Raw genomic sequence first — 121,896 nt, 5'->3', positions numbered from 1 at the left:
CATAAGCAAAGCAACTATTATCAGGGGTATAGTCCTGTTTGTTCCCTGCTATGTCAGTCCTACACCTGGCTGACATGATTGGACTCACCTAGACAACCGCAGCCTATAAATCCACCTGAACCCCGTGCCACATGGGCCTACCTTCTTCAGTTCCACTGCCACAAAAACCCCAGCACCATCCCAGCTCCTACAGAGTAAACGTGACTTGAAGTAAAAGCACATCCAAATAACTATTTGACAATTTAAGATACCTTTTAATATGCAAAAGAAATAACCAAGACTCCTCCTTTGTATCTCCAAGCCCCACAGATACAGCTAATGGAAACTGCAGTCTGTAGTCCTGTTAGTCATTCTGTTCTGAGTTGTACCTATTGAACTGCACTCATGAATAAACCCTACTATTTCAGAAATGAACAGATTCAAGTATAAGATGATGCTGAAAACTTGCCGTACAGGGTCTCCCATACTTCCTGTGACTCAATACATTGTCACAGATTTTCTGATAATGGTCATCTTCATCAATGAAGAAAAAACCCTATATTTAAGACTATTTTTTAAATTTTAAAAAGGTCCAAAAGTTTCATGAAAGAAGCAACTACTTCTGAAGAAAAACACAGACAGTAGGAGAACATTTTCAAAACTTGTAATGGATCATAATTCAGTAAAAATACACTAAAATTGATACATAAAATTATAGAATATCTTGAGTTGGAAGGGACCCATAGGGATCAAGTCCAACTCCCTGCTCCTCGCAGGAGCATAACTGTACACAACTTTACATAAATGTAAAATATTTCAGTTTGCTTTTAAATAATCTTAAACTTTTAATTATGACAATAAATAGGAACAATCAATGCAATGTTAAGAAACTGTGTGGAACAAGTAGATATGACAACTGTTGCACAATGTATCTGCTGAATCTCTCATGACCCAAGGCTTCAGATTTCAGTTTTTGGCAGTGGATTCCAACAAGTCTTTTGCTTCATTTATTTTTGTTGCTAAGTAAGGTGATCCACCTGAGAAGAAAAAGGGGAAAGAAATAACATTTACGCATCAGTATTAAGTACCAAACTACTTCACTTGCAGCCTCCCCTTATTACTCACTTTTATTAGCTCCTCCTTCCTAAATAGAGCATTTTATACAACTGCTTAGAAAATGACATTGATATGAAGTAAGCTAATTGATAAGGAAACATGAGAAATGTAATCAAAACTGAAGTCACTGAAGAATAATGCTGAACAATTTGTCTCGGAGAGAAGACTGAAATCTGAAATCACTTTACATCAGTGTGATTTAGACTTGCAGTGCAATGTTGCTGAAAATGTATGCAAGGTCAGCTGTCTTGAACATTCATCCAAAACTAATAGCTATTATTTCCACCTACCCCAGAAAGTAAGAGGTAAAATTTTATAAGTAATTTTGACAAAGAATCATTAAGCGTGTGCACATGCACATAGACACACACACACACACTAAGCCTCTCTTGTGCTAGATGCCTGAAATTACCAGCCAGAAACCGTCACATTAAAGCTCTTTAAACATGGTACGCCTTCTAACTTCTAGTCCTGAACACTGTCATTGCTTTACGCTCCATCTAACAATCTGATTACAGTTCAGCGCTCTTTTTGTGTTTGTTTTTTTTACTCTCCCCTTGAGTGCCAACCATCTGCCTACAGTCACCAAAAACAACATTACAAGGTCTGTATCTGTAACTTACCACTTACTGTAATACACCTATATTTTTTACATGAAAATATGATTCTAGCAGTATCATGCACTGAATAACCTTTTCCAAGGCATCTGTTCAATCATAATTTTTCATTCATCATTTCATTCATTCTATTCTACTCAATTCATCAGAAAACATAATGATAGAAGAAACACACAGAACTAGTTGTAGACACATGTGGCAAGGCTTGCTTAAAGACTTCTTTAGGACATTCCTGCAGGAATCCAAAACATTATAAAGTCATTTCATGGTGTAATAAAACAACTGGAAAAAGTAATGGAGTTGTCTTGTTCATGTTTTGGTTTTGTTTGAATGCAGCCTTATAGGTAAGACACACCACAGGAAAGTGAGGCAGGGCAGAGGAAGGGTAGAGAATTGGCCACTGAAAAATGATTTTTTTTTCTTTTTTTAAATCAATTGGCTTTTTAGCCAGCAATAGGATTTACTACATTGAGTATTGCTTCTTTCAAAGAGTTAGCAAGAGGATCAAACAAACAGTAAAGACTAAAAACTGAAATAAACAATGTATCCCAAGTAATTTTAAAATGTGCATTGATTTTCTACATGTCTAGAATGCAAGATCTTAAAGTAAATTCAAATCTGCTGGAAGTGTTTTCACTACATTTACATCCTTAAGTGCCATATTAATTTTGTAGCCCTCCAATGAGAGAAAATTCAATCTCATGATTGCCTAAGTGTTTGTTTATAATTAGGGCAAGTCCAAAAGGATTCTCTCTTCCTCTTTTTCTGTGAGCAAATGTTATTTCATAAAGTAGTAACTGATAAATTAAGATACAATGTATCAATATAAAAACACTTTTAAACTGAACTATGAAAAGGTTAATTAGTAACCATTTTAGTAGCACTCACTGGGGATGTTATTATGCAAACTTTATATATTTCTTATTTATTTATTTCTAATAATTCTCTCTTCAATGTTTGGGATCTCAGATAACATATGTAACTTTTAAAATCTGTAATAATTGCCCTTTATTCTGCCAACTCCATCTGGTAAAATATTATTTTAAAATAGAATTCTAATGTTGAGTATTATTTTTAAAAGCACATCTGTGCTACCCATAGCCAGAAGAAATCAAGATATATGCATAAGCAAACAAGTCTCTCTGTGACGCCACATGTTCAAGATTACTCCAGGCCGTAGCTCTGCAGCTGAAGACATTACACAAGATTTTTTTTCTATGGCCATGCCAGAAGAGCTGCAGGGGCAGCACAGATGCACAAATCCCCTCAACTGGCGTGCCTACTGAGAAAATGCTCCATCTTAATAGCACACAGGAGGGCTCACTATGTCCATCCAAACCCTACACTGTGCCCAGCTGCAAGTGCATTACGGCTGTAAGAGTGGGTTGTTAAAATGTACAGTCTTTGTAAAGGGAACTGCCTCTTTAGGTCTACTCAACATCCGCCTGGAGATTCATGGTTCTGACTCATGTCTCTAGTGGTTAAGAGGCCTCTGACCATCATAATATATTATAAATGCAGAACAGAATTTCTTTTCTGTCTGTGCAGTGTATACATTATAAAAAGTATAAAAAAATTAAAGTGTGAAATCAAATAAGCAGGACAACTTTAGAATTAAACTGAGGGGTGAAGACAGCAAAGAAAAGCATCTACTAAACACTTCCCATGGCCAGCAGTCACAGTTATTGTTTTAATTTTCTTAAAATGGGGTGCTGGCAGGGAGCCCTGTAATTCTGTCAAAAAGATATAAAAACCCTCCGACTTCCCCTTTTGACTTCTGAAATACAGTGCAACTCTTCACCATCTGTTATTTTAAAGTAGAAACAGCAATGAACATATGGGCTTTCTTTCTCAACCAGCTGTAGTGTAGTTAAAGTTATAATAATAGCCTTTCTGTAAGATAAATTTACATTAAAAACTTCGCCAGTAAAGCAACAGTGCCCAGCTCTACAGTTTTTCCAAGTGAATTCCAGGAAGTCGGAAATTCATCAATGATGTATTTAGTGACTGCAGAACATTTCCCCCCAGAAGTTACTTTCATACATGTGACTGGTCCATCTCAGTTCAAAATAGAAATGTCAGTTTAATGTAAAAATGTTATAGCTAATTTTTTTCTTATTTTTGATTAAGTTTTTTTAAAGTGTGGAAGACTGGTCCCTGAGCTCATAGTTTTAACTGAAGCAGCACAAGTCTACAAAACAACACTAAAGAAAGATGGATAAAACTGTGGTTCATAAAGCCTAGTTTATCTGAGAGAAGACACACAGAAGCTAAAGTCTATAAATAAACAGCATATGTTTGCACTCAGTGTGGTTATTTACACAATCAGTAAAATTAAAAGGACCTCATCTAAGCCTCTTCCTTTCCAGCTCTGGTTAAGAAAAGTAAAAATTATTTACCTTTATCAGGATGATTCAAAATCATGATTCTTCTATGGGCTGTTCTGATTTTGGCCTTGCCAGCAGATGGACTGCAAAAATAAATGGAAGTGCTTACCATAAATGCCACTGAGCTCAGGCTATAAATTAACAGTTTACACTGGATTCAAAAATAATTAAAACTTGAGATTTTCACCATCTTGTGGACAAAACATAAAACTACATCTCTGAGGAAATAACAAAGGCATGTAAGACATACCGAGAAGGACATTTTTAAAAAGCCTGTGGATTTGATACACACAAATATCTTTCAAGTTTTTTTAAAATGCAATACATCAACTCATTTAAAATAAACAATTTTGGAAAAAAACAAAAATGAAAAAAACAAGCAGCTTTAGGGTATATCTAGCTGGTTATTCATATTAAATGCAGAAAACACGTTTTTTCCTCCTAGAAAATAAGGATTTATATGACCAGTGACAAAACAACAAATATTTAATATTATCACATTTTGTTCTACTGTAAATATTTTTATAGCTGCTATAAATAATTCTGTTTTCTTCTGGGGCCTAAAGAAAAACCTGTATTTGTTATTTTTGCAAAGTTGTTCAATGTGCTACGTTCAGGGACACACTGATTTACAAGTGCTACATAATGTTTTCTCCCTCAATGACATAAACATAAAATACGTACTTGGCCTAAATTAAATATGTACCTTACCAGACAAATAACCACTTACGGATGCTGTATGCCAACACAGTAAGGCTATCGTTTGCAAAAGGACAGTTTGAATGGTTTAGTTTTTCATAATTTGTTAGCATGCAGAAATAAAGCAGTGTTTTCCACTTCAGGTGACTTCTTAATCAGTGATGATTCAATTAATTAATCTTTTTGTAGATACAGTTTGAATGCAAGATATCAGCCTAACTACATTCCCAAGGTAAACAACCTCTAATTATTATTCTGTCACAGGGAAATTAAGGTATGTTGCAAAAATAGTTCACAGAACTGCATAAGAGAAGAATACTTCAATGGAACAGAAAGTAACCCAGACAGACAGCTAAAAATAACAATCATCTATATTTTGATTTGTAAAGCTGTTATTTAATAATAAAAAAGAAAGTTGATATACCACATTTAGAAACTCAGATGGCCAAAGCATAAGTCTGGAAAAGCTGCAGTTGCGTATTATGGAAAGCCATGCAGTTCTGCTTCATGAAGCAACTGTGTTTATGAGATATTGCTTATCCCACAGTCAGACTGGTCTCTAAAGATTCTTAATCACTATCAAAAAAATCTTTAATGTCAAAACCATGTCTTCGTTGAACTGGTACAGCCTCACAACCTGAGTCACACCAATGTCATGCTGCCTTCTAACAGCACCAACTGGCTGAGAAGTCTATCACCTTGGTGGAACAGTTGATAGGCTGGAGGTCAGGACTGACATTCAGGGGGCTGACAGGAATGGGCTGACAGCAACCCTTCATGAAATTCAAGGACAGACACACAGCCTGGTGCCCAGGAAGGAAGAGCCCCTCGCAGCGCTACGGGCTGGGGAGCGGCTCTGCTGAGAGGGACCTGGGGCACAGCAAGAACAAGAGCCAGCAGCATGCCCTGGCAGCAGAGAAGGGCAACAGCCTCCTGGGCTGTACGAATGGGAGCACAGTCACTAGGTTGGCAGAAGCAGCTATTCCCCTCGAGTTGGCCAACCACATCTAGCTGCTGTATCCAGTTCTGGGACCTCTGTACAGGAAAGACACGGGCCGACCACAGCAGGTCCAACAAAGGCTGCTGCGCTGGTTGGGGGCTGGAGCATTCACCCTTTGAGGAGAGGCTGAGGGAGCAGGGCTTGTTCACCCTGAAGAAGAGAGGGCTGCCAGGGGACCTCACAGCAGCCCCCCAGCATCTACAGGGAGGTCATAAAAAGTATGGGTCCAGGCTCTCCACAGTCCTGCATGGTGGAAGGTTGAGAGAAAATGGGCAAAAAAATTGAAAAGAGAGGTGCGGGCTGGACACCACTGAAAAGGGAGGTGTCAGCAGGTAAACTAGAGATCTCTTGAGGTCCCTCCTAACTTCAGTGGTCTTATGATCATATGATATACCTGTGCAGTAAGCTGTGTTTAAAAAGAAAATAAAATAATTTTTAAAAATCCAAACAAAACCAAAGCCACAATGATTAAACCTTAAATATGCTTGTGTTTGTACACTTATACAATATACTGTATGTTTTTTTAATGTCATAGCCTTTTTTTTTGTCACTTATGTTTTAAGAATAATGATTTAAATATTTTTAACTAATGCATATATATATTTTGTCCATTAACAAACAATTAAATATTTCATATGGAATAAAAAAACATGCATCTTGTTTCAGAGGAAATGGTACAATACAGAAAACTTTATTCATTTTTATCTAGAATTTGAACATGATTTTCAGACATATTTTCTAACTTTGGAAGTTCAACATTAGGTATCTGATAGTTGTAAGCCATTATACTTAGGACAGCTACATTCTGCTAGCATCTGTTTTGTCTAAAGTTTGGAAAACACTTCTAACATTTTCACCTCCCATGTTATCTCAGATGTTCCTCCATCTTTCCCATCAGCAGTTTCTTCTACAGACTACATAGTTGTTCACATCATTGCTATGTTTATACTGAATTTCAGTAATCAGCACCACTTCATAACAACTAATGCAAGAACGTTAAAACTTAAAATTAGTCAGTATTTCCAATACAGTACTTTGTAGCTTTGGATACCTTCTACATAGTTTAAATACAAATAATGCACATGCATGTTTCTACCAAAACCCTCTGCAATCTTACAAGGTGGTTATTAGAGAATAACATTTAGATATTTGAAATTTAAAAGCAACCATTAAATACTCACCTTTATCATGGCTTATATTCATTATTTATACTGCCCATGCATACTCAGCACTTGAAATAATGAAGAAAATCTTTGCCTCAAAATTTAATATGACTTGGAAGTGATGACACAGAGGACAAGTGTTACAATAACAACATCAAGGTCTAGACAGATCTAGTTTGTAGATTTGTGCATACCCCGGCATTTTCAGCACTACTTTAAAACTCACTTGCCTTTTTTTCTTTTTTTGGTGGTGGTTTTATATATAAATATATATATATATCAATGTGTACTGCGTTGATATATATATAACGCAGTACGCATTGAGTTAAAACTAGTATAGAAAAGTGTGTTTAAACAATGTGAAAGTTTCCTATAAAGATGTTAAGCCATGCTTCTATACAAGTAAATGCTCAATCCTTTAAATATTAAGAAGAACTTTCCTCAAATCTGATTAAGTCTTGATATTTGCAAGACTCAGTCCAAATACAACAAGCAGTGTCACTGTGTCCAGTGCAGACCCAAGCCATTAAAATTAAAAATTAAAGGGGACTAATTTCAGATGTGATGAAGCTTCAGACATGTACATGAGCAGTATTCAGGCTAGGCGTTGCCACTGTAAACATGCTTTAATGAGCTGCCATGTGCTACTCTGAAATATCACTGAATTTGTCCTTATAAAGTGAAAATGTTAATACATTATCAAACGTAAAGGCCAAAGGAAATATTTCTGAAAAACATTCCTATAAATCCCTTCTTCAGTGTGCAAGCGTTAAATACTTCAAATAAGAAATTGTAAAATAAAACATTACATTTAAAATGAATGCTAAATCTGCATAATTTCCATTATGTTAGAAGTAAACACAAATGGCACACTGAACAGGATTTTAAGTCCCACTGTTCACCACTGAGGATAATTAAAACCATTCTCCTTATCTTTTTTTTTTTAACCTTAAAGTTCAGAACTGATCTAAACGATAAATAAGAAATCTACTACCTAAGGCCCATCATTTGGAAAGCCCTCAAACTCACCACCAGCTTTACAGAAAACTCTAAGGTGTATGCTACCATTGGCCATCCAAATGCTTTAGAAAAAAATCCACTGAAAAATCCATTGAATACTCACTCAACTTGGAAATTATTTCCCATACCTACTCTAAATGAGAAGTCTCTCCAAGTGTTTTTGTTTGGAATATGCCACAACTTTTTAAATCAAATCACAGTGGAGAAAGAAAAAAATAGTATTACTCGCTTATGAAAAAAATAAGCAAAATTGATTTGTTTTCCTCATTTATTAATATAATCTACAATATTACTTATCTCCAAGGGTTTTTTGGAGATCAGGCCATGTGATCGCACTAATTAGCACAGTATGGGCTACTCTGATTATTTCTAGAGCACCAATTCTCCACTGCAATATGCTACCATGCCTTCAAGCCAAACACAAGTTGCATGTTTTATTAGCATTTTACTGTTTGCTTTTTAGCTTAAGCAGAATATAAGAATGGTTTATAAGCCATTAGAAGTCTTTTTAAAAAAAGGTATGACTTTGGCAAGAGTATTCCACATTCTCGCAACATGCATTTTCTCCATTCAGTGCTTAACAAACAAAACCATATTAATGCAACACACCTACCTCACACCTAAAATAAGACTAGCTTCTCGCCTACTCATTTTCTGTTCAAATCCTCCTTTATAGTACAATGAAAGACTCTAAAAAGAAGAAAAGGGAAACAAGCAATAATTACTTACATGTACAAGGTGCCAGGACCTAAATCGTATTTATATGACCTCATTCAGAGCATTACATTCTTCTATAATTTATTTCAAAAGCATGACTACAAACCAGATAATATGAAGGGACTTCTCCTTTAGTGTTAACACATATAAAACCCAATTTTAAAATAACTGTGTTTTTACAGTCTTCTACTGCTAATAAGAGATATTAATAGCTACAACCATTAAAAACCTGCCTTCAGGCAAAAGAGTCCAGAACCAAAGTACATACTAGCATAGAGTGGTAGAGTGCGTGCGTGTGTGGGAGGGCAGGGGAGGGAAAGGGAGTTACTTGTTTAGAACAGTTTTGGTACCACCACAATGGAAAATGACAAAAGTCACAATACTTTGGCATCCACGGAATTATCAAGAATCACTCTGAATTCCAGATATTTCTACAAAGAAAGTAGGTAAAAACAACAGCAAAAGGATAAGAACAAATAAATATAATATACTGATGAAGAGTCGGTATATTTTTTTCACATGAAGGACAAGAGTTCTTTGATGGAACACTGAAAAATAAACAAGAAGAAACAACAACCAAAAAAAAAGGCTTAGCACAAAGCCACAACCTCTATTTCAGGAAGTTACTGAGCTGGAGAACACCGTAAAGGAGCAGAGCATATGGGGAAATCCTAACCAACTTCTGCCTTCATATCCTTCCCTAGACACCAATGACGGATAACAATTAAATACAGGATCTGGGGTTAGTTTTTTTAAACTCATTGGCATGTGAGACTTTAGCCACTGTTTTAAGAAAGGGAGAAAAAACACAAGTGGGCAAAGAACATTAAAAAGAAGGAGATCGAGATGACAGTAAATCATTACAACAATTAATTGTCATAAGGAATGGGTTGAAAGTGTATTTATCAACAATAAAAGTATTTTAAATAAGAAAAAATAAATTACTGAGCCACCACTGATGGTTAGCAGTGATCTCCTCAATGTAAATGTTTCTATAAGAATTAGGGACGAGCCCATTGCTACACAAATAATAGTCTAAGCTGCACAACTCCCAAAGGCAGCAGATGCAGCTTCAAGATGGCCTCCCTTGGAAACTGGCACACAGAAATCATTCAACAAGACTGAAGTCTTTTCCTCAGTGCAAAACCTACCAACTGGTGAAAAATAAGCTTCTTTTGTTGCTATCAAAGGGAAGTCTGGCCTGAGAGCTGAGATTATTTTTAAGTGTTCTTCTTACCCCCAAGTAAAAATGTGCCTGGCCCTTAATAAAACACTTTTCTCACTAAATACATCCATTCGCATTCAGTGAGAATTTTGCCTTATGTTTACACAAATTCTCTCTTATGTCATTTCAAAAGCATTAAAGCATTTAAAGGGCTCTGTCTATGATATCTAAGCAAAGCCTTTAATTAATCTTAGGAGCGACATTCACCCAAATGCTTCACCTATTGCTACCATGAAGTCACACACAGCCACAGGAAAGAATTTTTTGGTGTGCTGCTATGATCTGAAACTAATTTTATCTTCTTTCTTCCCACCCCAAACCATACATGAAATAACCAGCACTGTAACACTACAGGTATCAGGGCTGAAACAACTGCGGAAGTGTCATGCCTACAACAAAAATCTGTTGTGGAGTTGCTTCTATAACTACAGGGTAACACAAAATAGGTCTGTAACAGTGTACACCGACATTACAGGTTAGAGTATGTGACACTGAGGGAATACACTGGGCTTTTCCAGTCCTCAGAGAGGAAACGATGCTAATGATTTAATGGCCACCAGATAACACCCTTGAGGAGGCAGAACTGCACAGAAATTTGCAATGATGCTGAACAATTACTACAGCCAGGAGAGAAAAGCACACTTTAATGTTCTCTGAAAGATTTCCCAGAACTTCTCCCACAGCAGCTTTGGTGCAGATGGATTTCTGAAAAGGTTAATTCTTCTCTGCCCTTCAACTCTGGCATACAACTCTAATACAGGAAGACACTGGTTCACTATTCATGTAGAGAAGAGCAGTACTTGAATTCTCTCTAACACAGCTCATCTCTGTTCTTGGTAGATTTCATCTACAATACTATTTGAAATAAGAGAATAGGGAGGGATGGCTATAGGCTTAAATTCAGAAATCCTTTCTCATGTTTTTAAAGCCTACTTCCTTGACACTGTTCTAACCTCGAGAAGTCTTGATTCGGTTCACTTCGAAGAGGAATGAAAAAAGAAATTCTGTTGTCTGTGTCCTTTGGCATATAAGCAAAACCAGTTTGTTGAATTGGTCATCAAGAAAAAAATATTTTATTCTCAGAAGTGAAGCACATAGCAAGAATAATCAATTCTTAAATTAAGATCTTGATCCTGAACAGAATTTAAAGCAAAAGGAAATTAGATATAAAAGCCATTTTTACCATTGGTTAAAATGAGGGGAAGAAACACTGAGTCTTCATTTTAGGAAACATCTTGGCAAATCTCTAGTTCCCTAATGAAACAACTTTTGCACGCTATTCAAATTAAAGCAATTTTTTTTCCTAGTTGTAAATTCTAAGTAATGGCTGCAATGAACTGAAACAATACTCAAGGTATTTTTTCTGTTATGAGAACTCCTCAATAAGCTGGCAGTTCTAGACACTTGATTATTTATTAACCTTGGCTATTGCAAGAAATTCTGTACTGGAAAAATCATTGAAATGAGCTCTCCATTTCTTCATACTATTTGGGGTGAGGGGAGGGACTATAATTTAATTTACTTCATTTCCTCGCATGTTGTTATTGTTTAGCAACTTATGTAAGCAAATTCTTCTCCCTGAACAAATGCTATTAATAGACTGGGGGGGGGAACAAAGTGGCTGGAATTGCTCTGCAAATGTCTATTCACTCTTGCAAATTTTCACAAAAGCAGTCAGCTAAGAAAATCCAATCCATTTCGACCATGACATCTTCAAGATATTTTTCCTGGCATAGCACAGGGAAAGCATAATCACTGTTTCCATGCCAGGTAAAAGATTCAAAATGCCGTTAACTGAGACCATCCATCATATTATATGAAGTAGTAAATTTTTCTGAGAACTCCATGTGTTGTTCTACCACCAATACAAAAGGTAACAAACACTGTCAGGAAAAAAACCAAAACCAAACTACAATAACAAAATAGTTACAGGTCGTGTTATAGTATAACCTACAATTTCCTAAGATCAACTTTAACTTCCTTAACTTCAGTTAGAAAAAAAAAAAATTATAAAATGGAGTGCAAATTGCATTATTCTCTGGAAACTTGATTTTCAGTGAAGGACAAGAGAGATGGTTGCTACCCTTACTTCTCAATTCGGAACTCTATGAGCCTGAGCGGAATCAGATCCAATAAGCGAAACACAGTGCAAAAATCTCTAAGGCAGTGCTATAGAAGACACCCTTTTCTTCTGGAACAAAGAATTTTCAGGAATGTGGAATTTGAATATTTTGACAGTTCATTTTGCCTAGAATTGTTTCTATCTTCAATATCTTCTATCTTTCAACCTTCAATATTATTGATTCAACAAAGAAAAGTAATGAATGCTATTAAAATACTTCCTTTTTTTATTTCACATTTTAAGGAAATATTAACATTATAATTAACAGCATTAAGGTCTGTGTGAGAAAGAAAAGCCACGTGACTACTTAGTGCTATGCACCTTCTATTGGCAACAGACTCTTGTCACTACACACAGAAATAAAATAGGGTCACCGGCATCCGTGACACCAGTAACAAAACTAGGCTCAAAATGAAAAAGCGTTTCTCTGGAAATGAGTGCTATGACTAGTCATAGAGAGGAAATGACAGTGTTTTCTCCTATGCCTTTCTCCACTGAAAAAAAGATAGTAGAAAACTTCAGGACTAAATTACAGCAGCATTTACACTTCATATTTCAGAATATATATTTAACTGCCATAAATTAAAGTTAAATGAGAGATAGAAATTCAGAATAAAACACAAACACTTTTACTTGCCTTTATTTACTATTTTCAACTAAAGATGAGTGCAGTTGTTGACTGTACATGTTATTTATTTAGGTAAGTAAATAGAAAGTGTCAAATACTCAAGATACAGCAAGCAGGTATTTTAAATGATCGCTTCATAATTGCTCAAGCTGACCTTATCCAAGTCATTTATTAATGAGCAGGAAGAAAGGATAAACAGCATCTAGATTACCTTGTGTGACTGCAACCAACATGAACAGTGATTTCTATTGAAAACTGGGGGGGTGGGGTGGTGAATTGCAAGTGGGGGGAGGAAGAGTGGGGGCTTACAGAGAACAAGCTAGCTTTTAAATAGGCAGCTGCTTCACAGTTTCTCAAAAATGGAGGTGATGAGGGACAGGGTTTGATTCTAGCAAACTAGGGTAACGACTGAAAATTATAGCGACCAAATGAGGCACCTCCAAACACCATGGGAAACCAGCAAAGTAACACTTAGCCTAGACACTGTCACATGACATGCTTTTTCTAGTAAACAGAAGTAGTAACTGCTTGATTTCTTTGTCTGTATAGTTTAGAGGGCAATATGCTGTAAAGAAACACGATGGAAGTGTTAATCCACAGATTACACTTAGCAGCTTCAAATTCCCCAAACAAAATCATGTAAAGCCACTAAAATAAGACATTTGGACAATAAGCACTTATATAGGATCTTCGTACCTAATGTTTTCTCTATTGTTTTAAAGAAAAATTATAAATAGGAAATAATTGATTGTTAAGGGGAAAAGAAAAAAAAATGGGGAAAAAATACAATCCAAGAAAGTAATAGCTGTAGGGTAGTAAAGAATAAAAATCTTGGCTAAGAATTATACAAGAGTCTTAAATCTGGGCTATGATTGTAGAAGAAAAATATTGTCACTACCCTCACAAATGTAAAGCTGACAAATACATACAGTTATAATGGCAAACCAGAAGAGAGAGTTTTTACTATATTCAGCAAATCTTGTCTTACACTGAAAACTTGTATTTTAAAGTTCAGAAACAGAATAGCAGAAGAGATACACTCTACTGGAAATCAACATACAATTCTGGGCTGTAAGGCAGGATATGAAGGCAGACAGAGGATGCAGCTCCAGGGACTAGGAACACTGAGAATGCAGAAGCTCGTGGTTTGCTCTTTATGGTTGTTCAGGAATTCTGCAGGACTCTGAAAGTCACTGTGGTAAAAATGAGATAGGCCTGTAATGAGCTTGGCTCAGCCAGAATACCAGTATTGAGGGGTACAGTTTCCTAGGAACAGACATCTCTCTGCGCAGTAGCATGTCATATTTCAATGTGTTAAAAAGAGTCACTGCCTGCTTTCTTATGTGAACATGTCTGAATTTAGATTCTCTAGCCTATATCTACAAATGGATAGAAGAAGAAATGCTGGAGTAAAACTGCTGGGGAGGGAGGGTGAAGATTGAAGCACTCCATAGTCTGAAGCCACATGTCCTTATTGCTAGCTACTTCCAGCAAGCCTGCAAGTCAGACTGTATCCATACCACGTGAAAGCAATTTAATTCGCAGTACCTAAAGTCTCCTGTGTTGTTTTGGCAGGCAACTTGGGAATTTTTCAAAAAATTACTTTGAAAAGGAAAAACAAAATTGGTGGTGGTCTCACAACAGCAATGCAATAGAAGGACAGAGCAAAAACTTATCCAGGAGCACCGTTTCTGGCTGATACACATCCCAATTAAGAACAAGTGTTGACCAGCCCCCAGGGGACAGCCCGTGTTTCAAGCCCTTCCCTCCCCAGGAAGCTTGCACCCTCAGCAAATGGACACAAAGTACAGATGGCAAATGAATTTGGACCCTAGTGTCTGTCTATATACTGTAGACAGGCTGTGTTGCAACTGGCCTCACATTAATAGGTACAATGCTAATGATTACTTTAAAAACCGACCTTTAATATATTTTTCAGGAAATAATAATCTGCAACAACTCCTCCCTCAATACCCTCGCCCATCAGCATCAAGAGGGGAACTGTATTCTTTCCACTGTGGATACATGTTCACAGACTATGAATGCTGAAAGAATACACTGCCACAAGCAGACATCTACCTCATTGGGAATTACTTTAATCAAACAGCAGTGGAACATATTTACCAGAGGACAGTATAGCCACTGAAGCAACAAGTAAATGCTCTCAAACATTCCCTGTATATACTCCTCTCACAACACACTACCTCTTGATTTTTTACCTCATTATATTTTTTAAATATGTAGGGCAAAACAAAGAACAAAAACTTGGTTAGAAGTTCAAATTAGCTGGGGAAGAAAAAAAGGACAACTCAAATGTGAACAAGAAAACAAGCTCCCCCATCTCTATGGCAACATTTCCTAGATGTTTATCAATTTGTCTTCCTGATTTTTAACACTGTATCTGAAAGAAAAATTACTAAATTCTTTCATTTTTAGCTTCTTGAAATGAAACTGTATGTCATCACCTTGTAATCTCTAGGAATTAGCTATTTTCTCACAGCGCACTTCAACAATTTATCATACTAGCAATGAGTTATGAAGCATGGAACATCACCAGGAAAATCAGAACTGTTTATCAAACTCACAAACATTTTTTGGTATAGCTTCATCCCCAGGGACTTAAAATATACCAGGTAATACGCCCGAACATACATAGTAAGGAGCACCCCTACCCTAGAAAGAAAACAATCTAAGTGGCACTGTATTTAACATTAAAAGTCTCCTTTCTAAATACTTGAAGTACAAAATCATAAATATAGCATGAAGTAACTTCTAAACTTACAGAAGCTGAAACTCTCTTTGCTGTCTCTGTAATTGCCTGCTCTAATGGCTTCCAAAGGTGGAATGCATAACGACCTGAAAAAGATTGAAATTAAATGATATTATAACATACATTCACTAAAAGGGGAAAAAAAAAAAAGTCTCCAACTTACGTTCATCAGCTAACAACAGAAAGAATTCTGGTTTAAAAAAAAAATGAAAATCCTTCCTTGTTAATCTTTGTCTCATTTATTTGCAGCACAGCACTGCTGCACTTTACTGCTTTTCAAGATATTCCCTCAACAGCCATTTTTGGATCCTGACCAGCCAAAGTCCCACAGTAAAGTTGCTATGGTTTACATTTTTCAATCTTTGTACTATTGGGGGAGGGAGGGAAGAGGTTTAGCATATTTCATCTAAAAACCTAGTCATGAACTCTAAAGATCTATTGTGTTTGCTCACAAAACAAATAGATTTAAATGTATCTTCATTTATCATATTGAAATATCTGCCTTGTGAACTTTAAGAAAAAGGGCAGTATGAAACATTAGCTTTGGATATACATTAATTATTAAATACTCTTTAAAGGTTATGTCTTCCAAAAAAAAAAAAAATCTATGTACTACACATTTTTTGCTGTGATGTTGTATGCTTAATCACACATTTTGTAAGTACTGCATTTTTTATTTCGTTACAAAGAGAGGATCTTCTGGGATTCACAGGCATCCAACTTCCCACTGGCAGTGAACATCTACAGCTAGGACAGTCTAGAGGGAACTCTATTAGACTGCATTCTCAGAAGTACAAAAGCATGTCTATCAACTTCAGAATCAAGATTTGTGACATGTTACTGGAGGATCTTCCCTGTAAGTCATCTCTCCCCGATTACTATCTTAACTGTTCATTACCAATGTAACTTACACAATACACAATGGAAAAACTTTTTATAAAATGTGGCTCTGCTTCATTCAAATAGAATCTTGCTTTTATTCTTAAAACGTGATGTGTCCACAGGTTATTTTAGTCATCTAAGCCTGTGCCTATGTTGACACAGAAGTTAAAACCACTGTAGAGTATCACTGCTGAAATGCTGTGATGTACAAGTATATTACCTCACCTTCTTAAAGCTTTCTGTTACCACTTCTTTGCTAGATGCCATTAACTCTTCAGCTCAACCAGCAGAAGAAAATCTAAGAGCATTGCTCTTCTGCCTCTATAGAACACATAGATAAACCAACTGCTTAATGGGTGTGCATCACCAAAGATCTTATCTCTCCTTTCCCTAATCAAAAAAACAACACAACTTGTACTCACCAAACACCTGCTGAAGTTTGGTGCAACCTATGCATTTGCACATAGCTGACCATGGTTGCTTTTATATGCTAAAAATAATGGAAATTGATTTGTATATTTCAAAACCAGAATAGACCACAGTTATCTAGTCCGAGCAACCCAGAGTATAAATCATGTTACACCCATGCCCTGTGTTCACTAGAACCTATTTATCAGAAGAACATACAGTCCAGATGCAAAGAGTTCAAGTAACAAACAATGTACTATGGGAACAGTTTAGCATGATAATTCACTGTAGCCACTAAAACCTTCTATTTTGCTCCTTTTGAATCCGTCAAGCATCACCTTCACAAGATCCTGTTGCACTCTTCTGTACTAAAAAGTCTCCGCCTTGCAATATGCTATTAAATAAATGAAGTAAACTTTTCACACTACATTTTGCAGACAAAAAGCAGATGGAACCTTTTAGCTGCTGCCCATAAAATTAGTTTCTCCAGATGTGACTTTTCAAAAAGAATTTTGGAAAATACATCAAGGATTTTGAAGGGACAGGAACTATAACTGGACACAATTCTCTATAGCACTCTCAACTAACCTTTCCACTTTCCACTATTTACAGTCATAAAAACTTCATTAACTGTTTTGAAAACAACAGCTCACAAGTGACAGTTTCACACTCAGCTGGTAATTTAGCTTACCTGCAAATGCGACAGTTGCAACACCAAGTCCAACTGCTATCATAGTTCTGGCCTAAAGGAGAAAAACAGGAATCAGAATAACATGCAAATGCTAATTTGAAATATATGCACCTTTTACTTTAACAGCGTGTATTTCTGATGTCTGATGTGGCCATTTCATATATGATTTACAACAAAAGATGAAAGTAAGTTCTGTATTCTACAGGCTACTTTAGATTTTATAGTTCAGCCCCATTAACCCGTGCCAACGCATCAGGTTTAACTTGGAACTACCCATCAGCAAACCAGTGAGCAAACACTAACAAAGCAGCTCACAGTACATAATGATAAAGAACACATGGCAAACAACTATTCAGGATTACTTGAAATTATTTGTGCAGACTAGTTCAACACAGTACATAACAGAAAGCATCAGTTTATTACACAAACACTGCAAAGTCCTCCACTGGGAATTTCACCATGACATTGCTTGAAAATGGTATTGGAATATTAATTTACATGCTACGGCCACAGATGTACATTAGTGTCTTTCATCTTCACGCTTTGACTCATGAAAGCTTCAATAAAGACATGAAGCCCAGTAGTCTCTTTTCATTACTTAGTGTCAATCACTGACTTGACTCTATCTTATAATACAAGTATTTGTAAATAGGCAAACTTCTGACAGATTTCAGACAGTCTTTGTTAGCAGTGAAAATTCACTCTAAGTCTAACTGGGCTCTTGGAAACAAACTAACAAAAAAAGACTTGAACATCTATTTAGACAATAGTAATTCCTACCTTTTACTAACTCAAAACCTCCAGATTAGATGCATGTCTCCTTCTACATAGTGCTTGAAGAAAGTCAGGCATCTCAAGGACAATAAGAAGCATCTCCATGTTGAACAAGAAGCTACTAAAAGATATGTAATAAACCTCGAAGAAGGGACCAACTTCTCACATGGTTACAGAATTGAAGAAGGGTAACGAGCATTGCCAAGTGTTGGGGACATCTTTCCACTTCTGAAAAGCCTACATATAATCTTTGAAACAAATTAAATAATCTGTGGTACTACCTGTCTTATGATATGATAGTTCAATAATGCCTTGAACTTTCCCCCAGGAAACATGAGAAATCAAATTAGGCCTGTTTAGCTTGAATTCAAAACATAACAACAGTGAAAATGCTTTTATCACCAGACTGTCTCTTCTACATATGACTTCCTTCTGCATTTATGCAGTAACTGGTTTATACGTTTTCTACCAATAAGCCTGACAGCTGGACTTGAAGCCCAAATTTCAATGTGAGTGCCCTAATAAGTCGATTTGGAGCCAAGTTGCCTTTGCTACTAAGATTCCCAGGGCTAAAATTCTCTGTCTCTGATTGTACCCAATCTCATTTCTAGACAGAGAGGGAGAGTTAGGAAATACAGGTTCTAAAGCCTTCCAGAGCTGGCTTAGTAGGGGCTAGAACACAGGTCGACGGCTTTCCCAGTAAACAGGCAGCTGTACAAGATGTAGGTAGGCACTACATCAAGCCCAGTGACTCCTATGGCTTTGGCTCTGAAGGCAACTATCTGTGATTACTGCCTGTATTATTGAGCTCAGTATGGGAAAAGTGGTAGCCTGCTCTGAGGTCATCTAGAAGTAGCTGTATTCCTCTACATCTAGCTTCTGAATCCTATACATTTTCACTAAGTACCTACCTCCCATCTACCCAGATGGGGCTATTCTAGTTATTTGCATAACATAATACTGCAATTGCCTAGAGGTCTCTAGTAGAAAAACGAAACTCACTAAACATACTGAAAGTGGAGTTCCAAAGTTAAGACTTGGGGAGTTTCAGCCTTAAAAATCTGGCTGTCTATCCCATTTTAGTAACCTAACTCTTCCATTTCAGTGTAGTCTTCAGTCTCGATATTAGCATTCATTTCTGAATGTAAAAATAATGTAGTAGTTTTATGTCTGTTGTTCCTTTCAGTTCCACAAAATTTCCCCTCATCTTTAGACCATGAAAAGATGTAAGTACGTTACCTTAAATGGTAGAAGATATAAAATAGTGAAGCATATAGTTCATATCCTCACTAAACTAAAATTCTCTTCATTTCTTCTCACAAATCAGTTTTCCCAGGCTTTCAATATTCAAACCCTCTAAAAAATTCTCCTAATTCCTCTGTTTAGACAGTAACCAGAAACAGCCACAACATTTATGAAAAATACCATAACCCTACAGAAATTCTGTATTGTTCTGTTCTGTGTTTTGTGACCATGGATTTATATTCAATAGATACTTTCCTTGACTTGTTCAGAGTGACAGCAAGAATCTTCTACTAAGTGGTTACAGTCAATTAAGAGCTCAACAATGTGTGAAATAGATCACACTGGCAAAAAAAAAAAAAAAAAAAAAAAAAAAGTATTTATTAGCTTGTGGTTGTCCAAATTAAGTTATACTTGCTTTGCCACTAAAAAGGTGGTTTAAGTCACCAGTTTACAACAAGGTATGCTACCACTAGTAAGGCATTAGCAGCAGCCACCTCATTACTGTTAAGGCCAAGAATAGAGACCAGGATAATAAATAATACCTGAACTCTGTCAGTTCAGTGCAAATAGCTAAAGTGTTCTTGCACAGTAGTCGGGGAACACAATGCAAAGAACCCTTGAGGGCCTTTGACAGTCAGGCATGTCCACTGGGATGCATTATTTCAATCCCAGTGGAAAGCACTAGCAGTTAGTGAAAAGCTAGTGCTTCCTGGAAAACAGCAGGTAAAAAAGAAGCATGGCAGCAGCTCTAGAATAGGAGCAGTATGCAGCATCAACAGGAATATGAAGATAAGCCAGAAAACTAGGTAAAAGTGGTGGAAAGCTCAAGGCAGAGACACACAAAAGATCGTCCGTGTTCTGAAGTGAGGTACAGGCACAGGAAACCTGAGAAGTATTGGTTTACAGTAAGTCACCTTACCTGCCTCATAAGCAGGTTAGAGTCACTTGCCACATAGTAGCAAAGAAGTGAAAACTTAACAAGCATTTAAGGTGCTTTCGTATGACATGGTGTGAATATAACCTAACTGTAATGCATGCAATAAAAACTGAATTTTAATCGATGTACGTAAGATTGCATGGTTTGTCTTTTACTAACACAGCCTGTCTAATAAATCAGTGGCAATACTAACCAGTAAGTCTTTTAAGTCCAGCTTGACTCAGTTTCTTTTTCCATGCTCACTTAACTCCATTGATCATTTAGAAGAGTAAGTCAAGGTTAGTGTGGTGCTTTGAGATGTAGAGTATGCAGTGTACAGCTTTAATTAAATGCACCCCTTTCATATCAATATTAAATGAAAGCAACTCACTAGCATTGTGGAAGGGATCAGTTCATTTATAGCATGCTAATACAACTACCACCACAACCATTTTTGGCCCCCATTGCTTGAGAATGCCTTTTATTTCAGACTCATAAAGGCTAAAAAAAAAAAAATAAAATACTTACTGACTTTCAATTACGATAGAACTGACCTTCCCCCCCTCCAAAAAATGCCATTAAGAAATGTCTAAGATGTAGGTTTTAAATGAAAGCATTCTGTTAAGATCCAAGAGGGAAAAATAAAGAAATAAAAGATTAAAATGTAACATCTGTCCATTTCTTTATTCAATGAATCAGCTCCCAAAGGTCAGTCATCAACCCTATGCTATTCTGCTGATCTCAGTATTTTAATTTTACTATGTAGTTCAGTTTTCAGTAACAAACCCTCCTAGAAACAGAAAACAATAAAACAAAGGTTTGCTATATCTGCAAAATCTGATTTTTTTTTTACATTCTTTTCAGAAACATATATAAGAAAACACACACATTAGAAAGGCAACTGCAAGACCTGACTTACCAGAGTGTCTGGCAAACAAAAGAGGATAAAGCATATACAGTATGTATAGAGGTATACATCATATACTGTTAGCATACAGAGATCTGTGTTCTAATCCTTTAATGCGTAATTTTCCAGTAGCCTTAATTTTTTTAGCAGAAGAAACAGGGAAGAATGAGATATTCTTTCTGCAAATTTCTAATCCAGTCTCTGCTAACTTAGCCATACTAAAAAAAAATACGACGTCCGTAATTCCTAGCATTGCAGCTTCTTCTATGAAGTAAAAAAAAAGTTAAAGTTATTATAAGAATTTTAAATGCATAATTTTAAAATTCCAGTGCAACGCTATTACACCTGACCACAGACTACAAGAACCACCCTTACGAATGTTAAAACATACCTGCTTGCATAGGATTTGTATTTTATACACCAGTTTCTTTAACACAATCATGGAAAACACCATTCTTGGTCAAATGGAAAATATTCTGTTCTTCTCACAACCAGCTTTCAGACACTTAGCAAGAGCTCTACAGTCTTTTGCCTCAGAAAGCTACAGTGTAATGGAATAAAAAGCACAGAGAAAATAGTAATTTGTTCTGATGAGTTGGATAGCATTTTGTTATTAGTCCATGCTTAATCACGGATCAGTAAAATAGGAAGTACAAACTTACATTGAAATAAGCATACAAGTGTAAATTGCTTGCTTAATTAAAAACTTTGTTTTAGGAAGGTTTGGTTTGTTGGTTTTTTAAGTGCTGTATGCCACTAAGAAGTAGGATACACGAGTATATTAATCAAGTGTACAAAAATATTTCTGAAACTACTTTTTCCCTTAAATAAAAATTCTTGACCTGAACTAAATGACTGTTTTGTATGGAAGCTAGAATAAGGCTTCTAATCAGAAGAGTAGGTACTACAGTTTATTGGAAGACTGTTTCAGAGCAAACCACCTAATTATATGGAACCAGATACATTTTGAAGGGGGATTATATTATAAACTATCTGCAACAGATTTGATTTCATAATCTAATGTTTTACTTCCAGTCTTACCCTCCTATGAAATTTAATTTATTTTCCAGTAGTGAAAGTAATTTCAGCTAGATGCTGTTCTCCCTACTCACACAATTCTCATGTCAATTTATGTCATTTATTTTGCAGCAACTTTTTTGGTTTGTGTGTAAAACTATACCCAAAGTTTCTGACAGTTTTCCATAGGTAATGGTACCTGAGCAAGATTCGCTAAGAGAAGCATTACCATAAGACACTCAAATCAATCTTATTGAGTATGTATTAACTAACAAGGGCCTCTTGCAGGTATCTTTGAGAACAGACACTATGCTTCTACATTGTCTCATCAAACTCCAAGTGCTTTTGTAGAACAACTACAACAGGGCCCCAGATCAAGTGACTACAGCTAGCATCCAGGACATCTCACAACCAAGACTCAGGGTAGGATATTGAACAGAGCTCTTTCAGCCCTGAGAGATGGATGCTGCTGTTAGACTTCGCTTCTCCTACCACTCTTTCCTTCCACTGTGGCAAGAAGGCCTCGCTAACCCTGTACATCAGGGGAACAGATGCACAGCACTACAGTTGATCTTGCTATTACTCCGTGGCAAAATTTTAGAATTTGGTTACATGCAACTTGACCTTCTGAATTCCTTAGCCAGGAACGCAGTAAGCATAGGTACTGTCCCTTTTTATACTATCTACGTTAACACCCTCTAAAGAAACTCTGAAATATCTTGTACTGCCAACCATATGCTAACAGTTCACAATGTATGTATGCCTGAAAAATACTGCATGCTCCACTGAAAGGCCTAGCTAAAGAATAAATTTGGATAGAAATTGCAGCAATCCGGAACTTAGTCCTCTAAAAACTTACCACAGTCTCTGGACCTTAGTAAGAACCCAACAAAACAATTCACACCAACAAAGCAAGCCATACTAACCCCAGATGCAATTTTTATCCCAGATAGGTAAGCAGACTCAAAGACTCCACAAAGTTCACTAGGAATTTCCCTACTAGCATTCCACAGGGAGAGCACATGGACGTGACAATAATGAGTTTCAGAGTCAGCTTCTTAAGATTACACAGCTTGCTGTTAAATACACAGAAAGACCCTCCTGAGGAAGAAAAGTCCTAGACTGCAGTAACAATGTAAATAAGTTATAGAGAACTATGATATAGAAAATTGTATTAAAAAAAATTGTAGAGGTGATACAGTATATTTCACGTTGCTAATAGCCATGGTTAATGATTATGCTAGTAGCTATAGTTACCATATGGGAACAATTGCAAGGTCTTGAAGCTTGGTCAAGGAAGAAGAACAAGCTTCCATTTCCAAACCCTAGAAAATAGGTAGAACATCCTGGACCATAATGACAACGTCTGGGATTGTGTTGAGGATGAGTCAGTTGACAATGTGGCAAAGTGACTATTCAATTACTTAACTTGGCAATGAAATTAACTTTTGAGTGTCCTAAATTGAACTACCTTCATTATATTACTAAAAAACACACCCACAGGTGAAAGAGACCCCTGTCCAGGTTAAGACCCTTCCCTTGAGCATGCATAGTAGTAGAAGCATTATGTAAGACATATTATAATTGTATGTTAATCACTAATCAATCAGTATCTAATAGGCGTGTTTGGAAAAGTACTAACCTCTGATTTTTTGTATAAAAGGAGCATGAAAACCTGTTGTTGCTGTGTTTGATTTGTGAAAAAGTTCACCAAACACCCAGGCCTGAATAAATACAGTATCTCTCCTGAGCACGTTAAGATTGGGGTATTGCACGCCGGGCATGAATCCGCTTTTCGGGTTACAGAAGCAACAACATGCACACAATGAAAGCAAATACATACCGAAAGCCATTTTAAAAATGTGAAAACTTCACCATCCAGTGCTTTAAGCACTGATCCATGCATTTTCCTGAATGCTCAATTCCTTTCCAAAGGGAGCTCACAGTCCCAAGAACTAGCTGAAGTGCCCAGGACGAAGGGATGTGATATAGTTGCAACACACCTCCCATTAGAGGGCAATGGCACAGGAAACTTTGGAGGCGTTTTCCCTCCACTCGACCCATCTAGCCTCTCCCACATGATAAAATGCCGGGTGAGAATGGCTCTTCCAAAACAGCTCTACAAAACCATTAACGCTCAAATTTGCGGCAATAAAACTCGCATAGAACGTGAAAATTTCACAGGTACCATCTCTTTAAGGCAGGGGGGCCACATTTTAGGCCTCGTCTGCTCGTGCCTGTGAAGGCTGGAGCAGCACAGCGCTTTACGCGGGGGCTGAGGCGCTCCCGTGGCCCCCTCTGCCCACGCTGCAGCTCCACCCGCGCCACGCACAGCCTGAGGCGAGGGGACACAAGCCTTCGCACCCTGGGCACCACCACCCGACCGCCCTGCCCCCCCCGGGAGGGTGGGGGAACGCCTGCTCCCCGCAGCCCCATCCCCCGACCCGCTGTCCCGCTGCTCGCACACGTTAACCCGCGGGCGTGTGGAAGCCCTGGGCTCAGAAGCAGGGCAGGTGGCGGCCTCACGGCCCAGGGAGGGGGGGTGAAATCGCCACCCGGTCCCTCGGGGGCACCCCCCAGCGGCACCAGGCCGAGGGGGAGGAGCGACCCCCGCCCCGGCTCTGCAGGTAGAGGGAGGAGAAGGAGGACTAGGGAGGGGGGAAGGAGGAGGAGGGGCAGAGCCGGCTGTTGCCCTCCCCTTTCCTCGGCCGCCTACTCGCGGGACGCGCTGCCTCCCCCTCCCCGCCTCCCCCCAGCCCCCTCACCAGCCCTCGGTCCAGCTCGGCCTGGCCCTTGCCGGCGCCCGTAGGGACCCTGGCGTACTCGGCATAGCGCAGGCCCTCGGAGGAGGCCGCGGCTCCTTCCATGATGGCGGGGGGAAGGGGAAAGCGCTACAGGTCGGCCGGAGGGACAAACCAGCTGGGAGACGGACAGCGAAGCTCCTCCCCTCGCCGCTCCACCGCGCGTGGGGCGGGGCCAACCCTGGCGCGTCACAGCACGGCCCGGCGGCGCCGCTGCCGCCTCCGCGCGTCACGGCCTCGGGGAGGGGCGGGGCGGGCGGGAGCGGTGGCGGCCGCGGCGCCGTGAGGGGCCGGGCGGAGTCTGTCACCGGCGAGGCGGGGCCCTCACGGCAGGCGAGGAGCCGGTTCTGAGGGAGGCCCTTCTCGCCCACCGGCTTAACGCTGGGTCGGAGACCGGGGACTGGTGTTTCCTTCTTTTGTCCTCCTGACTGGTGTGAGCAGCGGGAAGACTGGAGGAGGCTGCTTGTGCTAAATCCCCAGACAACCAAGAAGGAAGGGGGAGATGAAGGGATGAAAGATAATTTATGCATAAGAAATAAGATAAGAAGAAGGAGAAAACACTTGTGAGAAGGAGAGGCCACACAAATGTTTCATGTCCATCTGCAGAAAGAATATGGGATTTTAGAAGGGGGAAAACAGGTAAAGGAAAGAATAAAGAAAAATTGGTCTGGCAGGAAAAAAAGCAAAACCACTAAAAATGGTTTTTAATATTTATATTTCTACACCTTTGTTGATGTGTCTATGTTTCAGTATATTTATATTTTGGTTTCCTGAAAATGCTGACAGGATCATAGTTCACCCTCCTGAAATTCTTCTTCAAGTGACACCTTATATGCAGAAGTTGTCAATCACCATTAGGCCTGTATCACAAAATGTAAAATGCTCAATCTCTTCAGTACAGCAGCATAACAGCTCTTCTTTTGCCCTTATGCTGGTTTTCCTTCTCTCCTACCTGGTAGTACTGGCAATGGAATTGGATTATCTGCAGATTGCTGAGCAGTGTGAATCAACAAAAAGAATTACTCTTCTTATGTCCTATTTCAAACAGTGACTGTTCTTCTCAGACATTGTTCTGAGCACATACCATAGTTTTGTATATCTGATCGATACTCATCAATTTTATAATGCCGAAAGGCAACTGCTTTAATTCATCTCTAAGTATCTTTTTAAAGTACAGCTGCTATTAACCGTAAAGGTGAGTTGACCATGTATAGCACTTCATTAATCTTAGACAGACGTATAAATTTAACTTTCTACAGCACAGAATTCATTGGAAGTTGTATGATGATCCATTTGGGAAGAAATACATTCCTCTTTACTTCTTCACTGAACACATAACACACAATCATACATGATTAATTATTTAAACCTTCAGTGGAATTGAATTTCTTGCAATCCTAAAACCTATTTTAAAATCAATAAAAATGTCCCCAACTAATCATGTTTTGTTCATTGATTTGCATAGAAGTGATGCAGAATAGCATGTCACTTACTACTTTTTTGATTAGCAAACTCAGTTTGAAAAATAATAAATTGTAAGTATTGGAATTTAGGGGTTTTTCCCTTAATTTTCCTCTTCTCCATTTTATTGCAACTTGTTCTAAAAAATCTAGGTCTCTCCTGATGACATAATGTTCTTTCTTAAAAGATAGTCATAAGAGAAGAAACATTGTATTTGTTTTGGGGAGAAAACTGAAATGGCAGGAAATGAAAAGAAGCCAAGCAAATAAGACTAGGAGAAAGTAAAAGCCAAATCTATGAAGTGAAAGACTGCAGAAAATAATATCTGTTTTTTCCAGCTTCTGCAACATTTACTCATATTGAAGAGTACCTGCTCATAAAAGGAGCATCTCTGAGTCCAATGGGACAGTAAAGTGAATGAGAGTTACTAATTTTAGCCACCATATGTGCCTGGCCAGGCAACTGTAGGAAATACACGAGTGACTCTAAACAAGAATAGCTGCATTGCTTTGAAAAACTTGATATTTAACAGTGCTTTACAATTCTGGACCACCAAAACCCAGGGTAGTTTAGAAGAATTTCTCTAATATCCAGGTATACAACCATAATTTACAAAATCTACCTAAGTGGTACCACATAAAGTCCATGTGAAATACAGGAGGGTGAGGAATCCCAAAGGTTTTTCTGGCTTATGGACAACTTGTCCACCAGGAATTATTTGCTTTCATCACCTTCCGTGGGATCGAGGTGACACTGAACAACCTGTATTTCCCCAGATCCTCTTTCTTGTACATTCAGACAGTGGCTTTATATTCTTCCCGGGTCACCTGCCCCTGCTCCCACCTCTTGTACACTTCTTTTTATATTTGAGTTTAGTCAAGAGCAGTTTGTTCATCCACACAGACTTCCTGCCACTCTTGTTTGACTTCCTGCTGCCAGCGTGAACTGTTCTTGAGTTTTTAGGTAGGGATCCTTGAAAATCAAACAATTCTCCTGCACTCCTCTTCAGTACTATATCCCATGGGATCCTGCCAAGCAGATCCCTGAGACCCCTGAACAGGTCAAAGGCTTCTCTCATTAAGTCCAGGGTTGTGATTCTGCTATTTTGCCTTAATTTGACTGTCTCATGGTCACTGCAGCCAAGTTCTTCACCATTTGTAAGTATTGGATCCAGAAGAGCAGCTCGCCTTGTCAGCTCCTTGATCACCTTTGCAAGGAAGTTATCATCAATGCACTTGAGAAACATCTATCATTGTAAGGGGTAGCAAAATTTGGCCTTTAAAGACACTGGGTCATAATATGGGCTATCCAAATACATCTAGGCAAGCTCTGAGATGAAAAACTGTGCTCTGAATGTCTTCCTCATACCACCTCCTATGCTATTACTACTGCTTTCTGGACAGTGAGACTCAGGAAGCGTATAAATTAAGTAGAGCAAACCAGATCATCAATAAAAGGAAAATACATCTTTTGCTAGGAGTGAAAGACTGTGAGTTGTTTCCCTTGGAAGCAAGAAGTGGAGGAATGAAAGCAGCTGGGTCTTTGGTTACAGTTCTCTCCCGAAGCTCCTCTCAGCATGGCACAGCTGTGTGCTATGCTATGCACAGGATGGTGCTGGTAGAGACAATCTGTCCATTACTATTTTAATTTAATCCTAAACACTGGTATGTTCCAGCATATTGTCACTATTAATGTGTAGCAATGTTGTCCATATTTGTTATGCCATTTAAGTTAATTGTCTGCATACTTTTCCTGTAAATGACTTTCCTAAACCGTCTGTGCTACAGTATTCCATGTTGCTGTCAGGATCAACGCTGGCAAGAATCTCTGTCAGGAATGAAGGAGAATCTAGAAACAGATACCAGATTAAAGCTCGTGAAATTGATAACAAGGGGGAGGGGGAGGGCTTTTGGATTTACTCTTTACCACTGAGAATTTCCAAAGTACCTCTAAGTGTAGCACCTGACCAGTGACATTCGAATGGCAGGAAATGAAGTTTCATGCTGAAGATTAAAGTTTCTGAGGTCAGGCAGAGAAGAGAGTATAATTGAGAGTTATAAAGGAAATCATAAGGCGTATCATATAAAACTGGTAGAGCCAGTACTTGAGCCTTGCTGAATTGTCATGTGCATACAAATGAATAAAGAATAAATCTTCCCAGCCACTGCACCCGGATTAGAGGTTGGAAGAGTTCATTGCTCCTAAAAGCATTTGTATGTTTCTTTAATTACCACAATATACTATAAAAGCGAAAAGAGGCATGAGCTGTGGACTTCTACTAATTTCTTTAAGTAACATATTCTGAAACATTAAACAATAAAGAATGTAATGTTCTTTCTAGATATTATAATAATTGTCTGTATGACACCTTTGGTTAACTAGGTACCACAGGGTAGTATATTATACAAAATCCTAAACTGGAACTAATCATGGCCTTCAGGAATTGCAAGAGTACAATTATTCCTTGAAGAAGAGAGTATATACAGCAAAAGGCTCAGGTATCTTTTGTGAATAAGAGTGTTAAAATAATTTATGTGCAAGTAATTCTCCTCTGCTTTAAAAACTGTTAAGAAAAAGATATATTCAGGAATTTTACAAATACTATTTTAATACTGTCAGACTTCTCAAGGACTTTTTCTTTCTGGTCACAATGCTGGAGCAAAAGCTGTAAGAGTTCTTTGTTTCTGATAGCACCTGTGTAGTTTCCCAGTTAATTTTGCCTTTTCCAATAGATTTGTTGCAGGTATTTTTAATGGTATAAAACACTCATTTGTAGTCCTGGTTGTTTTTATAATATCAGATCTTTAAATTAGCCCTGCTTAATTATTTAATATTATTTATGTAGCAATATAGATATGCATAGTACTCTCCAGGCATACTCCTAAAATGTAGCAATAATTTTCAGGCACTACTTCAGGACCTCAACATAGTAGCTCTGGATATCAGGTCAATTGTATTTTCAATCTCCACTTCCTTTTACTGTAGTAGTATTAGCTAAAGGAGAGGTGGACCCGCTCTAATGCTGAAGGATACTGCAGGGAAGGCAAGGGTCAATTTTCTTTTAGAGAGTGGAAAATGATAGTTTTTGACAGGTACCGTCAATTTCAGCTTTTTGCAATAAAATGGGAAGATTACCCAACACAGAAACCCACACGCACTTGTCAAAGCTAATGGCATACTTTCTGCTGAGCCTGACAAATTCCAGTCCTAAATCTAAAGAAGAATAAATCTTGACCAAATGTTAACATTTCACCCTCCTTCTGGGGCTACCTCTCAAGGCAGGAGAGAAATTTCTCTCCTCCAGCATCCTGAGCTGTAACAATTAGTTCTGTCAACCCAGCAGAACGCACTGTCCTCACAACAGAGTAATCTTGCCCCTAACGAACAATTTTCTGTGAAGTGCATGCAACTAAAAGTGGTACTACAGCTTTCATTCATATATTGTTTTGTGGTTTGGGTCTGCAGTGAGCTTGGATGTTTTGCTAGCCGTAAGCATGTTTCAGATTAAGTATTTTAAGAGTCGAGCTGAACATACTTGTACGTACATATACAACTAATTGTATGGCAAGCTAGAGTACTCAGCCAGAAAAATCTTGGTAAAGTAAAATGCGTCTTTAAAAATTCAGTTTTTAATTTGCCATCATGGTATAAAAACACTCTATGCAGTGCTAATTATAGATATGCTTCTAGATATATTTGCCATCCCTTGTCATTACCCTAAAATACAGGGAGATGTTCCCAATGATCAATTACACATACATGCTCTGTAGTGTTTTCAGCTGTGTGTCTTACCTACTTAGACAAAATATCCAGGGAAAAAAACTATGTGTATGAACCCTTGAGCATCATACTCAGCTGTAGGACTAAGTATTTTAGCTGACGGCAAAGAAAAAGCAGTTCTCCAGCAGTCAGAGGCTGCTGATGCTACTTGCTGGCTCCTGGGAAAAACTGAGTGGGCTATAGGAAAGTTAGCCTGTCCTGGCTCTTTCTCAAAAGTCTCCTGCAGTTTGATGCTTTTCTTCAGGCTTTAGGCTTCTAGACTCCTTGGATTAAATGAAAATCTTAGCTTTTAATGAAAAGTGTCTGTGGTTGTGGAAAAAACCTAAAACTGCCAAACCTTAAAATCCATAAACCAACAGTGAAATAATGAAGAATGAACAGGTATTTTCAGAGAAGGAAAGGTAGGGGACCTTACATTGTTTTAAATACCTTTTTTTAAAAAAAAAAAAAAAAAAAAAGTACTATTTCTTTCATAGAAGAGAGTTTTATCCCATCTGATATTCCCAAAGAAAGAATGAGGTGGCTGACTGGGATTCTGAGTATCCTTTATAGTAAGAAAGGATCTTTGATATCTCTCATTTTTAGTATAGTTCATGGTGCTGCTGAGTTGGAAATAAAGGTTCAATATAGAATGTTCCTCTACAGAAGTTATTTTGTTTTATTATTGCAATTTCATGAAAAACACATGTGAGGAAGGAAATATGGTGATTCTTAATATTTCACATGTCCATGGAAGGATTTTCTCAAAGCAAATGAAAGATCATTTTCTAACTTTCTATCATCTCCCTCAAAAAAAAAAAAATGTTGTTAATAGTTGGAGGCAACAGAGCTTTACAGACAAAAAAGTTTTATTTTGACAGATGAATTTTCTCACTCCTTTTCCTATTTTCTCCCTTGTCCCACTAGCGGGGCGAGAGGGAGCCACCAGCTGTGTGGGTGCTTGCCTGCTAGCAAGGGCCGGTGCACCACAGCATCAGACCCAGTTGGGAATGTAAGACAACTATAAACATAAACTGTCAGATAGAATAGACAGCAAATATTTGATGGGTCTAGAAAAATATAAGTACTGAATTAAAATTCCTATGAACAATTTGGGAAGGGCTGAGATTTGGTGGGATTTGCATGTTTCAGGGGGTTGAATACACTGGCATTCTGATACTTAGGAAGCACAGACACTTTAGCATCTATTTAGCATCTGCAACACTAAATAAAATAAGGCCAGAGACTGATCCTTTGTCCTAAATCCAGCTAGCACAGACTTGCTTATATCTATGCTGCCTAGGACTAGTCTCCACTAGGCTAGGAGGAGCCTAAGTGGCTAGGAGGAGCCTAGCGGAGGCAATATGCATGTCCTTACTACATACACTTAAGCTCCAAGTGTTCTGAGAGCCCTAGGTGGTACTGCTGTGACTAAAACTTAATTATTATTTGGGGGGATATTTCATCTCAATGTGTCTGAAGCAATATGAGGAATGGGTTGCAGCCCATCAAAAGTTGTGCTTTAGTAGCACGAAACTGAAGGGCTGATGAATGACATACTGTGGAGTATGACACAGAGGTACATTGGATGTTTTTGAGATGCAGAGATTTCTGGGACAGTGTTGGAGGGATGTTTAGGGTGAAGGAAGTTAAATCTGGTGCAGTCATATTCATACTGACTTTCTGGGGGTCGTGTCTGGCATGAACCATCCTCAGAGTCAGGCTGGGATGTTGTCCTGGAGAGAGTTAGTTTGGATTGTCCACAACAGAGCTAAGAAATAAACGAGCATTGAAGTCATGTAAGCACTTGAGCTTCTAGTGCTTGAGTTCATTTTACGTCCATCTTTTGAGCAATATAGATGTAAACTATTTCAATTCTACAGTTACTCTTTGCAGCCAGAACTTTCTAAATTTCAACAGGAAACAGATATTAGATCTGAATTTTACATAACAATGTGGGATTGAAGATACAGCAGCAGTGGCCACATTAATTATAATCAATTTTTGTAATTAAATTTGGGTTATTAAGACATCAGTCTGCATGGGCTAAAAAGAATCCAGATGTTGAAGCTGGATTTTTACCAAAATAGGGTGCCTGTAGGCACAGCTGTTATCCCACAAATCTTTGTAGTCCTCAGACATGACTTCGTCATCATTTTGCGCTGTTTCTGGTCTCTCTGCACCTCCTGTATTTACCCCGCAGTCCTATATAAGGGACTAATCTTGATGCTTGCTTTCAATTGCCAGCACCTTGTACATAATATATATATATATATATATATTTGTGAAGAGGAGAGGGAACCTGGTTAAGAGATCTTCCCCAGAGCCTGCCTTTAGCTGTGCCTGGCAGCTCGCATGAAGGAGGACAGCAAGCTTCGAACCTTCTGGCCTACCTAAATACCTTCTTGGACAACTTAGGGGATGACTGAGATTGTCAAATGCCATGCATTTGATTTCTGGTAAGAGCCTAATCACTATCCAGGACAAAATGTTTGTGTTCCCCGCAGAAACCAGAGGTAAAGAATAAATCCACACACCTAGTCCAAGCCTGTAATGCCCTTTGGTCTTTTAGCAGTTCCTGAAGACATCTGGCAGATGACACACTCTTGCCCACACCAATATGGAACACCCTTAAACAAGAAACCTGCCTATGTTGGCTGTTGGCAATATCAACATGGAGCTATGACCCAGCAATATCTTACAGACTAGATGTCCTCCTCTGCCCACAACATACGGCTTTAAACAACATGAGGCAAAGAAGGCTGTTACAGTTTATGTTTATGTTCTGCTCTGGCCTCCTGGGCAGTTTCCAAACCAAGACAGGCTGTCTGAGCAAGCAATCTGATTAATGGCACAGGCAGCTAAAAGAGATTGGGATTAGAGAGATCAGGGCTTGGCAGAAGTTAGACAGAGGGCCTTTGGGCGACTCCTGCTATCTGTCTCCAAGAAGTGACAATACTGGACTCTCTCACAGTGTTTCTGTGTGTTCATAGACCAGGCTAGACCCATCATGGCCCAGAAGCAAAACAGTTCTGGGAGTGGTGCAAGGGACTATGCACCAATTCATCCCTTTGCAACACACTGCCATTGTGCTCCAGACTCTCCACGGAATGATTTATGTACAAAGAAGATCATCCCTGCTACAGAGCATGTGTGAGAGATGACTTGAACTCCCTGAAACAGGGCCCACGAGAAACAGGCCTGCAAGAAACAAGGACTGAGAAAAACAGCCTGAGAAAGAGATAAGGGATAGTGGGGGAGCGGAGGCCCTGCGAGCCGAGGAATGTCTCAAACACTTGCAAGTAACAAAACTACAGTCACAGGGTGGACACTGTGGGGTTTGGAGCTGATAAGGCTGCCTGGACGACACAGGATGGGCTGGAGGAGGGAGCCCTGTGGAGACAGGACGGTTCTGCTTTGGTGCATCTTGTAAAGTTTCAAGGGCTATCTATCTGGTGAATGACCTTTGTTTTATTATCCACAAAATGCATATTAAAGTTGACACCCCTGAATATGCTAATGAAGATTAACAAGATCATTGTTGTGGTTTGAACTCAGCTGGTAGCAAATCACCACGTGGCCAGTTGTTTTCTCCCCCCCCCCCCCCCCGGTGAAATAGGGGAGGGACAAAAAAAGAAATTTGTAGGTTGAATAAAAAAAATTTAGTAATACTAACAAAACCAACAGTAACAATAGTAGTCCAAAATGGGTAAAATGTAGCAGTGGCTCACCGAGCGGCAACCGGTACAGAGCCTGTCCCCAGCAGCGATCCGACTGCACCAGGGAATCCTGCCCTGCCGATCCGGAAACCGAAAATAACGCGCGTGAGAGAGCACGTGTCCGCCTATACACTGAGCATGACGTCCCATGACATGGAATGTGCCAGTGATCGATTGGGACCCGGCCCTTCAGCTGTGGTCCCTCTCAGCCCAAGGAAAGTTAACTCTATCCTGGCCAAAACCAGGACAATCATGCTAATTACATCATCCCATGAAGCACCTTACCCCTCCCCATACATGGGATACGTAGGTATGTGGGTCAACCTAGGGGACAGACCCAAGGAAAGTGTGTATAAATTGAGGGGGGGCGAGGAGTGACATACAGAAATTAAAAATAAGTCGTGAAGAAGACGGATGCATCCCTGATGAACTCAGACAGGACCAACACAGGAACCCAGACCAGTGATCTCTGTTTCTCTACTCTCTCTCTTCTTTTCTTTTCCCCCTTTTCCCTCACTACTATTAAGTAACACAAGGCATACTATATCGCTTCGCATAACTCGTTACATACTTAGCCAATTATCATATATCCAGTTAGTACATTTTGGGAAATTAATAACTGTCTGTGCATGGACTTTGAGACTTGTCTTACCGTTGTTTGTGCCCTTGGGGATTTACGAATCTAAGTCACTTGTCTCCTTCATCTGAGTGGGATGTGACAGCATGTTAGGAGGGATGGTGGGAGGGAGACACCATTGATGCTGCTGTCATTGGGCAGCCCTAGGAGATACGTCCTGCTGGGTGTGCAACTCTGGGAAGTGTGCTGTAGTGATGGGGTCTCATACAGCACGCAAAGGAGCATCACGAACACCAGGCAGCTTGTGCCTCTCCATGTGCATTTTATTTTGCTACTTTCCCAGCATGTGTGGGGTGTGCTATGAAACCTAGACAGTCTGGACCATCAGGAAACCTGGCCAAAAAGTGACAGGACCTACATGTGTGGAGCTGGATTTCCTTAGCTCTGCTGCATAAAACTTGAATAGCATTACTAGTTCTTTTTTTTCTTGGATTAGGAACTGCCAAACATCTTTATTTTACTAATGATATTAAGAAGGTTGCTGACTTTCCCCAGCCCCGCAGATCCCATAGATACAGTATCACTGGTCAGATGTGTTCACTGAAGGGATCTGCATTTTCACAAGAGGATTTGTCCTCTATTCATCAAGTAGAATTAGGAAAATCAAAGTAAAAAAAAATTTCTGATTGAGCAGAATTGAAAGGCAGAGCTGGAGTTGTGCAGGACCATTGCCTTAGGGTTTATCTGAGGGTTAGTTTTTAGTTTCACTTTCATCTTTGTACACTCCTGCAAAATAGAAACCAGCAAACCCCCTAGAGTTATTTCCCTCTGTCATAGGCAAATTTAAAGTGCTGGGGTAAAAAACTGTCAGAAATACTGCTTTCAGCCAGACCTCACCACGCTTATGCTGAAGCAGTCTATTCCAAGACTGCACAAACTGTTGCTGACTGTTTTGTTAGCATAGAACAGCTTTGCTGTCATCCCATGACTCCAGTCTGCCTGGGTGCTGTGGTTGAGATAATCAAACTGAGCTTCATCTGGAGGTTGACTCAGAAACCAGTGCATCTATTTGCATGCCATAGAGCTCAGAGTCCAGGCAGGGGCGGGTCTTACAAGGAACTGAAACCAACAGGGAGAACACAAAGTTCTGAGTCTTTCTCTGTCCTTAGTGGCAATACTCCTTTCTGATAAGGCAAGGTACTCCTGAAGCAATGTCTGGGGTCAGAGGATGGAGGGAAGGCAGCAGGTACAGGACGGCTGCTGCCTCCAGTACCCCGTTTTCCTCTCATGGTTACCTCTGGAATAGCAACAATAAACCAGAGAAGGCTGAAAACCCCCAGAAGCTGACAACATCTGAAGAGGAGCAAAGTGGCCAAGCATCGGTCCAACAACAACAGCAAGAGCAGTAGTAAGTAACAGGGAGCCTGAGATTGTGTTATGTGTATCGGGTGCCTGTTCTCCACCTTACTTGAGGTGTGCACCTTCAAAGGGGGAAATACTTTATAGAGAGCCTGTGAATGGGACTGGGCACACAAGCAGCATGTCCTCATCCTCTCGCAGCCACCTGTGGTCAGTCTAAAGCCCACCTATGGATGACGCTTCCTACATGGGACCCAAGCAGTTCTGCAGGTTTCCTGATGGCATGGCTTACACGCCAGGCAACTGCAGTGGATGGTTCTGTATGGTTGATATTGGTGTACGTGGTGTCTGTTTCTTGGCATCTTTTTTCAAAGTCAAATTTCAAATCTGGTTCTAGCTCCCTGTTTTCTGTTTCCTAATATTTCATCCTGGAAAGTCTAAATATACTTCCTTTGGCTAAGAGATGGATGGAGGCTGTGTTCCAGCACTGATCTGAATGCAGTCCAGGACAGAGAACAGCTTCCAACAACTTCATGCTGGTAAAAGTAAAGCCAAAGCTCTCAATTTCATTTTAAGCTTTATTGGGATAAATGCTCAGTCCATCTCTGGTTTTCCAGTGACAATTCTTAGATAGCTTGTATAAGCTCTAACCTGCAGATATAATATGGAATAAAAACTGACAGTAGTGTGTGTGTGTACTTTCTGCATGTGCTTGATACACATATATACTTAGTTGACCAAAGCTAATTGTTGATAGTCTTTTTCCCCAAATGTGCTTTTTCTGAGCTGTTAGTAACAGTGCATGTAATGCTATTATTATTATAATGTGCTGAGTTTGCTTAGCTTGCTTTTTTTCCCTGTCTTTCAAAGCACAGCTGATGGAAACTGAAGGCTGTTTCAGTTTCCTTTCCCTTCTTTCTGGATGAGGAAGGTGGAGCCACACAGTATTTCACAGTGGTGAAATGACAGGTGGCAGGCTGCTGATGGCAAGCAGCAGCCAGTAGCCTTCCATTGTAACCCATGAATGCTTGCCTGCTAGGTAATAATGATACAGGGACTATTAAGAGCTGGGTAGCTTTGAAATCCGTCAGCACTTTAATGACTGACTTTCAGGAGAGAAAACAACCATTCCTGAGTTACAGTCTATGCTTATTTTCTGCCACTTCCAAACATGAAAGACCCACTGTCTTGCCTGCCCTCACACTGGCATATATCAACAGTAGAGTGAGACCAACCCTAGTTAGCTTATGTAATTTGTGCTATACGCACTTTTTTGTTAGTGGTTTTTTTTTTCTTTTTTTTTTTTTTTTGGGGGGTGGGGGGGGAGACATGGATAGTGGGAGTTTTCCCATGGGTGCAACTGTCTTTGCCCAGATTTGATCTGGGATACAACCCACTTGGTACAGGTTAGGTAAATACTTAATCAGTTGGTTAGCCTGAGCTCCCTGCAGCATTTAAGGCTACAGCAAAGCCTCTAAATACCCCCTAAAACTAAGTAAGCTTTGGGGGAAGAATAATTTAAAATCCCGTTCCCCTTTTCATCTTTATATGATGCTTGCAGAGAGAAAGCTGTTGTGCATTTACTGCAAAGACTGTGCACTTAACGTTTTTGCTATGTGATACAAAAGATTCTCTCTGTGTCTTCATAAAGCTGTAACAAAGAATTCATTCCTAAATGTGGAGTGTACAAATTAGAGTCTGCCTTAGTATGTAGTTAGTGGGGAGAAGGGAGGGAAAGGCAGGTTCAAATGGAAACCATGTTAATATGAGTAGGAAACAAATACTCAAAAGAAGAAGTGAACAAAACAAGGTAGGGCATGCTAGCAGTCAGTTTGAAGGAGATGAAGCCACTTAAACTGTGATTTCCTTAACTAACCCAGATTAAAGTGGTAGAAGGTCTCTGAAATACTGAATCAGTCAAGGGGAGATCTTTATTCTTAAAACAAAAATGTTACATTCATTGTTATATCTTTGTTCTGTTATTTCAAGTTATGTTTCAAGAAAGATCTCAGGTTAAAATATCATTTCAGCAATGAAAAAGCTGACTTGGCCTTTTAGCCATCAATCCTTTTGAACATGACCTTTAAAACTAAATACTAGGACACCCTCAAAAAAGTCTGGGTTTTCAGGCTCTGGGATAACCAAGGGTTGAACAGAGCAGTTGCAGAGCTGGTCACAGGGTGTCAGTAGAAGAAAAAATGCACAGACTAGCCTTAACCTAGAAGGCTTTCTGGAATATGCGTAGCAGAGGGAACATGAGGGACCCAAGTAGGATACCTCTGTGCCAAGGAGTGGCTTTATTCCAACTTGTGTGCTGCTTGTTATTTTTTGGAAACAGCCAAGGTGTGGTTTTGCTGCCAGCAAAGCAAGAGTTGCAGTCTCTTTTGAAGCCTTTGTGTGAGTTGTTTCCATGCAAACTCTCAGTCTCAGGCTGTGCTTCAGAGCAACTGGGAGTGGGAAAAGACCTTAGCAGCATCTTGGGGTGGGATCAGGTGATTTCATGTGGACTGGAGACATGAAATATGTGTGGGATGTGACATGTTGTAGTCTCATCCACCAGTCAATATTCAAACTTGAGTATTAAACAGTGCAAGGTGGGCAACTGGTATCAGAGGGTAATTTTTCTCTTGCTTTGGAAAAGCCCTTATATGATATGTTGAGGCTCAGAAGTGATAATAAAATGGTCCTAATTAAGTTAAGAAAAATACTTGTTCATATGCAAAACTGAAATCAAACTTTGCACATCCTCCTCCAGTTATATATAGGATGTGGTTTCAGGCCATGGAGAAAAAATCCCCAGGATGACAAGTGCTAGAAACTGCTTATAATAATAAGCTCACATTTAAGTTACTTCACTTTGTCTGCTAAGTGCCATGAAATTAACTTGTAGAAAGTGAATTCCCAAATTGCCCCTGTTCATGTCTATTCAGAAACAAAAGTCAGTGCAGAAGAAAAGGTGGAGGAAAGTGGGGAAATTAGGTGCCTGAAAGAGAATGCTGCCCCCATTCAGCAGTCTGTCCTTGGCACCTTTAATGCTGGCAAGAATAATACTGGTTCTGGTAAAATCCATTTAAAAAGTCAAATTCAAAATAATAAAATATGAAGATATATTGTTGCACAGCTGGTAACAGTCCATCATCATTTTGTGTGGAAGGAGAGCAGCGTTACTAGAATGCTTGACTTATGAAATTGTATTCTTTGACAGTCAGAGCCAACTCTATCAGGACTTTCTTTCCTTCCTTTTCCAATCTTCACCCTGAATTTTTTTAAAAAATATATATATCTACAGTGTTGTAAGACCTCTCAATCTTTTCCTGATAGAGTATACTTAACAGTTCTTCTGAAAAGTTTATTTTCTTTCACGATTTGAAATTTCTTCTTAAAAACACCAAATTAGTCTACAAAGAGTGGAGGCGGATACTTACCAAAATGCTGGTTTTGCTCACTGCCCTGCCACTAGTGGGAGTGCTAGAATGGTAATTTGGATTATGGACTGTCTGTTTAGAGTTTAGCTCTGCATTTTCTGCACAGGAGGAATCTCCCAACTCTCTGTCTTTCAGGCTGATGTACTAATCTTTACAGCCCAGTGGGGCAATTCAGAGATGCCCAGCTTCACTGTGGTCAGTAGCCAGCCTTGTCTCCAGCCAAGTGTTTGGTGGCAGAGTTTATGTAAGAGGAAAACTATGTAGTAAGATCTCTGTTAGTCTGGATTGTGAGGGTTGCTGTGTTCCTCATAATGCTTGGAGAGGAGGAGGAAGTCTTTCTAACTCCTGTATTAGAAGGCTTTCTCGGAAGAGCTTGATTTTCACAAGCCCTGACATGTTCCCTTGATGCATAGCTTGATGAGGAGCTGTGGTGAGATGGTAAGGAACATATGGGAGGATCCTGTGTTTGGACAGGGGCAATAAAAGGACAACAAATACTGTGGTACAGAGGCAGAGGAGGAGGAAATATATTGTTGAAAAGAAAGTGGGGGAAGCAGAGATGAACATGCCACTAGCTTAAGTCTTAATCTTCATGTGATACAGTGTCTGACCTGCTCAGCTCTCCAGGCATGCTGGCAAGCCTGACTTGCAACACACGGACACCTCTGTGGGGGGTACTCAGCTCAGCGCTGGTGTTGCCAAGCCCAGTGCCTGGCCTGCCTGTGTATGGATGCTCTGTGCTCCTCATGGCTACTGATTACCAGGTGCTCCAGCTGGCTCTGGCACGCTCGCTGCATCCTGGCACTGTCCTGTGCTGAGGTAACTGAGCTGCTTTGGGACCTGGGGGCAGCATAAACATGGCCGTATCTGACTTCACAGACTTTGTTGGGTCTGATGTTAGTCTACCACACTGCTACAGCGAACTGTCTCCCGTTGGTGTAGTCTGCCCACGAGCGTATGCTGACTAATGGCATGTTAGCGTTTTCAGGGAGGAGAGAAAGCTGTGCTGTGAGCTTAGCTTGGGCTGAGAGCTACCCCTTGGCTCCTTGATTTGATCCATCACTGTGACAATTTCCTTGGAGCTTTAGAAGGTGGTTGTGATCGTCCAAAATGGGATGCTGGCTGAAGCACCTGCTGCTCTTTCTGCTGTGCTGTGCTGCTGAATCTGAGCCATGTCTTAACTCTTGGAAATTCAGTTCTGAGTTTCAGTTTTATTCTTTGGACCAAATTTTAACTTCAGGATTTTCTCTACAAGCTTGTGGGTACTGGAGAATTGAGATTTGGGTGCCAACAGCAGAAGTCCAGGTCTGTTGCCTTCCTGCTTGTTTCTGACTCATACCTTCTCCTGGGCCTCTCTCTGCTGCTGCTTTCCGTCCTGCTCCTTCCCCTGCAAGTTCACTTTTGCAGAATTTAACTCTTTGTTTTATCCCGAGGCCTCACTATGGCAGAAAAGTTGGCCGTTTTAATGAAAGCTTTAGGTAACCAGAGGGACCAGATACAGAAGTGAGTTACCCTGGATTAATAAGCTTGCAGATATCAGCTGAACTGTGGTAATTAAGTGCACTCCTAGCCTGTGGCAAACACAAGACAAAATCCATGAATGTAGGCGTTTGATAATAAACATTTTCTGCTAATGCAGTTTATTTTCTGCTTCTTGTGTTAAGAGTACACATGTAGCTAGGATGAATCAGACAGTGTATAATGTTAAGCCCTAGTAATTCACTTCTGTCTCTGAGCTGCAAACTGGTAAGATGCTGCTGCTGATAAAGATGGAAAACCAGAGCCCCAAGCCTGCACGCAAGGTTTGTACACCCTCCCAGAGCTCTGCTTATGGCACTGCTGGGGCACAGAGCATATTGCTCGACTGAGGTCTAGCACTGTGGCTGTCGGTTATCGTTAGCATCTGGCTGTGTGTGCATTGCAAAACAGGGATACCTAGGGGACAGTTGTCTGCTCGCTGGGATTTGGCATCTTGTAGCCCTCTGATTTGGCAGCTTCCATAGTGCTTAGCAGCACATGGCTGCTCCATCAGGCATGGGAGCCTTGGTGAAAACAATACATTGTGATGGCGTGGACTTGACTGCTCTTAAAACAATTCCTGATAGTTGAATGCAAAGTTCAGCTTAGCATATCTTTGAAGGAGATTTGCCAATTGTCTTTGGCAGTTTGGTCCCTTTTCTCTTTTAAATTCAGTCTTATATTATTTAATGCAGTATTTCACCTATATCTTCCCTTGAGCCTTTCCTCCAGATTGAACCTGCCCAGGTCTTTTTCCCAAGCTTTAGTTATTTGTGTTGCTCTCCAACTACACTCTCCTTGGTTTCTGTCTCTTACACAGAGTGCATTGCCCAGCAGAGCGAAATATTTAGCTTTCAGCTTTGTGGCATTCATGTATCGATGCACCCGCAGTATAAAACACAGTGGAACTGGAAATAGTTTATAACAGCCATTACTTTTGTAACTCTTTAAACTATTTCACACTTCATTTGGAAAGCTCCCCAGTGGTAGATGGCTGAAGTGGGCTTGAAGAAAAACTGAAGGGCACAGCTCTGCAAAAAACATTATTGGTGAACTGCAGTTCTCATGTGTTTTTTCAATTTTAGAAATAAGCTATTTTATACAAAGCTGAAAGAAAGTGGAACACAGCTTTCTATGGTCTATATCCTGAAAGCATTGAAAAGGTGTCCTTCAGTGGTGCTAGTTAGATGAGCAGTTACACACAGGATTCATAATTTCATAATTTAAGATTGCAGACATGGTGTTCCGTGTGTTGCTGACCATTCAAACTGTAAACTATCTTTGCAGATTTTCTATGACTATATCACATGTTTCTCCTGACTAAAATGTATCCATCTATTTATATGTGTTGTTACATAGGTATTTATCTTCCCACTACTGTGGTGTTTGATGTCTATCTGTTTGAAAAATCATAGGAGGTTGTTTATTAGTTTTTATTTCAATACAGAAACATTCTCTTATTGAGATATAACTTTCCTACTCTTGTTAATATCTGTTCAGTCTGTGTAATGAGTCAATACATTCCCATTTTCTGCAGAGAAAGTAAACCAAAAAAAAGTCTCATCAAGATTAATACGATCTATAAAGGTAGAAGATGATTTATTACTCTTTTTTGAAGAGCTATAACCTGGGTAAGATGTTCTCCCCTCCCCCTCTGGTGACTTCTGTATTTTTATTTATAAAACAACCCTACCTCAAAGATAGGCTTAAGTCACATAACAGTAAGAGTCATTATTAGGGAACCTGTAAAGTTAAATTCTTTATCATCTTTTCTGGTTGTGGATTTTGAAGCACTTCATTTATTGGTATAAAGAACAAAAAGCCTGCACACCACTGATACAGCTTCAAATCTTCACATTTCCTTAATTGCTACCCAGGTAAGTAGGTTAATTTGCTCCAGACTTATGGCTACTGTGGCAACTCAGAAACTGACTGGAATATTAATTTGACAGGCTGTAGCGGGTTTTATAGCCTTTACTGAATCAGAGTTTTTGTCTAAACAGAGAAATGACATGCAATATCCTGCAAACTGGCTAAAAAGACAAGGTGAAAGCTGGTAGTGAGTTTTTGGATTAACTTTCTTTCCTTCAAAAAAGTCTCAAGAAAATAAGGGGCACTAGGTGCGGATTTTATTTTTAGCGTTGGAACTGGTAGGGCAGGTGGAGTCTCAGGAAACAGCTCATCTGACTCCTGCTGTAGGCTTGAAAAGCAAGGACCTGTTCACCCACCCCATAAGAAGTTTACCATGTGCTTGTTCTTCCCTACCCCTGATCCCAGTACCCAAAGCTACACTCTTACATATCTATCTTTCCAGAGATCAAAGTGAATGCTAATTAGACAAACTCACTAATCCTTTTTGGGTTTTTTTGTAACTTGGACTAAAACAAAGCATGTAGTATAAGCACTAGGTAAAAGACAATCAAAAGTCAGTATCCTGTTGTCCCTTTCCCTCCTCCACTGGAGACTTGACATCCTTATTTTATTTTAACCTTGCCTTTATTTCAGTAACATGGAAACTAAATTGGCCTTTAAGTAAGCACTCTTTTAGCCACAACAACTCTTAAACTGCTCTTTGGAAAACAGAGCAGAACTTTCCCTGGCAGTAAGGGTAGTGTCACCCTTGATCCTTGCTATATTTCAAGTGCCATCCTTTTGAGCTCCTGGATAATGACCATGGTCAGATGTCAGAAGAGTGACCCCCACCTGGCCTCCTGGACTCTGAGCGTTTCAGTCAAAAAGCAGAAGCAGATAAAGGAAATGGTTCATGGCATAAAGGCTAGATTTGATACTGTGATTTCTCATACATGTGCAGACATGCAGTGGTCCATGTTTTCAATTCCTAACTTAAAACAAAACCAAAAACTGAAGCTGTCAAATACATCAGATGACATAAAAACTCTTCTGCCCTCTAGTGTTGTGAAGAAGTGGGATGTCTGAGATGCACTGCTGGTTTTGGGAGGAAAAATGTGCAGTCTTGCAACTCACAATTCCAGTAATTTTTTTCACTGACGGAAGGGAGTGTAAAAGGTACTTAGTAATTTTTGTTTATGAACCTGAGAGAAATAGGATATTAATATCTGAAACAGCCAAGAAAAAATACTAAAAAAAAAAGCTTGAAACTGATAAACTGTACAGCAGCTTGTCAAAGGCAGTTTGGGATAAATTGTAAATGCTACTACTCAGTCAAATAAAGAAAAGTCTGAAAAACCATCAGTGATGGGAAATGTTATGCCATAAGCAAAATGGGTTGTCAAAACTTCTTTTAAGTAACTGTTGCAGTTGTGCTGCGAATACCAGAGGGGCGTTGCTGCTCTCTTAGCTCCAGCCTTTGAAGGCCTGGGATTCAGTGGAGAGGTGAAGAACAGTCTCACAGGCACCAGAGTAAGCTGGTGGGAAGAGAAAGGATCATATTAAATGGCACCATTAAAGCTCGCAGCTCTATCTTTACTAGTTTAATCTCATAAATTAATCCACATCCTCCTAGAATAAGTCTTCAAAGAGAAAGAGGTAATTGGATATAAATACTTTCCTTCTCAAACCTTGAATTACAGTGATACAGCAGCAGGCAGCTTTTCGCACTTTGATCTCTTTGCATGATTTTCATTCCCCTTTTTAGCCTTAGTCTCGGGCCTCATTTTCTCATTACTTTTTCACAACCAACTGTGCTCTCTCTGCTTCCTAGCTTGTCCTCTAGCCACCCCCTGTGGGCCTTTCTTCTTTTAAGAGGCTCAGCCTTCACCCCTCATTATTCTTTGTTTTCTGCTTTTCTCCTTGGGCCTTCCCTGCAATGAAGTCAGACGAAATATTTGTGCCCACGCGTGCAGATAAAACCCTGTTGAATGCTGCAGAGACATGTGAGCTTATGCTGATACATGGAGCCAACTGCCTCTTAGTGCATCTCTGGTACACCTGCACCCTTGTGGCTCAGCTTCCGCTGAATGGGAGAAGTGTAAACTCATATTCACACAATACACTGTGTAGATAAAACACTTTGTTTTCTCCAAGTGTAACTAACCGACATGTTTTCATCACTCTTTTGATCACCTCGAGTCTCTGATACACTCTGAACCCTGTCCTGCTTCTTTCTTGTCACATTAGATTGATAGCTACTTGAGACAGCAACGGCATTTTGAATTAAGTCTAACAAAACAGGGCCTTTGTCCTGATTCAGTGAGTCACACCTTAGGCATGGCAGCAAGATAAATATGCCCAAGGAATTCCTGGTGCCTGACACACGCAAGACAGACAAGGAAACTGAGGCTCAGTCTGAGAACAAGTCACCTGGGTCCATCACAAACACTATGATTTTGCACGTTCCTTGGACAGCTCTTGGACACACTGCCTAAATCCATGAGGTCCTTGGTGACCTTGAGGTACAGGGTGGGACTGCCAGCACCAGCACCAGTGTTCTTCCCAGTAGACAATGGTCTTCCTCTGTGCTTGAGCAAGCTGTGAAAGTAGTTTTCTACCACCTGGAACATTTTGATTCAAGGAAGTGATTTGATTTGAAATGGCTGAAATTTTAGGTCAGCAGTCTAGAGTGAGACTTGAATAAGAAAAGTGAAGGCTATGCTAAAATTTTCTGAAAATGTTATCCTTGGTACTTGCAGCCAACTCCAAATATAACAAGTATTTCTAAAATATTTACCAAAAATTCATGAAGAGCTGAATACCAGTTTTGATATGAAATTATTTGCTACAACAGCAGAAAATTGCTGAAGAAGGAATCTCCTTCTAGTTACAATAAAAATAAGACAGTGTTTTCTTTCATTTTAGTGTTGGTCCATATGTCTTGATAACTCCAAATGAAACCAGAAGAAACCAGTTGAAGCAAAGTAAGTTGAGTTGTCTAATATGGTAATACATTATTTCTACTTGAATAAGTTTAGGGGTCTGTGTGCTTTATTGCTCTTGCAACTTTCATCCTAATTTTTACAATGCTTTTATATGTGCAACTGTGACAGTAAAGTCAGTGCTATGAACATTCTCCATCATCATGTAGGCTTTTCTTAAGATTAACTTCTCACCTGACTAAACTTCATGCAGAGTAAGTCATGTTCAGGAAAAGGTTTTTGGTAATTTCAGTGCTGGAGCTCTTCAGCCTGGCCTCTACAAGACTCAGCTGGAATTAGCTCAATCCCATTTACACAGGATTGAATTCAGATTGGAGAACCTGACTTTGAATTCCCTCTGGGTTAGGGAGAGGAAGAAGAAAAATATAAGCAAGAAATATTTTTGAAAACGGTCTTGTGTGGAGACTAAGGCAACCACTGTTGGTTCTTGAATTTCCATTTAAGGATTGTAGGTGGCTCTTTTAACGAAGCTGGGAAGGGTCATTTTAGATGGAAAATCTCTGTGGATGTAAGTTCCCTTTTGCTTGACTTTGAGTCTTGCTCGTGAAAGTAGCTAAGCAGGAACACCCTGAACCTCTACTAGAAACATTAGGCATGTGTTAAAAAGCTTTCATTGGCAAAGTTACAGCAAGAGTTGGTTATGAAAGAAATTCTGTATGCAGAAGTGACCAAGCACTGCAGTCCTACACTCTTTTGCTGTTTATTGTGCAAGATATGAAAGCTGAAGGAATGTCAGTCAGCACTTGCACATTTTGAGCCCTCAGCTAAACAGTGCAGTTAAATCCTTTCTTCTCAAACATTGTGAATTCAGCTGAAATGCTTCACCAGCAGATTGGTGTGGGGTTGAGTTTCCTTTGGTTGCAAGAAAGAAAATGGACTTGTTCTGAACCAAACTGTAATCTTCTGGAAGGAGGAATAAAAGCAGATCAACCTAGAGCTGACTCTGATGCTAACACCAAAGGTGCTGCTGCTCTAATAAAGATCTGGTTTCACTTTGTGCCACCAGCATCCAAGGTCTGAAGCCTGCCAAGTATTTCTGCCATGAATACTGGCAGAAATAGAGCCTCACCAAATCCAGTCTCTACCTAAGTGCTTATTTTAAAGGTGAAATAACAAGCTGGTGTCTCTCCTGGGCCTCTTTAGAGACTTGCTCAGGAACTGGCTTTACCCTGTTAGAGGAGAGCGGGTGTTAACATCTGATAGCCATAGCGTGCCATTAGAAAATATGGTCCATGTTGGTTTTAGTAAGAGTGAAATGAGCTGGAGCAACTGAAATACTACTGTAAAATAAGGCTCCTCTTTCCATAGGCTTTATGGGCCTTGTTGTTGTAAGGAATTGTTGGGGTTTTTCCTCTGTCAGTCAATTTGAGAGAGCAATTTAATCAGCAATCCTAGAGCATATGGCTTGTGCCCCTGGCTGCATTTTGACTTCCACCAGCTACACCAGGAACTTGCCACCCATCTCACATGTGAACACCTGTGTTGAAGTGCCTTAATTTGAAGCTGAATCATGCATTCCTCCTGTTTTTGTTTAGGGAGTGTGTGGTTGGGAGAGAAAATTACTTATTCTTCATTTCCTCACTCAGAAGTGTTACACCACGAACATTTCCCTCCATGCAGCAATAACATCTTAATTGTAACAACTTCTGCTTTACCTGTAGGAGTAAGTACTGTGGCATTTGCCTACAGATTCCCAGGGGTTAAAAAGCAGTCTATTAGCAGTCCTTTAGACGTTTTTTGTTTTGCGTTTGGGGTTGAGTCCTAGGGTTTGCTCACCATACCATCTTGGTATGGTAGGCAAAATATTTGCCTTGTTAGCTGATCATTGCAGTGATTGTATAACCTCCTGTGGGGTGTCTGCACCCCCTGAGAACAAGTTTGTCTGTTCCTGGATGGGTCTTCAGGGTTACATACAATTAGTGATACTGCTTGCTTTTTAGTATTGCCTCTAACTTCCATATATTTGTTTCTTTTTGTACCTGCTCAGTTGCTAAGAAAGAGCTAGATGACCTGGAGCAGTGGAAGGAAGAGCACAGGCCAGGGCCAATTAAGTTGGCTCCACAGAGACTGGGTAAGACATATAAATCAGCTATTATGAATTGCAAAATTTTATTTTTCAGGACATGAGACATTTTTCACTTTTTCTCACATGCTACTTATTAAAGAGATTCAGTGTCAATAAGGGCTAACGTGAGCCTACTGTCTGTGCTTTTTATGGTCATGGCAATAAAGATGTTTCTGAGACAAAACATCATGGATTGTCACTCAAGAAATCTGTTAATATCAGTGTAGAAAATCTATACTAACATTCAGGAAAAACAGGTGGATTATCCCTCCTGCTGGTGACATTGCCTGTGGTTGATGTCTTTGAGGGGGCTCACACTTGGGGTTAGCATGCAGATGGACAGCATGTGTCGGAGACCGCACAGTTACCCATAAGAAAACTCCTCTGCGTTAGGGGCCAGTACATGTGCTTTCCTGACTGCTGACTCTTGATTAGGCAAAAGTGATCCCTGCAGCTTCAGGCATTTGCAGGCTAAATGTGCATGAGGCTCTGTATTAACAGTTTTATAAAAATAACAACAGAGATGGGTAAATGAAAAACAGAATAAAAAGCTACAGGAACTTAAGTCACCTTGAACTGAACTGATGCATTTCATAAGATAACCAACTTTTTTTGTAGACAGGTGATAGAAACCATAGAAGAGCTCTTCAGTTATAACCACTATAAAACATTTAATTTAGTGCTATTTGGCAGTTAAGTTAAAAAAAAAAAAAAAAAAAAAAATCCAAACCAGCCCACCCCCAATCTTGTACAGAGAATAGGACTGCAGGTTGTACTGAAGCAAAAGGAAGGTTATTAGAAGTGCTTTTCAAGTACCAGTCTTCAGACCTATCTTGTTCTAGTATATTTCTTTAATGTCTTTGGCACAAAATGTCTTTGGCACAAAAGGTAGGAGAAAGCTGATGAAACTTACTGACAAGACAAAACCTGAAAGCATCATCTCTACAGAACATGATGAGGATACTGCGCAGCAAAAATGGGATGACCTTGAGGAACTGCACTAATAGAAATGGGACAAAGTTAATTCTGACAAAGTGAATGATTATAATGATATAATGATGCCTTTATTAGTTTTGTAATCTAGAGCTACCCTTCCTTCCCTTGACTGTCATAGGAGAATTTGGGGTGCACAGTGTAAGCTATTGTCTGCCTTGACCTGGGAACTAAGTTCTTTCCTTGCCATGCTACACAAGATAAGTTTGGGGTGATGTACTGTGTATAAAAATAGATACAAGATGGGAGATGGAGGAATTTGAACTGATTCCAACACACATTTGGTTTTGTGGTCAAGGTGAAACTGGTCCAACATGGGCCTAAGTCCCATTTGTTTGCAGTGGTGAACCTACCTTTTCAAGTTGGTGTAATGCCCTGTATTCCCACCATCGTGTGCAGTCGTGTGGCCACACATGCTCTTTGTGAGTTCATACATACTAGCTGCTTCTTGCCTGTGAGCAGTTCCTAGGAGACATGCTTCTGTCCCAAGAGGACCACAAAGCTTTTTGATAAAGGAAGTGAAAGCTGGCAAGAGAAATGTGGTGTGTGGTGTCTATGCAGAATGTGTGCAGGCTGGCTGTATGACTGGGGACGTGGTGGCAAACTCACAGTGACTGAGTGTGGGGAGTCTTCACTTTTTGTGATCCCACTGCATTTAAAAACTTTCTTGGGAAAGAAGCAAATTAAGAAAAAAATAAAGCATGAAAAAGCTGAAAGAATTCAAGAAGGTTATATGAGCTCTTCAGTCACTCTCTAGCTGCCACTTAGAAAGACCCCTGGAGACTGAGACACATGCACTATGTTCAGGGCCTCTGAAAAGAGATAAGGTGCAAAAATTATTAGATCTTATAATTCCCACAGGAACAAATTTAGAACAGAAGAAAGCTCAGGGAAAGAGAAAAAAAAATGTAAGTAGCATCTCTAATTTTACAACTGTAGGTACTCATTAAGGTAAAAAAGTATCCTATGTTATTTTCTCAGAGTGATTTTAAGTGACACGTCTAGTCCAAATCCCCAGAGAATTCTTAAAGTTGAAGTTTCTTAACTCATGCTTTCCATAGGGAAAGAAGTATTCCAGATTTCAACTCTGTAATATTTGACTGGCAAATTTTCAGGTACCATGGAGGTATGAGAACAGTGAAGGATGTAAAGTTCCACCCTCTTCCATAAGCAATGAGTAGAGCAACAGATCATGCCTGATAAATGCAATGGCCTCTTTTTGATCATATTACATAAAGCCAGTCATGATACACTCTGACTTCAGTGAATCATTTCACACATTACAGCCAAGCCAATTTGAATGAATTAAACCTGGCTGAAAGGCTATAAGCAATGGCTAATAATGATCAGAAAAATACTTGTTTAGGGTCAATGTCCAGCAGTACATGCAGAAAAGTACAGTGAACACAAGTGTCAAATGTTGCCAATGAAAGGCTAGAAAGAAAGAAAGAAAGATCAAGCATCCAGAAGGTTTCAAAACTGGTTTAGTAGCAATTTTATTTCCTAGAGAGGAGACACTCTACAATGCCAGCTGTATGCTTATTGCTACTGTAAGCTTGTTGCTTGTATACTGTGTGGCCAGTCTTTCTTGAGAGCTTAATCTTCTGGAGTTATTTGTGTGCATAGAAATGTTGCCACACTTAGGGAATTGATCTCCCATTCACTAAACCTCACAAAAGCACCTAAAGATTAGTTACCTTCCATTAGTAAGCAGAGAAAGCTACTTAGTGAAGAGTGATCCCTCCTGAAAGATCTAGTATAGTTGTCTTTCTTACATTTCAGGAACCTCAGGTAGCACAGATCGGTCCAGCTGCTTCTGTAGAATTAACAGTCACATAGCGGGGAACTTCTCAGAAAAACACTAGGTGAAAATACAGCCCTCATCTTCAGAATGGGCTGGGGGCTGCTTTTTTTTTGCAATAACTGAGGGAATGAATTATTGGCTTTCCCAAAGCAAGAAAATACTTTGGAAAATAGTAGAGCAGAATAATAGAATCAAACCTACTGCCTCCATCCCTTAAGACCTATTATCACTTTCTCTGCGTGGTTGATTTTTTTGTTTGTTTTTTTTTGTGAAGGGTTATTTTTTTTTTTTTTAATTGAAGGCTGAACATTATGGCCAGAGCTTTAGATGCTCTCAAAAGAGAGCCTGTGCCTTTGGAAAGGGCACCTTCTGCTACCTGGATATGAATATGAGGTCTGTGGGAAAAGGGTTTGATTTCCATTTCAGAAAGGGGATTCTTCCTCGAGCCCCAAGACATTGCTTAGAAGATATTCAAATGATTGCATCCCATTAGAGCTGGCAGACTCTAAGCTCCTAAATTTGATAAAAGAGAAACTTTTTGGCAATAAAATTTCTGACTCTGTATGTATGTGTGTGTGACAAACTGAGCAAAGGCGGGGAGAGCTGGATCTGAAAATGAAGATTCACCTGCAAACCGTGACTGATTTTGTGAAAATGGAATAGTTCCTCGGTAAACTGTTCATATACTGTAGGACATATTTGCTGGTAGAGTGGATGATACAGTGGATGCTCTGTAAATAACAAGCTAGTGCTTTTGACGGATGGATAAAATGATCAAAAAGGTCTTCTATCTGTTCTCTTTAATGTCAGACAGCTACTGTAATTATGAAAAATTTCCTGTATATGCATACATCCAATCTGTTATATTGCTCTGTTCTGAAATGACTGGCATTTGAACTTAAAATGCTTATGCAAAATGCAATTTATACTTTTTTTTTTTTTAAGGTGGAAAGGAATCAGAGGCTCAAGCAAGGCAAAAACAGCAAATGATGTTCATGCAATCTAAATACCAGCAAAAGGTCAGGAAGAATAAATTTGTTTGTTTATTTTAAGAACTCAAAAAAAAGGTTTTCGTGCAGTGTTTCATATGGCTATTAAATGAACTCACAGCTGCTTGACAAAAGAAAGTCATGAAACCTGAAGGAAGCAGCAGAAAACTAGAAACAAATGTTCCAAACCAAAGAAAATGAGAAATCTGGCTATAAATATGTAGCAGCCTGTATCGCAGATCATATCTAAAATGATAACCAATACAGTTGTAAAGACACTTCTGTGCCTCGCTGTATCTTCCAGCATGCTGCCTACGCTTTGACTAATTGATCAATGTACCACCCCATCCAGTGCTTATGTAGAAATGTTGTTCCTGTTATAAAAGGTATAAATGCCTGTAAGTTATCAATCAGCTGTGTGATTCCTTGCATAGATGCCCATTTACCAGTCCTAGATTTCTCAGCTTTCATACAGCCAGTATTGGAGTAGCTGGTGCACAGCCTGCTTTATTCAGTGCCTCATTTTAAGAAAAAATTCTGGAAACTTTCCTCAAACACACTTTAGGTCTGAAAGATGTGCAGTACAGGAGTCAAGTCAAGTTACCTTATGTATTCTTTGTATACATACATATGTAAAATAATTTTCTATGTTTATGTCATACAGCACAAGAGAGAAGAATATATAAAAGCAAAAAAGGCAGCTGAAGAAGCTGAAATCCTGAAAAAGAAAGCAATTCAGAGAGAAAAGGTAAACATGGTTACTGCAGAATTGGAGCCATATAATAAAGTTCATGTCTTTGTGCTTGATTTTGGTGAACTACATGGAACAGGCTAATTAAATTAAATGGTAGCCCTGGATTGCATCAAGGAGTTAGGAAATCCAGTCCTCCTTGTCTTTATGGCTGACTGAAGGATGCCTAACCTGGTGTTCTTTGGGGCTTGAGTGTTCCTTTGGCTCTTCAGAAACTCCAGCCTCTTGGTGGCATCCATGCTGAAGAGTTACCAGAAAGGGACAACACTAGGGTCAGGGTTAAAGTTGTGTGTGCAGGTTATATAGTTCACTTTGGCATGAGCTTTCTCTGTAAGACTGGATTGTGGCAGATGGCACAAAGACCTTTTAGAAATCCATAACTGCCTGCTGTACACATGGAAAATACAAGAAAATCCAGTCTGTCATCATGGAAAAAGCATCCAAATGATGAAAAGGTCAGTGTAGTCTATCTGCATTTTGCTGAGTGCACCCTGAAATTCAGATGCCCCTCCAGCCCCTCTGGGGCTTGCACACCCAAGTGTATTGTTAATATGGAAGATCACGTTTCTTTCTAATATTAACCATATATTGACACAAATGATAGTTCACTTCAAATCTTCAGTTTTATTTTGTGTTTCTTTGTTTTTTCTATTTATTCTCACAAAGCATCTTCTTGTCCTGTGTGCTGCATAAACCTTTGTAAAAGCCCACTCATGTCTCCTTGGTGGAAACCAAGTAGAACGTGCTTGAGAATGTAACGTGGAATTTAAATGAAAATAGAAAAGAGGGGGAGCATGATACTGATGTGCACAGTAATAATGAGAGAAAGGGAGATTTCTGTCTCCACAACAGTAAAATGATCTTCTGCACAGAAGCTGAATGGTGAGAGTTAATTAAAAAACCATCACTACTGGATGGTGTACAAGGACATGCACAAACAAAAATAGCTATAATTGCCTCTAGGTAAGGGTTAGTGTGTTCTCGGTCTTTCAGTGGTTAGCATTACTCTTTGGGGATAAGCCCATGCAGAATAGCTCACAGGGACAATAAATATTATCACGTGAAAATGTCATTAACAGTTACCAGCTCATGTATAACTCCAGAAGCAGTGATAATAGCAATAGTAGAAAGGGGATTAATTATATTTTATTTATCTATTAAATATATGTTGTTTCGCCTTGAGCATTGGACAAGAAAAATGTTGCAAGACTGATATAATTTATAGTTACACCTAGAAAATATATTGATGTATCAGTTTTGTTTTCATGCTCTTTAATTTCCTTACCTTCACTCCCACAGATTATAAAATCTTTATAGATGTTGTAGATAGTAAAACTGTAACTATCAGTTTCTTCTAAAGGAGAATGCAACATCATGGCAAACATCTTTGCCAAACAGACTGTTTAATTTGAATAAATAAATTTATACTCACAAAGCAAACAAACAAAACAGGAGGAGCATAAAAGGGAACTCTTAATTTGAAATGTTTATTTGGGTTGTCTTCCATAATAGTGATTGAGGTGATGAAGATTTCTGTTTGTGAGATGTTTATACATTAAAAATTCAACCGTGTTTCAGAAAAGCATGCTGGAAAGCCACTAAAAGGTGTCAATTTGGCTATCTCACCCTGCCTGCAAGTGAAAGGGTCCCAAGAGCTGCGGATGGCAGGAAAGGGATCCTAAAGAACTGGTACTGTATGACCAACATTGGGCCACGGTTACTGCAGGAGAGGAACTTTTTCTTTAAAGTGATAGATCTGTAGATAACTGCATCTGCAGAGCATCAGCTGAGAGCATATCTTTCTGCAAATTCACAAGCCTTCTTTTCTTGCTGGCCAGTCCTTCTTTTGCTCAAGGTTATTATTCATTCAATAAAAATCAAATTGACAGTCTGAAGGAGATAGTGGCTAGCCAGCTTTATCAGCAGGGGCCCTGAAACTTTCACAGCTGGAGAGTTACTTTGTCAACAAATGTGAATGATGAAGCCCTATGGACTAATATGTGATGACTCGAACGGGTGCTGGTGCTTGGCTCAGTACTTCCTTGATTGTAAGGATGATGTACTGTAAGCCAGTGCTGCTTATGAACATAGGATCTGTTTATGTTATTTCTTTAATGCCAGTTTTGCAGAGAAAAGCAGTATCCACTCTCCCATTTTCTTTGTGACCAAGAGAAAACTGCGTGCTGCCAAAGCAGTATCCAAATGTGGAAGGTCTGCCTTACCATCTGTAGGAGTCCACTTGCCTGTCTCTGACATTCTTTAATTAAACATGAGGTTTAGGTGCTGGAATACCAATGCTCTTAGCATCTACCTTGTCTTTCTTCAGCTCCCAGAGAGAAGAAAGGTGGATCCTTCCCCCTTATTCTGTGTTCCACAGGACCAGTTTGTGTGAACTGGTACTCAAGTCTCCATGTGTAGCAGTGAATGGGATTTGGGATCCCATGTGCTCCATGTCAGGCAGCTTGTCCTGAGACTGCTTTAATTTGTTCATGGGATAACCTTGGGCTACATGAGTTTGGATATTATTCTTTTCTAGTGATCTCTTGAGTGCTCACTGAATTAATTTTGAAGAGACTTTGTAACGTTAGCAGGGGAGTCCCTATTGCTGTATTTGTCCCTAGTGCTGAGATCCGTGTCTGATCTGCAGAAAGTGTGGGAGTACATGGGAAGTAGCATTATTATTATTTGCTTATTAGTAGCAGGCATCTGCAGTTGGGTATCTTTTGTGCAGCCCTTCACATCACAGATTTTGACCAGACTGAACCATAACTTTCTTTGTGTCTTTTGGATGAAAGGACTGTCAGAGTTCCCAAGAAAATAAACAAGTGGCTGATATTTGTCTTCTTGGTTTTTAAGCTTTCTGCACTTGTGCTGGACACAAAATAGCATAACTTCAGTGCACTGGATACTGCTGTTTCCTGTCATTCAATCTCTGCTCCTGTTACCCTGCCTTTAGCCTTTCCTTCTATATTCTAAATGTTGACTGAATATTAACAGATTCAAAAGATTTGAAGTGAAAAGGCTCAATGTAATTCTACTGTGTGCAACTTTCTTTTGCTCTTATATAGTAACAGTCTTGCCATCTTTAGAAACTGTCCTATTTAGAATAAACTGTAATTTCATTTTATTCTTTATCAGATTGTGTGCACTTTAATTTGACTGTGTTAATCAGCATGAATGGCCTTTTTCGGGAATTTGTTAAAACCAGGCACTTTACAGACCTTCTGCTAATGCTTTTCAACATGTTTACCTTCAATATCACAGCTGTTCCACTCTTGGCTTTGTTTTTGAAGACCGTGCCAAATGTGGAGTGCTTTGGCAATGTCTATGGATAGATTATCATTAGTTAGAGAATGTCCTGGTCCCGTTGCCTGTCATTTGTACGTGTCCTAAGCAGAGATCCCAGAGTAAACCTCCAGAATAGAAAATAGTCACACAAGCCACAAGTAAATTATTTCAATATGCTGGAGTTTTCTTCAGGCACCATTTTGGTGGTAGAATAGCTGTAGGATATTTCCACTTTTTTTCTTTAGTGGGAAATGGGGGTGATATTGAAGGATTGTATTTATCAAACTCAATATCACTGTGTTGCTCTAGCTAGGAGCTAGACCACAGCAACTCTGATGAGCTTCAGATTTGAACTTTCAGAAGCCTTGCAGTATGATGGTGGATCCCATGTCAAATGCTTTTTCAGAGGTGAAGGCATAAGCTTGCAGTGTTGAGCAGTGGTGGGGAAAAGCCTGGGAGCTATTACTGGTGTTTTGAAGGTATCAACATCACTTTTGACAATAATAGATGCCATCAGATTTCCTTTCTTCCTCTTTCTTTCCCTGTAAATTGTTAAGTTGCACAGATAAGTGGAAATATTTTGTCTAAAAAATCATCTGTCTCTGGGTGGAGGGATTAGGAGCAAACAAGATATCCTTTGAACACCATAGAAATTTACTTATACCGTGGGGTGACATTCCTTAATTTAGTTTGATTTTTTTTTTAATTGCATCAGTAATTTATACATTCTACTACTGTCTCGGCATGCCAAATGACTGAGCAATGGGTCTTCTTACTCAGAAATTTGTCTTCTCCTTTTGTTTATTTTCCCATTGCCATTTTCCAGATAACAACTTCTAAGTCATTTGCCTTCCAACAGTTTATATCATTACACAGCATAGTGGCTCTTTTCCTATCTGCAGACATCTGACAGGATTTTTTTTTTTCTTAATCCAATACAGGCTGAGGAGGAATTTGTGCTTGTTTTGCAAATCTCTTTCAGACAATCGTTCTTTATACAATTAAAAAATACCCACCCTGAAATAACTAAAGGCAAGGTAATTGAATAACTGCCAGCAGAATTATAATTTTTCTGAAATGTTATTGACTGCAAGACAGGAGGAAAATGATGGGGGTAGGGGTTACATCCCTGTTCTTAACACCCCTTTTCCCCTTACACACACCCCCTACACCCCCAGTTCTACCTGCACAATACCTCCACTCAGGTACAATGTCTTCTCCTTGATTTGGAGCTCTGACCAAATGGGTCATTCCCACCTACAGCTCCCTGTAGCAATTTTAAATTAAAAGATTTAGTCAGTTGTGTGTCATCCAGATTTCCACGGGAGTTTTGTGTGTCAGGGATTTGGTTGACTCTTGCACTGGGCATGGTATCTGAGTCCGAATAACACTGGTTAAGTACAAACATCGCCCACTTTCATCCATCTTAGCATGTATTCAGCTGCCCAGTACCTAATGCTCCTGAAGGCCATAGGTTTGTGTGCAAAGCTACATGTTCTTGTATCACTGTGCTTTCAGTGCTACAAGACTATAATCTGCTTTAGTGCAGTGGTTCGCATCCTCTACCTTCTTACTAGGACCAACGTTGTATCAGTTATGCTGAGAGATGGTCCCAACTGTTCTATGACATGAGAACTGTGAAGGCTCACGAGGCCCTCTGTGAGGATATATGGGTCTGCCAGGAGCACAGTAAGGTTTTCTGTTTCAGACTGGTCTCTTCACTAGGAGCTGTTTTGTCATATCTGAATACTTTTAAATTTGAGATTGGGTCACTTCTGTACCCAACTGCTGCTATAATTGTTTTAAAAAACAGAATATTGAAATACTTGAATTAAAATAATCAATGTTTGTTTCTGGCTTACTGGAAATCCCCAGTATGTTTTCCTGTTTTTAATGCTATAGGCAGAGAGGCTTGAAGTTAAAAAAAGACAAGAAATGCGAGGAAGACAGATGTTCCTTGAAGATCATTATTAGTAAGTAAAATTTGAAACTTATAACCTAAAATTCCTCATTTGCTTGTCCTGTTTTGGGGTTGATTATTTTTTTAAAAATTTGTTTTCTTTTGTCTGGTTTGGGGCTTAGGAAGGGTTTGGCTTCTTTGCTGTTTTTTCACTTTTTAACTTGAAACTTTTGACTTCAGGGAAAGAGGCAATGGACACAAACTAAAACACAGGAGGTGCCTCCTGAACATCCAGAAACACTTTTTTACTGTGAGGGTGGCTGAGCATGGGCACAGATTGCCCAGGGAGGTTGTGGAGTCTCCATCCTTGGAGATACTCAAAAGTTCTGGGCAACTGGGTCTAGGTGGCCCTGTTTGAGCAGGTGCTTGGACTAGATGACCTCCAGAGGTACCTTCCAACCTCAACCACCCTCTGATTCTGCAAAATATTCCAAGCCTCCTCCATACCTCATTCCGTGAGAAATTTGGTTCAGTAGATTTCTCTTAGTTTCTCAAAACATACACTTTGAAATAAAAACTGTGAATTATAGAATGACTTTGTGCTTTCTTTCTCTAACAGAATTGGTGTGATCATTCAATCCAAGACTAATTATCAAAACATGATCAGGATTACATCTCCATCTACTTATTTTAGTAACTAGTAAAGAAATCTAACCCACATGCAAATAATGAGGATTTCCTATATTTAGCATAGTCCTACAGCTTAAATGTAGAGATCTGCTGTGAAGACCTCCCTAATGTCAGATTTAGATATGGCTTAACTCCTGACATAATTAATTCCATTGGCAGTGAAGTTCCTGCCTTGCCAGTTCACTCTATTTATTTATTTTTAACTGATCAAAACCAATTCTATCACATAATTAACACACAATGCTGTTTAGTCACCTTTACCTTTTTTATCTTTGGCTCCTGAAATTACTCACCTATGTTCTTAGCATGACTGATTGCTCTTTCCACTTCTTTGACCTTTAAAGGAGTCACTTTTGTCCCATGCTAGTAGCTCCAGTTCCTTCATCATTTGCCCAGACTCTGTTCTCTAATGTATAGACATTTCAGTGTTTTCTCACTGATCTCAGCCTTTCTTGTCTTTTTCCTTTTATTTCTTCCCATTTGGCTTTAGATACAGATCTTTCCTTAAATACATTGCCAACATTTCTCTCTAGATATTGGTATATTGCCTACTGTTTGTCCTCTGTTTGTCCCAGTGTGGATTTCCCACACACACACCTTGGTTCCTCAGGATTTCTGAAGACACTGCACAGCTTTAGATCTCTGCCTGTTTCTGACAGGCTAGACACCTTCAGGCTCTTTGAGTCTAACTCAACAACAACTTCATCAGATCTTTTCAGTTCAGGGTCCTCAGTTAAGGGACTTGCATTTTCCTGAGGGGATTGTCAGCGTTCTTATCTTCCCATTTAATCTGGTTTTTTTTTGTCTTAAGCTTATTCAGTTTTGAACAGAGACATATCTCTTCCTTTCCCTCACCTTCCCAGTCTGTTCCTTTTTTTGCTTAGGGTGAAATGAATTCTTCTGATCAGCGCTTTTTCCATTAAAAGCAAGCTTGGTTCTGTCAAAAGCAGACCCAAACCATCTGAAACACCTTCATGTGGGCAGTCAGTTGGTCCTCAGGTGGTGCAGGAGCTCAGACTGCCTTGGCACTAAGAAGGGCACTGGCTGGCAGATGTTCTTTCCACTGATTTAGGAAAACTTTGTGAGTATTCAGCTGGTGTCATCTTAAAAAAACAAACTGACTGATGCAACTCAAGGTAAAGATGGATGGTCGAGCTCCGTTGCTGGAGATTATGTTCAACGATCAGAAGATTATTTGTATGTACTATGTATTGAACATACACCAAGAGGGCCCTGTAGATACTGCACCTGGAGGAAGTGAGCTGAAAACCTACCCACAGTGAATGCAGTTTTGGTTAAGCAAAAACCTCCCATGCTGTACAGTGACACTAGTGCCTTCCCTGGTCTGAAGGAATCCTCTGGTGGGCAGAAGAAGAGGGATCTTTACTACTGGATGTTGTTGAGGTTGGGTATTGCTAATGCATTGCTAAGATACATTGCCATTATGGAGCACAACATCCAGGAATAATGGAAAGATACGGTACTTGTAACTCCATTGAAGTACTGCCGGTTATTAGAGACATGTTCAAACAAAAGTGCTTAGTATTTAAAGATGTGCTTTTGCTTACTATGCAAAAATGAGTGACTCATTACTTCCATCATCTAAGAACCTGTCTAGAGGCGAAGAGGACAAATATGAGGTTGTGCCCCTTTCCTCGCTGTCTCTGCTAGAGTATTTTGATCTCCTTCCCTGCTTGCTGGGAGAGGGGGGAAGGAAGGTCATGCACTGCATATAAAACAATGACCTCTGCAAAGCCATGGCCTGTGGAGCCATTTCAAAAGATAAGCTGCCTTGTTAGTCTGTCTTCTGTAAGCGTCTGTAGCTGCAACATCACAATTTTCCTGAGGAAATCAATGCCTACCAGCAGTCTCATTAGCTGGGAAACCTTTTAAAATTGATCACCGTCTCTAGCTGTATCAGCCTCCATGGGGTAGAGCCCAATCAGTACCTCTCCTGTATGAAGTGCCGCTTCTATTTGATAAGGAAAAGCACTTAAGAGTCTCATGTCACTAACATATTCTGAAAATAAAGTATGATGCTGCCTATAAATTCATTGTTCTGATTAAATTCCTGTCACTATTAAAAACATGAACTGAAATCCCGTTTCAAAGGGTGTAATGTGAAGTAAGTGAATGCCAAAAGGAAAAATTGTCTGCAACCTTGTCCACAGTCTGCAGAATACAGTTATTTCCTATCTTTTGAAAGCCTTGGTAACTTCTCTGTGTACAACAGGCCCTTGAAAGCCAACTGTATCTGTTATCACAGTTGCTTCAGTATGTGTTTATGTCTTGTGAGAATGAGGTCTAGACACACACACAGAATGCTGTGGAAAAGCCTTCAAGCCTCTCTCTTTCAGGATCAGCAGCTCCTCTGACCCCGGTGGACTCAAGCTCTATTAGGTGACTAAAATGTACAAAACTCACAAGGTATATCCTAAAGTAGCTGTGTATAAAAAGCCTGAAGAGCACACAGGAGCAGACTTTGGGCTGGGGGAGTTCCTGCATAGCAGGATTGCTACTGTTGTAGTAAGAGAGAAGCACTTGAGGGATTTATCGGTGATAGTGTCACTGTGGTTCTGTCTCTGGAGATGCCAGATCGAGAAAATAAGGAGTACATGTGCACTTTTCTACCAGAAACTACTTACACGTGATATGGAGTCCTTCCTTCTGAGTAATGATGTCTTGGATGCATTTTACATCCATGACCTGTGGCAGAGACTGTGTTTCTGTCAGACTGCATTAAAAGGTAATGAATGCTTGTATAGTCCATACTTTGCAATTGCTAATCCTTGTGAGGAAAGGACTGAGTGTCCATCTTTCCAAATGGGATTGAAGAAGAGGTTAGATGGCTGGCCCAGGACTTTTCAGGACATCCCTCTTTAGTTAGGACACAAGAATTGTCATTTAAACAGAAATGAGGGATGGTTATCTCATGACTTGCTTTTTTCTATGACTTGCTGTGCAAATTGTATGAATCGGTGCCTGAACTGTAGTGTGTCTCACCATATGGTTTTAGCCCAGCTCTCTAGTAAGGTAGTTTTATTTAATTTGGATTCGACTTTCCAGAAACTGTAGTGTTGGATGTGGTCCACTGCTTTTCTAATAGCCATCTGCCTATTTATGTAATGGGAAAAGCAGTCTAGAACATAGGGTTACTTTTTAATAGTACGTGATGGCTGCTATATCACTTCATCCTTCCCTTTGTTACGTATTCGTGCTTCTGTTTTTGTGAAGGTTGTACTCCTGTAAAAATTCCTGGCACTGCTGCACTTGGGTACATGTGTGCACTCAGTATATTCTGCTCAGAATTTGGAGCTGGAAACAGAATTTGCCAGAGTGCCTCTGAGTGCATATTCCAAACACAAGGCAGGAGGTTCACCAAACCAAGCTGATATACACTTGCCTGCCAAAGCAGTTTTCTCAAAAGTCATAAAATGCAAGAAAATAAAACCTGAATAAACCCAGAATTTTTATTTATTTATCTATTTTTGAAGGATAAATACTAGTGTCCTTGCAAGTTTTTAGTCCCCTATGATGTGTGGTTCAAACAGCAGGCTGGTAACAAATTTTCCCTGCAGAAGTACAAATGTAAACCTGACCAGACTTTTAATATAGGTTGCTAGAGAGAATGAAAGAGGGCTCGCACAAAAAGGGTTTGCAGCCTTGAGAATCTTTTGTTTGCTTCTTTTCACCACAGTGGTCTTCGTTTTGTTCATTTGTTCCTGATTATTTTAAGCGTTGTCAATTATTTAGCTAACAGGCAGAAAACTAGGCTTTTATAGACATCCAAAGGGACTCTCTTGAGTGTAATAATGAAGGCAGTTTATTGAACGCCTGTGAGGTTGCTTTCTAATTGTACGCATTAATCTGCCCATGCAAGCTGGCTGAAAATATAGAAGCAGATTGCACATGCAGATGGAGCACACAGAATGGAAGATCTATGCCATAGACTTATACAAAACTGCATTTTCCTTAAAACTGGATTTATGCTTATTACTTCAGATAATAAATGAAACTTGATGTCTAAAATAACTTCCAAGAATATCGGATGAGTTGGTGGGAGGAAAGAAGAGCCTAGCTGTATTATTTCATCCAGTCAGGAAAACAAAAAAACCAAGTGGGTTGAATGGAAAGATTAGTTTTGGGTGTGGGTGGGAAGTGATGAAAATAATTCTGCTGAGAAAGTTGTCTTTTTTTAAAAAAACCTTATTTTTATACTTTCTTGAAGCCTTATACCTAAAATGAACTAGTGCCACATTTTTTGTTCTTATCCCCAAGAACAGAAATACATGCTCAAGAACTGACAGACAAGAAAGCCTACCAGCCAAAGATAGCACAGTTTTGATCACTATCATTAGATTTGCCCAAGTCCTCCTTAGTATGCTTGTACATCACTCCCAGGGAAGTCTGTGAATACTGCATTAAGCTTGGTATATGGCTACTGGAAGGATTTGTGCTGGAAAGCAAGTGAACTAAATACCCAGAGGATGGCCTTTCTTCCCAGTAAAGAGCATTGCAAAAGAGCCATCAACATCGTACAGGATTTTAATGGGTTAATTATTTCACATTGTAATCTTTCACTTTATAGCTTCCAGCAAAAGGTGAATCCCCCACCCACACACCTGCCAAAAAATGGATATTAGTTTGTGTTGACAACTTTGCACATGGATGATGTTTGTTTTTATCTTCTTACCCAAAAGTGGACTCTGTCCTGCAGGTGTGGATTAGAGTTGAGGTACGGGAGAACCAGAATCCATGTAGAGTTGAGGGCGTGTTTGTTGCTGACAAATGGAAATGTTGTAACTACCTTGCCCCTTGCCGTGGCCCAGCTGTGGGAAACATGGCAGTTGCTTGTTGCCTTCTGAACTTACTTAAACCTTATAAACTATTTGCTGTGGTAAATCTCTGCAAAGAGGAGGGGATGCGAGAGAAGGCACATATAACTGCCATTGGTTTTTGCTGGTATATAGTTGGTATACAGTTGGTATACAGATGGTATACATTAGTCCCCACTCAGGCTACTTGCAACTTTCTTAATGGTTTAATTTTGAAATACGTACCTTTGGTGGGATTATTTTGTCAAATGGTATTATTGGTCCTCCAGCTTCATTCCCACTCTAGCAAATGATTTCTGTTAGTACAAGTCTCAACTACACCTCCCTTTGGAGTCTCTTTCTCCATCGCCCAACATAGAATCTATGGGAAACCTGCATAAATGGACAGCAACCTCATCAACCTTTGTGTCAACTTGGAATTTCTTCTATTTTAGCATTTGATTTTGTTAGGCCACATGACAGCAGAGCAGCAATGTCCCTAGTACCAGCCAGCCTGGCTGATGGGTCATAGCAGGTGCCTGACCAGGATGCATATGGCATTGCTCAAGGCAGAGCCCTCACTGAGGAAGGAACAATGACATCAGTAAGAACACACCCACCATTACTGAAATGAAGGGCAGCTTTTCTTGTGGGTAGGCCTTGGTAGCATTAAGCAACTGATCTTAATTTCTGCAAAAGTTGAGGAAGTTGTTATGCTTAGCCAATTAAATACCTTGAAGTGGGGAAAAGTATAGACATGCTTGCTGGTGCTGCAAAGAGATGCGTCCTGAATGAAATTCAGTTTGTTTTTTTGGTTTTGATTTTGAGAGGGGGAGTTCTGCTATTGTTTAAAAGCCATCATGAAACTTCTGGGTAGATGTGTGAAAATAACATGTATGCATTATGCATTGTTCTTAGTTTTTCAGCTGAATTGGAAGAAAATGGTGAAATAGCACTTTAGCACTGCTTATTGGCAGTGGATAATCTGGAAGCTGATATGTCCCTGTCATTCAGCACTAGATGCTATTTCTGTTGTCTTACGACTATTCATGTTGTCTCCTCTCTGAAATGGCTATAATGATTCACCTGGCTTGAGATTCTTTATTTTTATTTTTTATTACTGTTTTTGAATGGCTCTTGGCATACTTGTGGATGTTCATTAGAGCAGAATCATAATGCTAGAGATCCCGCAGCTTGAGAAAACAAGGAGTTCAGAAGCTGTCTTGTTTTCAGTAGTGATAAGAGTGGCCATTATCTTTTTTAAATTGTCAAGAGAAATAAATAGATTTATTATATATGCAAAAGTATTGTGTTGCTTTTTATTCAAAAGCACCAGCATAAAAGCCAATATATTTTTCTGTATCCTGGCATTTAAATATCCATCAATTAAAGCAAAAGAATTAACTGCCACTGGTTTCATTGGGAAGGAGTAATGAAGATTACAAGAAGCCTTTTTAATTGATGCATTTGTAGTGTTAGTCTGTAAAACAGACTTAAAGCCAAGAACTTTATGTGTAGGCAGAAAAATTATTTTCTTTACATCTTTGTTCTGAGAAGAATACAGTCTCATATGAAAAGCTTAGCAAGCAGTGCTGTGTGACTCTTGGGTGGAGGAAGATGTTGGGGCCTGAGTCTGTATCCTTATTCATGTCCCTTAGGATGAATCCTTTTCAGGACTGGCTTTTCTGTTTGCCTTGTAGGTCTGAGTTAAGACCAAATGACACACAAAGTTAAAGACCTTATTCCGCACAGGATTTTAGACCTCAGGTCCTGCAATAAGATCAGTTGCGAGTCTTCAGATCTTCCACAGTTGTAAGCTGGTCAACTGTGGAGCTCTCTGCTTCTTGGCTGTCAAGGCTGGTGACCCTGTTAGAGCATGAGAACTGCCACCTAGGCCAGAGGAACTTAGGCTCGCTCTGGCTTTTATATCCACCCCCTTTTCTCACCCCCGTGGGAATATGAGCAGCACACTCATTTAGTCCCAAACAATAAGAAATGCGTGTGGATTCCCTGATCTATAAGTAGTTTGCGAGTGCAGGGTGCCAACTCTAGTTCCCTAAATTACACCATTCTTAGTGAAACACCTAGCAAATTCATGTTTCTGCTTTTTACATGTACTTGTTGAGCTTCAAGTATATGGTTTTAGGTAACAGCTTTTAAGAAAGGATTCTGCCTGAAGAATGGTTGTGAAACGTAAAGCCATATATCTGAGGACCCACAGAAAGCATCTGCAACATGGACTGATGTCCACAGTCACGCACTGTCCCCTCCTAGCACGTTACTCAATGATTCTGGCAGCAGAGTCAGTATTTTCCCATGACAGCTCTTAAGGGTTTTTCAGTCCCTGAATCCAGTATTGTGCTTCACTCCCCCACAGCTGCATCTGTAGTCATAAATTAAACACTGTCAATCACTGTCACTTTTGATGCCAACAGGCCTGAGACTGCCTGCTTCCATTGCTAGCAAACTTTTTTACCTCCCAAAATGGGGTGGTTGCATGCAAAGTGCCTGCTGGGAGCTACTTGTTGATACTCATTCCCGGACAGCAGCCAAGAGTTATTTGGGAAAGTGTTATTTGGTCAAAACTATTCCAGGAACTGTTACCACAATGACTGAGTTCCCATGCTAAGAGTATTGCCTGATGCTATTAAACATACCAGTATGGGAGTAGCCTATTTTAAGTAGCAGAGCAAAAGGCTTGTTCCCAATGGTGTAATGGGATACAGCTCTGCTGAGAAAGACAAAATACCCTCATAAGATCACTCCAGCTTAACCAGTGCTTCTCAACACCTCTCTTCTCTTCAGCCTGATGCTTAGGGGTAGTCAGAGCTCAGGTTAGCAGCCTGTTAGGAGGGTGCCATCTTACTTTATCTAAATTTTGGATCTCCTTTTGCATAGCTAGTTTTGAAGGGTATCAGGATGCTTCTGTATTCACATGAATTTCCTCAGCTCATGCTCTTCTCTCCTTAATATTAATTAGTTTAGAAAAACACATTTTAGTAGCACCTTTGATTAGCCCTTGAAATCTTAGCAAGTGAGTGAGATGTTGCTCCAACTGTCTGAAAGTGGAACACCTATGGACACTTTGATATGCTGATTTCCTTCTGGAAATAATGCTTTCCTCTCTGGAACATTAATTGAACTGTCATCTCTCCGACTTCCCCCTTTCCCTGCAGCATGGCTTATGCTATGCTCTGCATTGTTATGCCTATAGGTTAATATTATGAAAAATACCATTCAGACAATATTTTGACAGTCTGGCAACTCCAGATGCATTGCTGAGTTTCCATAGAGATGATACACAATGATTTAACATATATGACTGACTTGACTGAGTTTTTCTTTAGTCAGATTTGGAAACCTGAGTCCCTTTCTTGAGAGAGGGACACTTAATTAATTATTACTTAATTTGGTGCAGTAGGGTGTTTTCTGTATTCAAAGACAGTACACAGTCTTGCTGAGAAACTTTATTTGCTTCCACTCTTGTAATCATATTTTCTAATACTGAAACTGAGTTAGATTTTCATCTACCAGTGTGCTGATCCAGACAATGCAGTGTCTTAACCCTCCACCCATTTTTATGCAAATAATGAGAACTTCCACATACCCCATGTCATTCTTTTGCCATCCATAAGGAATTAGTACATCCAGGTATACCCCCAAGTTGCCAGCTATTTCTTTGCAAAGCTTCAATCTTCTCAAAGACATTCCAGTCTTTCTGTAGGAGTTCTTAGTCTTTCTGGTGTAGAAATAAATTGTTATTTCAGCAATTTTAGCATAGGTAGAGAAACACAAAATCTATAGTTTAAAACTTCAAATTCCCCAAAGTATTCTGTGCTATGTCACCGCTCAACTGCTCATCTTTCATGGAAAAAATGTGTGTGCTTAACACTTGGGTAAGAAGACTATTAATTTATTTAACCTTGATATACAGGTGCTTTGTAGATCAGGGAATCTTATGTTTCATTTGGTTCTTTCTGTATTGGCTAAGAACCATGTTAACTGCCCAGGTAATGGAAGAAAGGGGATGAACTGGGAATGCTGACTCTCTAAAAGCATGGCTTGCTACAGATTGAGCAAGTACTCTGTACCTGAAGTGGTAGCATGGGTTTGTATTGTTCACAGTAGCAGAGAAGGGAGAACTTGTGGGTTCTTGTTCTTTTTCCTCACTTCTCAATATATCCACTGACCAGCAGGACGTTTTCAAAGAATGCATCTACTCATCATTTCAGATCATGGAGTGAAAGGTGAAAATACACTTGGTAGTCTGTTTCAGCAGTTAGTCATCATCACTCTTTGGCAGCCAAGGCTTTTTCTCCAAGGTTAAATACACTTCTCTGGTAGTGGCATCTTCTCCCCCATAGAGCTATCTGGTTGCCCTGTTAGCAGACTAAACCTTTGTGTTGAATATCTCTCGAAGCACTCTTTCTGCTCTCACTTCAGTACTTTCATGCTTTCCAAAGCTGTATACAGAAATAAAATTGCCTCTTTCCTCTCACTCTGTTTCTTTGAGTGAGCAAAGACTTAAATAGATATGCCTGGGACTGCGGGTTAGGAAACTGATTCGTGATTGTGACACTGAAACTCCTGTTCTTAACATTTGTTTATGTTGTTGCTTGTGACAACCGTAGTTGGTTGAAACTGTGAGCAAAGCAATGCTACTTCTGGTTTATAAGGGATGCAATTGGAAAAACAAAATAAGTCTTGCCAGAATAAGGAATGACAATGTTGTGCAATTTTGGTTCAGCTGAAGACAAGTGGTTTTTTTCAATGCTGCAAAAAGCTTCCAAGCCTTTCTGCTTGAATAAGTAATCTGTTTTAAGGCTGCATTGTTATAATCGTGAAAGAAAATTCCTTAAAATAATCTTTTAAATTACTTATCTGAGATTTATATACCTGGTAGAAGGATTTGCAACAGTTCAGTGAAGCAGTTGGATCCTGCTGAAGTCCAACAGTATGTGAGTCTGTGCTGTAGGAGCTTTACAATGAGGAAAGAAAGCATAGCCACTGTAGACCCCAAATATGCAAATGACAGTAATTGTGTGCTTAAGAATTCCTCCCAGCAAATGTCTTATCCACAGTATAGATTCTGTATCCTCTGTCCCATTTCATTCTGTCTGTCTCCATAACCTTTTGTTCCACCTGTGATGTTTTTCAGCAGTCACATGATAAAATGTCTAGGCTAGAATCCAAGTGTGGAATAAAAAGCTGTATTTATTTTTATGGAAGCACTAACAATTCTATTTGGATTGGATTTCTTCATAGCAAAACCAATGAATTATTGAACAGATTGGACTTGGGTTTGCCAAAGAGTGATTCCTGTCAGATTGCTAATGGTGGCCCAGAATCTACAGCATGGGTAAGCAAAACTATGGCATGTGCTATATTTTCTGTCAGCTTTCTAGGTGCTGTCAATACTATAATATTAGAATATTCTAATTGAGCTTAGTTGCCAAGACATAACTCAGTGAGTACCAAGGAGTCTTTCTGGGTGAATGAGATGGCCTACATTGTCTCTTACACACTGGCAGAGTATCCTACATAGTAGGGGACTGCCTTTATTACTCACAGATATCTCTGATAAATGAGAGCCAGATTTATATTCTAAGGTCAGATCGGAATCTTAAATGTGCTCTGTATGCATCCATTGGTGGCAAGCTTTTATGAAATCTCAACTAGTTCATGTTGGCGGATGCTTTACTACATGGAAAATCTAGTCAGAAGAGAAGCTTATATCTCACTCCATCCTAAAAGTGATTCCATAGACTGCTTGTGGACTTTGTCACAGTTTGAATGAGCCTGGTAAGTATCAATGTAATTATAAAATAGATAAAGTATTGCTTAAATTTCATTATTCTAATTGCTTCAAAAAGGCTTTTCACATATGATTAGTCTCTTCATGTCTAAGCCAAGCTTTCCTACTGATGTAAAAACTTGCAGTGAGGAATATTAACCCTGAGACAGAAGTATTTCTCCTTTAGGGAGGTTTGTAACTGGGGGAAGACAGCAGGCAACCAAGTGGACAGAAACTGTTGTTACAAGCAGTAGTCCTTAGTCAGCAGAAATTTGGAAGTGTCCGATCTGAGCAGCCCTCTGTTGTATACAACCTTGAACACCAACAGTTGAGTAAATGGAGGGAACAATTTACCTCCATATTTCTTCAGAAGCCATGGAAATGTGCAAGACCCTTCCGTTATAGAAATTGCTGCAAACATTCTGTATATGACAGCTCTGTCTTGCCTCTAGTATCTCTTCCTGGTTTTCATTGCATGAAAAGGGAAAGTGATATTGAAAATAGGTTCCTTTCTCCTTTGATTCCTCAGGCCATTTTGTGTCTCTGAAAACTCTAAAGAAATTTTAGTGTATGTGGGCAGATATATAGCTTGAAGGACCCAACTTCTACCCAGCAATGCAGTTCAATTGCAGGAGAATGGCTTTCAGGCTGTCTTTTGTAGTCCTGGGTGGAAAAGCAAGATGAAGGACTATGGGAAGGGAGAAAAGATGTCTTAAAACCACTTCTACATCCCTCTTGAAGCATCCAACACTCCAAACAGTGGGGAGCTTATTCTTTGGTAGGAAAGACCCAGCTCTGCAGCTTATTGTGTGGTGTGAACATTGAACTGAGAAGACAAGTGAGCTCATGTCCCCAGGACTGACTTGGATTTCAGCATTTTGGTGTGGTGTCTTCATATCTATACAGAAGTGGGTGGATGCCTGAAGGAACACTGAATTCTTTCAGGTATACAGGTACTACTTCTAGCCTTTGCCTTCTGCTTCACCTACATTTTTGTGCCTTTCTTGGTCCAGTTTTTGAGGGGTTTCTTAATAAATTATGCCAAATTACATACCATAATTAATCTTTGACTTCACTAGTACCCAAGCAGATAAAATACATAGTTTATCTGTACTGTTCTTTAATACTAGCTGATATTATACATGTCTTTTGCATGACAGCATTTCTGTAACTTTGTGAATCGATTCATCACTGCAGCAATGCAGTTAGCAACATGTCTTCCTAACCAACTTGGATGAGGTACAGTCTATAGGCATACACACAGCCTCTGAGCTCTGTGTGAGGATTCCGAAGCACATAACCAATGAGTTGTTATCTAAATAAACTTGGTGTCCTTTGTCTGGAGTAATTAAAAGATTCAGGAACAATGTATTTGAAATAATGAAGTGTAATAAGCTTAGGAACTGCTTGACATGCATGCTAAGAGGGGGGCATATATATATATGTGATTTTTTAAAATTTAAAATTCATGTTCTAAAAAAAGTTTGATACAATGTAATGTTGATCGAATTTTCTCCCTCACATAATTTCTTTGATAGTGATATTAATTTAGCACACCTTGTTCAAATATCAGTGTCAAATATTACTTGATGTGCATGAACAAATTTAACTTCTTTGAAGTGACTCTGTCATTGGTGACTTTTTTGGCCCGCTTATTTAATCAAGCTCATAATTAAATTTAATCTTGTCTCTCAAAGTGTTACCAATCCTGTATAGATTTTTATTGTCTTCGAACTTGATTAACATACACTCCACACAATTCTCCAAGCCATTACAGAGAGTAATGAATAATATTGGACCCAGAATGAGTCTCCCTGGACACATGTAACAACTCCTCCCAGCTCAAAATTGAGCTATTAATAATTGCTTTCTCTATTCAGTCTTTTTAGCAAATTATGTGCCTGTTGTTTTGATGGTATCATTCTGCATGCATATATCAAGTTTCAAGAACATTGTGTAGACTTGCAACAAATTCCACACTAAAGTCAAACCTGCACACTCTTGTATTAAATTATACTGGCTCATTTTTTAGTGTGCTACACTATGTTCCTGCTCAAAGACTTTACAGTGTAAGTTGCTATGTATAAGATCCTAGGGATCCTGTAAGATGCTAATGGTAGGCTGGCTCTTTGCTAACAACTACAAGTTGTGAAAGACCGGGGCTAGTTATTGTAATGAAAACCTACTACATGGTTGAATACATTATTCATGAAGTGTAGTTCAGATTTTTAGTTCTCTTGGCTGCCCCACAAATAATATAGCAGATTTGATCTCTCAGCTTCTGTTGTCCTACCTCCACAAATGCTTTTCCACAGATAATCCTGGGTTCCCCTCTGTTAGCAGGCCTCTGTTCTGCTTTGTTATCTTGGTAATACTTTCAGTACTTTTCTTTCTTCCCAAAATACTCCATCTTACTATCATATATCCTGATTGTGTTTTCTGACTGTTCAGGGTATCTTTATGCTTGCCACTGGGACACAGAATAGCATGTGCTGTGGCTGCCTGGTTGTGATATTCAGATGGACATTCAGTCAAACCGAATGAGAGGCTTTAGACCACTTGTTTAAATTCTAGTCTTGAGACTAATCTGTTTTTTAAGTAATTGCAATCATTCAACCATTTCTGTTTTGTTAATTACCTGTATAACAATTTGGGAATAAGATCTGGGATTTTGTCCCCCTAACCCCCTCCACCGCCAATATGTTTATATTCTCTGCTGAACAATAGACAAGAAGCCATACTTATAAGCAAGCTCTTCGAGAGGATGAAAACAGAAGATTAGAGGAAATGAAGCAAGATCAACGGAGGAAGGTAATTATACATTAACAGTTTCCATACTGTATCATATTTACATGCTGTGAAACCAATTAAATACATTGATTACTTGTAGCCTATGCACAGAGTTTCTCTTTAGCAAAAGTGATTCAGTCACTGTTTTCAAATATTGTGAGAGAGATGAGCCAAGATGTAAAATTTGGATAGGGACTGGACAGTTATCTTCTGGGTTCAAGGCGATTTTGCATCTGGATGACTAGCTCTTGTTCACCACTCCATTTGAACAACTGTGCAGAGTGTTTTTTCACCATGGCACCCAATTTCATAGGCTAAGGAAACCAATATCCTCTCTTTCAAGCAGAAGTTATCTTACTGAGATATTCATGATGATCTCAGACTCTGAATAATCTCTTTCTAGAGAATCAAGGCCCGTGTGCCCTGCCTTCCCAAATGGGGATGTGGAGGCACTCATATTTGCTGTTAAGTCTGTATGCTTCTCTGTTCCCTTGCTAACCACCTAAATGAAGAGTTTTGAATTGTCTAAAAAGCAGGCATGCCATATCTACAAGTTTGAACTCCATATTCTGCATATGTGGCATGCATTGCCTGAAGTGTGTCTGAACCACTGTAGTCCCTCTGGCATAGATTTGTGTACCATATCCACGTAAAGTTCATCCACACAGGGTGATGGTGTTGTGCTAAGTTATCTGTCTTGGCTCCAGGTCTGACTGTGCAGTTATAGGGAGGGCAACATTTGAAAATCATATTAGCAAATCATTCAAAAACATATTAGCAAACACTGAGCCTCTTACTATTCCTCTGCTATTACTAACATCCAAATTAATGTTAAACTACTTTCCCTGTAGCAGAATCTTAGCGCAACAAATTCCATGCAGTGAGTTTCTACTAGAACTGGAGAAGTGACTCAGGCCCTCTCATGGATATGTTTAAATGTTGGGGATAAGTGTCCTCATTTCATAGTAATCTAGCAGCCAGGATGCTGGAAACAGAGTGGGGAAAAAAGGAGGCTTTTAATTGCTTTACCATGACATGTATGCTTATTCCCAGGAGCTATAGAGAGGAAAAAAATTTGAAAGCCACTCCTGATGGGTGCAAGGCTGGTAGCTGTTGTATTCTTTACATTGATTCTTCAATAGAGAAAATAACTACAGATATGACTTAGCATGCCCCTACTTTTTGAGTTTGGTTTAAGGGACTCATGCAGAGCTTTAGACTGATTTTCACAGATTGCTAAGAAGGTGTTGGCTGCTTCTAAAGCTGCTCTTGCTTGGTACATGGTTCCAAGTGCTCTTTGCCTTCACAGTTGCTGCTACCTATTGCGCAGAGTAATGCACTACTTACAAACCTACCGTAAATAATATGTATTTTAAAGGCTCCAATAATTGTCCCTCAGATATATGTTGGCTCATTTCTACTTCAAACTAATATTTATTAAAGTAATTGTGAATTCTGTTCTGTGCGTACCTCCTAGCACAGTGTAGCTATAAAACGCATAGGTATTGTCAGTTCCCTTTTTTTTTTCAGAATAGGTTTTAGTATGTATTGCTTGATTTAGAAATTTTCAGTACGCTTTGAACACCACATCATATACACACAATATATTTCAGAACATTACTCCAAGTAAGGACTCAGCATATTGAAAAGTCAGATACTGAGTTTTAATTTTCAGGTTGAATAGTTATTTAAAACAGTGAAAATTAAGGTTGGCTTTTTTATTTCTTAATCCTGTTTCTTCTTTTAGGGCTAGACAAATATTGATACACAACACATTCGCAGTTATTGATTTTCTTCATACATTTATTGCATAGTTTTTATTTAATGTTCCATTTAAATTGATTTTTTTTAAACTTTTGTGATTCCATTCAGTTATTGAAGCTTTTATCTAACCGCATCATTTTATTTTAGTTCCTATTCCTACTGCTGCTCAGTTGCTATGGAAAATATGAAAGATGGATCTGTTCCTATCCCTTCCCCCTCGCCCTGCAAGCCAAATTTTCTTTGCAGAAAAATATGCATCTTCAATTCTTGGGTGCATTGCAGAGAGCAAGAGCCTGACAAACAAGCACACATGCAGAACAGTCATACAAGCTGTGTTTCCTTCACAGTCACGGCTAAAATTTCATAAGCACTCTCCTCTGAAAAGAATTTCCTTTGATACCATTTATATACCTTCATATTACGTAACGTAAGGATGGTAGGCTGCTGCAATGCTGGGAGCTTGCACATGCTTTCACTACACCAGCAGGTACCGTTTGCCCTTCCCTCACCCTTGGGAGAGCCCCAGGAAGCTGGAGGTGACACACCACGCCACATACCACTGTTTTCCTCATGCTCCACGGAAGCAGGAGGCAAAGCACATGTCTCCTTTGTACCCTGTGTCTGCTCCTGCAAGATGACTTCAGCTGTCTTCTCCCTTGGACCCACAGGGAAATTCAAACCCATGGCTTGGGGCAAGGGGAAACAGACTGGTGTCTGGCATACCCCTTTAAATGCAGGACTGTAAATGTCTAAATCCTGTAACATCCCACTTGTTAAGGCACAAACAAAATGCATCCAGTGCAATGCTGTACAGAAAAATGAGCTGTTTTTAACATAGTGCTGTCACATTAAAAAAAATGCTGTTGAGAGAATTTCTGGGAATGACACATGGCTCTAACTGAAGTTAACACCATCTGGAATTAATTGGGTTTGCAACATAGGTATATTAATTAAAAGTTTGCTGGTGATTTTTTTTTTTTTCTGCTTTTATCATTCCCAGGCTGAATTAATGGAATTTAAACAAAAGCAGGAAGAGGAAGCCAGAACAAGAGCACATCAAAATGCACAGAGGAGGTATGATGGAAAAATGCAGAATACACTTTAATTGCATTCCTGTCTGGAAAGAGTCTCAAAATTGCAGCTGTTCATGCTTTAGAAGACAATTGTAATGAAGATCCCTGACTTCACCTGTGGTTTAACTTTGCCTTCAAATAAGCCACTAATATCCATCATTACAACTGCTCGTTGTAATGCAGTATGACCCAGAGTGCCTTTTTCACTTTATTTATCTTATCAGCGTAAGATTCAGCATAGGGTAGAAACTATTAGTAGTTTCATGGGTAACTACTAGTGCAGTAGTATCTATCTATCTATCTATCTATCTGTCTGTCTGTCTATTTTTTTAAATTTCATTTTAGAATGGGTTTCTTTGTCCATGCCACGTTTTGTGGTTGACTGTCACTGAGGTTAACAGGCAGAGCTAAACATGGGATTTGATATTGATACAGATAGAAGCTGCAGTGCAGCAAGGCCGTCTGCAGCTGCACTGCTTCATGCCCCAGGCTGTGCCCCACTGCTGTGCCCTCTCTGTGCTCAGCAGTTCTAATCTTGCACTTCTGTCACTTAACTGACTTTCCATTATCTTGAAGCACAGCTTTATTCTCAACATTGTTTTCTGCTGGTAAAGAATGCTCAGGCTCAAAAATAAAACCACCATTTGTTTCTTTTTTTATATCATTAGGGAAATATTAAAAAAATTGCTTCTGTAGGCAACCATTCTCCATACTGTTTTCATTTCTTTTTTTTCTCTAGCAAAGATATTGAGATAATTACCCATAGAAGTTAATGAAGGATTTTCGATTCAGTCCATCTAATGTCCCTAGATAGAAATAATCCAGTATCTTGCATTTTCCATAATTCTTATCGACAGCATTGTAAAACATTTAAACAGCAGTCATGTCTAAGCATGTGTGGCAGTCCTAAGCATTAATAGGGAGAAAAAGGAAACAGTTTTCAGAAGGTTTGCAAATATTTAAAACAGATTGAGGAAAAGTGTATTTGTATTTGTGCATGAGTACAAGAAAATGCTAGAGTTGATTTCAACCCTGGATGGTAGGGAAAGTTGTCAGCTACACAAATTGTCTCTATTAGTAACAAGCTTAAGTGTTTTTTTTCATTGCCATTAAGAAATCAGTACTTCTAGAAACTCTCCTTGTGTACAGAAGGCTGAAAGACTACCTCAGGTGAATTGTCAAAGTAGCTAATCTCCCTGATAATGTAGGCGGTGGTATGCAGATCATCTTTCTATGTGGAATTTTGGTGCATTTCTCACAGCAGCCGAGGTACGCCTTTTAATCACAATGGAGTGATCACAGGATAAGGATGCACCTAGTGAGTTGAAAATGAAATCCACCCTATCTCATGCCTGTCCGTGGTTATGAAGCACAGGATTGAAAAACATAGGAAGATGGGTACTGAACTGAGAATAAGGAAAGCCACTCACAGAATGTGAACTTTCAAAAGTTTGTGAACTCCTCAGTTGCCTTCAATCATTATTCATTTTTTGTTGTATTTTAAGGGTAAATAATGCTTTCCTGGACCGACTTCAGAACAAAATGCAACCTAATTGCATCGACCAACCTGGACATGCTGAGAGTCTGGACTACCTCAGTAATGATGCCTGGGTAAGTTTCTGGGTACAGAACAGGAAAGCAATGATATTGTTTAAAAGTTAACTTTTTCCCCAGATACTATTATGTGTCTGTGTGTGTTTAGCCTGCCTGACAGAACTTACAGTCCTGGCTGGCTGCCTACAATATCTTTAAGAAGAAACCCTGTCTTAATTATAAGCTGTTCAAATGGGAGGAGGGACAATCAGCTGCTCTTGCAGCAGAACTCAGTGGGTTTGCATGCAAGGAACTGCATCCAAGGTACTTCCTTAAGTTCAGAACAAGGATAGCAAAATCATAAGAGATTTTTTGAAAGTCTTTAAATGAAACATTTGAAAATACTCTAAACATTTTAATATGATATTGAAATTGAAGGGAAAAACTCCCATGAAAGGTGCAGCTGTTCATTTTTCACCCATATAAAATTATGACAAAGAAGACCTGGCTGCATCCGGTTTAAAATACATAGTATTTGTGAGGATCTTTGAAGAAAACATATCTTGACTATAGCCTATTAAGCATCCATTATTTTTTTCAGCTGTCCTAATGAGACATTAATGTAACTTATTTAGAGTTGCACTCTTCAGTGTAAAAAAAAAAAATAAAAAAAATTATGTAGAATTCCCATCATGGAAATTTCCATTAGGTTGAAATTCCATTGCTGAGAGGTCCCAAGGGCAGAAATAGAAGATTTACAAAGACTGAGCAGCAAAAATATGAGAGTCTAAGAGAATTTAGTGAATGTGCCAGTGTAGAGAAAGATGTTTAGTTGAAACCAGAAAAGCTTGAATTAGATTAGTTGGACTGTCTGGTGAGGATGTGTGTGTTGGCAGATGAATGCCAGGAAGACTTAGGTTCCAGCATCTACAAAGTCAAGGCATGATTAAGAAGCAGATATTCTTGCTGCTGGAGTTTTCTGTATACTAGAAGTAGAAAAAGAGTGTCTTAATTACTATAAGCTTTGGGCAAGCCCTGGGTCGTGGCAGAGGACTCGAGAACCTTGGACTGAGGGCACCTTTGTGCACAGCAGTTCTCTTGGTCTTGCTGAGAGGAGGCAGGACCTGCCATCTCAACCTCTCATAAGGTCTGCGGGCAGCTGCTTGGAGAACCGGTTGTTAGAGGCTTTACTGACAAGGCCGGTGTCACATGCCAGACAATCCAGGAGTTCTTGGAAGCCAAACTACAGATGTCCAGGCTAGTGAAAGGGTGCAAGTAAGAGAGCACTCTGTATGGCAGGCCTGAACCATCTCCTGAAGGATGGCATGTTTGCAGATAGCAGAATTGGAGACTTCAGAGGACAGAGCCGACTGATACCTAGTAAGGGGCAAAAGGTAAAGTCCGATGGATGTGACTTGGTTATCAAAGGCAGCAAGGGCAGAAATTATTATTTTTATTTCTCTTTGTGTCCTTTATCCCAATTTGTAAACTGTTTTCTGATAAACTCAAAAGAAAATGTGGGACAGAGCTGATATCCCCAATATCTAAACTTGAGCATCTCCATCAGCGCGCCTGCTGTCACCACTGAAAACCTTGCCACTGTCTGCAGAGGAAGCGGGCTTTTGCCTTTAGCCAGATGCCATATGTCCTCTTCCACAGGGCAGGTGTTTGTACCACCAAACGAGTGCACTCAGCCCAGGCACAATTTTAACAACAGATGACTCTATGACGTACACAGCCAATCTATGATTTTATGTATATATATATATATTCAAAGAATGCATCAACACAAATGCAATAAAACCCTACATGCAAAAATGATAAATTTCCTACTCTGATGTTTACTTAATGGGTCCCAAGGAGCCTGCCTTCTGTTGGGTAATGCTAGATTATCCATTTTTGCTTTATGCTATGATGTGAGTTTCGAAGACTGAACAAAGCAGGGAAAGAATGAACTGTGAAAGAATATGTCATCATGGAAAGGAACTAAAAATTAGTGTTGGCAATAACATCAAGAAAGAAAAACATCTCTCAAAAGATAGGTTGGAGGCTGTAACCTCAGTGTCTTTGATTATACCAAGATTCTTCTCCCTTCTCTTGGGATTTTAAGCAAAAAGAATTGAACTACAGGTGGGGCTTACAAGTCATGTAGTCTGCAGCGTGGTGCTTTACATTACAAGGGAGCTACTTGAAGCAGGTCAGACTATATGCTAAGATTAGAAGAAATTAGAAAGGTTCCCAAAGTTAAGACCTGCAGGTAATTTTTGAGCCTGCTCCATCTGTGCAGTGGCAGTGAAGAGGAAATATTTGTTCTCTTTCTTGCTGCTTTTTTTCCTGTTTGAATTCTTCACAGTCACAATGGCTTCACACTTAACAGAAACTGAACATTACACCATGTTGTTGATACACCTGCTGTATTTTTCACTATTATTTCTGTTAGCCTGGTTTTCTAAGGAAATTAAGTTTCTATGATCGTGCTGTCTGTCTACATGTGCTAAGGTTTTCAACCTGCTGGCCAATCTTAGCTAAATTTGAAAGGCCATATAAATCTCAAAGATAATTAAGATTCTGTGCATTTTGTGAAAAGCAACGGCTGGAAGAGGAGAGACCCCAAAACAGTGCCCCACTCTGAGGGGTGGTAGGAAGGACCTGGGCACTCTGTGCATCATTCGGCTGCAGCTCTCCGGCTGATCAGCATGGGCACAGCTCCAGGGCAGTTGCAGCTCTGCCTTGTTTTCCTGGGGGCTAGGGGGTACAAAAGGGGACATGGATATCACAGGGAACATGGAGAGGAGAGGGGCAAGGTGAAATTATTGTGTGTGTCTGGGCAGGGGAAGAACAGTTGCATTGCCCAATTGTCCCCTAATCGATGGGAAACCAGTTTTCATTAATTTATCTGCCCTCCAGACATCTTGTGTTTTATAAGGAATATTTATAAGCTGTTATTTCAGGAAGGATCTTCATGAAGGTAATCTTTTCTCCCTTTTTGGTTATAAATGCCAGGGTGCTCTCTGGGTGGTTGGGTTTTCCTTTTTGAATAGGAAGACAAATTAATTAATTTCCACTTCTGTCTGTGAGCTACTGCACCCTTGAGAGACCATCAAGTCTTGTTGTATGTTATAAAGAAAGTTTTCATGTTCTTTGCACTGCCATTACTCTAACATAAGGATAAACCTTTTACGATAGGAGGGTAAAAATTAACAGTTGTCATTTCAACATCAAAGTTTAATCAATAAGATTTAGTCCTTACTCAGCTGGGACCTTTGACAGAGACAGTATCTGTTCATTTTAATGGCACAAATGATCGGTTTTACTTAAATATTAAAACACTTCTATTTTTACAAAAGAATAACTTTAAAATAGTTGCATATTTTTATATTCACTCCCTCACGAGATTTGCCCATGTTCAAGTATGGAGGGATTTGAAGACACCAAGTGCTATTGCATGGCAAACCTGTAACCGAGCGCTTGTTTATTTTTTGCATGGAAATAGAGCACTGTCAAGGACCCTTTTGTCTATTTTATTGATGGGGAGAGGTCAAACCATGAATGTATGAAATTTATATGTCTACCCTTCTTTAATGAAATACTAGTTGTCTTGTTGAAACTCTCTGAGCTATAGTAAACCCAGGCTCTAGAAGGCAACGTGACATATTACACCTTCCTGTTTCATGTCCCCATTACACCCAGCATCATGCACAAGAATAAGAAACGCTGTCTTGGATGCTGACTTTGCTCTTTCAGTGACTGCATAATTCTAGATATTTCTTGTGGGAAGCAACTATGCCTTGAATACACAGGTGCAGTGTAATAGGAAACCCCATTCTCTTCCTTTCCCATATGCAGAACAGGAACTCGATGGATGATGGATAAATCTGTTTTGAGAAAACACGATCTATGGATAAAACTATTTTAAATAAACATGGTTTGTGGGTTAGCACTTGGTTTAATTCTTGCAGCATGATCCATGGGAATGTTTCTTTGGAGTCTCAACCAGCATTTGATTTATGCTGTTTGCTACCAATCTGAGAGGGAGCATGTCATGAAGTTTACTGTTGCACAGTGAAGAAGAACCATAGCTCAAAGGTTCCTGAAGTACAAGGCTAGTACAAGGCATACCACAGTTTTGTATACACAATCAACCTTTAATGCAGACTTTCATGAAATTTTAGATGGATAAAGTTGCACTGAAAATGCTGGTTTCCTAGCACAAAGAAAAAGCTTTTATTTAACATGGGAATATTGAGAATAGAATATTTATATAAGAATGTTCCAAGTGCAATTCACAATGCTTACATTTGTTTTAACTTGCTGACTTAGCTTTAACCTGATTAGTCTATTTACAAACTGAGTAGGAAAGATTATTACATTTTTTCCTAAAACTAGTTGGTTGGTTGGTTGGTTGGTTGGTTGGTTTATTGAGAGTAATGTGCTTGTCTTTCCTGGCAGAAGGATGGCAGAAAATAAACTGCTCAGCAGAAGTATCAGCACTAATATAGGAACCAGGCATGCTGTAGCTGAGTTTAATGACTTACCTCTGACAAGGCAGTCAAACAGCATATGCAGATGTGTTCTGCCTGACTTGACTTTGAGCTCAATCATTCTTTCCTTTGAAAATCTCATCCTAAAAGAGAATAGTGGGAGTCTGGGGAGGAATGGAAGAAACTTTTCACTCTTTCAAATTGTGTGAGATCAAGAAAGGATTGAGACATCTGAAGACATTTGGAACACTTCTAGATTGATTTTTTCCAGCAAAACCAATATATGTTTATCTCCTGAGTTGATACATCCTGCTATTCATATTGAGTTCAAATCAAAGAAATATTTATTGCTAGAACTAGAATCTTGCAGAAAGGTTTACTTGTTATTTTAAGTGGAGTTTTAAAAGACAGGAAAGGGCACTATGTAATCAAGAAAGTTCCACATAACTACATAACCATAATTATTTGCATAAATATGTGATTGTACTGTACATTGTACATTGAACTGTACTAATGCTTTTTTTTTTTTTTAATTCAGGAATCAAAGTACTTAGAATAAAGGAGGAGAAAGGTAAAAATAATGAATTTGGTCATTCTTTTTAGTACCAATGCTGGTGTTAATTTAGCTTCATGCTTGACATTTCATTATGACAGCTTATGTGGTTTAATTCTCCAGTAATATGAGAGAGGATCTTAAACTAAATACCTTCCAGCTCTGTGTTTGGGGCCATGCAATGGCACATACCTATTCTGAAACATGTTCTTTCATAAAAAACTGCAGAACAAAATCAGAGGAAGTGCTGATGGCATGGAAGACATCTGTTGGGGGTGCCTTGATGTTTAAGCTAAAACCTCAATACAGCCACATTCTCTGTGTCATGGACAGTGAGTGGATAAACCTGGGCAGATGAGGAATGTGGCTGGAAATGCAGGAGGCAACTCTGAAAACTTTCAGTGGTCTTAACTGAAGGAGGATGACTTTGTTGTGGGCTGCGTTCTTCCTGCTATTTCCCATGAGCAGGGGAGCAGTGGAGGCTGTTGGTAAAACACCACTACTGAATCACAGAAATCAGGCCCTCTGTTTTCAAATGACCTTTTCATAAGGCTCATTTCACCTATGTTCTTTTCTGAAAGGGGTTTCCTACCCTAATTCCCAGTTCTGATATAAAGATTTGTGCAGAGCCTTTACTTCTAGGCTTGGAGACTTTTGAAGCAAGTTTAGGTACTGACATAGATTATTCTTGCCTGAGGAGATGGCTTGGACATAACTCTGGTTTTTGAGAGACAGGATTTTATAAAGAGGAATTTTAAAAAATCAAACTTAAAAAACCGCCTTGCTTTCAAACCTTCTCCTACAAATGCAGATATTCTTCTGTGGCTTTCTTTCTCATTTTCTCTTATTTTAGTATTTTTACAAAAATGCTAAAATAATTTGCAAAACATTCAGTTATTTTAGTATTTTTGCAGCAGGGTTGCATTCTGAAAATGGTATCTAAATAATATTCTTGGATTCCCATGAGCTGTCTTTTCAGTTTTATCAGGTAAAATTGTTATTAAAAATTAACTCAAATTCACTAAAGAAATTATGAGTAGATAAAGGCAGTTCCCCACAGGGGAAGAAATGGCCATCTTTTGCAGCCCACAATTCTATTAGGTTTTATAAACTGTGGCCAGCTGAAGGAGTTCAACACATTGGATTCTGTGTTGTTTCTCAGAATATCTACAATACCAGTAATATATTTACATATTAACGGTACAAGAATGATGTATGGGTGTACTTTTTTAAGCCTTGTTTTACTGTTGTTTTGAAAACACATTTCAGCTTGCTACATTAATATATTGTTCAAAGAGTTATTAATATGTCTGCAGATAATTAGGACATTTTGTGAATTAAATTTACAAAAAGATAGAAATCCCTTCATGAAGGCTTTACATAATTAAAAGCTAAAACCTGTCAAAAGAAAAGGGAGACTTTCTTTTCCAGTGGACTTAATCCTAGAGAAGTTGACTTTGATTTTTGTTTTTGCTGCAAAAGATAATTTTTAATTCTGTTTTCTCCCTCTTGTTACAGGGTATTGGAGAAATATTCACTTTTATCTGGCCTGGGCCAAATGACCTTGTAAAAGCTCCAGGAAAGCACTCTTTTATCACTGTGTTGGTTTTTTTTTTCTACCCTGACTTCAGCTTCACACCCACTTCATGAGCAATCTGCAGAGACTGGTTTCTAGCTGTCATTATTCACGCATATTTGAAGCATCTGATTATGAAAGTCCTATTTAATTTTTAATAAGAGAATGTGTCATTTTTTTTTTTCATAAATTGTTTTGCCTCTTGCAGAATGTAATTATCCCAGTCTTTGGGATCTCAGAAAAAGAAGAAATTAATGGCTGCAGAAGCTGTGGTTTTTTGCTGCTCTGTACCCAGCCAGAAAGGTCTCAGAGATTTGAACTAAAGAAGCTGGTAGAGGGGTTTCTTTTGGGATAGGAAGGAGAAGTGTTGCTGATTTGGGGGTTTTTTTTGGTTTGTTTTGGTGGGGATTTTGTGGAGTTGTTTTACTATTGTATTTAACAGCAGACGCTCAAGAAGAAACAGATGTGCATATTGTAGAAAGGATCTTTTAAATATGTTCTTAGAAAAATACAACACATGAAAGAAATAAAATTTATTCAATCTCTCCTGCTTCTTTTGTGATATGATATACTAGTTTTGAACTTTGCTTGTTCTAACTTGGCAACTTCTGTTACATGAGTGGGGAAAACTACTGCAAGGTTAGCTTTAGTTTCTTGCTTTTCTTCATCCCTCTAGACTAATGGACTTCAATTTATATCTCCCTGTTTCTGCAGAAGACAACATCTTAATGCTTTCCAAAAGTCAGATGCATGACCAAGATATTTCTAATGGAAAAGTCCACAGTACATGTTAGATAACCATGCAGACAAGAAAAAATATCTGCGGCATTTACAAGTACACCTTAGGCAAAGTCAAAGGTTTTCTGAGCAGTTTCTTTCAGTGTGCAGGCATGCCATGATATTTTTCCATCAGCCTTGCAATATGTAAGCTTTGTAATGGATGACCTGAAGTTTTCTTTTGAACCATGGATGTTGCTACATTTGCTTTCCCTTCCAGGACTCTCTGCAGTTGTCCTTGGTTCTCTTTGCCTCAAAGAATTACTCAAATCTCTAATACTTCTAGCTAACTGATGGTAATAGGAAACGCTGGAGATCTTGGTAATGCTCTGTGGTTTAGCCTTTTTTTAAGTATCTGACACTGGGAAAATTCCTTGCAAAGACTCTTGCATACCTACACAATGGCACTCTATTGCAAGTGGTACTTGGCTGTGCTATCGGACTGCTGCTTTGAAAATTAAATTCACGTCTCCCTCCAAGAACTTTCTCACCCAGCCTCCTTTAGTAGATATCAGGGCTGGAACTAGATATTTGCAGAGTGGGATATATGTACATGCATGCACATATATTTTAAAGGAAATGTCTTTGCTTTAATCAGATCCTTGTATTGTACTTTAATCAGTCTAAGACTTGTAGGTGGTCTTTTTGAAGTAGTGAACCTGCAGCCTCTCCGCGCTTGACATATGATACCCCTAGACCCCACTGATAAAGGCTGAATGGGAGGGGAAGTCACCACAGTCACCAAGTTAAAATTCCACGTGATTCTGTGGCTGTGTTTCTATATCCAAAGAAGAAGAACTTTTTATTAACCTGCTACTTTCACATTCAGGAACAGTGATGGCAAATCACCTTGAGTAACCTCTTCCATTAAGCTTGTCTACTTGCTTTTGGCTGTCTTCAAAGATGAAACTTGATCACAATCTTCAAAATGCTTTCCCTTATCCAGCATTTCAATCTTTTTTTGAAATGCTCTCTACAAACTATTTCAGACATTAATTATTCCAACCCTTTTTAATGGTGAAGTATCTGAATTTTTCCTCTCCTATCTTTCTGAACAGAATAAACAAATCTATATGAAGAGTGGCCCAGGAAGTGTCTTTGAGAGCCATGACCTGCAATGGAGATGATAAGAAGTTATATGCATCCATGAATTGATGTTAGCAGGATGTCTCGAAAATGCTGTTCTTATCCTGTTGGAAAGCTTCCAGTATCTCAGAATTACCACCTCCCCACACACACGTCCTGCCAAAACTTTATGCATGAAAGCAAAGAGATGACATCTTTTTAAAGGGGTTATAATGAAATGAACTGGCGATAGACTGGGAAAGTGACTTCATGTCTGTCGAGAGTTAGGAACTGAGAGTTGAGTGTGTTTGCTATCTACCTGTTAGAGTAAACCTTTGATAAAGGTTTTCAAACTCAAAAAGGTTCCTCCAGTTCTAACTTACACCAACCAAATTAATTATCTATTACGCAGTGGTATACAACCAGATTTTATGACTGTATAACAGTAAATAGAGGTTCATTTTTTTGTTTTGAAAATTGTTGCTGTCTCAATATAATCTGCACTGATGATCTCCTTTTTCTTTCAGAAACGAACCTTCCAACAGAGAGTGGTATGGGACTGGAAGTTACAAGAGGAAACACCCTTGCTTTTCCATTGCTGAGACAAATTCATTTTAACAAACTGACTAAACCATTATGATTAGCTATTTTGAATTCTGATATAACTTGACAGCAAGATTCCTATGTTTAGATTTTACGGTCTGCCTAAATCAGAAGCTACCTTCCTATGAAGAAATGCAATGTTCATTTAAGGACTTACAAGATTGATTCTCCATTATATACTTAAAAGTTGTTCCAATGGTTTAACTATCCCTGCTTTTAAAAATATCTGCCTGACTCCTAGTTCAAACTTGCCAAGTTTCAGGTGTCTGTTATCAAATTTTCTTAACCACTTGCCTGGTAAATGAAAGAGTTTTCTGCTCTTGGAACTCTTATTTTTTTCAATGTGCATATTTGGGCAGCTTCATTCAATTTGCAGTCCTTGTTCAGCTTTTATTCTTAAAAATTTCCCCGATTTACAGAGAGCCTTAGATGCAATAGGATTCAATGTAAGTGTATCTTCTTTTTGGTACGTGCCCCACTACCTAGACACCACGGCAGAATATTATTAGCTACTAGAAAGCGAGCTATTCTGTAGCTTACATTTTATGTTAGTCATCCATGTTCAGTTCATGCCTCTGCTTCAAGAAATCCAAATCCCTGTCTCCTGTCTTGGAGAATATCTTAACCACCAGGCACTTTAGGGTAGTTTTCAGCACCCAGACTGTGATAGCTCTTCTGTTTTATGCAAAAGAATAGAAATTCATGTGAAGTGAGAAGGCACGTGGCTTTATCTAGCCCAAGAGCTGGATGTTCCTGCTGTGGCCGATGCTATGACTCTGCTCCCCATCATAGTCTTCCCTAAGGGCTCCCTCACATAGTACAAGTACACTCACTCCTTTACATTTCCAGATATTTGTTTTCTTTAGTCCTGCTCCTGGAGTACAGACTTTCTGACAGAAATCCCTTTCACTCCCTCTGTTAAGCATTCCTCCTCCTTTCCCTTCAGTCATGCCCCCTTTCTTGTTAAATCCCTCTACTTCACCAGCTGAATTGAATCAGGTGCCTATAATCCACGGATTCTTCTTCAGCACTCTTGACTCCTTCATCAGCAGACTCTGCTATATCTTATAGAAGAACAAATGAACAAAATACTATTGCTATTTCCTGCTTCACCTTAACTTCTTTCTTTTGCAATCATCTCCCTCTCCTTTCTGAGAGGCAGATGTGTTTTCCTGAATCCTCTTTATGTCCCCTTCTCATCCCATCCTTTCCCATCTTGGTATGGGGCTGCATTAGGAAGAATATTGCCAATAGGTCAAGGGAGGTGATCCTTCCCCTCTACTCAGCACTGGTGAGACACATCTGGATTGCTGAGCCCAGTGCTGGGGTCTCCAGTACAAGAAAGACATGGACATGTTGGAGTGAGTCCAGCAAAGGACCAAGAAGATGATGAAGGGACTGAATCATTCTGTGATTCTGTGATCTTTGATATGAGGACAGACTGAGACAGCTGTGACTGTTCAGCCTGGAAAACGTAAGGCTCAGAGGGATCTTAATTCATGTGGTAAATATTGGAAGAGGGGGAGTAAAGGAGATGGAGCCAGGCTCTTCTTGGTGCCCAGTGACAGGACAAGAGGCAATGGGCACATGTTAAAATACAGAAAATTCTGTCTAAACACACAACCCCCCTTTTTTTTGTACTGTGAGTGTGATCAGACACTGGCACAAGTTGCCCAGAGAGGCTGCTGAGTCCCCGTCCTTGGAGGTATTCAAAACCAAACTGGACAGTGCTGAACAACCTGCTGCAGGGGACTCTGCTCTGAGCAGGGAGATTGGACTACATGACCTCCAGGGGTGCCTGCGAACCTTACCTGACGGTGGTAATCTCCTAATGTGTCCATGGCTATTTTCATCTTGTGTTAATACTCATTTCTTTCCTCAGTCCCCATTTTCCACTTTCAGCTCACAAGCCAAGAAAGAGTTGTTGTTTCACCCTGCAGACATAAAATTTTTGTGCCCCAATTAATTTTAACTACTTCCAACCCCCTCCCTTTTTAAAAAAATTTTGTAGCTTTACAGTAATTTTATACTTTTAAAATTATTTTTTTAAGAAGTAGTTTCAATCACTATCTCAAATTATTTCTTTTTGTCTAAATCTTGGAGTTGACCCTTTGTCTTCACTTTCCTTTCTTGTTAGCAACAGCCAGTCCTGATCCTCTTGAGCTCTGCCCATGGTGGCTTTCCCCCAGTTCTGTTCTTGTTCTTTTGGGCAGCTCTGCATAGCTCTGCAGGACCCTGCACACCACCTTCAGTGCATCTGAGGTCTGAACTTCTCACTTCCCTCCCTTGCCTGTGGAGGAGGAACCTGTAAGTGTCTCATGTTATCTGGAATAAATGCTTTCTCTTGTCCTGCTCTTAAAGGAGTCACCGCAGTCCCAGCAATCATGGGCAGGCACTCAGTAGATGCTGACACTGTTAGTAGAGGGGGATCATTCACTGTGGCTAGGGCTGGGTAGAAATGCAAACTTGAAGATGAGAGAAAATTCACTTGAGCTTCTTCAGTCTCTCATTAAAGGTTTTCCAAACTCCAAACCATTCTAAGGATCTCATCTGAACTCTCTCCAGTCTGCTCTCATTAAAAAAGGGTGGGGGTTTTTTCTTGCCAACATTAATTCATTTTTGATTTCACTTACAGCCCACATTCCCTGTTCCTAGCTGTTTGATCTTTGCATGTATCTCTTTAATTAATAGAAGGCAAGCCCAGATTTTCCTGCTGTCTGGACCTCTCTCTGGAAGCTATCTTTATCTTTCATTCAGTTAGTGCCAACCACAGCCTTTACCACCAATTGCTCTTGCCTTCCCTCCCAATCCATGCACTCCCCCAAACTACATTTGGATAAGAAAATCCTACCAGAAAAGTTGTTTTTGAAAGATCATTCCCATTTAGTATTTTCTTTTAAAATCTCTCTAGTAAATTTTTGATTTGTTTACCTAGACTTTGAAGTTTGAATAGTTCTTTTGTTTTTAAATGAGAAAGTCATATGGCATTTTATAACTCCAATATTTCAACAAATGTGCATTTTGTCAGACTAGTAATCCCATCAAAAATACTATTTATTTATCTTTAAAGTTTTATCTTTCATGAAACCATGTTCTCTGGTATTAATTATGCTGTTCACCCTTAATTCTTTATTAAGTGCCTCCTATTTTGCCTTCCTGAGATTTTGCCCTGGGTAAGCATTAAATTGACAGCCCTATAGTTACATTTTCAGCACATTTTCCTTTGGAAATATTGAAAAATTTGTTTCCTGTCTTCTCTGTTCAATCTTCTGGACAGTCACCATATCTCAGAGGACTTACCCATTATCCTACTTTGAAAACAACAGTTTAACAATCTCATCAATCAATACTTCTACAGCCAATGGTCCAAATTTTCTGCTTTGGTGATATTTAGTAACCTACTGCTTTACTGAAGGAATAAAAAATATGTATTTCCCTATTCTAATCTGGAAATACTCACCTGTCTGTTTCCCAAAAATAAATAAAATTTATTTATTACCAGAAATGAGGATTTTGCACTTTTGCCTCCTCTTTGGCACGGTGTTTCTTATTGAGCTAATCTGGGCTGGTGGCAGAGTTTCTTTCCTTATGGTTCTTGTCTTAGATATTTTGGTCTCTGCCTGGAGTGGGGTGTTTCCCTGGAGGTAGGTATGCAGTAGCAGTAATCCCCAAAATCATAGAATCATAGAGCAGTTTGGGTTGGGAGGGACCTTTAAAGGTCATCCAGTCCAACCCCCCTGCAATAGGCAAGGACATCTTCCACTAGATCAGGTTGCTCAGTGCCTCATCCAGTATGACCTTGAATGTTTCCAGGGATGGGGCATCTACCACCTCTCTGGGCAACCTGTTCCATTGCCTCACCACCCTCATTGTAAAAAATTTCTTCCTATATCTAGTAAATCTACCCTCTGTCAGTTTAAAACCATTACCCCTTGTCCTATCGCTATACGCCCTACTCAAAAGTTTGTCTCCACCTTTCTTATAAGCCCCCTTTAAGCATTGAAAGGCTGCGATAAAGTCTCCCCTGGAGCATTTTGTTCTACAGCCTCAATAACCCCAACTCTCTCAACCTGTCTTCATAGGAGAGTTGCTCCAGCCCCCTGATCGTTTTGTGGCCCTCCTCTGGACCTGCTCCAACACGTCCATGTCTTTTCTGTGCTGAGGGTGCCAGAGCTGGACGCAGTACTCCAGGTGAGGTCTCATCATAACAGGGTAGAGAGGCAGAATCACCTCCTGTGACCTGCTGGCCAGCTGCTTTTGATGCAGCCCAGGCTATGGTTGGCTTTCTGGGCTGCAAGCACACATTGCTGGCTCATGTCTAGCTTTTCATCCACCTGTACCCCCAAGTCCTTCTCCTCAGGGCTGCTCTCAATCCCTTATTCCCAGCCTGTATTGATACCAGGGTTTGCCCCAACCCTGGTGCAGGACCTTGTACTTTGCCTTGTTGAACCTCATGAGGTTCACATGGGCCCCCTTCTCAAGCTTGTCCAGGTCCCTCCGTATGACATCCCGTCCCTCAGATGTGTCAACTGCACCACTCAGCTTGGTGTTATCTGCAAACTTGCTGAGGGTGCATTCGATCCTGCTGCCTCTGTCATTGATGAAGATATTAAACAATACTGGTCTCAGTATGGACCGCTGAAGGACACCACTTGTCACCAGTCTCCATCTGGACATTGAGCTCTTGACCACTACCCTCTGGATGTGACGATCCAACAAATTCCTCAGCCACTGAACAGTCCATCCATCAAATCCATATCTCTCCAATTTAGAGAGAAGGATATTGTGGGGGACCAGGTCAACGGCCTTACAGAATTCTGGGTAGATGATATCCGTAGTTCTTCCTTTGTTGACTGATGTAGTCACTCCATCATAGAAGGCCACTAGGCTGGTCAGGCAGGACTTGCCCTTGGTGAAGCCGTGCTGGCTGTCTCAAATCACCTCCCTGTCCTCCATGTGCCTTAGCATAGCTTCTACAAGGATCTGTTCCATTACCTTCCCAGGCACAGAGGTGAGACTGACAGGTCAGCAGTTCCCAGGGTCCTCCTTTCTACCCTTTTTAAAAATGGGTGCAATGTTTCCCTTTTTCCAGTCACTGGGGACTTCACCTGAATGCCATGACTTTTCAAATATCATGGAGAGTGGCTTGGCAACTACATCCCTCAGGACTCTGGGATGCATCTCATCAGGTCCCATAGACTTATGTATGTACAGGTTCCTCAGCTGATCTTCTCTTACAGTGGGAGGGACTTTGTTCCCCCATCCTCATCTTGCAGTCCATCCACTCAATAGGTGTGGAACGAGAGGTTGCCAGTGGAGCCTGAGGCAAAAAAGCTGTTGAGTACCTCAGCCTTCTCCTCATCTGTTGTACCGGTTTACCAGTCTTGCTCATCAAGTGGGGGTAAGCTTTCTTTGACCTTCCTTTTCTGGCTGACATACCTGTAAAAGCCCTTATTATTCTTTGCATCCCTTGCCAAGTTCAGCTCCAGCCATGCCTTGGCCTTTCTGACCGCATCCCTACACAACCAGGCAGCATCTCTATACTTGTCTCTGCCTCCACTGCCTGCGCATTTCCTTGTGCACTTTAGTTTGACAAGGAGGTCTCAACTCAGCCATGCTGGTCTCTTGCCTTCTTTTCCTGATTTTTTACACCTGGGGATCAAGAGTTCTCGTGCTCTATGGAAAGCATCCTTAAATATCTGCCAGCTCTGTTCTTCTTCCTTGTCCCTGAGGTCAGTTTCCCAAGGGTCCTATTGACTAACTCCTTGAAGAGCTGGAAGTTTGCTTTCCTAAAATTCAGGGTCTTGACTTCATTCTTTGCCTGACCCATATCCCTCAGGACTGCGAACTCTACCAGTGCATGATCACTGCCTTCCAGGCTGCCTCCCATTTTGATGTCACTGATTAGCTCACTTGCATTGGTGACCAAGAGTATTGCATCCCCTGTGGTAGGACTGTCTATTATCTGGTTTAAGAAGTTATCCTCAATGCAATCCAGGAGTCTCCTGGATTGTCTACAGCTCACTATGCTACTTTTCCAGCAGATGTCAGGGTGGTTGAAGTCCCCCAGCAGGATGAGAGCCTGCGAGCATGAGGCCTCCTGTAGCTGGAGTAAGAAGGCTTCACCAGTAGACTCCACTTGATCAGGTGGTCTGTAGTAGATGCCAACCACAAGGTTCCTTTTGTTGCCTCAGTCTCTAATTCTTACCCATAAGCTTTCAACCTGCTCATGGCTAGTCTTCAGTGACAGCTCTTCACAATATGCATTTCTTGATGTAGAGGGCAACGTCTCTTCTCCTCCTTCCTCCTCTGTCCCTTCTGAACAGCCTGTAGCCATCAATAGCAACACTCCAGTCATGGGATTGGTCCCACCAAGTTTCAGTAATGGCAACTAGGTTGTAGCTTTCTAGCAGCACGCTAGCTTCCAAATGCTGTTTCTTGCCCATGCTGTGTGCATTGCTGTAGAGGCACTTCAGCTGGGCTGTCAACCGTGTCCCCTTCTTAGAGGAACACCCCTTAATTCCTTTGAGGTATTTCACTGATGTTTCCTTGTCAGCTCCTCAGGAGTCCCTGGCTCAACTCCATAAGGCTTCAAGTCTGTTCAGGTGTGCCCATCACATCTCAGAGGAACAGGCTGAGGACCCTCGCTAGCATCCCATCCTACCTGTGGTGTATCATCCCACAGCTTGTCACGGGCAAGACTGATATTAACACACTCCCCCTTCAAGTCAAGTTTAAAGCCCTGTCAATGAGCCCTGCTAGTTTGACAGGTCTAGGTTGTAGTGGTTTAGCCCCTGCCAGGGTCTGAGACTACGCGGCTGCTGCCCCTCCCCCACAAAGGAAGTGAAATACAAAGCCCTGGGGCTGAGATAAGGACAGGTTTAATACAACAGAGCAACAGCAACACAACAAACAATAACAATAAGAATAACAGTGATAACATTGAACAGAGAAAAGTATATACCTATACAGCAAAGAGAGAACCGGCTGTGCCAACCCACGCGATCACCGATTCTTCCCGCACTTGTGCCAGGATGTGACATCAGCATGATATATGAATAACCCGGCTAGAGCTTCCCCCCCACTGCTGGGGAAACTTAACCCTATCCTGGCTAAACCAGGACATAGGTCTAGAGCAAAGACCCTCTTCCCGCTTTGAGAAAGGTAAATCCCATCTGAAGCCAGGAAGCCTGGTGCCGTGTAGATAATCCCATTATTGAAAAACCCAGAACTGTGGTGGTGACACCAGCCATTGAGCCATATATTAATAGACTGGGCCTGTATGCTTCTTCCAGTGTCACTGCTTGCAACTGGAAAGAGAAAGGAAAAAAATAACCTGTGCTCCAGATTCTCTTACCAGCTGTCCCAAGGCCCTGAAGTCTCTTTTGATCGCCCTTGGACTATGTGTTGTGGCTTCATCACCACCCACATGGAAGAGCATGTGTGTGACCCTGGGCCCTTAACAGGAGACATACTCCAGTGTCAGTGATTCCCAAACTCCTCATGGCTTACAGATGTTCCCAGAGGCTCTGTTTTCACAAGCCGTGGTACATGACTGGTGACCACTGAAGAAGCAGGGTGTCTCATTTTTGTAAAATTTGATCCTCACAGCAGATAAGCTTTTAGTAGCCACCCTCCATATTTACTGCACCAATGAAAAGTTTAAGTCTTTATGGTTGGACTGGATGATCTTCAAGGTCTTTTCCAACCTTGATGATTCTGTGATTCTGTCTTGGATTACAAAGGTGAAAACAAAGTTATAAAAAGAGAAAAAATAATAAATGCAGTCTTGGTGTATCCCTGATGCCAAAGTTCTTGTCTGACTGTCACTTCAAAGCTCTGAGTAATACTATGGCCCAGCAGCCAAAAGGAAAACAGCCAGGCCTACTCTTCATTAACATCCTCTCAGTTACAGCCAAAAGTTTTCTGGTTTGTTTGATTGCATTTTTTCAATACAAAACTGGGGGAAAAAAGCATTTTGCACCTTGAGAATCTACAGTTTCACCCTTAATGTAGAGTACCCTACATTATTTCAGTTTTGTTCTGCTTTTGTGGACACACTCTATTGCTACTGACTCTCTCTTTTTTTTTTTTTTTTTTTAAAGATGCAAAAATTTGTTGGAATGCTTGTATCTTGATTTGTATTTGTTTTGTTTTGTTGATCTACACAACTGAATTTCTTCCTCCTTCTTCATGGACAGTCTGAGAAACAGATGTGCTGTTGTAGCACATCTTGAAGGTCAGCAATTGCTAGCATGGCAAAGCAGACTACAGCCTTCAATCCTAGAAATTGGACTACTCTTTATTCAGGTACCTGATGCAACCTCATTTAAATAAATCAAAAAGACTTGCTACAATGAACTAATCTGGACCTTTTACTGGAGGTAAGTGGATTGCAACTGCAGAACTGTAATAAGGAAGTTTCTTAGGTAAATTTCACCTGTTTTGCCCAATTTCTTTTTAACTTGAATAAAATGGAAAAACAAAAGCCAAAAAACAAATCACAAAACCAAACCAAATCAAAATAAAACATACTCTTTTTTTTTTTTTTTTTTCCTCCAGAGAGAATAAATGGTTGAATCTGATAGGCTGAAAATTTTTTTGGATTAACCTTTATTTTATGTGACTTTTCAGAAGTTCTGCAGTACCTTGTCACACTGGATCTATTCTAATGAATTTTCTGTTCTCTTGAACTTTTATGTTTTCTGCATATGAGATGAAAACTCAAACTGACAATTACTTTACTCTTTAAATCAATGTCTCTTTTGGCTCTCCTTCAGAAAAAGACTGTATGAAGCAGTGATTCATTCTACTTTCTCTGTTTAATCTGGGGAAATGCATTTCTTGCTCTTTGTACCATGGCAATTGTCTCCAGCAGAAGACAATGGGAAATATTGGAATTGAAATAGATTAAACTGATAGGAAAGAAACCCAACCATAAAGGTAAAATAATTTAATAAAGAGATTCCATGTATTTATTGCCTTACAAGTTGCAGCAGCTTTTGACTTCAAGTGGGAGAGCCAGCACTTGGACCTCCTGCAGATTAGCTCTCTGGTGTCACAAAACGGACATGAAAAATGGACAGCTTTTAAGATGTTGGAGTGGGTATGTGGACTCATGAACAAATACTGAAAACAAATGCTACTGTGTTAGCATTTTGCAAAATCTTTGATTCATAGAGGTTATTTTCCTTAGTGGTTCTATCTGCAATTTAACATAGGTATTGGTAATCTTTATAGTGGTCTTTTAATGTTGTGAGGTAGAATAAACTGAAAAGGTAAGTGGAATACAAATATGGAGGTAGTACAAATAGACCACATACCACATATTAGGTTTGTAGCTTTCATGTGGAGAGGAGAAGCGAACACAAATTGGTTCTGCAGGAGCAGTTTATTTTCTGTCCCAAGGAGTGTCTTTACTGAGGGAAGGATTTAGTTTTCTGAACTGTCTGGAGAGCAGATCTGTGGAGCCATCTGGTAGGGGGTCTTTGACACCTAAGATAAATCAGCCTCTGAGGATGTTTGTCTGTCTTTGCTGATTATGGATAAAACACAAATGATCACCACAGACTATGTTCCTAATTTCTGGGTGACGTGAATCCCAGCACCAAGGAAAGTGATTTATTTGCAGCATATTCCCATAGTTGCAACCATATGGGTAGTGCTAGGGCCTTTTTAAAAAATTGCTTTCACAAATAAACACAAGGGTTTTCCATGAGGTTACAGTACTCCGCACTTCAATCTGACAGTTGCTGCAAGTCAGTCTTTCAGGCAAATATAGGGATCACAATTTAGAATGGAGGCCTCAGTACTCATTGATACCTATTAGCTGAAATTATATGTTGACATTTGTGGCAGTCTAAGCTTAAGGGTTGTTGAAGGGTCAACTGAGATTAGAAGCCTATTGTGTGAACACACACTGATGTGCATTTCTGTTGACTGAGAGTCCCTGACACAGAAAGTCTTTGTTTAAATAATCAAGGCAGAGGGTAAGGGAAAAAGGAATAGAATATATGAACAGACTGATGGCTGGCAAACAACAAATGAATTCTCAGATACGTTTATTTAATTCTTCAGGAGTTCATTAGAGAGGATTAAATAAACAAAGAAAATAAGGGAAGGTGAAGAGGAACCTGGGGTGGAAGGAGAGTGATTAGTGTGGGGCAAAGAGACCAGAGGAAACTGTAGCTGAAATTAAATGATTGTGGAGACAGTATGTGAGCAGCCAGCCAGCTTAAAAGATTTTGTGGTCCCAGAAAGGTAGCATCATGGTTATGCTAGAATTGGAGGGGCACCACTCAATAGCTCTAGAGTGGGATTGCCAGGAGGGAGCTCTGACTATGGCTAACTGGCATCTTTGTGTTTCTTCCCTTTCTATGGCCTGCAGAGATGCTTCTGCCATTGATGGGCTTTCACTCACATCCCAACTAGAAGGGACCTAGGTAGGGTTAGGCCTTGAGAAGATGATGCATTATGACTTTATTGTTGATAAAAAACCTTTTCAGCCCTGAGCCACCTTGCTTCACTTGGCTGCTGTTTGCCAGGCATCCATTTGAAGGGGACGACAAGAGCCGTAAATACCTAGTACCAGTACTGAGGTTTATGTCACTTGATACACTGTTTCATCCTAAAGGAAATATAGACCACACAGGCCTCTAAGATACCTTGAATCTGACAGCATTTTAAATAAATATGTATGGTCAGATCATGAAGAGGGGTAAATCAGCATAGCTGCAGTGAAATTGGGTCCTTTAAACTGCACAGGAATTATGTATCACAGTGCAAGTAATCCTGAGCAGCTGAGTCTCATGCATTGTGAAGGAGCCACACAGCTGGCTCTGGGCAGGCTGGGGGGATTTGCAGACACCCCCTATGGCAGATTGGGCTGGCAACTGACTTAATCCTGGGAATCCTTTCAGCAAACTGCAGACTATTGCCACTGCACCTCCTTGCAGCTCCTAAACATACCAACTGTGCATCTGCTGTTGGTGCCAAAGCAGTGTGCTCGTGTACATCAGTAAAGGAGATATTGGAGATACCCAGCAGGGTCAGCAATATGCCAAGCCACTGCCTGATCTCAGTTACAGTGAAAGCTCATAGATGAAGGCAGAACCAGCTCACTGTGTTTAATTGCAAAAGGACATTAACTGCAGAGCTGTGGGGCCAAAGATTTGGCTGTTATGTTCAGCCCTTGCACATGTCAGGGAAAAAGGCCAATAGTACGACGTGCTAATAGCTCCCAGTAGTGATGAGTTAGTCTTTTCCTTGGACGCTTCCTTGCTAGTGGATCTATGAAGTGTTTTCCTACTATAATAAGGTACAGTTAGTCTGTCAAAGATGGTCCTCTGTGCCAAAGCCTATTCAATTTCTACAAATATTTTGTTCAATGAATTCCCCAAGCTCCCAGCACATGGTTAATTCTTCATTCACCAAAAGTTGCATTCCTCAAATGCTAAGGGGCCAATAAAAGCCTACCACAAACTTTTATAACAAGCTTCTGTACTGAGTATCCAGCAGTCTCACTTTCTGTGTTACCTGGCCTTGCATGTGTATGGATCAGACCCAGCCTGTTCTGGGGTGCCCATGTCTGTCACTAGGAATAGATCATGCTGGAATTTATTAATCCACTTTGCTCAGCATTGCCACCCTGGTCAGCACTGCAGCATTAGTTGTGTTCACTCAGTACTTCCACTTCTTATTGAGTGATGATTACATCTGAGCATCAGGGACCGGTGAGTCATCAACGGGTATAAATTCCAAGCTCTGTTTAAATGTTAAAAAGGTGGTAAATGCATGATATATGAACTGCTAAAATCTTCTGCAGTTGGGAAAGCAGTATGCTATAAACAGGATTTATTTTTAATATATTAAAAATTTCTTGAGTATTCTGCTGATAAATATCTCAAGGGGCTCTATTCTTATTGTGCTGTAATTAAAATGAATGTTTCAAAGATGCCTACCCCAGGCTGACAATAATGACAGTGGAAACAGGTGAGGAAAATAAAAGTTAATGAAACTGGACCAGAGTTAAGAGATGTCACAAAACTGACTTTATTCCATATGTGCACAAGTTCCATTTAGGAATATTTAATAGTAAGCATATAACTATTATTACACTCATAAATTAATCTTTGCTGACAGTGAATAGTTTGTTATTGGTTAGTCAGAGTCAGAGTTTAACACCAAGCACAGAGCTTGCCAAAACCTTTCAGCTCAGGGACAACAATCTTCAAAAGATGACAGTGACAAATATCCCACACATTTAATCCAAAAGGTCTTTGGATGCAGCTCTGTGATCTTTTGAGGGGCACCTCAAGACAGCTTTCCAGTGGAAGCGCAGGCCTGGATGCCCCACAGGGCAACCCCCATCGCACAGGGGAGGCTGTGCGTTCAAGCGTGCCTATGGCATTGGCATTAAGTCTGTTGCCAGCCCGCTCTGCCATCGGGGTGGCTGGAAGGCATCCATATGTCTGGAAACTGAGCAAGTCAGGGAGTACCATATGTTCCTGCCCGCTCTTTAAAAATAAATAAATAAATAAATAGTGTTGATCCAGTCTTTGGACAGGGATTAGCTTTTAGTATTAATACTTAGTTTGATCACCAACACAAGAAAAGGCCGTAGCTGTCTTTGTTGTAAGGCTCTGCAAAAATGCAAGAATGCAGAAAAATACAGAATGCTTAACCTAAGTCTGGCACAAGGAGCAATTATGTCTTAAAACTGTGAAAGAGCATCCACTGGATGTATGACCAAGGAAACCTGTCACAAAACTATTCTCTTGGAATAAAACAGACAGCTAGGAACAATACCTGAAGAGACATAAAAAATAATTTAAAGAAAAACCCAACCAAACATAAAATCTCATTTAATTAGTGACAATAACTGGGATGTTAAACCACCTGTAATAATGAAATAAGAAGATTTATATGTTTTATGATCTAAATAAAACACTTATAAGAAACAAATGCACTTCCAACCTAATAATATCATGAGAAGTTGATCAAGAAGAAGTATATTGAATCTATCAAGGAAGTCCTGAAAGGAAACAAAGAAGTGAAAGTCATAAGAAGTTAAAGGGAAGACAAAGGAGCTAACATGAACAGCTAGGTAGAGATGGAAATTAAGTGCCAGTCAAGCCCTTAATAACAAGACCTATGAGCAGGATTGTGGTGTAATGTATGGCTCAGAGCTATTGCAAGTTTTTCTTTCACATTCCTGGGAGATAAAACTTCATTCTGAGGCCCATCTTTGGAAGAAGTCTTGTAAAAAAAGATTGCACTAAAAAGAAGTTGGTCAAAAAGCCTATATACTTTCACAAGGCATTTATCCATCTTGTTTTACTGACCCATAGCATCAACTAGCAAAAGTGCAGTTGTTTGCTAAGTGCTGTGATATAGTTTCAAAATGCTATAGAAAGCTTTACACACTCTACTGATTTCTATATGACTTACAGGAGAACAAAAGTCAAAGAATAAAGGAAGAAGGGAATACCTGGAAGAGCTAGAACCAGCATTTCTATTGGTAGCAAAGGACTGATACCCAAGTACAGTATGGAAAGTATATCACTAAGATGGGACAATGAAGCAGGGGGATTTTCATCTATGGAGAAAACTTAAATGACCTCATCTACTTTTACTAGTGTGTCAATCCAAATATACCAATGGCATTGCAGAATAATAGGGAACAAGCTACAGGACTTACTAGTTTTAATGAATTGTGATGACATTCACAAATCCCAGTCTGATGACATGATTTATCATAATTTCTTGACTCCATAACAGAAATACATGCATAAGAAGAAGGGGATGGAGTTGCTTTGATACTGCCAAATAGAGCAGCAGTGTAGGCAAAAGTGAGAACTATAAGGCATGAAATAGATAATATACTGCCAGGAAAACAAATTACAAATGCCTTATCCTTACCATGAAAGAGAAAAAGGTAAAAGAAAAGAACTCGCTGATTTGACATGACTCCAACAAGGTGAAATTCAGTGTAAGACAATGATAATAAGCAGCAGTCCTAGATACTTTTTTTTCTATAACGACCCTGGGGAGCAGAGGTCTTAACTGATAATTGCTTATTGCATGCATTTTATTCTGATTATGGACAATACTTTTATCTCAGCTAAATTCTTCCATGGAAACAGCAAACTGTGCCCCTGACCTGTTACTTGAAGAACTTCTCAACATTGTGGGAATTTTTATTTTGTTATGCTGAGATTTATAATGATTTCATTAGAAAATGTACATTTCAATTTTCTACTTCCCCAAAATCTTAATTTTCCATCTCTTTCTAACTAGTCCACAGATAGGATTCATCTGCTTCTCAAATCAAAACCCATAGATCTGACTTAGTTAACCCTTGGCTCCTTTTGGTGTCGTAAAAAAGGTATCTCTGTTGGGTGATGGATCCTATCCTAAGATAAATTTCTAATGTAGGTCATTTTAAATGATTTTTGGAGGCCCATGTCTCTTCATTGGCTACAGAAGGAGCCTCCTGGGATTAACTCAGCTTTAGATGTCCACTGCTGGACGGTAAAAACAGGCTGATTTGGATCACTTGAAAACTGTGAGACCTCGATATTCCTCTGTGGGTTGTGGGTCAATGAAGCATGATGAAACTGCATCAGAAATCAGTGGGCAGCTTTTAAGAGTCCAGATGTTCCTAGTCCTATCAAGTCGTCTGCTTTGTTCTTAGTGAGACAAAGCCGATGACTCTAAATTGATATCTGTAAAGGTCGGATCAGACCCCAGGGAACCTGCCTTTGTGAAGAATCCTGCCTGAGGCTGGTAACAGAATTGCTGGAAAAAATTTTCATACAGTAGGTAATAATAGTGAAGACTAGCAAGGATGTTGCTTGAGAAATTGTGTGCTTTCAAATATGTGCTTTTGTTAGGTTGGCTGGGATACAATGGCTATATTGTATTAGCAAGGCGGATTGCTCAATAGGATCAGATTTGTAGAGCAAAACTGTTGTTGCTGAGGAACCCAGGCCCGCACTATCCTTATTTTCAGTGTTTTGACTACAGACTATGCAGATTGAAGGCCCATTAGTGACTGCATCATGTTGGAGGCACCACAGGAGTCCTTCCTATACTTTAGCTTCATCAGGGAAGAACATGATCCAAGACTATTCTGAAATGTGAGCCCAAGTGTGGTAACTGGCACACTGAGGAGATTATCTTCAAATGTACACTGATGATCTGAATTAAAATACTGATGTAGACACACCCAAATTTCAGTTTCATTGAAAATCTCAAGACCTTGAAGAAAATGTTCATGCAGAATCAGAATGAAGAGCCAAAGCACTTCCTTCACTTTCCCCTTTCTACAGTATTTTATTTCAGAAACACTGGGAAAAATTTGTTCTTCTTATAATGATGAATGAACTCCCTCGATCAATGGTAGCAGAAAAGCAAGGCTTCTCTACCTACAGTGCACAGAGGGCTCCTTGGTTTGGGAACTCTTAAGGCAGCTTACCTGGGAATACGGTCAAGACAAGTCAGACAAGTCTCAGGTGTAAGTTTCATCACATGCAATATGTATGTCCCCACCTTGTCCTTCTGAGTTTATTGAATCAGATTTTTTTTACATGTGTTGAAAATTTTCAAATTATTTATTTAAATGCTGTTAAACATAAAGTCATCCCTCTAGAAATAAAGAACAGAGCCCAAATGGACTAGATGACTGTCTTACAAAGCAAAAACTTTGAAAAGATCTTGGATATCTTGTTAGATATCCTTGTTGGATAAACAACTAACCATTATCTCCTAGCAGTTTACTCCTAACTCCTGTGGGGCTGGCTGCTTGTGGGGATACTAATACGTTTCTTGCATATAGGTGTAGGAAGGTGGTCCTTCTCCTTTCTCTATCATTGGGAGAAATATCATGGATATATGGTCTGATCATGTTGTCACTGCCTTTGAGAAAATGACATTAAAAAAAAGTCAGAGTTCAGAGAAAAACCACAATAGATATGAAATCTGAAAAATGCATTTCAGCATGACAGTCTAAAGGTGTACCATCTTCATTGTTTGCTGAGAAGCTGAGGTGATGACTTGTTCAAATTCAACAAGCTGTATTGCAAGGAGAAAGTAAAGGAGAGCCATACAGTAAAGTGTAGAAAAGAACCAAGGACTGAACTTTAAGAAGACTGAATAAAATCACCCTGGAGACTAACTGTCAGGGCCAAGAAAGTGATATCCATGAGGAAAAAATAAGGAGAAAGAGACACCAAATATTGCAAGTCAAGAAGTTTTACCCTGTTTCCAAGATAATATCTCAAAGTGTTCTCAGGAAAGTGATTTCTCTGTGTACTCTTCCTCCAAGGTGCTAGCCTCTAAATCAGTCTCAGAGTGATGCTTATTGGAGTAATGCTGAAGAAGCAAGTGACCAGACAAATCAGTAACATCTCCACCATTCCAAGTCATTAAGCAAAGTTAGATGGCTTTCTAAAAAGATGCATTTCTTATACGCCTGAGGGAAGCAAGTTTGATCTTCATGGTTACAAAACAGGTGTGAGGACTAATGTTAACGAATTCCTGTATTAGAGCTCTTACATGTGGCAGTGCCAACTGAGTGAATCTGGGCTGTGACTAATACATTCCTGTTTCTCATTGTGGCCGTCTACTCAAAATTATGACTCCATGGGTTGAAAAATGTAGCCCTAGTTCAACTACCAATGTGCAGTATTGATGGAGAAGCACTTTACTCGGTGTAATCCTATGGTCTTTACTGGTATATAGGAACTCACATAATCCTGTGTCCCTTAAAATTAAGAATTATTCCAGGAAACTGTATGGAGAACTGAGCTGTGTTTGCCATGTTTCTGGATGAGTGTTAATGTGGAAAAGATAATCATATGAACTGGAAAAGAGCAGGTGAACTAAACCATAGCTAGTCTTTGATCTATGCCCCTCTCCTTCTAAATCACTGTCTTCCTCTAACATAACCAATGGAAGGGAAATGCTGGGGTGATCCCAAATGCGAGGATTTTAATGTATTCCCTTGTATTGACTTATATACTGGGGATACCTCTCCTTCTCTGCTGAAGTTAGCACAGGCCTATGCACCATGAACAGTGCAATAGAAATAATAAAAAGCATTAATAAACTCTGCAGTCAGTCAGATATTCTACTGTTTTCAGCCTTGCTAAAATATATGGCACTCTAGCACATGTGCTATACAAGTAAGTAACTTTAACGTGTACAATATGTATCTAGTTGTTTGGACTACCACATTTTCACATCCCAATACAAGGCTGAAAGACTTGGCAAGACAATTTTCCTTTTCTTTCTTTCTTTCTTTCTTTCCTTCTTTCCTTCGTTCCTTCCTTCGTTCCTTCCTTCGTTCCTTCCTTCTTTCCTTCTTTCTTTCCTTCTTTCCTTCTTTCCTTCTTTCTTTCCTTCTTTCCTTCTTTCTTTCCTTCTTTCTTTCCTTCCTTCTTTCCTTCTTTCTTTCCTTCTTTCTTTCCTTCTTTCCTTCTTTCCTTCTTTCCTTCTCTCCTTCTTTCCTTCCTTCTTTCCTTCTTTCCTTCTTCCTTGTGAATTCCTTTCTCTTCCTTGCTTTGTGTGTGCACAGACCGATCCCACCTGCTCTCCTCATGTCAGTAAATCCATTGACACAATGAGACCATTTTGGAGAAGGCATTCTCTGCTCTGAGACTCCTGGCACAAAGCAAAGCAAATTTGACATAATTTCAATAATTTTATGACATTACAGCTGCTTCACTCCGTGCTGTTTTTGTGTCTCCACAAGTTTATATCTCCCTTACTCTATTATCCTTGCTGGAGAGCTGACTGCCACCTAGTGATCCCTTAACCACCTTGTTCCCTATTGTCACTTTACAATATGCTTGTCTTACAGCTCCAATCTTTTAGTTTATAGCCTGCCCTCTTTCTCTTTCTCCCTGGTGTTATGAGCAATATCAATTATAAAGCTTTGAAACACAGCCTACCAATCCCAGCAAAGGACAAACTAAATGTGATATTAAGTCATAATTTTAGTCCACATAATTTTTTCTCCTTTTGTATTTTATAGAAGGGATATTGGATTTCTGTGTTTCACTATAACCTTGCTGTCAAATAAAATCCTTCAGCAAGGGAGAAGGTTGTTTAACCCACCAGCAATGAACCATTGATTATGGTTGAATGTATTTAGCACTTTAATATGCCCATCTACCCTGGTAGATGCTGTCTGCACTTTTTGGCTGTTTCTCTAAGTGACTTGGTGCAGCTGCCTGTGTATTGAGGGAGCAGACAGAGCTCAACTATTTCCAGCATCATGCCAAGAAAACCTGCTCAGAGCAAACCCTAATGACTCCGTGTTGCAAGAGGAAATATCCTCACTGCAGAAGTCCTTAAATATCAGCCATCCCCCAGCAGGTTCTTCCCCCAGTAGCAACAAAATGAGACACCGTATATAGAAACATGGTCCTTTTTCCGAGTTGTTTAGTCACTTAGTCCAAATTAGATGCAAACTGTCCTTAATTCATTAACATCTGAGCAAGGCTCAGAGGAGGTAAAGCACTCTCTAACTGCTGAGAATCATGATAATTAATTTCTGAGTCCAATCCAATTAAAAAAGAACTTCAAAGGGACTTTAAGCAGGGAAATCCGAGATGTAAGTTATTTGAAATACGAGATATTAAACTCTCTTCTCATGCAGTCCTAGATATTCACACTTAAGCATGTGACGGTCTTCCCGTCTCTTTGTGTGTCCATTTGGAAATGGACGGAGGAGGAGAAGGAGGATGACAAATCAAATATTTTACAGTGGCAGGCAAACAGCGTACTCTCCAGATTGACAAGTAACCAGTCTGCATTAAAAAAAACAACCAACCAACTGTGAGACTAATGTTGAGCTGGCAAATTTTTCCATGCATCAGAATAGCAATCGTATTAAAAAGACAGGTGCTCAAAAACACTAGAGAAATCAGTGTGATTTATTCAATGTGTTCAGGGAATCCCAGACACATGTTGATCCTGGGAGAAGAGCTAAAAGCTTAATTTTTCAGTGCGCAGAGAAAGAAGGGACAATTTGTCTGAAGACCATGAGAACTCTAGAAAATGCAGATAGTATCAAGACATTATGAATAGATTTGTTACAGGCACAAGCATCACTCACATCCTAGTACCAACCAGCCAAAGCTGAACTGCAATATACCTGGTGCAGCCACACTGATCATCCAGGTTGGCTTCATAGGTCTAGGGCTGATGTAAACAACATAACTGGCTTTGAAAATTACTTAGGTGAGATCTGTCATTTCTTCTCTCCTAGAATAAATGACTTCCCATAAGAATTGAAGAAAGCATGGTGTCATGGTTTGAGCTCAGAAGGAAACTGAGTACTACACAGCCGCTCACTCCCCCCTTTCCCCCCAAGCACGGAGAAGGGGAAAATAAGCAAAGACACCACTCACTTCCCTGTTTCCCCCCAGTGCTGGGAAGGAGAAAAGCAAAAAGACAAGGAAATTGAGATAAGGACAGGGAGGGATCACCTCATGTATTATTGGCACAGGCAAAAGACAGGCTTATTCGGGGAAGAAAAGAAGGACATAAAATTTAATACAGACACTAACAGCAACATGTAACAGACAGAGTAGGACCGTGAGAAGCATTACCACATCCTGAGAACACCTTCCCCACACCCCTCCCTTCTTCCTGGGCTCAGCTTTGCTCCTGATATCTCTACCTCCCCCTCTCCAGCAGCGCAGGGGCCAGGGAATGGGGGGGTGCAGTCAGTCCTGCCACTTCTTCCACCTCGGGGTGGGGGGGAACTTCTGGCATTCCTCCACTATTCCAGCGCAGTCACCCTCTCCCAGGTCACCCCCGCGTGTTGAAATCCTCCCAGCACTGAACTACAACAGTGGGGGCTTCTTCCCACAGGGTCCGGGCCTTCTTAGGGTGCAGTCACTTGCTCCGGTGTGGGGCCCCCCACAGGCCGCAAATCCGTATCTGCTCCCCCATACACCTCGATGGGTGGCAGGGGGTGGTCCTGCTGTCTCACCACAGGATACAGGGGAGTTCTCTGCTCCAGCACACCTCTTCCCCTTCCTCCTCCATCCTTCCACCGACCTCGGTGTTCACACAGATGTTCTCCTCACAACTCCCACAACTCCTCCCAGGTTCCTCTTCTTAAATAAGTTATCACAGAGGCGCAGCTAATTGGCCCGGCCTTGGTGCAAAGGCGGGTCTGACTTGGAGCCAGGGGAGCTTCGAGAAGATTCTCACAGGGGCCACAACTGTAGCCCCCTCCCCTGCTACCAAAAAACCACCACCACTCACTCAAACCAGGACACATGGACAGATACTAGGAAATACTGCACCTAGGAGGGATTTTGCAAATGACCTGGATTCATTTTCGGCTTCTGCCATTGCTCTCTTGGTGATGAAAGGTAGTTGCTATTGTCCCCCTGCCTCAGTTTTTCCATCTGGAAAAGGGGATAATTGTGGCAGTCTTTGTCAAGTATCTCAAGACCTATCAATTTAAAACACTATTTAAAAAGAGTTTCCTGCTACAGAGCATACTCCAGGTATGTCTATAACAAGGCCAGTGCCTTATCTATAACAAAGTCAGGTTGTGGTCATGTCCCTAGTTCAATTTCAAACTGTCTTCAAAACTCCTTCCTAAAAGCCAGATGAATGGGATGAGCTGTACACCTCGTATTTTGCTAGCAGCACCTGGGCTGCTAGTTTGAGGCCAGTTTGTCTACAAAAACTGAAGCCATGGGATTATGTTGTGAAGCAGGCACCCTCTCGTGTTGGGCATTTGCATTGCTGGCAGAAAGCCTTCATACCTAGCAATTTACTGCTAAACACAGCAGAGAACAGTGGAGATGTTTCGATCTGGCAGGTTGTTTAGCAATAATTAGTCACAATATTCACAGAAATCAATTCATTTCTGCATTATGTCTCTGTGTCTGTCTTACTGATTAGTGGTACACAGCACAACCCAGAGAAGCCATTCCTGGTCAAATGAAACTCTCAGTTAATATGCAGGGAAATACGCCATGAAAATTGACTACCCAAGCAAAGTGCCCAAGCAAAACAGAAAGCAAAGTCCCCAGGAGACAACCTGTCATGTCTGTGACTCTCTCCACTTGTAACGGGGCTACAGACAATCTGCAAACCTAAGTACTGCAGGGATCTGCCCAAGGAAAGCATTCACAGGGAAGTATGAGCTCCAGGGTTATGTTCCCTGGAGCTGAGATCTCTTGCTTGTGAGGCTCAGATTCATCCTGATCAGAGCTGAAGTGAGACCTTGTTCCAAGGCAACCTAAGAGGCTGGTGCCAGTGCATTTTTGAAAAAAAAAAAAAAAAAGCTGTCCTTGAGAGATGAAACCTAGCTCAGCAGATGTCATTAGCAGCATCGACTTCAGCAGGAGCAATACTTCACACAACAGCAGACAGTGTCACGAAGGACCATCCAACTTGCAGATTGGCCTAATTAAAGGACTACTACTCTGCCAGTTGGACAATCAATGTCTTTTGTACTATTATGGAAACTAATAATTTGCTGGATACCTTTATGAAGTAAAACAGCTCTCAAGGCCCTTACATTAAAAAAAGAACAAACAACAAAACCTTTGATGGATTCAGAAAATATTTCCTGTTTTTCTGGGTTAATATAACATCAAAATTTGAGAAGCCTTGAAAATGTTGTTTTCCACATGCTTGAATGAAGGAATTTGTTCCTTCTGAACAATACCCAGTGTTCCACTGGGGTGCTGAGAAAGCACTAGGAATTGATTTGTAACATCAGTGGTTTCATGTTGCTTCCAGTGGTGATGAAAGCATTTTCTTCCTATTATAAGTGAACATTTTGTAACTCACTTGTCTTATTTGGGCTGTAAAAAGTTTGCCTTGAGATGTTTATTATTTACTCAATACTTAATTGCCATGCTAGAATGCATTCAGAGAAAAGCACATACCAATTTTTATTATCAGTTGGGTGGTTCCGTTTTTCTTGAAGAAGTAAACAAACGAAATATTTCCCGTTGTGTTTCAGTTATCCATCGATCCTTAGGCAAAAATAGAGCAAAACTTCAGAATAATATGGCTGTGATATAATACGCATACAGTTTTATTGTAGAATTGCTTTTGTCCATTTATGTTTCTGATTGGCTGCTTGGGCAGAAGGAAATTAAGCCATAAAGAATAAGTTGCTGTACATGATATTTCATTTCTGAAGGAATGGCAATGGAAATGTGCAGGCTGGGGGCCCTTATACATTCACCTCCCTTGGTATCCACAAGCGAAACAAAGTGTCACATACAGCTGCCCTAGCCCTCCACAGATTATTTCACTGTAACAGTATTAAAAGGAAACTCACAACCTTAACCAATGTTGCTTTGAACAGCTTCAATGTGACTCTGTTTTTTATTCCACAGGTGACAGCTCTGTACTTTATCTCTCCAGCCATTCCTTTTAAGTCTTTCTGACTATCATATCATTTCACCCAGCACCAAACGGGCAACAGTCTGTATATACTCTTATTGCTTAGAAACTGGTCTGAAAGGTTCCCCTAATACAGGGTGTATCTGAATATTCCTGCTCCTGAATAGTCCTGGTATGTCTTTGAGCAGGTGACTAACTAACCACAGCATGACTGTGTTGTGAGAAATCACATCTATTCTCTGATCAGCACTTCTGCTTTTACTTAATTTTCCTCTTTTTTTTTTTTTTTTTTTTTTTTTTTGCTATAGGAACAACCAATTAGCAAGAGAAAGTAGAAAGAAAATAAGTTACTTAAAATACCCCCAACATTAAAAAGTACACATTTAAAATGCATTTTGATAAGTAGCTCATTTATTCTTTTGCAGCCACCTTTGCGTTTTTCTGCAGTGAAAGAGAACATTTTCTTTTCATGGCCACTGGGATGTCAGCAGGGGGTTGACTTCGATGAAAGCTACATTTAGCTGTAAATTTAGATGTGGTGTCAAACTGTCATGATTAAGGAATTATATTACGTTGGGTCTTGAAAGGTGAACAGAAATATTATTAAGAAAAAAATGGCACTGCGCTACATAGTGAGGCAAAACGTCCTCATATGTATTGTTAGCAGACACTTCAGTCATTTTTTCCTAAGTATAAAATTTTCTCCCTTAATGGGTTCATTGCATTGCTGGTCCATTGCTGGTTTCCTGTATGGGGCTAGCCTAAAGACTCCTGTAGTCCCCAGGACTCCATCTCTTCTCATCAACAGGTACTGGACAGGATTGACCACAAGTTTGGTTCCCTCACAAGGGAGACAGCAGGATTCCTGATGACTGCTGAAGAGCAAAACCTCTGACAGGAACAGGGGAAGACATTTTTTTTCCCCTGAAGTTCATAAAAGCAATTTTAAACCATTTTTAATCTGAAAAACAGCTTCTCTTTTTTTCAGGAAAATTTACACACAGATATAGAAATATACATACAATCAAAAATTGCATTTTTAAAAAAGAAACAAACAAAAATCCCCAGTCACATTTCAGGAATCTATTGAGTTTTTCTCAATATAGACTAAAAGTTCAAAATAATCTGAGTTTTAGTGTAGAAAGCTAATGTCTGTCATAGATACTGACTGGGTGGTTGAGCAGCAGTATATTAACCCATAAAGTATATGGCTTAATCTTTTGATTGGTTATAATATGTTATATTGCATCTAGTATATATGTCTAGTACATATGGAGTAGATTATTTTTATGTACACAGTTTGAAATATTTATATAAAAATGTATGTATACAAAAATATGCCAATATATAATAAACTATTGTAATATAGAATAGAAATTAACATATGTATATAAAATATTTTCAAAGATATCTATATGTTTAAACATACACACATGAATGTAACTATATATTATGATATGCTAGATATGAGATATATATATATAAAATGTCTATTGAAGTGGAGGGAATCAGATAGTGTTAGTGCTACAATGTGCCCTTCACTCTGTCTTGATTATCCTGAATCCACAGTCTGTTTTAGTGTCCTCATTATCTTTATTACTATCACTGCTGTACCTTTGGATACCACTGATGACCCTGGAGTGAGACGCAGTAGGACATTTATATGAGCAGAAGACTCTCAAGTTGGGGAATCTTACTTTACTTAGTTTATTGCCAGCCAACACAAACACCCAGTAACTGATCTGGGTATTGAGAAAAAGAAGAAAAATCTTAGATTTTTAAAACTTACAGAATCATCTATCTCCCCCCTTTCCCACCACGTGGTCATCTACAGCCACAGTGCCTCTAGATGTTACTGCTGCTGCATGGGTTGCTCATGGCTGCAGTTCTTCAAGGGTGTCCCTGCCCTGTATGGGTCACCCACGGCCACAGTCCCTCAGGGATGTCCCTGCTCCAGCACTGATCACCCATGGCCATAGTTGCTCATGGCTGTCTATCCTTTTTGGCATTGATTGTCCTCTCATCCTCTAAGATTGTGTGTCCAGCCCTAGCCACTAGTTGTTTCTTTCCTAAATTGGTTTGCACAAGGGCACTGTGTGTTTCACTGACTGGATAATGGTGGAGATTTGTCATGTGATAGTTACTCCATTATTGTTTTCATGTGTCTCAGGGCAGACTGCAGATGACTGCAGCAGGCCCACCGTGGCTCATGATCTTCCCCAGCAAAAGCCCCTTGATAGGACAGCCTGAAGCACATGCCCCAGCCTGTAAGGTACGATCCTGGCAAACTCCACCCATCACCCCTTAAAAACAGATATTTAAAGATTATGTTCAGACTGTTACAAGTTAACCTATACAATCAGCCTGAACAACAGTCACTGCTCCAGTCCAAATCTTCCCCCAGCCCAGGCCGTGTGCCAGGCATGTGGGCTGAGGAACCATGATGCATACTTGGCTGTGAAGAGACCTGTGCACAGCCTGGTTTCTGTGGTGCACAAAAAATAGGGCAATGGCTGAGGTTTTCCTATGGGATCAAAGTATTAACCTTAAATCTTTGATTATTCAGTAGACAGGAAACTATCAAGCAATTTCCTTTTCCCTGTTGGCAGTGAATGTGCTGAAGTGAAAAGGAGAGCAGGAGCTGGTATCACCAGTGCTGGCCCAGCACCCATAAAGAGTGGGAAGGGTGCTGGTAATGTCAGTGTAGAACAAATGTAGGAAAGTTTGCCCATGGGTCATGGCATAACTACTGCCTGTGAAGATGTAGGCCAGTAGACGTCACCAGGGTCTATGGCAGGCCAGTGCAGCCCCTGACCCAACTACAAAACTGAAGGAAATCAGGCAGAGTCCACTGGGGACTGGATGAAGAGGATGTTTTTATCTACAGTGCACACCAGATAGAAGTGTCTTGAGTGAAGGATGAATCAGTTCTTTGAATAGTATACACTCTGCTCTAGCAGATTTTTGTTTCTGTGGGTGCTAACCCAGAAGCTCATGTAGCCTAAGCAACTACATTGCTACCCTTGCCTTGGCTACCAAAGATTCTTATTAGAGGTTCCAGTGAGTTTGCTCCTCTGCCACAACAACATATTCTGTTCGTCAAATGAACATAGTTACTTGCCTGCAAATGCCAGACTCCTGAACTACTGATGCAGGGTGAAGCAGGTATGCACACTCCTTAAGGAACAAAGGAAAGGGAAAAATAATGTGCTAAGCTAATATTTTCTGAGGTTTCTGACGTTTTCTGTTGACACAGGGTAGGAACCTACACTGTGCAAACCAGGGTCTCCCTGCAGCTGCCAACCAGAGTAGAAGGTAATGAATCGGGCTCTTCAGGGCATTAACCATCAGATTGTTTTTTAAGTTTTCCTATAGAAAATGGTCCTTTCTGATCATATATGAGTATGCTCCTGATAGTATCCGCAGCTCAGAAAACAGCTATGATCTCTGCCGTGTCCTGTAAAAGTAAACAAGGCTTTCTCATTTTGGGTGTAGGAGGAGGCAATATATTGAGACTGAAATGTGCTTCTGATGTTCTTCTCTGTTCTTTGTATATCCCTTTCACTATTTCCTGCACACTCACAACTGGTAATTGATGCCACATACTTCTGGCTTGTTTCGGTACCTGTCTATCTCATGACAGCAGGAATAACTGCTTGGATGCACTAAACAACATCCTTTCTTGCACTATACCCAGCCTATCCTTTACATGATAATAATGCCTTCTGCCATTACATCTTTGAAAACTGGCCAGTCCTAGATAAGTATGGTTTCTCTGCCTTCATTCTGCTTCATTTGACTGTGTGGGTCCTGCCCTGTGATAGACACAAAGGAGCCATTTGCAAGCAACATACACTTTGAGCTGCTTTGTCCCATTTATGGGAAAAGTCCTGGGAAGTCTTCAGCCCATGTTAATGACATGGCCCTTAGGAGCACTTGGCGATGGCTTCTTCATCATCTTTCCTGATGGCTGGTGATCCGACTGTACATCCATCTTATGCCTGAAAGTGTCATACTGGCATCATTCTGTTCCAAGATGCAGAGCCATCTACTTAATTTATTTTTTTTTCCTGAGCAAATCATTTTCTTCTGCCCCCTGGGCTTCTTTTGGCAAATGTGCTGGTCAATGGCTTTGCATCACTGATATTCTCCAATGGAGTCCCAGACTTCAGCTGTAGCTGGTCCACAGAACTGTAACACTGCAAAAATGGTGTTGATGTGGAACTGCGTTTAATCTTACAGAAGCTGCTCCTTTGGTCTTCCCCACTCATTATGTGGTGACTGTATTAATAGCTCTTGGCCTTCTGACACGATGTGCTCATCCATGGATGGCAAACCTTTTAGATATTGGCAGCAAATTTAGCTTAAAAAGCACCCCAACTCTCTCATTACTGATGGTGCCAAGACTAATCTTTGTCAGTGTCACATTTGGTAACAGGGCCAAGGACTTATCATTGCTTCCCTAATTTGAATTTTAGATCTATTCTCTTCCTTTCAATCCAATCTTGTCTATTTAGTCCTTTTCCCTTGGTACTTAACCATATGCTGAGGAATCCAATTCTTGTTATGGCTCTGAATCAAGACAGGGAGACCTATTGTATCTAAATTCTGACCTTAGGTTGGTTAAATTTCTTCTTTTCAAGCTGAACCTGATGATATGAACTTCTCTGCTCTCTATTCCCTGCTGAGAGGAAACGGAGTGTGCATTAGCTTACATGCTGTCAGGATGCATGGTTTCTGCTACTGTACAGTGGGTCCACATGCATGTGCAAGAAACTATATAGAATTCCAAGAGAATGAGCCTATCAGCAACACACGCTCACAAACTCCTTTATTATAGATAAGTGACTTCCTTCTTTTCACTCTGTGCTACAGATTTTTTCACTGTTATTTCTTGCCTACCTTGCAATAATTGTGTGAAAATTAATCGGTAAATGTTTACGAAATACTCCAGACATAAAACTGCTAGATAAGTACTAAGTATTATTTTAATTACAATTAATAACAATAATAGAACTAGATTGAGAGCCTTTCCATGACCATAATGCTCGTTTTCAGAGAGAGACCTTAAACTGACCTGAATATTTAGCAAGTTACAGCTACATAGTGTAGATAATTAAAAATAAATTACTATCAGGGTTCTAAAAGTAATTGAAAATCATGTTAATAAATTTAGAAGGGAAAGAAAAAAGAGTCCAGTGCAAAAACCAGACCAACTCAGCTAGCCATCCCAGGGGTTTCTGAACAAGTGCAAAGGATTGAAGTCTACAGGATATAGAACAAACCTATAAATCTCTGAACACCACTGGCAATTCTTATTGCTTGCCTGAAGACCTGACCTCTTAAGAATTGGAGCAGAATTAAACGTGGCCAGGTATGTCTAGCAGGAAGCAAGATATAACCACCCCTTGAGACAAAATAGAGAGCAAAATATGATGACAGCAGTTTGCAGGTAGATCAGGTCATGCTCTGTTTAGATTAAGTGCTGTTGGAAGCAGAAAAGGGCCTTTACCGTCTTCTTTATCCCAGAATCAAAAGTACTCAGGTGGTTGATTGTAACAATTCCCCCTGTGCTATATGCACAGCCAATGGCTTAAATTCACCCTGTCTCCAGCTCCAGATAGGGCCCTCCATCCAGAATCTCCAGTTTTTACCACTTGGGCTTAAAAGAGACATAGCTGACAAAGTATGGGTTAGATAAGTGGACAGTGAGGTGGTCTGAAAACTGACTAGGTGAACAAGCCCAGAGGGCTGTGATCAGTGTCACAAAGTCTTGCTGGAGGCCAGTCACTAGTGGTGTGTCCAAGGGGTCAATACAGGGGTCAGTACTATTCAACATCTTCGTTAACGACCAGGATGGTGGGAGAAAGTGCACCCTCAACAAATTCCCAGATGATACTCTCAAAACTGGGTGAAGTGGATGATACACCAGAGGTTCATGCTTCCATCTAGAGGGACCTTGACAGGATGGAGAAATGGACTGACAGGAACCTCATTGAATTCAACAGGGGGAAATACTAAGTCCGTCTGCAGGGAGGAATAACCCCAGGCATCAGTACAAACTGGTGACCGTTTGGCTGGAAAGCAGCTCTGCAGGGAAGGACTTCAGGGTCTTAGTGGACAGTAAGCTGACTACGAGCCAGCAATGTGCCCTCATAGCAAAGAAGGCCAACAGCAAAAGCGTTGCCAGCAGGTCAAGGGAGGTGACCCTTCCTCTCTGCCCAGCACTGGTGAGTCCACACTTGGAGTGCTGTGTCCAGTCCTGGGCTCTTCAGTACAAGAGAGACATGGATGTGCTGAAGAGTGCCTAGTGAAGGTCCACAAAGGTGGTTAAGCAACTGGACCATCTTTGATACAGGGAGAGGCTGAGAGACCTGAGACTGTTCAGCCTCTGGAGAACAGAAGGCTGAGGAGGATCTTATCCATGTGGATAAATGCCTAATGAGAGAAGTAAAGAAGATAGAGCCAGGCTTCTCTTTTTGAGCAACAGGCACAGAGGCTGTCACACTGCAGTTCCTTTCCCAAGGTCTGCTCTACACACACTGTTAGAGGTACACGCTTAGGTAGAGGAATAGACCAGAAGTGCTGACTCTGAAGGACTCAGATTCAGACCAAATTTGCAAGTAAGAGGACAACAAATTTTCAGGATTAGCATGATGTAGCACTTTTTAATTCAAAAGCCTGTTGGTGCTACCAACTGCCCTTAGGGAAATCTCTCAAAGTCAGCAGGAACCATATCAATCAGGTTCAAGAAGAAGGAACACAGAAGAATAAGAATTCTAACCCTATGCATTGTCTTTGTGTAATCAGTGGCTTACTTGGGTCAAACAAACTTCTCTGTTTACAGCGTTGAATAGGAAGTAGGAAAGACTGAGCAATAACTCTGTTAATAGCGTAGGCACTATTTGCCTTGAAGAAACAGGCGGTCACTACATCATCACTGGGTTAAGACCCTGAGAAAAGTGTCTAGATTTTGTTAGAAGAGAAGTTTGAAGAAAGAGAGAATCCTATACTGGGTATCATACTCCAGAGAAGGCTGGGGTCAAGAGGAAGATTAAAATGGAGGCAGAACTTGGAGCACCCCAAAAAAACCCCAACTGTGTCAAAAAGTAAAAGAGCCCAACATGGTAGGAAAGAAAATGTTATTTTGGACTATGTGCTAAGGGAGAAAAAGAAAATCAAAACATCACTCTCTGATGAGGCAGAGCTACCTGTACTTCTATAGATGTACATCAGCTACTATGGGGATGAGAAAGAGAGAGATTCAGTAGGAAGGAGTGAAAGGAGATGTTGCAGAGAGAGGTACTCAGGAGATCGATTACTGGGTAACAAGGAATTTGTGCCAGCCCCACACTTGTGCAGCTGTATTGCCACCAGTATTGCTAAAGATTTTTCCTCATCTCTGATTTTAGTATCTGTGCAAATGGCCTCAGCAGTGAATGAATTATTATTAATAACAATGGTATGATTGCTCTTCATCTGCATAGACTCTGTTATCCAACTCTTCTAATTTCTGCTAGGTTGCTCACTCCCTAAGCTTGGCAGCCAAGAGCTGCTGCACTAAATGTCAGTGAAATGAGAGTCTTGACTGTTCATGGTTTAATCAATAATAGATTTAGGAGATGAAGTCGTCCATGCTCTTCATTTTTGAATCTCAAGCCCCATCTGCTGCTCACTCACTGATTTGGTCTCTCTCCTGTGAATGCCTCTCTGATGATGATCTTGTTTACTGTGAGTAAAATACTTGCCACTCAAGAGTTCAGTCAAGTACATACTTTTGCGGTCTTACCAATTATAGAAAACATTGGTATTGCCAAAATACACTCCCTTTTGCATCATAAATGCTGCCTGATACCACATGAATGTTTATTTTTGAACATTTTTCACCTGAAAAAATCTATAGGGAGACTGCAAAATCAGACAGAGAAGATCTGGATGAGGAAATCCTTCCTCCATCTAGTATTTAACTTTTGGCTGATGAATAAGGTATAAGCTAATCTGCACTTCTAGAAAGTATATTTGCATACAAGAGTTACTTGCACAGTCCATTGCACATAAGACGTACAGAACTGGGCCAGAAATGAGAGCAGAGGTCCACATACATTTCATTTGCTGTCTTTTGCTACTCCAGTGCCACATAGAGAGCAGGCATGAATATTGGGGCAACTCTCATGGCTTTTTTTAGGAACAGTTGGCAGGAGACTATAAATATAAATGCTCTAGAGCTGACAATTAGGAATAGGGACGGACACACATAGGTTGCACTAAGCACACCATCAGCAGAGCATCTGACTACTGCCACTCTCCATAGCAGGCTAAAACTGGTCCAGATACACAAATTGTTCTCTGCTGACTGTTGCATCAGGACTGGTCTAAGTGTAAACAAGCCTCAAACCTTCTGTATGAAAAGTATTTCCACACACACAAGGATAATGTAGGAACTGTACAAGTAAAAATATGGGCACTCTTCTTAGGTACCACTTTCTGGAGGCCACTGAACTGTGGTTTCTGTTCAAGTGATGCAACCCCTGATTCATCCAGGCAGATCCTAACAACAACATAAACTGCTGCAGGCAAGGCAGGAAAATTTGAGGAGCTTGGTCTCAGGAGTTTTACAACAACCTTCCAATAACGTTTCTGTGTGTTATTATCTGCAGGACATAGTGGGCAGAATCTGCAAAATCTATTGCATTGCTGAATCAACAAACTCTCTCTCTCCCCACCCCCAAACAGAGCAGTAAACAAGAAAATCTCTTACCAGATTTGAACTCAAAAAATAGCTTTGATTCAGCCATAAAGTAATGGGTGCAAATCCCTCAAGGCAGATGAAATCCTACCCTTTTACACCAAGATTAAGCATTTCTCAGAACAACTAACTCTTTCTTAGAACAAGGCCACTCAATGTTATCACATAGAGGAGTTCACACTGAAATACTGAAAATCTTCATGGGAAAGAGAGGTAGGGCACCTGCAGTCTATGGATTTAGCACACACTGTCACTTCATTTCATGCCAGCTATGGTTGCATCATTTGTTTTTTAATGGTATTCACGTGAAATAAGAGGAAGGTGCACATTGATTTATGGCTTACCAAACATGGTAGAAGAGCACAGTATTTCAAACATCTGAGGAAGACCCAAACACAGTTCCATGTGTAACCATACAGGACGTACTTATAGAGGAACTACAGAGTGACATTTTAAAAGCAATTATACTGATTCAGTTTCTAATACACAGCACAATCTATTACCTCAAAAGCTGCTCATTGCAACTGCGTTCATCCTGAAGGTTTGTATTTAACAATATTGGTCCTGTTAAGAGAGAACAATTTCTGATATGGACTTGAAAGTTGAACTCAGTGTCCTAAGTGAAATTGATGCACCCACTAGAAGACCTTCTTGTTGCAGTTTTGAAGAGAAGCTTTTTTAGCTGCCTGTAGCTTTTCCTCCCTTACTGTGTATTGCTACTTAGTCATCTCTCTAATTGTAGCATATTGGCATGAATATTGGATGATGATTTGGAGATGCTTAACACCTCAGGAAAAATAATTGCAGTATGACCTCAGGTTTAAACCATCACTTTATTCTTATGCATGGCAGCTACTTTACTCTGTATTTTTAATAGGGCTAAGACCTTATTTCCTCCATCTCATTTATTGGAAACTCCTATGTGAATGAGGTTTGGGTATTTTTTTCCTAAACCCAGTAGATTGCTTGTCCATCTCTTTAATGTCCATGTCCTCCTTTTATAGCATATTAGATTCTACCAAACTTGATTATCTGGGGAAAGTGAAAGGAAGCCTTGCTCCTGTTGACAAGTTCAGTTGCCCATGGCTTAACTCTCCATTCTACTGCATCTGAATTTTATGGTGCCTGCATGAAGCTGGTGTAAGAAGATAGCTGGAGTCAGGCCCTTCACTTTACATTCACAGCTCACCTTTTTCCCCTTGCAGAATCACAGATACAGCACTTGCTGTGTATGTGCAGAATTACACACTATTGCATTTTTTTGCAGTCATATTGTATCTCATCCCCACAACAGGACGTGCGTTTTTAAAAGAGCAACAGAACTGCAACACAGCACAGTACAGCAATGCACAATAATAGGCAAGTACAGATCGAAAACATAAAAAGGTAATTGTCATTTGCTGGTATGTACCCCCACGGCACACAGGTGAAGTAGAGGCATCTGAACTAAATTTGAGTATAATAAAAACTTCTAATATAATTTTCTGTGAGACATCTGCCTTTATTTCTTTTATGTTTTCAGATCCATTGCTAATTGAAAGCAAACACAATTTTTTTTTCTAACACATACCTGAACTGAAAGGTGTGATTAGTCACATGTATTTTTACTTATGCATCATTTATTCACTAAAGTAAAGCATGCTTTGGACTGCCAATATTTGAATTCTTGCCAAAATGCACAAATATTTACAGATTAAACGAAACAGATTTTTTTTTTTTGTAAGGGATGCAATTCCAATAATTTCTTTTTTAATACTGGCACAATCAAAATATTTCAAAATTTTGAAATATAGAGAGTATAGGTATTTTTCTAATGGTATTTCGAGACTAACATCAGCTACATTTTATTTTTTAAAGTATGAGAAAAATGTACAAAACTAAAAGAAAGTATCTCATTTGGGATTGAACGAAAAGGATTTCTGTCAGTTGAAATACATTTTCTTCATTGTATTTTTGTTTTAGTCACTACGCTAAAAAATAAAAATGAGACAGCGTTATTAGCAAGGCCATAGATTAAATCTTATTCAATGCACAGCATTGTTGGAATGGGCTGGGAGATAAAGACAGGATACTTTATAAAACCCTTTGTCAAAGACAAGTGGAACACTAGGGAGAGGACAGCTGCTTTAGCACAGGTACGTCACTGGGAACAAGAACTTTGTGTCACTAGTGAAAGCACGTCTTCCCTACTAGGATGCAATATGAGCATGCTCTGTAATTCGCCCTCTGGAGAACACTGTCTGCAACTGCAATAGCCAAGGTGGTGAGAAGAAAAGAGAGCAGGCAGAGGAGTCTAATAACAATCCCTGTGCGGGCACACAGGAGAGAGAAAGATTAAATACCTGATGGGTCCCAGGACCACCAAGATACCTACCAGTAGTTTCACACAAAATAAGAAGGGTGACCAGACCCCTGAACTCTAGCTCTGGTTCCTAGGACATAAGATGGAGGCTGCAGAAGGTGGCAGCGATCACAAAATAGAGAAACCTTACAGATGCTTGCAGATGCTGCTGCTGATGCCTGCCATCCCCTCAGTGGGATAACAGTTCTGGCAGTGGCAGAAGCCCGTAGCAGAATATTGTCCTGCTTCAGACTGCAAGCCCTTATTACAGCATTTCCAGGAAAGTGCTAGGATACCTTAATGATTGATCTACAGATGGATATTATTTTGTGGCAGTCTATTGGGGCCCACAGGAATTTTCCTGATCAAAGACTGCAATTGCTGCTTCTGCTGTTACGATACAGAGAGAAGAAATGGAGGAAATTACCTAAAACCTTGTCAGATCTGGCTTGGGTACAAGCCAAAGGATTTACACTGCAGAAAAATGTTTTTTCATGATACTTCCAGTGTTGGGAACTTTTTTGTACAGTGTTCTTTCAGTGTCTTCAGGGAAATAGTTAACTTATGGAGATTACCTAAAGTATGTACAGCACAACAGGAGGTTACCACGGGGTGGATATGTGATTTCCAGACTAAGCAGTTCAGCTTTCTGTAAGGTTAGCTTCCTTCTTTTTTGTTGATGCTTTGGCCAGTCAAAGTAATACACAGACTTTACATTTAACTGAAGAGGAGTGATATATTATTTAAAATATCCCTCTGCTAAATGAGAACTACATACAGTTTCCATGTTGTCAACCTTTAAATCTTCAGGACCACAGAGGTGGTCCCCTTGGATCTAGATGATGGCATACATATTTTTTTGCATGTTCTTCTCTAAATCATGAAGATTATGCACTGTAGGTTTGTAGTCACTGGAGAAATTGGTACTGCTTATCTAACATTACAGCAGGCAGTGCCCAGCACCGTGAGTTAACACCCATTTTCCAGTTCTATATAACTGTGGTGTGCTTTTTTCTTCTTTCTTTTTTGCTTTCTATTTTTTACAGTTGTAGACTTCACTGACCTTAAAAATCTTTTCAAATAAATTGGGAAATAAAGCCATAAATCTGCTAAAGAAAAAACAGAGAGCCATTCATGAGTACTGCTCCCAATTATCTTCTCCATTTGCTACTGAACATTTCTTGAAGAACCAATTCTGGCTAGGTCCTGAATGTCACCTATTATTTCTTTCTCCCTTTTTTAACTTCATGCCTGACCTAACATGACATCTGTTTGTCCAAAAGGTGGCACTGCATCTTTGAGCATTTCATGGACTGAAATTAATCTGGTGCAGAAGAGGTCTTCCGTATAAATAAGTAGAGCTGCTTTGCAGATCTGCTAAACATTTCCGCTAACTTTCCAACCATGGACCCTTTCTAAAGTAAGCCCTTAAAGTTTTTAAAAATTTAAACCTTTGCTAAAAACAAAAGCTTGACCTTGAGTTTTCTGACATCTAATTTTAATATTGTGGCTAAAAGCAATGTCTCCAGCCAAGCACATCCAGGTAAGAGATAGCTCCTCTTTGGGAAGCTCTTTAAGGTGAATTGTAATTCTGAGCTTCCAGAAAAGCCCAATGTCTTCCACTATGACAGGTAAATTGTTACCCCTTCTGATTGCTTGCTCTCTCTCTCTCTCTCAAATTTACCAACTGTGTCATGCAGAGAAATAAAATTCACTTTAATATAAAAGGTAAAAATTCTTACTTAAGACACCCCTTTCTCCTCAAGCCACAAGGCACACGCCGCAGACAGTTTTTCAGGCCCTAGGCAGTCTTAGGAGTATACAGTTTGGTCTAAGAAACACAGAACTGTTCTTTCCACAACACTCCCCACAAAGCAATTGGACTCTTGGCATCAAACCACGATGGCATGTCCCAGATTAGCTCCTTTGTTGGGCTGCACTCTCTTTCTCACAGTTGTCTGGTACCACAGGGATGGTAGGACCACCACTAACCCATCTCCCTGGTTCTTGTCAGCTTTCTTGTGAAGGCTTTTTTGACACCCCCCTCCTTCCTCACTGACTTCTTGCTTTTCTAGGTCTTGCTGAGACCTAGCTCAAGCCACCTGTCGTCTGACTCCCAAAGCCAGTGTAGAGATGACAGCCTCCCACTCTTACTGCCTTCTCCTGTCAGGTCAGTCTCCATTCCCCTTTTATCTTCCTTCTCTTTGGAAATCCAACTACTTGTCTCTTATCTATCTTCCAGTGAGTTCAAATTCCTTTCCCCTGATTTTTTTTCTTTTCTCTATTTCAAGTCCTCCCTTCCTTAGGAGACCAGACTTCAGTTTTCATGTTGACAGTCAGCCTGGCTCTAGTCTTTCACTCCTTGAATTTAAATTCCTGAATTGCTGTCAGCTTTCAACTCTCCTATTGATTGCCAGCGTTGTAGTCTCCAGTTTCCACTCAGTCTTTCCACACCCTTCAGTCACTTCTTGCTTTTCTTCTTTATATTTCATTCTTTCCTGTGCCTCACAAGCCCTCTAATGAATTTCAGTCTCCTAAAATATTCTTTAGACTGCCTTTTCCTCTCCCAAATAGCATTCCACCCTGATTCTCCTGCTTTCTTTTCTGTGATGTTTTTCATTGCTTTATGTCTGACTGTAACCAGTGTGTATCCTTCATTTTATTTTAATCTTTTCTGTCCTTGCTGCTATCATTTTGTTGCCCTGATTTACATTTAGGACCCAGTAGAGAAGAAACTCCATGCAGGCCCTGTTCAATCACAGGAAGCTGTGCTCTGCAATTGGGAAGGAAATTGAACTTCAAAGCTTGAAGAAGCTCTGTTTTGGTGTCTGAGGCTGATCAATGCCAGAGAGCCTTAAATCAGAATTCACTGTCAGACTCTTGCCTAACTTTTAAAAAATGCACACCATTATACAGTGCGTGTAGGTAAGATGTGTTTCAATAGCACTTATGAGCTATAGGCCAGATGTTGTAGCTATGCATGGTTTTGTGAATGTTTTATACTGATCTTATGCTCCTGACAGAGTGGCCAAATGAATAATGGAAAGTGCCATGATGATGAGAACTGCCTAACTACATACACAGACATGGTAGATATGCATGGGCTATGTAGTAGGCATTACCAGGTTTATTCTTATGCATCTATTGTAGCTAGAAAATCTCTTTCTAGATTTTTTTTCTCATTAATCCGATCATCTTCATGTTTAATTCACTTTTTCTCTTGTGAGAGGTAACAGTATTGCATAAAAATGTCTTTTCCAGTAAAATGCTTCTTTAACAATTTGGCCATGATACAAAACCAGATTCCCACCAGAAAGGATTTTTATCTCCAAGCATATTGCGGCCAATTTCCTTCC

At 39.9% G+C, this 121,896-nt stretch overlaps 2 protein-coding genes across 4 annotated transcripts; one reads left to right on the top strand and one right to left on the bottom strand.

Moving 5' to 3' along the window:
- Nucleotides 1-627: 627 nt before the first annotated feature.
- DNAJC15 (DnaJ heat shock protein family (Hsp40) member C15) lies at nt 628-25,235 on the bottom strand. Of its 3 annotated transcripts, none has more exons than XM_074859605.1 (6): nt 25,107-25,235; nt 17,425-17,476; nt 15,456-15,529; nt 8,595-8,671; nt 4,112-4,182; nt 628-1,016 (listed from the first exon to the last, which is right to left on the bottom strand). In XM_074859605.1, exons 2-6 carry the CDS (start codon nt 17,465-17,467, stop codon nt 946-948), a joined length of 336 nt encoding a protein of 111 aa, XP_074715706.1. In that variant the 5' UTR covers nt 17,468-17,476; nt 25,107-25,235; the 3' UTR covers nt 628-945. The 3 variants fall into 3 exon arrangements, with proteins under 3 accessions (XP_074715706.1, XP_074715704.1, XP_074715705.1); XM_074859603.1 differs by having other exon boundaries at nt 25,049-25,234; XM_074859604.1 differs by lacking the exon at nt 25,107-25,235 and adding an exon at nt 18,205-25,014.
- A 10,503-nt stretch (nt 25,236-35,738) lies between these two features.
- Nucleotides 35,739-83,156, top strand: EPSTI1 (epithelial stromal interaction 1). The gene is made up of 12 exons (XM_074860994.1): nt 35,739-36,008; nt 45,679-45,737; nt 47,743-47,826; nt 51,563-51,636; nt 52,271-52,354; nt 57,548-57,618; nt 68,315-68,408; nt 71,571-71,654; nt 74,398-74,471; nt 75,976-76,081; nt 81,023-81,055; nt 82,556-83,156. Exons 1-11 carry the CDS (start codon nt 35,812-35,814, stop codon nt 81,041-81,043), a joined length of 948 nt encoding a protein of 315 aa, XP_074717095.1. The 5' UTR covers nt 35,739-35,811; the 3' UTR covers nt 81,044-81,055; nt 82,556-83,156.
- Nucleotides 83,157-121,896: the final 38,740 nt, after the last annotated feature.

This window comes from Strix uralensis, chromosome 2 (genome assembly GCF_047716275.1).
Source record: "Strix uralensis isolate ZFMK-TIS-50842 chromosome 2, bStrUra1, whole genome shotgun sequence".
In the NCBI taxonomy this organism is placed as follows: Eukaryota; Metazoa; Chordata; class Aves; order Strigiformes; family Strigidae; genus Strix; species Strix uralensis.
Note: the sequence above shows the minus strand (reverse complement) of the source record. Positions and strands in the feature narration are given on the sequence as shown.

Coding starts and splice junctions, on each gene's coding strand:
- EPSTI1 (XM_074860994.1), top strand. CDS start 35,812: ATGTCTGGGGTCAGAGGATGGAGGGAAGGCAGCAGGTACAGGACGGCT. Junction 52,355..57,547: donor AAGCAATTCAGAGAGAAAAG/GTAAACATGGTT, acceptor TTAATGCTATAG/GCAGAGAGGCTTGAAGTTAA. Junction 76,082..81,022: donor ACCTCAGTAATGATGCCTGG/GTAAGTTTCTGG, acceptor TTTTTAATTCAG/GAATCAAAGTACTTAGAATA.
- DNAJC15 (XM_074859603.1), bottom strand. CDS start 25,150: ATGGAAGGAGCCGCGGCCTCCTCCGAGGGCCTGCGCTATGCCGAGTAC. Junction 17,477..25,048: donor CCGAGCTGGACCGAGGGCTG/GTGAGGGGGCTG, acceptor TTTCTCCTTTAG/GCCAGAACTATGATAGCAGT. Junction 8,672..15,455: donor CAAAGAGAGTTTCAGCTTCT/GTAAGTTTAGAA, acceptor TCTTCTTTTTAG/AGTCTTTCATTGTACTATAA.